The following is a 142,015-nucleotide window of genomic DNA, read 5'->3' on the forward strand; positions in this document are numbered from 1 at the left end:
TTAGTGTATAATCACCTGTAACTACAAATCGTGTCTTTGTTAGCTTAGAATGAGCCCTTCTTATCTACATAGGGAGTGGGTCCTCTTCCAGCAGAGACCCCCAGGTTGTGCCACCATGTTTCTACAGCAGCCCAGAACAGACCATCCAAACATTGACTCCAGAGAACGCCGTTCATGTTTTTACATTGAAATGGCGGCTTGAATTTGATGATGCTATAGAACTGGTTAGAATACGTAGGAAGAAGAATCAGTGGTTGCTGCCAATGCTGGCTAACCATTTTGTGTGAGAAGCTTGAGAACCCAAATTTTGACAAATGGAGGATCATGTTTATCGTTTAGCTCAAGAAAAAGCAAGGGAGAGTGAATCCTCGTCGTAAAAGAAGCGAAAACATGATGGCCGCCATAGGTTTTACTGCACGCTTGGAAGGGAGGGGTGAGGGAGGGGTGTTCAGTTGGTTGCAACCTGCAGCTTCACCGCTAGATTCCTCTAAGTCCTATACACTGCACCTTCAATACATTACATTAACAACCAATTTAAGTGAACATTGATTTGGATGGTCCAGACTTTTTCAGCATACCAGCTAAAATTACACTGCTGCACACTTTTTACAAGGGTATTTTCCTACACACAGATTATCATTTAGTCAAACTAGCTCATATTACCAGCAAACCAGCTAATAAAACAACTTATCTTTGAGTAGATACTGTTGTTGATAAGCAAGTTCAGCTGATGGTGATATCAATCACAGATTAATCCAAAGATGTTTTTTATATGTTTTGTCTGAGGAAGTGGATAGAAAACAACATTCTTTTATCAGCATATCTGGATATTTACATTCAAATCTGGCTGAACTGAAGACTGAGTGAATAACACATAGAAACTGTCGATTGGCTGTGATTGGAGGACCAGGAAAACAAGATGGGGCTTCAGAGTGGTCTGTCAAAGAAGGGCAGTTAGATGTACACAAATCATCAATGTAAAAGTAGTTTGAAAAAAAATGCATCCCTGTCATTTTAGTGCCGTTCTAGCATTAAATTATTTAGTCATTTAGGGGCAAAAGAGCACATGTGCCACCACTAGCTAGACAAAATAATAGTACAATAATAAACCAGAAGTTGTTAGAGGCCCCCTGGTGGCCATGGGGCCCGAAGCAGCCACTTGTGTTGCTTAATAGGCAGAGCCAGCGCTGGTCTTCAGGTTAGGAAATGGATTTCACTTCCTACTCCTGCAATATCAGGTATCTGATAATGATCTTTAAATGCTGCACAACGTTACATCATTTTCTATCATTCTGAAAGCTTGTCAGAATTTTCCGGGCCTAGTTACAGTTGCTAAGCTACTATTGGACATTGGGTATTTAGGGAAGGGATTAAGTGAAAGGTGCACTATGACTGGTTTGATTTATTTGTAGAAGTACATCATATTCTTTTGAATATTATGGAAAGTCTAGTTTTTACTTCACAATTTATTGCACAAAGTAATGGAGTGAAAAAGTAGAACAATTTTTAATGGAGTGAAAGTAGAAGTGTCAAAAATGAAAATTCTTTGGAAAAAGACAGATACTTGAAAAAAGTACTTTAATACAGAAATTAAATATATGCACATGCATGTACATGCTTCCATTAGTTATTAGCTACATTAGCTTCAAAACTAAAAAAGCAAGCTTCAGACACCAAACATGTTTTGGCTGAATGATTGCTGGATCAGGCTGTATAATGATGGACCTGTGAAGAGACACGCAGCAGACCCCTGGCCTTCTGCGGTCTGTCAGTAGATGTTCCCACTGCAAAGAAGAATAACGAACATTTCCCCAATCTCACTGTGGAATGCTTTGAAGATTCATTTCTCATCATACGTTCCATACCTACCAGTTCCCCTTAAGGAACATTTCGTTCTTATTACAATTTCATCAGGTTTAATGGAAAACTCTCCTGCTCTTAGAACATCCTTCACATTCTAATCCTCTGCATGCCAGGCAGTGGCGACGCTCAAGGCCGCTGTCTCTGTTCAATCTCACTCATGCATTCAATTTTACTGCTCTGCCTCTGCACTCTTGTTCCTGAGGCAGTGGCTGTTTTCTAATGATAGCACAGAACAATCCCACAGAACGGGGCGGAATAGCAGAGGCCAATGTACGGGTGAATCAACTGCTTGACATGCAAACCCTTGTTTCCTACACACAACGCTATGCTGAATACAGTCAAATTTTAAAATCCTATTTTTAATTGGTATAAAAATTCTGTCAAAGTTCTTTAAATGTTGAAAAGGTTCTTCATACTAACAAATCTAATTTACAAAATAGTTCTTCAAAAGAACCACTTACTGAAATGTTTTATAGTGGCTCCTCTTTGGTATAGCTCCAAACGTACGCTTTTGGCTCCTTTATTTTTAAGAGTTTATTTTTCCTCTCCGTCCTCTAACCTCTTCTTTCCACTTTCCTTTTTCTCTGTCCCACTGTGTCTCTCTTTCTCCTTCCTCACAAGACGAAAACCAGTTGTCACCTTGAAGGCGGGCAGGCGTCCAGAAATCTACAAATCTTTCTCGAAAGAGAACATGAGGCTACATTTCATGCGAAACTTTTCCAAGCCAATCAAATACTGTGGGATGCATGCTGATGTGATTACTGCTGCTTTAAAATCTGCCAAGAGGTGCCCCAAACTCTTTAACAGGTTCAATCACTTTCATCTTCTCTCCTCTGGTGCTCTGAGCTGGATCTGCTCTGTCAGGTGTCCTGCTGGGCGCTTTACCAGAGAGACTCAGAAGCTTTTTCTGGATGAGCAGAACTCTGCTCCCTCAGAAGCTTTAGTCTCTCAGACTAAAGTCTCTCAGTCTCTCAGACGGTTTCCTGTACACAACGTTTACAGCTGGTATAGTATTTCACTGTAAACAAAAAAGACGAGCTGCTACTGTAGGGAAAACTGTGGTGAAAATTGCATTCCTTTAAGCCTGGCCATTTACCGTTTATACTATTATAACTGTAATAAATCTATTTCATTTTTATTTAGTGTGACACACTGGGAAAACCTTTCTTGTTTATACAGGTATACATGGGTGCACACACACACACACACACACATATATATATAGCAGTGGAAATGCTGTTAATGACAGTTACTGTAATTTTATTAACAGTCATTTTCTATAATTTCATCTATTGATGTCCATGTTTATGTTTATGAAATGATGTAGATTTCCCAGTAAGTTAACTGTGAAATCTTTATTTACAGTGTGGAACTCAAACCAGTCAACACTATATCACCCTGGTTCACTCCAGCATTACACTATATCACCCTGATCCACTGTAATATTACACTATATCACCCTGGTCCACTCATTATTACATTAAATCACCCTGATCTGCTCCAGTGTTACACTATATCACCCTGGTTGACTGTAGTATTACCCCATATCACCCTGTTCCACTCCAGTATCACCCCGATCCACTGTAGTATTACACTATATTACCCTGGTCCACTCCAGTATTACACTATATCACTCTGGTTCACTCCAGTATTACACTATATCACCCTGATCCACTGTAGTATTACACTATATTACCCTGATCCACTGTAGTATTACACTATATTACCCTGATCCACTGTAGTATTACACTATATCACCCTGGTCCACTCCAGTATTGCACTATATCACTCTGGTCCACTCAGTATTACACTAAAATACCCTTGCCCACTCCAGCATTACACCATATCACCCTGATCCACTTTAGTATTACAGTATATCACCCTGGTCCACTCAGTATTACATTAAATCACCCTGATCCACTGTAGTATTACACTATATCACCCTGATCTGCTCCAGTGTTACACTATATCACCCTGGTTCACTCTAGTATTACACTATATCACCCTGATCCACTCTGGTATTACACTATATCACCCTGGTTCACTCTAGTATTACACTATTTTACCCTTGCTCACACCAGTCCTACCACCTTAAAAATACAGTGAACAGAAGCATGACCTCACTGACCTTTGTGCCTAAGTGCACTTTCACGTCCACTTTCTGCTTCTTTTGCTCCAGTATGCTGAGCAGGTACTCCTGAAACACTCCAATCTTGGTGAAGAAGTGCTCGTTGTGCCAGCAGCCCTCCATGTTGTCGAAGTCCACGCCGAGGCCCAGCAGGAAGCGCACGCTGCGCGGGTCCAGTGCGATCTGCTGCGGTCTGCAGAGCAGCGCCGTCCTGTAGCGCTCGTCCAGCACGGTGAGTTTCAGCACTTTGCCCGTGCGGACAGCGACCAGCGCCGCCGTCAGCCCGATGGGTCCAGAGCCCACCACCAGCACGGAGATGCGCGCGCGCCACTGCCGGATGCCGTCCAGGCTCGCTTTGACAAGCACGTACACGGCCACGGCCAGCAGCGTGCTGAGTGCCGTGTCGCACGCGCTCCCGTACTGCCCGTCCGCGCTCGAGTTGGCGCGCGGGGCCGCGCCGTCCGCCCCGTCCATCGCGGGCTGTTTCCTTCACTCCCCCGACAGATACGCTTTTTCCATCACGCGGTGACCACGCTGCAGCTGGAGAGAAGCGCGCGGTGAAACTGACCGGCAACAACAAAAAGCGCACACAAAAAAACGGACCTTTCCACAACTCAGATCTCCTCCTGTCCGCGTGGATTCACCTGATGCACCAAAGCCGGAGAGAAAGCGCAGCGCGCGCGCTGTACTGCGCTCTTGCAAGGGCTGAGCTGACTGGCGCGAGAGTGAGTGTGTCAGAGTGTGTGAGAGCGTGTGGGAGTGTGTGGGGGTGTGTGTGGTGTGTGTGTGTGTGTGCGCGCGCGCACTCTGAAGCGCTGACTGAGAGACGAGCTCTTTCGCCTCTCGGGACAGGACACGTTGTGGTTTTCTTTTCTCCCACCCGCATTCCAACAAGCCCCGCCCACCCGCTCTACGATTGGTCACTAGGCCACACAACACTCAGAAGCAGTTTTACGATAGTTTGTCGGAATACAGGTGGGAATAAAACTCGCTCTGCGTCGCTTAGCAACGAGAGACGCTAAAAAGGACTTTGGGCTTTTTATTTAGATTTAGGTTCGCGTTATCGAACTGATTAGCTTTTAATTATTTGTTTATATAAAAGTGGAATATTTGTGAACTGTTAGCCAATCCTAGCGCAGGAGGCGGGGTTAGGCGGTATACAGGTGGGCGAAAAAACTACAACGCGGATAGACAGCACCCTTACTAAACCTATGGCGGTCCGTCAAAGCAGCTTTACAGTAATTCTGTGACACATTGCTTACCTAAAGCTAGAACACCCAAGAAATGACTAGAAACAGTCCTCAATGCAGCACCTACTGTCAGTATTGTTTTCCCACATTAAAGCCTGTGACCCGTTACTCAGCACTGAAGATCCAAGGGCGATGTGGAGGCCTCTGGCTTTTGCAACACGAACCAAATGTATCTTTAGAAACATACCTCTCAGAGTTATTTTCAGCCATTATTGATCTATGGGGCCAAAAGGAGTCAAGTCGATGAAACTCATACATATACTCCACTAGAGCCCTGCCAGTGACTGTGCAAAACTGATAAAGCAGTTATGGGGTGCTCGTAGGGAAGAGATGTGAGTTAAAGGGGAATTCCACCCATTTTTCAAAAGCTCTCCATAATATACTGACTAAGATGTAGACAGAATCAATCACTGCAGTGGTGATAGGACGTCCGAAGTGTTTAATGCCTCTAAAAGCTCCCTCACAGAAAGTTATTACATTGAATGGTAATGAACATGGTGCCTGATGCATGAGGCATTGTTTTATGATAGTTTTGACGCAAACTTTTTTTATATTTATAACTTTAAATTCATTAATGGCGGAGAGGCACATGAAGGGCATTGTAGGACAAACCGGTCCTCATAGAAAGCATTTGATTTTACACTATTCCACCATCATTACGAGTAAATATAATACAGTACCTTTAGTCAGGGAACATAATTGTACCATAATCTATTGAAATTATATTTTTACACACCCCGTCTCATCTCCAGGCTTTTTGTTTTAAAACACTAGGTCATGAAATCATACAAATATGTATTTTTCCCTGGGAAAAACTAATTTAAGGTACACAATGTTGTACCTTTAAGGAGACATTTACGTTGTTTGGACCTTGAACAATAAATAACATTGTGGCCCCTGGTTCCTATCCTATCCACTGTAAAGAAATAGGAAAGAGTAGGAACAGGAAAGTTTCTCTACAATCAATCATTTTACATCAAACAACTCTACACCGATCAGGCATAACATTATGACCACCTCCTTGTTTCTACGCTCATTGTCCATTTTATCAGCTCCACTTACTATATAGGTGCACTTTGTAGTTCTACAATTACAGACTATAGTCCACCTGTTACTCTGTATACTTTGTTAGCACACTTTTACCCTGTTCTTTAGTGGTCAGGACCCCCATGGACCCTCACAGAGCAGATACTATTTGAGTGGTGGATCATTCTCAGCACTGCAGCAACACTGACGTGGTGGTGGTGTGTTAGTGTGTGTTGTGCTGGTACAAGTGGATCAGACACAGCTGTGCTCTCACTGTCAGTCCACTCACTGTCCATTCTATTAGACACACATGCATTGTTGGTCCACCCTGTATATGTAAAGCCAGAGACGATAGCTCATCTCTTTCTGTACTGTATAAGCTAATCATCCTCTAGTCCTTCATTGGTGGTCACAGTACGCTGCCCACAGGACGCTGTTGACTGGATATTTTTAAGTTGGTGTTTAAAAACTCCAGCAGCACTGCTGTGTCTGACCCACTCGTACCAGCACAACACACACTAACACACCGCCACCACGTCAGTGTTACTGCAGTGCTGAGAATCATCCACCACCCAAATAGTATCTGCTCTGTGAGGGTCCATGGGGGTCCTGACCACTAAAGAACAGGGTAAAAGTGTGCTAACAAAGTATGCAGAGAAACAGATGGACTACAGTCTGTAATTGTAGAACTACAAAGTGCACCTATATAGTAAGTGGAGCTGATAAAATGAACAATGAGCATAGAAACAAGGAGGTGGTCATAATATGCCTGATCACTGTATGTTTTTATGTCTAAATGAATAAGAGTAAGAAATTTTTAAAAAGAAATCTCCTTTTTTAAGCATGTAAGTGCTATCCAACAGCCCAGTGTTTAAAATTTTGCATAGAATGTGTATATATTAGAAATATAAGATGAGGACTTCATACCATGATCAAAAACCAGAACCAGGTCAGATTTCTCCTCGGCAATTACATCACTACTCTACTACTTTGTCCATCAACCCATGTCCAACATCTAAATTTGGTATGATGAAGAAACATGCCATGGAACTTGTTCTGATTGGCCTATGATGATAAAATTTGTGCAGTTATACCTTCGATGAACACCTAACACTACAGATTTGATTTTGTTCTTATTATTTTCATATATTTATTCACTATATTCACAGATTTAGAATTCCTGTTGTTTTGTTAAAAATCTGTAGTCTGATCTGACCAAAGTCTAAATACAAGCAGATAAATGAAGTGGTTAAAAACTCCCTTTTTGTCTGTATGGTTTGATCAAAGCTCAAAGAAAAAATAGATCGATGGAAAAATAATATTTCAGATATGAATTTTAATTGGTTAACCCCTTAGAATCGCAGGTTTATTACATACTAAGGCTTATTATTTTTCACAGGGACTTCAATGCAAACAGTCTAAGCAAATTTGAGGGGTTAATTGAAATCTCCAATGCCTTTCCTGCACACAAAATGAGTTTTTGCGTGGTGTTGAGGTGCAACCTCAGATATCTTTGACCTGAGGACTTTCTCTCTTAGCTACTGTTGCCATGGGCTCACTCTTTGACTTCAAACTGATTGCAGTTGGAGTGCAGTTGTAGCAGTGGCAATAGAAAGGAGTACTCAAAAAATGAAATGGCACTGAATTGAGTAGCAGAGAGGTTGCAGCACTCTCTGATGGGCTCAGCTACGACAGGATCACAGAGTAGGGCTCATCAGCACTGAGCTAAGAGAACAGAGAGGCAAAGAACAAATACCTTCAGCTTCTCTGCCATTTCTACAGTAGATCAATGAAAAACACACTGCGGAGTTCTCACACACACCCAAGGGAGCTGCGTCAGGGAAGAACGACACACACACACACACACACACACACACACACACTCACACTAAAGCCTATAGAGAAAGGAGCATGGAGAGACAATTAGATATGGTAAAAAGATGACTGCTCATTTCGGAGCTTAATTATATCTGCAGCCCTTGTATGTGGAATTCTACACTGGAACAAAAATGGACAATATATGTAGGGAAACACATACACAGAGTTTAAAACCCTACATTGTACCAGCACTATAAACACTAACGTGCCACTATGATTTCCATATCACTGCTCTGCTCACCTTCATAATATCTGGTCACCAGTGGTCCAGTGGTAGTCCCTTTCAACTGCTGGATAGGGTAAAGCGGGGCTGACAGGTGGGCAACAGTCAGTAACTGTGAACAAGGTGAACCAATATGGTAAGTGTTTTCAACAAAAATGGTTAGTGACTTGTGGTACATCTATAAAAAAAATCATGGTAAAATTATGGTAAATTTATAATTCATGAAATTTATGGACATTAAAAATAAATAACAATAAAATAACCACTGTATACTGTGACTGCACAGTGGAACCACAAGATTACAGTAATGTAGTTGTATTCTGCTGTACTCTTACAGTAAGTCATAAATAAAATAAAGGAAATCCTCCGTATTTTTACACTTTTTCAAGTGTAAAAGTAATACAAATCATTAGCTAGCAATTTAAAGTAAATTTACACGATAAAATTAATTTTAATTTCACCAGACCAATAATTTTTTATTTTTTTATTTAAATAAAATAAACTACTTTTTTGCACTTTATATTAACAGGATATCTCAAGTAAGCATTTTAAAACACAAATATACATTTCACAGACAGTTTAGCTTTACTTATAATTTGCCCAAATCACCACAAACTGTTGACCATACCAAAAACAATACAAATTTTTTTCAACACCCAGCATTTATAAAAGAAAACAAACCTCTAGTGTAGAACCTGAATTTTCCAAATAAAATCTCAAAATGTTTTCATTAAAATGTTTACACCCTTTTTAACTCTCAGATGCTACCATGTCCCATAACTCTGCTCAGTACAGCTACTTAAACTCAGTAATTTGCTGTGTTATTGCAGAAAATATGTGAAAGTGAACTGATTTCATTAGTGTTCAAAATTAGTGTTAAATTTTGTGAAATTCTGGGAATAATTGAGGGTTGGTGCACTTAATAACCTGACAACTCAGTGTGATTAAAATACTAAAAGATCTCTCAACCACATTCATACATACACACACTTTCTCTCACATACACATGCATGCTAATAGAAATGACATTCAAAGGTTAGCATTACTCAGATGAATCACAAAAGCTAGACACATCATTATTTTCATCACACTTTTGGTAGAAAACAAGTCACACTGCAGTGTTGTTACAGAATTACAGACGGCAGAAAGAAGAAAGGTTTATGATTCTGGTTTGACTAGACTGATCTGTAAAATGGTTCATTTGAATTTAATTATGAATTTAATTACTATGAAAAATCAAAAATCACTTAAAACATTGACAAGCAGTTTTACCTCTTCCACTGTTTGGAGAATGTCTTTAGAACTATTCAAGTTCCTGAAGTTCTAAGTCTTTCTCTAACAAATTCCACTTAGACGGAAAAGCTTTAACTAAAAGCTTGTTTTCCTAATTCAGTCTGTACGGTGGGGATCTTAAGAAGATACACATACTGAGAATACAGACCATAATTCCCAGTTCCTATTTGAGTCATAACATTACACAGATGGGAAGGTAATAAACCATGTACAGATTCATAATTTAAAATACACCAATGAATCAGCGTCAATGAGGACCTAGCTGTTCTTTCGTAAAGAACACAGTGGTGAGTAATCGACCAACAATTAGTAATAAATCTTTAAGCACCATGAAACCAACAGTGTCTAATGTGCATAAGCAATACAAAGGTGCATGCATGTAAATGACATCTACATAATCAATTGCTGGGAAAAAAAAATATCAGAAAAAAGTTTCTTTTTAGCATCAAATGACAAAAAAGATTTTTTTTGCTTTACCAAATGCATAATATAACGCTTAGTTGTCAAACAATTATCTAATACCAAGATTTTTATATGTTGCCATATTTTCCACCGCATTGTCTTTTAAACATGTGACAGATGGAAGGGGATGCTTTTTCCTTGAATTTGTAAACCACCTTGTTGTAGTTTTTTAGCAGGTAAAACAAGTTTAAGACTATAAATTCTGTGTTGTATAATTTTAAGCATCATGCAGGTTACACAAAGCTTTGTTTTGATTAGGCCCTGAACAATAGATAAGCATCTCATTAGCATAATAATGCACATTTGCATTTGGCACATTATGACAAAGACTAATAAAATATACAGTAAAAAGCAGAGGCCCTAGAATTGATCCTTGAGTTACACCTTTATCCATCATCAAGGGGGTAAACATAATACCTGCAGCTTGCATACACTGTGTCCTACTAGATAAATAATTCTCAAACCAAGAAATGGTGTCTTCAGATAATCCACTGCTTGTGATACACAATTTCATTACTGTTTGTCCACTGTGTCAAAAGCCTAATTTCTAAGGAGATTAGATATAAGATCACTTGCATAAGAGAGAGCAAAGTCAAAGAAGAATACATGAACAACTGGAGTTTAAAAAATGGGACTGCTAAAAACCATTGCCTGTAAATGGTTGTCACCAGATAAACAGACTTAAAGCTCTCATCTTTTAGAGATCTTTGGAGAAAATCAAGCTTCACTTCTACTTCAGATCTGAAAACATCCACAGGTGTTTCTGTTCATCCTTCTGGAGCTCAATGCTATGAGTCTGAAAGAATGTGAATCTGTCAAGAAGCTGTTATTCACTGAATGTGTTTGAGATTATTTTGACTGTAAGAAGCAGAAAATGCAACCAACTTCTAAGAGTGAACTTTGGAGGGGTGGAAAAACATCCCTGCGGATTTCTTTGAAAAACTGAAAGCAAGTCTCCTAAAAAGAATGGGAAGTATAATTAAGGCAAATGGTGGTCTCTGACTTTTACAAAGCACAAAAAAGATGGTTCTTCAAGGGTTCTGTAGTAAAGACAATGGTTCTGCATAGCATCAAAAGGGTTCTGCTGTTGTTACAATGTCAGGCTTGTAATAATAGCAGAACCCGTTTTGGTGCTATATAGAACCCTTTTCAAAAAGGTTCTATATAGAACCATATACAACACATTCTCCATCAATCTCCATCAGTCTGGGTTCATTTCACTATACAAAGAACCTTTTAAGCATGCAAATGGTTCTATATAGTACTAGTAATTCTATATAGAACTATTGTCTTTACTTAAGAACCCTTGAAGAATGATCTTATTTAAGAATGTATTTGAATCTCACTCATCAATCTCACCTGTCATTACAGTGAGTAAAAACATGCTCATTGGCTGCTACTGCTGTAAACTTTATCCTGACAGAGAGCTTTTAACATTTCCTTAAGTGCTACGCTCAGTCAGTCAAATCCTTTCACTGATGTTAATCACATGCACACTGAAGCACAGACCAGCAATTTGTCCAGTCACTCAAATGATGTCAGTTTTTGAATAATATAAATAGAGCCAATCTGATTTCAACATTATATTCTATTCAGTTGTGACCACAGTCCTAAGAATCTGTATTTCCAACACAGCAGGGTTTATACTTCCTCCCTGCGTCACACACGACACACACGTTAACGGTTTGACCTTCACGTCCATTTAGCCTGTGGGCAGCTGGACATAAACCATGCTCTGTCGGTGGTGCAGAATGAAGTAGCTTTTACCAGCCAAGCTAATCATCATTCAGCAGCTGCGTGTGGAGAGATGAGGGGAGAATGGCCTAAGGTAATGATGTGTGAGATTCAGAGGCAAATATTCACAATGAAATGATTAACATGAGCGTTATGGTACATTAGTATGAAATTAATATACAAAAAAGTGCATAGTACTACTGCAAAGATGGATAAAAAAGCAACAAGTTAAGATACATGCACGCTATAATAGACAGTGTCATGGTTGCAACAAATCCTTATAATGGTGAGAAAAAAGGGAAATAAGGTTGCTGATGTAACTTAAAGGGGCCATATTCTACATTTGCCTTTTATAAGATCCATTTATGATAATTTTGTGGACTTATGTACCAAAAATTGTCATAATTAATTTTAACATGACTATTTTCCAACCATTTTTATTCCTTAGAATGAAATAGGCTATTTTTTACTGTGCCTTTGACACTGATATATGTAAATGACCTCTGCTCTGATTGGCTGCCCTGTATTTTGGTGCCTCATGTGAAAAACAGTCTAGGCTGAAACACTTCTTATAACTTCAACACGAATGGGCGAGGCAAAACGTCAAAAAATGGGCCATCAGCATGTGGACCATTTGGACCAGGGAGTGAAAGGTGTGTTTTAAATCAACACATTAAAAAGAAAACTTTAAAGGCTTAGTTTTCAAAATTTCTTTCCTTTGTTTATCATGAAATATTCACACAAGGTAAAAAGCAGCTGGCATTTTCAGATGGTGTAAATGATTTTTTGCCAGTGAGGACAGGCAGGTTTATATCAACTTGGTCATTCATTCCTGCCCTTGTCCATCCTTTCTTTCTCTCTCTCCTTCCCATCTCATTCTTTTATTCACTGCATGCAGTTCTGACACCCAGAGAAAAGGAGCTGCCTCTTTCAAGCACATTGAAGCAGAGAGTGAGAGAGAGAGAGAGAGTGAGAGAGAGAAAATCTGAATATCAGCCTGGGTTTGTACACCAAATGTGTCATTCTAGCTTTGCATAGAAATTACTGCTACTTTCTTTAGATGACAATAATGTATTCAGGGGGCAGCAGCACCTAATCTGGCTTCCCGTTGACATTAGAACAAAGACGGATCACAGCGAAATGGATCACAACAAAAGCTGCTGATTAGCACAGAGAGGTCATTATTTCTGCAGGGACGCACGGGATAATAGAGGAACAACAAACACCAGCTTGAAAAAATTTGGAACTTCATGCAAAACACACTGAGGCAAAGTGAGACATGCAATCAGCACACACACACACACACACACACACACAGGTTTGATTGTTTTCTGTTCATGGGATGTATATGTCCCATATGAATTATATATATCATCACTGTCCAAAGAAAAACAAGTATCTCCAAAATAGTAACTTTACAGGAGAAGGCAAAAACATTCTTTACTTTCAATGTAAGTTAATGTAAATATAGTTTTTTTCCAAGCAATTTTGGAGCATTTCTGTTGATCCAATAATCATGAGATTTTCACACAATGTGAAGGGCAACTGCTGTGCTCAAATGTAGTAGAAAAATAAAAACCGAAAAAAATGGAGATACGTTTTTCTTTGTACCGCGACGATATGTCAGTACTTGCATGACATAATACATCCCATATTTATTATATGCAGATGCAAATTTCATAAAAATATCTGCAGAGATATTTTGCCACACCTCCAAAGTTCAGTATTAGAAGTTGGTTGCATTTTCTGCTTCTTACAGTCTGAGTCATCCCAAGCACATTCAGTGACGTTGAGGTCTGGACTCTGGGGTGGTCAGTCCATTGTTCTGAGAACACCAGCAACTTCTTTGCTCAACTATTTCCTTTTCTCTGGACCAGCTTCTTGACAGCTATACATCCTTTCAGACTGAAGCAAGAGTGGAGCTTGATTCTCTTTTATCTCTCAAAGTGTTGTTTCTCTGATAGTGACAGTTGTGGTGGTCTACCAGGTCTTTCACAGATGTTAGGAGTCACATTTTCTCTAAATATTTTTTACCCTTTTTTAAACTTTTGGTTTGACACTCCTATTTTTACTTATTTTCCTGTGATTTCCTTATGCAAGTGGATTGCTCTATGTGTAATCTCCTCAGAAATATCTGAAAAATGAATAGCTTGTACTTTCTGACTGGAAATAAGCGAAGAGTAGTCTCTGACACAGTACTTTATATGTAAGCCTCTAAATGTCATATATATAATATGTATTTTATATGTAAGTCAGGACCATGCTGTTGCTCGTTGTTTTTCCTTGGTTTTCCTACATCATCAGGACAAACACATACACAGAGTGAAATGCAAATGATCTGTAAATGCATTGGGGTGAGTGACAGGCTCAGAGTCCCTCAGTAATTGGTTTCCACCTCTATTCAAGCTCCTGGCAACCACATCGCTCCAGCATGGCTGCTCAGGGAAGAGAGACCTCAGGTGTTAATTAAAGACACCCAGGCAGAAAGAGCTCGGAGCAGGAGAACGGATAACAGGAGGCTAGCAACGGACATCTGCCAGGTCACTTAGAAACTTCACATTATTGCTTGTATAAGTGGAAGTGATGTTGAGCTGTGTGGTTTTTGCCCTTTATGCCATTGCAATAGTAACAGACTTATATTGTTTCACTTTAATCATTCTGTCACATCAGTAATATTCATATGTGCGCTAATAACTTTTGCTGCAGTGCAACATATGGTCTTTCACACTCTGCAAATCTTGAAGAAGGATGATTCCTTGCATAAATTGTGCACTGCTGCTGTGGGGGCAATGAGCAGAAGTCTAACAGAAAGTAAAAAGTACTATGAAGCACATAGCACAGAATTAGATAACATATCTGCAAAATATTACTCCACACTGTGACTCCTTATAGCGGAATTCCACTGTTTTAAAAAGATTCTGCATAATAAAATGGTTCAGATGTAAAAGTGATTCAGAGTGGTTTGATGGGAAATGCTCTGTTCTACAGAAACGTACTGAACATTTTAACTGCCCTACGAACAGAAAGTTATTACTTGAAACGGTTTTGCCTGATATCTAAGACATCGTTTTACTACAATTTTAAGGTTTTAGTCTAAATTACTTTTTTCAATGCTATATAGGTACATGCAGGGTGTTGTAAGACAAAACTGCACCAAAGAAAGCATATTTTCATCATATAAAATTCAGAAGACGTGTAGATTCACTGATGGTTTTGGATAGTAAATAAAATGTCTATATTTATGTTGTAGAAATCCTGGTTTCTATCAGCTCAATCTAATGTTAAGATTCTTCAAAAACATCTGAATACTAGAGTAGTCCTTACATACCTCTAACCACCACTACCAACTGAAGTGTGAACTCTTAGTCTTAGTCACTCAGACCTTAGTGGTTTCACTCATTGATTTATACGTCACTAGGGCATCAGGGGCACAAAAAGATGTGACAAATGAAAAATACAAGGTGACACTTTACTTGAACCCTGCTACATAACCATCTATGCATGCCATAAACATGTCATGACAGATGACGAGCTGTCATGAGTTGTCAAGTCCAGCAGTGTGATAGTGTAATGTTATCATTATCGTTAATTGTCATGGCAGATGTCATAATGTTTGATGTGATGGCTGTCTAGAGTACAAGGTAAGAGTAAGCATGTGAATATGCTGTCATGACATCAAACGTTATGGCATCTGTCATTACAATTAGTGTCACTGTTCACATGACCGTCGTTATATTGCTGAACAAAATATGTCATGACAGGTTTTTCTATTATCCTTCTATTTTTCTAATCTGTTTGCAGTATCTGTAGCATACAGTCAACTGCCATGGATAATAATGTCCCTGAAACTAAAAGAGCAGAAAGCCCGTTGACTTGGAAACAACTTATAATAGAAGCCAATGGTCAGGTGCTGAAGTCATTGTGTTTTGTGTCAGTGGGTTTTCTGGTCTTTTTCTACATAAAAGGAAATTACTGCCTGTGGTAGCTGACCATATGCTACAGATTCTGCAGATAGAGATGCCGGGGAGCTCCTTTAAGTCTACACTAGCTCCTACTGCTGAAATACCACTGCCATTCAGACTTGTGTCCTTGAATAAGAGTGACAGGCAGAATTCACATAACAGCAGAGCCGTCTTAAACCCACATGGCAGCTCTGCTGTGGATGTAGATACAGGATACTGGACACTGTTCACCGGTTGCCTAGAAATGCAGGAGCAAATAATCAGTTCATTTTAACATCCATCTTAGTGGAATGGCCACAGTTTGCATTTATCAAGACAGCGAATGATTCAATATTCACCCCCGACTGCTTCGTGGAAAGTGGTTCACACAGACGGTGAATGAGTCACGACCATGGCCCTGCTCTAATGGCATCAAATGAAGACAGCATTGTGCAAAGAAACAGTGTTCATTAATAAGGCAGAGGACAGAGTGCTACTTAAATCCTGTTGCTTGTGAAGCGGAGGGCAGGCAGTGTACAGAACACTAGGCGGTCAGTACCATGCAGCACTATTCATTAGACCCACTGAAAACACTTTACTGTAAGCCATGTTTATGAGGCTACATAAGCCTGTCATGACCACTGACATAAACCTATGCAAATATTTAAAAAGACTTTTTCCAACAGGCATCATTCATCAAAAAGGTTACATTCACCAGTTTGATCAAAGTTGGTTAAAGCAGCCTTTATGACAGATCACGCCTATTGGAATACGCCTTTATAAATGTTTGTGCAGGTTTATGTTAGTTGTCATGAGAAGCTTATGCAGGTGTCTTGTAACCTTCTGAACATGACCTACAGTAAAGTGTTTCCAACCCATTAAATCACATTAATATATTTTCGGTCCCTATAAAAATTAAATATAATGTTATATGTTGTCATTATTTTTCAAAATTATAAATGGGTCGATGACAAAATGAAATGAAAAATGTAAAAAATCTTGTTAAAAAGGACATGATGTATCCTGCTTTCAGTCCAAAGACAGCTGGGTATGGGCTCCAGCACCCTCCTGTGACCCAGAAGGATAAGCATAAATGTGTGTGTGTGTACCGGCATTTTATTTCTTAAATATACTTAGTGTTTTCAAAGCTTTTAATTGCCTATTTCAGTTATTAAAACTGTAATGTTCTGATTGAACCATTTGACCTATCTAGTTGTGCCACCTGACTTTTCAGACTAATTTCAAATTAAACATCTAAAAGTCTAACATCTACTTAGACACTTGTAGAAATCTTTGTCTTTGAACTTGAGTTTATACTTACATTTTTCCAAATAAATAAACATTGTTATTATAATTAGTATAATTACAATTATAATATATTATAATAAATGTTATAATACCACCTAACATGAGGAATTGAACCATTTTAACCAGGACTCAAAAATTACATTTTTCAAAAATTTGTGAACAGGCTTCTGACCTTGGCATTGCACCATGAAGGTCAGTCGGGGTCTTCTTTATGACGCAATACCCTGGCCCCTTTTTCACAAAATGTGTGTCAAAACAAAAGAGCTTTGTTTTTGGTTGTGCCACCTGACATTTGAGGAGAACTTACAGACAAAAGTTTTTCAGTGAGTTGAGTACTTTTAAAGTTGCCTAATTTTGCAACATGGTTTTATTTTAAAATTTTCAAACATAAAATCATGTCTTCTAAATTGTTTGATAGTTTACTTAATCAACATATATGGTTGGACAGTTGCACAACCTGCCATTTTTAGACTTTTGGAGGCAAAAAGAAACTAAAATGAATTTATATGGATGCTGCGAAAATTGTTTCACATAAAACATGCAGTTGAATAATTTGATACATGTTGTGTATTTATTAAATTATTCTTTGGGAAAATAATGGACTTGGACACAAAAAATGCATGTCATGACGTGATCCAAATACAATTGATTAAAGGGCCCACATCATGAGTTCTATCTAAAGGTTTTTTTGTTTAAAAGAGTTTGATGTAGTATGTACACATTGTTAATGTTTCAAATGCATTGTACGCTGCACAAACAGCCTGTTTTGAATTCACTGCTTTTGTGATGTCACATTTACATACAAAATTCTAGTTTATCTTTTTTATTTTTTTTGCATAATTTAAAAGCTCCAGTTACTCTTTGCACTGTGTTAAACATTCATGATTATCTGACCAACATAAATGGCCTGAAATTACTTGAAAAAAGTACATTAACTTCCATTACAAATGAGGATTTTTTCCTTCTGCTGTAAAGTTACCACTTTGGAGATATGAGGTTTTGTTCCAACAGCAACAGTACATTGACTATTCAGGCTACAGCAGTTTAGCTCCGCCCATTCACACTGATGTTATAAAGAGTGTTTCATCCTGGATTCTTTGGTGAAGAAGGAGCAATACAGAGCAGAGTGAGTGAGCCTCAGTGTTCTCCCTCGCTCTGAAAACACTCCAGTATCGCTCCACCCCGTGAGCCGGACAGTGCTTTATTTTTTCAACACTGAGGAGAGCGTATTAACAGCATGTGCATTTATTTACCCTTGGAAGATTTCTGGATTGGGCCCCCACCTCAAGCCTAAACTTTCCGAAAAAAAGCCTGTGTAGTGCAGAATGTTGAACTTGTTTTTCATTGAATAACAGCCATAAATTATATAATTCATCAAACAAAGTGTGTAGTGTCTTGTCCAAACATTCAAAACATAATATATATATCATAAGAATGGATCATATAAAGTAGACATGGAGTGGAGTTTCTCTGACGTGAGTGAGGAGCAAGGGAGGAGCAGGAAATAGAAAACCCGGAGCGGAGCAGAGCTGGAGCAGAGTGATTGCAGAAACACTTTGAGCAAGGACTGGAAATACTTGCTGCTCCACTCCACTCACATGCTCTCCAGGGCAGCCAATCAGAACAGAGGTCGTTTACATACACCCATCTTAAAGGCACAGTAACAGCCTGTTTATTTGGTTGGAAGATGGTATTGTAAAACTTAATTATGTTTTTGGTATATAATCCCACACAAATGTTTAAGTAAATGTCAGGGAAAAAATAATAAATAAAAAAAATTAGTAAGTATGGGCTCTTTGAAATATATTTTCAGTATATTACTTTTTTTGTATGGTCAGTCATGAATGGAGTGAGATCTTGAAATCTATGTAACATGTAAAAGTGGACTAAAATTGTAAAGGAACACTGATGCTGTACCCAAAAATAAATAAATAAATACATTTTTAAAAATACACAGCAAAAAGCACACCAAATGGTACTGGGCTGTGCTTCCACCCACACATGCCAGCTGAACTTACAATCTGTTTATTCAGCCACTTTTTTATGAGCATGCTTGCTTATAGAGCTGTGGCATGCCTGCACTCGCATGCTAAATCTCAAGATGAATACTTTAAAGATGGCCCAAAGCGTTTACCATCAGCCCTGGAGATTGTCTCCAAAACATTACCTTAGAACGGATAAAGCTCTAGCTAGTGATAGTGCCTGATGGCAGTGCTGTTTAACAATGAGGTTTGTTAACGTTAATCAAACAATAAAAATGAAAAAAAAACCTGTGAAGGAAGCACAGTGAGCTGAGTTTCGGCCTGGGCCAGAGTTTGCAGAGAGCTGAGGAGCTTCAGAAATACACATTAACTTCAGGAACTCAAAGCTTCTAGCTAGGAGATGCTACAGCTCATTGATTACAGAGCTTTGAGAATACCACATTAGAACTGAAGCTTCAGACACAAGGGAGTCAATAGTTTGTGCCTGCAACATCCTTTTTGAGAGTAATAAGCTCACAGAGGGGAGGGAATATACTCTAGTAGTTATAAAGGAGACATAAAGAGATAATAAATCACACCTAAAGAAGGGTTTTACCGCAAGAACATTTGCTGACATTACCTGGACGTCCTCTCTTTCATACTCTTACTTATTTATTCCATTGAACTCTAGGGTTGCTACTCAGTTGTTAACCTTCAGATTTAGAATTTAGTAACAACTATGAAACAAATGTGTAAGTTGTATAGTTATGACTGAAGAAGTAAAGTGTGCACAAATGTGAACCCTGTACACTCTTAAAAATAACATTTTTCTTGGCATGAGCGTATATTTTTAAGGAAAAACCTTAAATTGGTATTGAATTGAAGATTTTCATTCATTAAACTTTAACCCACTGCCTGTGGGTTAAACCCACCCAAGAACCCACTGGTGGACACCGGTGGTGAGGGTGGAAAAAGACTTTCGGTCGGCCTCAAGGAGGTTCTGGACAACTGTCCGGCGACTCAGGAGTGGTCGGGGTGGCTGCGCCCAAGCTGTATTCGGCAGGGGTGGAGAAACTCTGGCTTCAAATGAGGATATTGTCGGTCGGTGGAAAGAGCACTTTGAGGAACTCCTTAATCCGGGAGACATGCCTCCCTCATGGGAGTCAGGGCCAGAGACCTCTGTCTGACCTCTCCATTTCCATGGTGGAGGTTGGCAAGCTCTTCAGTGGGTGGATGAGATTCGCCCGGAGATGCTTAAGGCTCTGGATATTGTGGGGCTGTCGTGGCTGACACACCTCTGCAATATTGCATGGACCTCAGGAACAGTACACTTGGACTGGCAGACTGGGGTGGTGGTCCCTATTTTTAAGAAAGGGGACCAGAGGGTGTGTGCCAACTATCAGTGTATCACACTGCTCAGCCTCCCTGGGAAAGTCTATGCCAAGGTGCTGGAAAGGAGACTTTGACCGATAGTTGAACCTCAGATTGAGGAGGAACAATGCGGATTCCGTCCTGGCCGTGGAACAATGGACCAGCTTTTCACCCTCTCACGGATTGTTGAGGGGGCATGGGAGTTTGCCAACCCAGTCTACATGTGTTTTGTGGATTTGGAGAAGGCTCACGACGTGTTCCCCAAAATGTCTTGTGGGAGGTCCTCCGGGAGTATGGGGTGCCGGGGTTACTACTCCAGGCCATTCAATCTCTGCACGCCCGGAGTGAGAGCTGTGCTCGTATACTCGGCATTAAGTCGGACTCTTTCGGTGTTAGCGTTGGACTCCACCAGGGTTGTGCCCTGTCTCTACTCCTGTTTGTGATATTCATGGACAGGGTGTCAAGGCGTAGCCAGGGTCAGGAGGGTGGCGTCTCTGCTATTTGCAGATGATGTTGTTCTTTTGGCTGGATCACATGGATGCCTCCAGTGCGCACTGGAGTTTGCAGCTGAGTGTGAAGCGGTTGGTATGCGGATCAGCACCTCCAAGTCTGAGTCCATGATCTTAGCCTGGAAAAGGATGGCATGCCCACTCCAGGTAAGGGGAAAGGACTTGCCTCAGGTGGAGGAGTTTAAGTATCTCGAGGTCTTGTTCACGAGTGATAGGAAGAGGGATAAGCCATAAGGCAAAGCTCTCTGTTTACCGATCGGTCTACATCCTGACCCTCATCTATGGTCATGAGCTGTGGATAATGACCGAAAGAATGAGATCACGAATACAAGCGGCGGAAATGAGCTTTCTTCGCAGGGTGGCGGGCTACACTCTATTTGATAGGGTGAGGAGCTTGGCCGCCTGGGTGGAGCTCGGAGTAGAGCCGCTACTCCTCCGCATTGGGAGGAGCCACGTGAGATGGTTCGGGCATCTGATCTGGATGCCCCCTGGACGCCTCCCGGTGGGGGTGTACCAGGCACGGCCTACCCGAACAAGACCCCGGGGTCGTCCTAGGACCCACTGGAGGGATTATATGGATTATATTTAATGGTTGTTTTGGATAGTAAATAAAATGGTTGTGCATTGTAGACATTGTGACCCCTGGTTCCAATCACTACCACTGTAAAGAAATCTGACCTGCTAAGTTTCTCTGCAATGAACCATCAAAACATCAAAACCCCTCTGAATGACTTTGTTTACATCTCGACGACTGAATGTTGCAGAAATTTTGAAAAATTGGTGGAATTCCCCGGTAATCTCTGTCTGCTTAAAGATAAGAGATCAAACAGTTCCAGATCTTTTTTAAGTAATTATATCCTTTAAAATATTCTAATTCTCTTCATGTGTGGCGTATTTGTTTGATCTGTAATCCACTATCTCTGCCTTTATTTTTTACAGCTTCTACAGTCATTCTCCTTATCTGTCGTATTCTCTCTTCCCGTCTCTCTCTAACTGTGCTACAGCTGAGGGGTGATACGCAGTGTGTTTCCCTTCACACAGACAAAACATGGTCTCCATTTAATTATACACGACTCACATGAGTCCTAAAGTGTGTCTGCTGTTACAAATTATTGACTACATTTATGAACACACTGCTAATTGTAATAAATAAATTATATTCAATGGTTAATTATTTTTATTTTATTTTATTTTGTTGTCTGATTACACTGAAGATGATTTGGTGCGTGCTGTCTCTGTCATAAATAAATCTATAATTTTGGTTTTTGTTTTTATTTTTTTTTACTTATTTTTTATGTTACCTTTATACTGCGCCTTTTAATTAACAATAGACCAATATCATTTTTGAAAAGCAAACACTGTCAGCAAATGAAAATAGACACTGAAATGTTTTTTCTGCTCATCCTTCTATATAGTTAGACTACTATTTCAGAGATACAAGTGTCATGTCCTAATTGTATACTAAACACTATTTGCCTTTAGAATAGATATACTCTAAAAAGCAGTTCTTCAGGTGTTCTTTAGTAAAGGCAATGGTTACATAGAATCATGAACACTCAAATAAGCATGTGAATGCATAAATTGTTCTTTGCATGGTTAAATAGTTTTTCAGTAAGCTGTATATGTTTCTTTAAAGATCCCTTTTTGATAAAAAATATATTTAGTGCCTTATATAGCACTAAAAAGTTCTGCAAATGTTACAGGTCATAGAACACTTTTTGGTATTATACAGAACCCTGTATTGGTTAGAGTGATACAGGGATTTTTTGAGAAGCATACTCATATGCAGATGGATTTTCCCATAATGCAGCACAAACTGGAAAAGGAAGAGACATTTATGGTGGGAACATTTTTGAAAACATGGAGGACCTGAATGGAATATAAACATCACATCTTCACTTCTCATTTCGCAATGTGTTAATGTTTTGCATAACAACCTGTCAAAACCTTAAAGGATTGAGATCAGCTAATAGTATAAACTTTATAGCAGTGGACACCAACTCTCCTCCTGGAGATCTGCTTTCCTGCAGAGTTTGATTCCAACCTGCATCTAATGTGCTCCTCGCCTTACCCAACATTAATGCATCTGATTCAGCCAAAAGGACTTCTGAAGACACTCATTAGCTGGAGCAGGTGCAGTGCAGATGGTGGTGGAAACTAGACTCTGCAGGAAGGTAGATCTCTAGGAACAGATTTGGTCACCACTGCCTTGCAGTTAGTGTTCAGTATACAGGTGGGCCACAGCAGAGGTTTTCTCACGGCAGCCACCATGTACTTTTTCCTTATTACCATTCCTCGCAATGCTCCACATGGACAAATGGACAATTCCAAGCACACTTTCTCACACTGAACACATCTTGCTCTGGAACTCACTGTATCTTTCCCTTGTTTTCTCACAGTGATGGAGTCCTTGGGGAACGCAGTCAGAGGTTTATGGCTACATTCACAGACCAATCTCACCAAAATCCCTCTGCAGCACTACATTCCTCCTGTCCCTGCACCCAGTATTGACCTTGACAGAGAGGAAAAAAGTGAAACGAGTCCGGAGGGTTCTGATAAAGGGAACAAAGGCTGGTTTTGTTGGGCTAAAAATAGGTAATAGAAGTTTTCCCGGTGGGGGTGCCAGAAGACCTCATGTGTGAAATGGCCTCAGGGACAGCAGGCGCTGAGCTCTCTGCCTGCTGGGACTGGATAATGAGGTAAGTTCTGGCAAGCAGTGAGTTTGACTCTGGGTGAGTACATCCTCAAACACTGACAATGTCCCAAATACACGCTGCAGAGAGAGAGACACAGTTCAGTGATGCCCTGCTCTAGGCCTCAGACACTATGCTACACATCATATAAGACAAAAGCTAGACCACAACAAGGTGCACTGTCTGCCAGAATGTTTTTAGTAAAGAAGAATGTTTTGTCTGTCTGTAAAAACATGCTTAATAAATGGGCATGTTTTGTCGGTTTGCTAGAACATGTTGAATAGAACGCGGTTTTGACCTTGGATGAAAAACTGAATAACTAAAGGATCTAGCTGCTACCTCAGGAATAAAGCCAAATCCCACACATTTTAGCCTCTTGTTGTGATGTCAGTACTCAAGCCTTTAAGCTGTTTAAACCACCTTTGGGCCAAAGGGGTTTTGATATTACTAATAGTTTGAAAAATGAAAACTTCAGGCAAAACTTTTCATCCCAAGGAAGACATTTTAATGAAGAGGAATCTGAGTGTTGCAAAATCTATCCAACATATTAGTAGCAGCTTTATTTTAACAAAGCCTTTGTGTTTTCAAGTAACCATGAAAATTAAGCATTGCTCTTTCAAGAATGCTAAGTGTGCCCAAACATTTGACTGGCAGTATATTCTATACCGAGCTAACTACCTTTTCATAATGACATATTAACATTTTAAGCCTCTGACAGGCTTTCATCGTTTTATACTCATTAGTCATTTCCTTATTTACCATTCACATTATTATTTTTTGGTTATTTTTTTTTAATCTGGTGTCGACCAGAGGAGCATAAGTCTAGGTTCCTCTCAAAGTTTCTTCCTCTTGATCTCAGGGAGTTTTTCCCACTGTCCCCCTTGGACATGGACCCTCATTTTTGTAATGTGACAATGGCAGTGGTAAAAAGCACTAAACAAATATACCTGAATTGAAGTGTCTTGAGCTGAACTCTCCTTAAAGGCCCTTAAAAGACACTTGCAATAGCAGGAATGGAATATGACACACAATACAATTTACAGATTCAGTGTGATGTATATGAAAGAAATAATGTTCATATGCAGAAAGGTTCAGTTTAGTGACCGTTGGTATGCTGACCAACAACAGCTAAATTATGTAGATTAACAGCTTGAACCCAGAATCATCTCCAATGTGCAGCTGTTATTACTGCACATTATGTGGAACGTAACATCCAACAAATACTTCTTTTTTCCTTCACTTGACAATTTTCAAGTGTACACTTTTAAAAATAAAGGATTCTTTAAAGTGATGCCATAAAAAAAAGCACTTTTGGTTTACTTAAGAACACTTCAGTGGATTGTTCTTTAAAGAACAGCGTATAATGCCATAGCCCTATACATGGAAAACTTTTAGATTCCCATTTCTTATTTTTACCCCTACCTCTTGTTTTCGAGTGTCACCTTGCCCCTTGGAACTGAGTTACAAGGGGTAGCGGTTGAAATCTTGCCCTATGAAATGGGACCCTCAAATAAAAAGAGCATTACTTCGTTGACAGCTACTAGCAGTGCTCTGCAGGCGATCCTGCCAGTATACAGTGATAGCAGAGGAGGGTAAAGTTCAGCAACCTCGCTGCTGCGCTTTAGTTAAATTCAGGGAATCATATGCCTTCAAAGAAGGGGGGTGCGACAATTGTTTATCGCCAACTCCTAATTCTTTGGTGACATGAAGCTGAAGTCAGCTATTTGCCAGCTTCTTGTTCGCATTTTCCCGTTCCACCTTGATAGGTGCAGCAGTTCTGATGCCTGAGGCGCCAAAATGCAACTACTGCACCTTTATCGTGGAACGAGAAATTTAGCTTGCTAGCTACTGAGACATCAGCATACTAGTAGTGATTTTTTGGTTTGTTATGAAGAAAAGGGCCATAACACATTAAATGACATTAAACTAAGATAATACAGTGGTTATCATAATTTTTAACCGAGAAAACACATTTGTGGGTTTCTTTGGTCGCCTGTGCAAACGTCTTGCTGGTTTTTCCCTTTTTCTCATAACACTGCTTGGAGTGTGCCTCTGAAAAGGGCCATGTAGGGCCATGTAGCCCTAACACTTCGCCCTACCCCTCTATCTCAACAAAAACTGGGACCCCCTACCCCCTAGGTGTGAAAGCACAAAAAGGAGGGGTACGGGCTAAGTGGTAGAGGCAAGGGGTGACATGGGATTGGACCCAACACTGCTTTCCTCTGAAAAATGATTACTTTTTCTTTGGATATGAGTGTCTACTATATGCTGTAAATTACCTTAAATTAAGTTTCATTTACATTCATGTTGCCCTTTTTTTACTTTGAGCCCCTGCCCCCAAAATGTCTGTGCCGGGCATGGTTCTATACCAGTTAATGTTTTGTTCTTAGAACCATACATCAAAGCCAAGAACTGCTGAGGAACCTTTATTTTTACTACTTTTACTGCTTTCTACATTGCATTTTCTACATGTTTCACACCACACATCACAAATCACAGAGGTGATTGGAGGCGGGAATGAAAACACTGCTTGGGAGTATTCACCTGAGAGTATTCCTTGAATGTAGCATTTAGCTGAACGCATCAACTCCTGGTCACAGACGGCCAGCGTTTAAACTGCTATCTGAAAACATGTTCAAACATGACATAAAACTGACACAAGGCAGAGAGACAGTTAAAGCTGAAAATAGAAACCTTTTCAACATCTCTACCTTTTCACTATCTACCAACACAATATTACTACAAAACAAACTAATGCTGGCCAAACTGCAAGCACTCGTAAAGAAAGGAATGCAGTGGAGTGCAGCTAGTGTGCCATTTCCTACAATACGCTACTAAATCCAGGACACTACATGTTTACCATATGGAAAAGCTCTTATAGTATAAAGACTAGTCGTTGCCAGTGCATTGTGTCTTGCCAGGATGCTAAGAGCAGAATACCAAGCTCCAGATGCTTTCTGAAAGCTGCTGAGTGGATAATTCTATTCCAGTAAGTGTTTCACAGGCTGTAAAACCAAAGAACTCTGGTTTGGTTAATATTTACCAAGCACACACATAATGTGAGTACTACATTTCTGAGAAACTAATAAAACAAGCTAGTAAAAACAGAGATAATGATGACGTTCCGTGCTCACACATCAGCTTTGATGAACGCTGAAAAGCACTCTGTTATCACTATATCCTATGTTCTATGGAAACACATACAATTGGGGCCCTATCACCTCAGGCTCACATAAGAGACACATGTTAAAGATTGCCTTTTCTCAGCCAAAATCAATACCATTTTTGCCTTGGTGATATTTTTCTGGTGCAAGAAAGAGAGAAAGAGGTGTTTGTGGGTGGATTTATAGTTTTTTTTCCTCCCTTCAGCAGAAGATGCCTTGATTTCAGTCCATTCCTCCAAACAGTGAGGAGCTGCACAGAAGGTCATCATGCTGGCATTACAGCAAAACAACCCACATATCAACACTTAAACAATGTTTGCAGATAATACTGTCCTTAAAGGGGACTTCCACTAATTTTACAAAATTTCAGCATAATTCATCTGAACACTAATGCAAAGTGGTTTAATGTGAAATGGAGCATTGTAGACAAACACATTCTGGTTTCTTTACAGTGGTTGATGATAGAAATCAGGGGTTGTGATGTCCACAACACATACATAGCCACTTTATTTACTATCCAAAATTACCAGTGAACCCATGCAGGTCTGACAAGTTTTTATAGATTATATTAATAATAGCACTATTTTGCCTCACAGTGCCCTGTCTGCACCAAGAATAGATTTTAAAATACATTTTAGACTAAAACTGCCATAAAACAAAGTCTCAGGCATTAGGCACCATATTTGCCCTTACAGAAGAAACTTTTCACACGAAACATGTAATACCTTTCTGTGAGGTATTCTGTTTTAGCAGGCAACAAAATCTTCAGACATCTGGTTTCTATCACGACTGCTGTTAACAATTCTGACTGGTAGGCATTTTACATAAAAAAACCCAGAATGGCTTTGTTTACATCTTAGCCATTTAATTATGCAAAAATTTTGAAAAAAAATCCCTTTAAGCCCATTTCATGAGCAAGGAAGAGTGTATATTCCAGTTAGTGTTAAATATACCAAACTAAGTGTTTCTTGTGGCTTCTTTTATGGTAGTGGTTCTTTGTTTGGGGCTAAAGTAAGCACCCTCAGAAATACTACTTCTGAACAATCTATGCCAATACTGCACACTATGACCACATCTTCACGGAAACATGCAATGGACTGTCCTTTTGTCTGTCACAGCAAAACCAGATAATCCCTTCAACTATGCACATTAGTAAGGGTGCAATGCTTTCAATACACTATTGGAAAATCGAAAAACAATAATGTTGCATTTAAAAAAGCATTTAAAACTGTTGACACACACTTAGTCTCTCATCTGGTGCCTTTCATTGAAACCACAGAATGTGAAAATAACATATTAAAACAGCACTACGTCAGGGCTTTTTGTTAAAACTGAGTCATGAAGAAAACACTAAAATATGGCGAGTGTGTGTCTGTACATAATAACGTATTAACGTATTAACATATTAATGAGTCATAAGGAAGGTCCTGCTCAATGTTTTGGTGTCAAATGCAAAATCAGCATTTAACTGATAAATAAATGATGACAATAGTATATAGCTTTGAGTTCTCCTTCTCCTTTAAACAACTTTGCAGACATCAGATTCATCCAGTTGTTGAAGAGGTCCGAAGCACAACCATCATTACAAAATGTTTTTAAGCATGTTGCATGCAATTACACATTTCCACCAGAGAGGTCTCCAAATCTTCAACCCTTATATAGGGCAGCTTTAACTTACAGTTAAAGCTTAATGTCAGGCTGAGAGTTGATGTTGCACAAGTTTTAGTAGTTTTTTTCGTGCCATGTTGATGTTGATATTTGAATTTTGGGGGGATAAAAAAACAGAGACATGCACCTTTCATGTAGTCTTCTGCTGTGAAATAAAACTTTATTTTCCTGTGATGTGTATAACTAGAGCTCTTTAGAATCAAGACATTTTTAACACATCAAAAATCAAACAGAATCTTAACCTCAGAATAAAAAACAGTGAACCTGAAGAATGTATCATTATACCCCTACACATTACTAGTAGTATCTGTTAATAAATGTATTAACATATCAAACCTACAATCATACTACACTGACCTGTTTTGAAATCCATGGTTAAGACACTGTAAGTGTAATTCCAATGTTGCTGTGCCCTCTAGTGGCCCACAAACCCACATTAACATTCACATACTGTATGTACACACCCCTACGATTTACTTTGGACAGATTTACAAGCCTTTTTATGTGTATGAAAAACTGCTGGGAGGTTATTCATGAGAGAGTGAAAGCAAATTTGTTTCATCGTGCTGCTGCTGTGATGCCAGTGTAAGTGATGAATAGTTATCCATCCATTTGCAGGGAGCTGCTGAGACAGCCTTGCTCTCTGATTAAGCAGAGGTTGGCTGGCGGGAGTCCACCTGCTCCTAGTGCCTACAGCTACACTGCGAAAGCACCAGAAAGAGCCAATACTGACAGGAAAAGCATGGTAAATATGTCACAAAAAAAGGCTTGATACTGTTTCACAATGTAAACCCTAATGGACAGAAATAGCAGATGTGAAGTAGTTGCTAATAAAAGTACAGAGGACAAAGTAATGCTAAAATCTACTTTTTTCAGACAAGAAAAAAAAAACAAGACAATATACATCACAAATTCAATTTTACATTGGTTTAGATTTTATTTGGAACGTCCTTTAGAGGAACTTACTGGTATCAGACCTTCATCTTCTGCAGTGAATCTCAGTCACAGACATGTGAGTTTTCAGTGAGGTATCAGGAAACTCTGTAGCTGGCACACTGTTATATTCCTAAACCTTTAGTAATGATCAGTATTTTTGATGCAGAATACATCAAAATGATTAACAATTCAAAGCTCACTTTTATTCAAGTTATCTTTTCTTTTGTAAAACACAGTAAGCCTTGACATACAGTCACACTGGCTTCCTTGCTTGTTGTACATTCTTCTCATTAGCATGCTGCTTTCCACACCTATTACCTTTACATATGATACATTTTACTTAATATTTTGTTAACATCACAAAAAATTCTCTCAGTGGACCTTAGCAATAAAATGCTACTATCAGGACTGATGGAAGCTACAATTAGCACTGCTTGAGTTCTAAAGTTCTGAAGTTCAGCGTAGTTAAGTTCAGTATAGTTTTCTGGCCACTGCTAATTTTAACATAGAGAATAATTATTTTATACCATTTACATTCTCACTCTGTAATTTAGTCCAGGATCAGCCTTATTCTGTGCCTAGAAGACCTTCCTGTGTACTCATAACTTGCTAAGCCTGTGTTGAAGTTCACGTCGAAAGTTTCTGATTGGATTGTCCACATCAAAGCCAACCTCATACTCTGGTTTCCTCTCAAACACTAAAACAGCCAACAGTATAGTCAGAGCTGCTGTTAATCCCCAGATTTGATGGATCTTGTCTGTAAGAGGGTCAGTGAAGATGAAACTGTGCGTCATGCCACCTACGTTGGGTACAGGATAGGCCGAGTGATGAGTATTCTTCAAGAAAAACTCCAGAGGAACAGAGAACACATCACTCACTTCAGCTGGGTTTGGACGGGCTTGGAAAGACTCGCTAATGAAACCCACCACAGGGGTCACCAGAAGTCCCCTCTGTGGAAAATGTGGCATGACATATGGAAGGCAAGGAGAAAAAAGACATTTGTATTAGATGTTAACAATGTTAGACATAGTTTTGTTACAATAATACATATGGTATGGTTGGTCCTGGGTATTGCTGGTGTATATTTCCCCAACACTACACAATACATGAATGTTTCCATAGGTTTTCCCTGTCAAAACCAGTGTCCTTGAACTGAGAAAATGTCCTTGCTTTCATTTCACTTGTCATGGTAACCAACACATTTACCTACAATCATCTATTTATTCTATAGCCATTTAGCCCTTCCCATTCACCCTAAATTTGTTTAATGCTGCCCATTCACACTGAAGTTTTAAGGAGTGTTTCAGCCTGGACTGCTTTTTAAAAAAGGGATCGTGCAGGGCAGCCAATCAGAACAAGATCATTTACATATATCAATCTTAGATTAGAAAATGGTCATGTAAACAATGACTTTTTTGATACATAAATGCACAAAAACATCACAATTAGACATTAAGAAAATACAAGCCAAAAAGGAACAAATCTCAAACTATATGACATAGGGAAACGTACCTGATTCAAGACTGGAATGAGTCTGCAAACTACTTCTACTCCATCAGGAGGAAGGCCAATCTCCTCCTCTGCCTCTCTTAAGGCAGTGTCAATTTCATCTCGATCATTTCTGTCAGACTTCCCCCCAGGAAAGCACACCTCTCCTGCATTGTGTTTGAGCTGAAAAAAGGAACAGATTAAAGAGATTTCTTAAGGACTGAAATGTTACAGCAGGTAAGGGTGTTGAACAGGGGTGTAATGATGCATCACAATGTTGTGATATTGCAAGACAAAACTGTGACAATCTGCATTCTATTGATTTAATGCAAGTACATTGCTTAAACAAGTGTGCAAAACAATCAGCACCAATCAGCATTTCACTACAGAACTCCACCTGCCTTACAGCTCCAGTGTATTTAGTACGCAGTTCAACAACATGATTATTGTCATAATTTTACTGAATATAACACTAAAAACATTAACCAAAATCACAGGCTGAGTGTATCTTTATACCCCTAATGTTAACCCATTTTCTCTTTAATAAAACAAAAATAGGGTTCTAAAAAAGTGTTATACAGGTTATTGATGATTCACATAATGGGAGTAAAGCTGCTCAATGGATTTTACCAGACAAGAAAGAATTGCGAGAATGCCTAGAGTGTGTAAAGCTGTGTCAAGGAAAGGGGGGCTACTTTAAAGAATCTAAAATAGAGGACTTTGGTTTGTTAAACATTTTTTGATCACTGCAAAGTTTCTTTTTTTCATAGATTTGATATCATCACTGTTATTCTAAATATAAGAGAAGACAGTAAAAATAAAGAAAAAGCCTTCAATATGTGGCTGCTGCCATGTTTCAGTTTTTGACATAATGTGAATATACCTGTTGCCCTTGTGTGGTATATATATATATATATTTATTTCTCTGTAATGCTAATCCAGGTAGATTTAGTCTCAATTTCTATATTTTATGAATGTTTATATATCAGCATCAGCAAATACAAAAGCTCACACTAATTGAGACTGTAATAAGTTATGATAACCCACTTATGTAATAAGCATGTTAAAGACCCCCAATTAGCACTAGGTTTCATCCTGATTATTGACTGACTAAGGCGATTGTGTAAGCTACATTTATAAGCTATTTGCTCACTGACAGTTAAAGTTGCCAGGTATTCAAATCCAGTTTTTCAAAGGCATCTAAAGAAACATCAAGAGAAAATTCATTTTGAATTTGTTAAATCAGTCACTAGCAGTAAATCAATGGCACCATCTTAATGGCAAATCACTCTGGGCACCAGAGGGTTCAATCCACAGCCATGACTGTCCAATAGACATGGCACTTCTCACACTGTCCTGACTTTTGGCTTGTTTGATGGTTAGGGGCCCCTTAAAATCCTGCATTTGTTTAAACTGTAACACAGTTGAGCTGAAGTCACTCTGGGTTCAGCTCAGAGTTCCCTAAACAAAAGTAGACAAATATAATCTCGACAGTCTTCTGATAGGAGAAAACAAAAGAAGTGAGTGACAGGCCGAGTGACAGCTCTGTCGCCATTACAGTGGAATTACAAATGAATTATCTATTAATTACTCTACAGTAAGACTACTGACAGGTGAGACAGGCAGAATTAGCCTAGATGTGAGCAAAGTTCACTCACTTCAGTGGAGCGCACGGTCATCAGCACCTGTAGCTTCCCTTCTCTCACGAACAGAGGAATCAGCACTGAAGCTTTGGTCAGGGCAGGTAAAGGCAGTGACTCCTCTCCAACAGTGCATTTACTTAAGCGCTCTATGACCTTTTTCTTAAGGTCCATTGTACCAACTCAGACAGCTGGTCCGAGGACTTTTATTAAGCTACTACACTACCAGAGCCGTGAGTCCACTCGGGTCATTGATCGTCTGATTCAAAAACACTTCTTTTAGGTCAGCTCTTATCTCTTGTCGATGTATTAGATGTAAGAACAGGAAAAACTAGAACGGACCAGGAAAACGCGTGTTGAAAAATACCGGGCGGTGCATTATGGGAAATGTAGTTCAGTCTGGGGTTTAACACATGGGGCAAACCAATCCAAAAACTACAATTTAGTTAATGGACAGAAGGGAGCACCCTGGAAAGATGGCTTCATGGTGCTGATTTTGTTTCATTCATTTATATTAAAAATGTCCTGGAAAGTCGACACCCTGCCTCAATGGTAAGCACGTTTAGTAATGTTGAAATAACATGGATGCCTGCACGATAAAGTCAGCGCAATATCGTCCTGTTTTGGTACGTTAGCAGTTTAGCTAGATGGCTACCGGGGTAGTGTTTAACGGGATCCGGATGCAGGCAGGGCTATGATAAAAATGTTTAAATCAAAGCTGAAGATGAAGTCAGTTGATAAGAGATAAAGCCTAGCGTGCCTGTCTGCATCCACATTGTATCACAGGAAAGGAAAGGGTAACGTTAAGTTATCGATATTCTGTTATGAATTCCAACAGCTAGCATTATAATAGGTTCCTGTATCAGGTGATTAATTAAATAATGCATACATATCATATCAGCATATGCACATAGCATTGATTCATATCTAAAGATAATTGCTGTACAAAGGACGGTTGATGGCTTGCATATCCTTTGTGGGACATTTCTGTCCTGTTCTTTTATTATAAGACTTGCTTGCCCAGAAACATTAACACTTCTTTTTGTTTATGTCATTTTAGGTAGTGGACAATTCCTCTGGAGTCAACAGGAGTTTGAACGAGTCTAATGAAAGCAGTGAAACAACATTTGAAGCAGATGTGAAGACTAAAGTGAGGTCTGCTCTGGTTCCTGCTTCCCTGCTGCTTTATAGCCATGTCTGGGGTTAATACTGCATGTTTCATTTGTGGATGAGCACATGAATGCAGTGATGTTACATTTCACCAACATCATCAGTGAAATATGAATATGTTCTCTCTTCTCTCAGCGTGTTCTTCTGGTTTGTCCAGGATGCAGTCTCACCGGCTGTGTGAGGAGGAACAGCAGCACCCTCTGCTGGAACAGGTTGCTAGTCCAGCCTCACTGAGGGAAGCAACTGCTCGTGTATGGTTCATTCAGGATGGCTGTGGTATGGTCTGTGCCTTCATCACCTGGTTCCTGGTGCTTTATGCTGACTTTGTCGTCACCTTCGTCATGCTACTGCCCTCTAAAAGCGTGGCATATGCTGTGGTCAATGGGGTGCTGTTCAACTGCCTGGCTGTCCTGGCACTGACCTCCCACCTGCGCACAATGCTCACAGACCCGGTAAGGAAAAGTGCAACAGGCCTGCACCATTTTCTTTTCACAGCACTTCAGCTACTGTAAGGTTCGATATACGTATCTTCACACTTATCTTGTTGAACTAGTAAGCATGAGTTCGTCTGACTGCACCCTGCCAGTTACAGCATTTTTCAACCTAATCTCTAACAGGCGGATCTGTAATATAATCGATTACCACAAGGAATAATTTAAAAATGTTTCCCTGCACTCAAAAAAGAAAAGATAACTTGTTGACTTGATACATACTGATAATAAAAGCAGATTTAGGTTAGAAAAACGCTGGAGTACTTCTTTAACACAGAGGGCGGAGTGAGTGAGTTATAGAACGGGTTGGGGTGGGTGATATGGCAAAAATATCAACTCATGATTCCTAAAGATATTTTCGGAATACACAATATTTTTTTAAAATATTTTGTTTACAAACGATACCAACAAAATGCTTGGAAAAGCATATTGTGTAGCATGATAATAAAATTGATCATGATAACAATAAAATATCATCATGTTGCCCACCTCTAGCAGGGATGAATTTCAGTCATATTGTGTTTCTGATTTCTTCCAGGGAGCAGTCCCTAAGGGTAACGCTACCAAGGAGTACATGAGCAGCTTGCAGCTAAAACCAGGAGAAGTCCTTTACAAGTGCCCGAAATGCTGCAGCATCAAACCACAAAGAGCGCATCACTGCAGGTGAGGAAGGCACCAGGGCCCCAGCTGAAGACAATTATGGGACAAAAAACAAGACGGCAACAACAGAAGATGTTATTTACTGTCATTTAATAATTATATCCTACAACCTGCGTCATAGTGCTGTTTTTTGTTATGTTTATCTGCTGTGCTTTCTGTTCTTCTGCAGTATCTGTAAGCGCTGCATTCGAAAAATGGACCACCACTGTCCCTGGGTGAACAACTGTGTGGGGGAGAATAACCAGCGCTTTTTTGTTCTCTTCACTGTAAGTATGGAGACAGCTTATTGATGATGATGATGATGATGATGATTATAGGACTTGATACTTTTCCATTGCCCTTTAAACCCAACACTTTGTTTCCTTGTTGTTATAAAGGCATAACATACATTATATTTTAAAACAGTCACAGAAAATGTACAGTAGTTACTGAATAATAAGTCTCAAGGTTAATAACTGAACAATTAGCCTGAAGTTAAGTTCTAGACTACTTTTCAGAAGTAACCCTACAGGTTGGTTTCCGGTTTTATGTTGGAGCTGATTTTAAGAGCAAAGCTGAAGGATCAGACCGTGTTGATAGACATCAACTTCTTTTGCACTTTCTGGAGGGCACTTAACATTTTATCACTAACTTTTGAAGGGATTGCTTGTCAGTTCTGTTAGATAGACTCCTGCAGGAGCGCCCCAGTCCTGGAGATCTACTGCTACTGCTACAAATAAACTGTATTTATATAGCAACTTTCATAGATTAAAGTGCAGGGACTGAGGACTTTACAATGACAAAGGCAAATAAAAGCCAGCATAAAAGAAGAAACAGAAAACAGTGAAGGTAAAAACATATATATATATAAATAAGTATAAAACATAAGATAGTGATATGAGACAACAAGAAATAGCATATAATAAAAACATTTAAAGTTTAAAATAAAATAATAATTAAAAAATATTTGCTATAAAAGGTCAAATGATACCATAAATAAAACCAGCTGGAAAGTTGGAGATGAACTCTGCAAGGATCAGGATTGGGCCTCCTGCACTACCGACTACAAGCTAAGTCTCTTCTTCTGTCTACCTTCCATTTTCTGTAGATGTACATAGCTGTGATCTCCACCTATGCTCTGGTCCTGAGTGTGCTTCAGTTTTTCACATGTGTCAGGACTGATTGGAGCGGTGAGTCAGTTCATTAGATGCAGACAGTGTACTGCACAAATATCATGTACACCATTTTGTAATCATATCTGTGTATTTGTATTCATTGTGCATTAACCATTATCCTCCTTTATTATGTCAGAATATAATGATGGAAAATTGCAGAGGACTCTTACAGGCAGAAAATAAGAATAATAATAAAAATAACATTTTTTAAGTATGTGTTTTTTTCACTTCTGCAGAATGTAGTGATTTTTCTCCCCCTGTGGCTGTGCTGCTGATAATCTTCCTCTTCTTGGAGGCTATCCTCTTCCTCACCTTCACTGCGGTGATGTTCAGCACACAGATCCAGTCCATCTGCAGTGATGAGATGGTGAGCCTCACTCCCACACTGTCTAATTATTCAGCTTTCATCTGCTCTAGAGAGAAACACGGCTTAGGTTAATACTGTTCGACAAGATCATTTTCAAGACTCACTTATAGGTAATTTATTTTCCCCTCAGGACAATACAAGTTGAGCTTTGGTGTCCTAATTTAAATTGCAACTAAAAATGAATGGGTAATTATGGCTCTGTATGTATATTTGTGCATGAGGATTTGTGCATTTGAGATAAGTGGAAATGTACGTTTTTTCAGTGAATTGTTCCATGAAATCTCTTATGCATCAACTACCAAAAGACTTTGGTGTTGAACAGTTCAGTTCATCATCACAGAAATTTGCGTGTATTATATTAACCATAGTTATACACTAACCAAAAGTATGCAGACACCTGTCCGTTATAACTGCAGGAAGGCCTGGCTCACTTTGTCTATAGGGACATAGTCGTGCTGGAACAGGAAAGAGCCTCCCCCAAATTGTTGCCAGAAAATTGGAAGCATATAATTGTCTAAAATGTCTTTGCATGGTGTAGCATTAACATTACACTTCAATGTAATCAGTGGGTCTAACACAAACCCTAAAAACAATCCCAGACCATTATTCCTCCTTTATCCTGCTAAACTGTACTGCTGGCGATATGCAGTCCGGTAAGTAGCGTTCTCATCGCATCTGTCAAACCCAGATTCATCCATCAGACTGCCAGATAGTGAAGCGTGATTCATCACTCCAGAGAACACGTTTCCACTGTTCCAGGGTCCATTGGCCCTTGGAATTGCACTTGGTGATCTTAGGCTTGTGTGCAGCTGGTCAGTCATGGAAATCAATTTCATGAAGCTATCGAGCTCAAGACTTCAACTTTTAAAGAAATCAGAGGGAAAAGCTATCCCTTACTAGTTTATTTTATCTATTTGTTTAATTCTTGCTAATTTACTGGCAAATGATTTGTCGTTAAGACCATTGAAAGCTTAATATTTTGCTACTTTGGGCTTGGCCCATTTTTTGCACAGGAGTGTGTATTAAACTAGCAAATAAAAAGAAGTTGTGCACTGAAATTTAGTTTGTTCCCTGTGTTAACTTAAATCAACACAACATAGTTTTACTGGATGTGTTTAAACTTTGTGTACGACTGTAACGTGCAAATTTCTGTAGTGATAAATAGCTTCACTATTACAAAACAAGTGTGTTTTGTAAGTTCTTTTTAAATGATAAATATCATTTAAATCTAAAAGTATGTAAACCTTTATGTAACGTGTATGTATGTGCGGTGCTGTCGTCTAGGTGGCTGAGCGGCTGAAGGATGAGAAGCTCAAGAAAGGCAGACGTGTGCGGTGGGAGAGCATGAAGACTGTGTTTGGAGGGCAGCCATCTTTAGTCTGGATTAACCCTTTCGCTGGGCTGCGACTGAGAAAACTCATCACCTCACAAACCCTGAGGGCTGGACCTGAATTTTCTGTCTGACACACACACACACACACAATGTGGGAACAAATATTGCTACTGATGAGCAAAATGCTGCTCCCACTGAGCATATGTGGGCTGCCTCAACATCAAGGTTATGAATGCAGAGAGTCTGAATAGCTGTTGTATGAGTTGAGCGGGAATTTGGAACATATTCAACTCAGTAGAGACCTTTACATCAAGAACAGTTGTTTATCCTATAGTTTGAAGGCAGAGTTTAAGATATCTGCTTTTTTATCCTAAAGACTATTTTTTATACTTTGTATCATTTTTAATTTTGTGAAATTATTTATTTACTTAGTTTGTTAATTTTGCATTTAATCATTTGGTGTTGTGCTTTATGTTATGTCTTAATTAATAGGCATCAGGGTGATCAAAAGGTATCAGATGTTTGGTTTATGTTATATACTGTGGTTTTAATTTTATTTTTAACACATTTTTTTTAAAGAATGCTTTTCAAATTCTCCATTGCGCACTGTTCCTAAGAGTTTATATCACCCGTGTGGTCAAATTGTACTACCTCTTAAATCCACATTGTGCTAAATGTCTTGCTATACTTACATATTTCACTCCCAAAAACCAAGACTTACTGACCCTTCATTGTTTCATCACAGTGTTAATTGCCTTAAATGACGTCTCCGACAATTTTGTCATTTTACACAATCAACCTGTTTATGTACAGACTGACACTGGTGCAAAATCAGTAAGAACTCTACTGTGGAGCTATAATGAGTATTTTTTAATTTATGAGTCTTTACAACTATTCAGATTGTGCACATTTTACAGCTCAAAGCCTCTCAGGATTATTGCCATAACTGACTTTTACTACTGATATATTTGTATATTCAGTTTGTAATTTGGATTAGTGCTCTAATTTGAATTTGATCATTAGACATTGTCTGAATTAACTGCCAGGCTGCTAGTGTGGTAAATGGAAAGCACTCATTGTACCATCCAGTGTATTTTTCTTTTTTACTGTGTTGCAGTGTCACACAGTACTGTGCCAGAGACTGTCCTTCATTTATTTACTTTCCAGTCAAAACAGTCAGTAAGTATTGAACAGGAATTTACACAGAAGCCTCAACAATTAAATATAATATCAAAAATTTCAGCTTTTGTCTTCATTATAGCTTTCATTATGTTTTTAAGGTTTGCTTTCAGTTTTTCTGAGAAATCTGCAGGGATATTTTTCAGAAGTTCAGTCTTAGAAGTTGGTTGCATATTCTCCTTCTCATGATCCAAGTATTCCCAAACACATTCCGTGATGTTGGGATCTGGACTCTGAGCACTCTGTGGTCAGTCCATTGGCTTCTTTGTTTTATTAGGAAACTTCCTTATTTTTTGTCTGTTTCCTTTTCTCAGTAACGACTTATTGACATAAGACACATCCATTGAGTTGTCTTCTCACAGTGGAATGATGGACAGAAACACTTGTGGATGTTTTCAGATCTGAATCAAGAGTAGAGCTTGATTTTCTCCTCTCTCTCAAAGATGATGTCCAGTTGTTAGGTTATTTCATTTTTGGAGACTCTTTTTCAGTTATTTTCCTTTCTCTTTCCTCTTCCTTACACAAGTGGATTACCTTATATCTAATGTCCTCAGAAATATCTCCTGAAAAATGAATAACTTACACTTGGCTGTTTTAACTGGCTTTCCCACTGTAACTATTTATGTATTATGCGGTCAATGTAGGTATGTGAAGTGTACTAACACGTTTAAAAGTGTGGTTTAGTGGGGGGGAGCCAGCAGCACCTGGGTCCTAACATGAATTTTCCCACTCATAGACACTGTGGACGCTCTGTGAGCCACACGTCAGGTTCAGAGTTAATAATCTGCTGATGTTTCAGAGTGAGGCTTCAGTACCTCACAAGCTCAGACGTCTTCACTCAATAAACAGGTCACCAGACACGCTCTCTGCAGTTCTGTAATGTTAGCTGGGTGGTGGTGGTGGTGCTGTGTCCTCCTGCTGTTGTTAGGATGGCAGTGTGGCGGAGCAGTGAAGGACCTGCGGCCTGATGTGTCTGACCAGGAGCTGTTCTGGGGGGCAGATCAGTATGACTTTGCTATCGTGCTCCCTGCCTCAGGCCTCGAGTGCTTCTGGCATTTTGCTCACCAAGGAGAACGCTTCTACCTCGACTTTATGGTAATATGACCATATATGACCACGGCTATGGCTATTAACAGTGACACTTTGGTGTACATGTGGATGATGTATATTTTATGTGTTCTGTTGTGAGTGATGTGTTGCTGTTGTAGTGATTGAACAGGTTATATTTCAGTTATAGTAGTGGTGTTAATTACTCGGTACTTGGTACACAACGTGTTTTCTGCAGGAAAAGTAAAAGATAATGCATTTTATTTCATACAGGTCAGAACACCTCAGTGAGTTATTGCCACCACCATATGGTCATTCACTGAGGGGAGTCCAAATAGTGTTTTTAACAGTTGGCATATTATGTGAATCTTATTAATTCATTCTGGAAACAGGAATAATGTATACAGACTACCATTCAACTATTTAGAATCACTTTTCATATTTATAATTGCTTTTATTTTTATTCAGTATCATGTACTATAAGCCATACACCAGAAAGTATTTGAAGATATTTTATTCAATACATCAAGTGTTTTTTTTTTTTGAACAGCCGGATGTAATAATAAATGATGAATAGTATACTGTAATAATTTATTTACAATCATTTCTTTAGAAGTTATCTACCTCATGATTTGTTCATCACTTTTCAGCTACAAGGCATTCTGGATAAAGATTTTATTATAACTTCATTCTCAATGTTATGCAACTTTCAGTCATTATAGAATCATCAGCAGCTCTGTTCATCATTCTGAACATATAGAATATTTTATTCATTTTTTACAAATGAGTTGAAACCTATGATGTGTACCAACATCTTAATAGCATCATTGTCTGTATGGATCTGCAACAAAATGTTTTATGTGAATGATTTGATATTAATTAAATACTGATTATATTAATGATTTGATAATAACATTAATAAATTAGTGATTGCAACCTCTAAAGTTCAGTCTTAGAAGTTGGTTACACCTGTGGTTTTTCACAATCCAAGTAATCCCAAACACACTGAATGATGTTAAGGTCTGGACTCAGATAGGGCTTCTTGACAGCTACACATCCTTTCAGACTCTTAGTGTTGTCTTCCCACAGAGGAAGGAGAGACAGAAACACTGATTTTTTTTCAGATCTGAAATAAGAGTGAAGCTTGATTTTCTCCTCTCTCTCAAAGATGAAAGAAGTACTGTTTGTCTAATGGGGACAATTTTGGTGGTCTACAAGGTCTCACAAGGTTGTTAGGAATCTTATTTTCTGTCTATGTTTAAAAAAAATTTTTGAACCCCAGTTTTGGAAGCCAAACTGTTCAAAAGGTTGCATTCACTAATATATACCACTAATATCTGTCATCACTGTCAGAGCAAAAGGTCTCCAAAATATCAACTTTTCAAAGAGGGAAAATACATTCTAAACACATAATGGAAGTTAATATAGAAAAAAATCCAAGTAATTATGGACCATAATACACTGGTGTAGTGTTCCCACAGTATAAAAGGCAGGGTAAGGAAAAGGATTTTCCCAATAGCAAAGTTATTTTTTCAATCACTGAAGTCTTTAGTAATAAGTGTTTTATGAACTCAATGTGATGTGAAGTCATCAGTCATCTGCATGTGGCTTGTTTAGGTTCAGTGGGTGACCGGAGTGGCCAATGACAGGCATCTCTCAGTCACTGTCAATGCTCCAAGTGGCCTTATCGTGGGCTCGGCAGATGATGCTAAGGGTCAGATTGCCTTTAACGCTAGAGAGACTGGTGAGTGAGTGAGAGAAGCTGGTTTGTACTGTCATACATTAGCCAAGTGTGCCAAAGATGATTCTGTCTCAAATTCTCAATATCTCAACATTTGCATTGTTTATTCCAGTACAAAACAAATTTTAGAGTCCCAGAGAACACAGTAAAACATTAAAAATGTTTGCATGATACTACTTTAGTGTTATATTAAACATCCAACAAAGCTTGCATGACAAATATGATATAAATATGATAAAACATGATTTTAAAAACTGCTGATCAGACCTATTTGAGAACTGTGTGGGCATGGCTAACGAGCAACTTGATTGACAGCTCTCTGTCCAACATTCCTAGCCTGCTCAGCCACTCATACAGAACTAAAATCATTATCCAACTTTTATGTGACGGTAACCAGACGAAAAAAGTTACGTATGAACAGATGTGCAGACGGACGAATGAAACAACACAGGTTATGCTTTTGGTTATGCTGGATTAGCTTTAGCTCGCTAAGTTTCTCTGACTTTGAAACTGTGATATATAATGGTCATTTATTGGTCATTGGAACATTGTTCAAAGGGTAAACTTAGTACATGTTTACTGTTTGCCTGCAAGAACAAGATTAACCTAATTAGAAAGGAAACACAGATTTAGGTACTCTGGGTCTTTAAAGAACAAAAAAAGGTTACAGTAGAAACGGTTCCTTTAAAGAATGAAAAACATTATAACTTCTCCAAAGTCTTTGGTCAATTGAAAATAAAGTAGTTACTGCTGATATAATAATGTGAATTATTATGATGGTTATTGCTTCTTTTATATTTACTTTTTTTTCTTATACATGCTTGGATATTTATTCCAGGTTTCTATCAGATGTGCTTCAGCAACTTCCACAACCGCTTTGGTAGCATGCAGATTTTTCTGAACTTTGGTGTGTACTATGAAGATTCAGAGGATGTCAAAAAACAGAAAGAGGAAGAGGAGATTAAGAAAGAGCAGGACAGGAAGCACTTGAATGACACACTCACTACTATTGAGGTAAGTTAAAGCATGGATTTATAATCATGAAGAAGTGTCTTTTCATCGCTTTTCTGGTATTTCTTTTCAATTTTGGACGAATAGAAGTGCTATAGTTTAAAATAAATAAAAAACCTTGTTGTAGTGTAGTTATAATTCCAGACTTTTCCCTGAAATGGTCAATTATTTGCACAGGAAAGCTCCTCCCACGTGCAGGCCTTTGTCTTCCACATGTGGCGTTACTATAACTTTGAGCGAATGAGGAGAGGGGCAGATTACTACCTGCTCCAGTCCAACTCCAACTACGTCAGCACCTGGTCAGCCGTCCAGAGCTTCGTCATCATCATGGCTGGGTACCTGCAGCTCTTCTTCCTCAAGAAGCTGTTCGACACCAAGACCACCACAGAGACAGACAAGCCCCGCTGCTGATCTGAGCCTTTACACTTGATAAGGGTGTTTGCTCAGATTATTTTTTAATCACCTTCCTATTGTTCCATTTCCTGTCTGTTTCTTCTCAGTCACACATGCATGAGACTGAATAAAGCTTACAGTTGTCTCAAATTGCTTGGATTTTTTCAGTATAAACATATATATATATATATATATATATATATATATATATATATATATATATGTATATATATTTTAGGTCCTCACTTTCTCGTATCTTCTGCATCTGTTTTTAAAAGCGTGTTTTAAAATATGATAGTTGTCATAACGTAATGTGGTGTATTTGCTGAGTAAAGTTAATCATTTCCCAGACCCTTATGTTTCACACCAATCTGCACATGGGGCTAATGCTGCCCCACGAGTCCTTAATCAGAGAGCAGGGCTGTGTGTGTATGTGGTATGAGCCTGAGACATGCACTCTTTAATCCTCCTCATCCTGCTCATTTTGGGATATGAGAGTGAGAGTCAGAAGACTACATCAGATGAAGGTCGCAAAGGTCATCGCCTCCTTCAGTGGTCAGATCATTATGACTTTGCCGTCCAGCTGTCTGGCAAAGAGTCGCAATGCTACTGGCACTATGCTCGTCAGGACGGCCGTTTTTACCTCTCTTACATGGTGAGTTTAAATCGCTTGTAGAAATGAATCTTGCAGATTTCTGATTGAGTTGCATTTGGCTCCCACTGAATATGCTGAGTCGTATGTTTGGGGAAGCTCACTTTGCTTGAGGAATAAATCTACTAGGGTTTTAGTGAAGTGCTGTGTTGTAATAAGTGGACAGGAACAATCTTTTATAACGTTGAATGACCTTGCCTTGGTTGTCCTCTTATCAGAAAAAGTATGCTGTTCACTTATCTGATGTGTTTTTTTCTTCGAGACTGCAGATTGCACAGCTCTCTTAAAGCCGCATTACTAAAGAACTGAAAGTCAGACCCCCACAAACAATAGAGTTAAAACAATGTCTTTAACTCCCTGCTAAGATATGAAGCCATATAGTACAGTTGGAACATTCTCTAGTGTTTTTAATTCATTAAAAGGAAAATATCAGTCACAAAAAATGCTAGATAGCACATTTTATAACACACTCAAAAAATGAAATCAGTTTACGCTCATTGATATTACTCAACAAATGTAACTCAGTGAAACTAATTTAGTCGTGTTGCTTCAAACAAATTAAGTTGTCAGAATGACATCACAAGTATGTTTGGTTAACGCAATCTCATCAGAAACTCATCATGTTTCCCATTGGCTCCTGGCATCATCTGTTTGCATCTATTTTTAACTGTTTTACTTGTTTTGCTCCCCCCTCTTCATGCTTTTTATCCCCCCAATATCTACCATTTTGTGCATATCTTTCTGATACTCCACAGTTTACTGCCTAACTATATTGTTTGACTGTAACAGCAAATTAACCTGAAACCTACTGCTGAGCATAATTCTACAACAGCTCAACAGCACAGTGAGAACTTGACAGTGAAATTATGATGATGAAATTATGTAGGTCTAAATTAGATCTGGTTACTTTATGTTCTATTTCTGCTTTAATTATTAGGACATAAACATATGAAGTTGATTGTTGGAGTGGTATGTAAAAATGATCAGTCCAGCTAATTAGAACTCACTTGATTTACTTGAATTCATTGAGTACACATTAATCAACTGAGCATCTTAAAAGCTGACATATCATTTTTAAGTAAATCCAACAGTTGATTTCTTGATTTCAAAGTTCTTTCATACTAGAATTGTTAAAAAAACATATGTGGTTAGGCCTGTGTCTTGCCTTGCCTTTTAGGCAATGCTTTTATATTCTGTTCTACTTATTAGAAATCATACTGAATGGCCTGTGGAACAAAGAATTATGTACATTCACTTCAATGTTTCCAAAGATACTGAAATTTTTTGGAGAAATCATTTAATTGCCTATATATTCCTCAGACCATGTTATAATATTGTACTCAGTTGGTTTAGGGTTTTTACAGCTCTTGAGATGCTGTTATATTTGCTGTGGTTATATGTGCTGTGTGTGCAGGTTCAGTGGGTGTCTGGGATGATTGGAGACAGACACCTAGCGGTCTCCATTCACTCTCCTAAAGGCATCCTCGTCTCCTTCGTGGATGATGCTACAGGCCAGATGAGCTTCCAAACAACAGAGACAGGTGGAATACATTTCTCAGCCAACATGACAAAGACCATAAGTATCCTATATTTATCAGTTCTGCTGAGCTCAACAATGACATGCCAAGTTAAAGAGTAAAGTAAAGAAACTGATCCTAGATTTACTATACTTATTATATATCATTAGGATATAGAGAGTGTAAAAAAACATGACTAATCTGTCTGAAGGTGACAATTTAGCTGCATTGATCCATTTGGAATGTTAAAATCAACTATAACTGAGTTTAATAATAAAAAAAGAAACAAGTATATACATTTTTTTTATTTTTCTATCATTTGAGCTCAGCAGCTGCCCTTTACACTATAATTTCATTGCTCCAAAACTCTCCTTACATTAACAGACATTAAAAGAAAAGAATGTTTTTGCCCTCTCATGCAAATTTTTTTGGACAATGGCGATATCATAGTATTGTGCTGAGAATGATCCACCACCCAAATGATACCTCCTCTATGGTGGTCCTGTCTTTCGAAGAACAGTATAAAAGGGGAACAGACAGACTTTAGTCTGTAAGTGTAGAACTACAAAGTGAACCTACAGTATATGGTAAGTGGAGCTGTTAAAATGGACAATTAATGTAGAAGCAAGTACTTAATGAAGTGGCCGATCAGTGTATAATATAGTATATTATAGTATTTACTATAACAGTATGATATGATACTACTATATTATTATAGTATACAACATTTTAAGCATAAAAAATTTGTATTTAGTGTATCTTTTAAAATTATTCTGTATCATAGGAAAAAAATTAGTGAGCTGAATCGAGTTGTGGTGAAACTACATATTTCATTGTAATCAAACTGAATCATTGTTAAAGATTTTCCCCTCTAATAAATATGAGCCAATATGAGTCACTGCTTGATATATAATATAAATAATATATATAAAAAAAGAAAAAACACTAGTCCAAAGAGAGCTCTAAGGGTTATTTTCATTCTCTCTGTAGGTTTTTATCAGATGTGTTTAGCCAACCTTCACAACCGTTTTGGAGACATGCGAGTCTTTCTGAACTTCGGTGTGTACTACGAGGAACTTACAGAGGCCCAGAAGGAGATTGACATGGAAGAAGGCATTCTGAACAGCACTCTTTCCAACATGCAGGTACAGAGAAAGTGTCTGGACTGAATCCCTTCATATTACAGCCACTGAAAATTGAATCGAATGCCCTCTTAATCATAGGTATGTTTATATGTGTTTCCAATGTAGCTTTAAGTCTAGTTTATGCCTCTTATAACATACAATAGGCCATTCATAATATACACTGAAAGTTGCCTGTGTTAATCCTCGTTCATGCAGGTATGTTACTTGCTTTTATTGTGACTGTCTCTTTGTTTGCCCAGGACATTTCAAATAAGCTACGCATACGAATCCAGCACGTGTGGCGCTTCTATAATGTAGCACGAATGCGCAGAGGGGCTGACTACTACCTGCTTCAGTCCAAGTCCAACTACGTGAACACCTGGTCCGTCCTCCAAAGCTTCATCATCGTCATGTCCGGTTACCTCCAGCTCTTCTTCCTCAAGAGGTTCTTCCGGACAGAAAGTGACCGGCCCCGCTGCTAAGAAAGAGAAAGAGCTCCAGTAAAACCAGCTTATATGCTTTTTATTTGCTTTTATTTGCTCTCTTTATTTTGTTATTATCCTAAATCATTAATCATATGATATAAAGGCATCAGATAGAGATTAGGTTGAAAAATGCTGGAGTTTGCCTTTAGACCTGATGTGCTTCATATATCTGATTCTGCTTTAAATCTTTTATTAAAAATATAAACAGTACACCAGCGACTCAGTAGCAAGTCTATCAGTGGTTCATTAAACACAAACTGCCATCATTCTGACTAGACTGTGACTTCCATTTGCTTCCATGAGGCATGCAAAACATATCATAGCATTTATGATAAACAGTTTTATTTCAGAGTCAGAATTATGAACTTGGATTTCTAAGTGGATTAAGGATTCCATATTATGGAAAAAGAAATTTTCCTTATATTTTTTTTAGTTTGATGTAGATGTAAACACTGTTAAAGTTTCTAAACGTACCATTCTGTCCCCAGTCTTCACAGACCATATAAGGAAACAGCTGCAGAAACAGACACAATGTACATACTCACTGCTGTTTAGCCCCAACTCCGCCCAACAGAGCTCTTATGTATATATATATATATATATATATATATACATATATAGGCACTTACCGTGGAAGGCTTCTTGTCACAGAAGATTCAAACCACACTCTGAGCTGAACAGAGGAACTAAGGAAACGCCTTCCTCTCCATGGCCTCAGGCTCCTCCTGTTACTACGCTAGTAATATAAGCTCACACAAATATTAATAATAAAATACTAAAAAATCTAGGATACAGGCCCTTGAACAAACTTGCTTATATACCCCCAAACAGAAGCCTGGGGATACTGTTATGTGAGTGCAACACACCTTTTGTTATTGTTTTGATACCTGCTGTGGGTGAAGGTGAATATGGCCTTTACAGCAGTGAGCTTACATTACTAGTGCAGTAACAGGAGGAGACTGAGGCCATGGAGAGGAAGGCGTGGCCTTAGTTCCTCTGTTCAGCTCAGTGTGGTTTGAATCTTCTGTGACAAGAAGCCTTCCACGGTAAGTGCCTATTTTTTTCTCTTTTTCTACAACTCTTATTTATATATCTGTGTCTGTTTAACATAGGTTGGTGATTGGCCTCCCACTGTTTTACCTTCTTCTCATGTTTGATGTAAGTTATACAGACTGTGAATTACTGAGATACCCTGAAAGCTCAGATGTGCTTTGGGGTCAAAAGTAAAATGTATAAAAAGGTCAAAAAATGTCAGTGTCAGTTGTGTTTGTGTTGGACATGTACCATGTTAAATTATATCACTGCTGACATCAGCTTAGCCATTATTAGTGGGGAAGTCAAATGGCTGGATTTCTTTGCCTTGTTCAAGCTTGTTTTGCCAAAGGGCATTAAAGCTAGAAAGAGAAGAAGACTGAGAAATGCTTAGAGGTAGTTATTGCTCAATAACCAAAAAAAACAAAAGTGACAGAAAACATCACAAAGAAGTTTAACTATCAGATTTAACTTATCTTCTTTTTTTCCTTTATGGCTTTTTGGCCAGTACAGGCACCTGTAGCTAATGTGCCTATGCTGTGTTGTTACAGTGGTTGAAGTTGCTGAAAGTTTACAGCCAAGATTGTATACTGTAAGAGGAACTTTCACAATTTTGCTCACAATTTTAAAAGTGAAAGTTTTTTTGGGATATGAATGAGTAGTTAACTGGATTTTGTCTCCTTAGTGCATTTTAGTCCTCTTGCTGCTGTGTTAAAATCCCACAGTTCTTAATTCTGTAGTCTTCTGGGTGGTTTAGAAAAATAGAAAGACAAAGAAAGTCAGAAAGTCAGAACAGTGTCCTAAATGCAGTAAAACTTCAAATCAAACATTACCTTCAAATTCACAGGCTTCTCACTAACAGCAAGCAAGTTTCACTTCCTTACTCACACTCAGCCTTCTTAAAGCTACAGTTGTGAATTTCAGAGCACTAGAGCTGCAGAGTGGGGGTGGGCGATATGGTAAAAAATACAATATCACGATACTTGAACATATTTTATGATATATACTCTATGTATCACGAATTTAGTTTCATGCAGTTTGATAAGCTGTATGGAACAGAATGCATCAGCAGTGCCGCATTTAGTGCTATCAAAAATTATGGTGCAATGACTTTTATTTACCGTTTCACATGCTGCGTTACACTAAATCTAGTTAAACAGGCCTAACTCTGCTCTCTTTTAATGAAACGTTGAGTTGTTCCGTGTTTTTTAATCACTGACAATGTCCACGACATGCTCGGAAAATTGCATTGTGTTGTATTGTGGTATAATTCATCAATTTACAATAAGACTGCCCTTAAAAGTGTTTATGAATGGTTTAAAATGTGTGTATTAATGATCATTAATTAGGTCGTAAAAACCTTTACAGTTATTAATAGGCAGTTATACCACATAAGTAAAAAGGACAACAACAATCTGATGAATTTGAATACTGGATGAAGCTAACAGGTTTAATGCTGACTGATGGAGAAGTGAAAAGTGAGATAAGTAACCTGCATAATCTACATCTTAACATGATAGAGGAACGTGGGGTCTTTATGTGGCAAGCAACAGGTCACTGTCGCCCTTTCATTTATGTGTTGTAACTGCTTTTTAATGATTTTAAGGTGTTTATTACCTAAAATAACCTTTAATAAGTTCATTTTAAATCATTTATAAACCATTTATATGAGTAGTCTTGTAAAGAGCAGGTATCATTAGTCAGGGGCCTAAAGACCCCCTCTGAATGGGTTGTGTTCCTGTAGTATTTTGGCTCATAATGCAAGGCAAGGCAAGTTTATTTATATAGCACCTCTCATACACTGCTGTCTTTCAATGTGCTTTACAGAAGGGAAAATACACAGTCATTTAAAAAGTAAAGTAAAGGACAATAGAAATTCAATCCATGATTGAAACAAGATTAAAACAATAGATTTAAAAGAGAGAATCATTCAATTAAAAATCTAATAAAAAATTCAATCAGGATAATAAAGTGCCGTTACAGAGGACAAGGGCTAGAAAAACTAGCAGTATTTTAAACTGAGCTGAAAGAAGAACATGTAGAAGAACAGTTGACATTTGGGGATGAATTGCAAAATAAATAAATAAATAAATCCATAAATAAATCCATAAATAAATATTCAGAATGTATCGAGATGTCTAAGAATAACCTGTAGGAAAGTAAAGAGCTTCATTTTTGTATTTTTTCTTCCAGTGAACACATAGAAGCTCACTGACACACAATCAGGTGCTGAGGAAGAGGAAGCATCCAAAGACAGGTATTATGTGTTTGTATTTACTGTTGCTATACTTCACCCATCTGCTATGTGGATGTGTTTACTGTGTTGACTGTAATCAATGCAACAGAGCCCTATAAAGAAGTCAACTCCTTAACTGGCTATGAGGTGGCTATCTTAATGAAAAATAGATGAAGAGCACTGATTTTTAAATAATCCATAATCCATCATTACATAATCAATAACTTATCAGTAACACAAATAGTGAATTCAGTCAATCATTTAGCGCCTTGCAAAAATCATTTTAACCAGCCATCTCCAGCAATGGATGGTTTAATGCTTGAAATAGGAAGAAAATGCTACATGACTTGAGGGAGGCCCAAGGCCCAAAACAACAAACAAAAGATCCTAAAAAGAAAACAGAATTAAATGACTAACCTACCAAAAAAAAAAGACAAAAAATGCTAAGCTTACTACACTCACAATAAAGAAAGTCAAAAGCATTAAACAAAAAGGGCAGGCCACCTCTACGTTCCCTCCTTCACAAAAGAACATACTGGAGGAGTTTCTAAAGCTAATTTCACTGGAACTACGTTTGCATGTAAGCCAGTGAATCACGGCACCAACTGAAAATAACAATAATTAGCCGGCAAAGGCAGAACAAGAAATGTTGAAATAATGACCTACTTGTAACTGGATATTTCAACATGTCAAAACCAATATATGTAGCAGCACATTGTCTTTGTCATTACACACCTATATCATTAAACACATACATTTATGAATGATTATATGTTTGATGATTAAAAAAATAAAATGCTTCCCCTCTTTCACTAAAACACCCATGAACACTCCATCACCAAAAACCAACATCTCATGTCGGGTTACACAATTGTTAGTTTATATAAGAGGCCATCTGATTCAAATCTCTCCCCTTTTTATAGCGAATTTCAAGATTAAACTTCTGGACAGTCAATGCGTCAAATTGCACTTCGCATTCGAAAGAGAAAGGTGAGAAGATTGTGGTTTGTATATGGATCCTTCTACTGAAATGGTTCAAAGTCAAAGTACAAAACACATTTCAAACTTTTAACTGACTTGGACTTTAGACTTTGAGTGACTCAATACCTTAATTTTTGTTAATTTTATTAAAACAAATGACTGAAAATTGCATTTGGTCACTTCTAAAACAACCATAACACTACCACAGCTTCACCAAATACTCTGGTAATGACAATTGTAGCTAATATTGAACATAACTCAAAAATGCTAGTACATGACTAGCAAACACAGCTCTGAACACTTGCACACATATAAAATCATGATGTTTTTAATTAAAACACAGAAAAGTTTACTTAAATATGTGTTTCAGTAGTGATAATTCTTAATGTTACACTCTGATTTTCAGACTTTGGGACACATTTACTTTAAATCAATGGAATGTAACTGCTCACCATGTGGCCATGACCTTCATACAGGGATGCAGTCTCACTTCCTGCTCTAAAATGCAGGGGTGTGGCTAAAATAAGGCTCCGCCCATGTACTGAAACTGAAAACCATGGAAACATGGGACAGCATTTTTTTAATTTAAAAATTAAACTCATGACAAATGTAAATCTTTCAACTTCATTTTAAAATAAAACAAAGAGATTTAAAAACTGAAAAAAACAAAAAAATGTAAATATTATTTTCACTAGTTGAAATTTAGAAGTTAGGGTTTGGGACAGCCAATCGAAAGTACTCTACGAATGATTTTGTACATAATCATTTATAGGTTACATAATCACTACATAATCATAAGCTTTTTACATATTACCATCTCAATTAATTCCTTGAGTTTAAATAGATCGACCCAACACAGCATGGAGTGTACCACGATGTCATCTAGTATAACTCACAGTCAGAAACACTCATCAACACACGATTCATTAAACGTTAAAACATGGCGGTAGCATTTCGAAGGCCAAAGGCTATAACAGTGTAAGAACTTGTCTGGTGTGACAAAAGTAGAGACTTGAGTTGCTTGTCTGGTTAAGGGCACCTGACAATATTGCTTAAAAAATGTGTGCATGAGCAAAGAGAGGTGAGAGCAATGAGCTGGGTAGACAGCTGTCTGATTTAATAGCGTTGAGCGCTACAACATTAATGTCCAATCAAGTAGTACCAATTACATAGTCGGTCTCATTTGGTATCGACTACACATGGACCAGAAAACATTGCTTGCAACATGGATCCAGGGTAGCATGTGTAGCAGAGTCAACCCAATGTCATCTATTGAAAATGAATGACAAACAGCTCTTCTTGTCAAAACACGTTTTCATTTTCACCTGAGCTGATAATATGAATCAAATGGGCCAAATGGTATGCATGTTGCAAATGTTTACAAAACAGGCAGGTATAGTCATGTACATTAAGGTTAGGCGTGGATTCCCCAGACATTTTCCTTGGACAGCTTCAAAGGCCCTTGCATATATGTGCGAAAACAAGATCACTAAAACCTGAATACTCTTGAAAAGTCTCTTACACAGCAAACAAAAGCAATGGCAACCACTCATCCCATACTTTATTCGCCTCTGTACAGTAGGTACACATCATGGATTTACGTGTCTGGTGGAATCTCTCCAGGGTGCGCTGATACGCTCTAGACACTTGATGCTTTATGTCTAGTTGGGACAACACCTGTTTAGACAACCGAGGCATAAAATTTGAACCTTGATTTGTTTGCAAGACTCAAGGAAACCCAAATGTAGAAAAAATATTAAGAGTCCTCATAATAACCTTAGATTTTAGAGGCAGCAATGGCATGGCCTCTGGGCAACATGTTGCGTACACACATAATAATTAACAAGCATTTATAGCATGACTCTTTGTGTAGAAGTGGTCTTACACAATCAAGAATGAAGCCCACACAGAATAAAAATGTACTAGGCAAGGGGTCGGCAACCCAAATGTTAAGAAGGGCCACTTTGCCCTTTCAACAAAAATCAAACCATCTTGGGAGCCACAACAATTTTATGTCCATTTTACCATCTTCGCTGTAAATATGTCTCAGTATGTGCTGATGTAGTATAGGCTAAAAATATAATATTAATGAAAACGCAGACTTAATATGCTTTAAGCTTTACCTCAACTGTAGCTGCTTTTCTTGTGTCTCCGGCAGGAAACTTTTCCACAAAAATGGAATAGTTTCTTTTAAAATGTCTCTCACCATTTTTAACGAGGCTGAAGTCAGCTCCTCATTCGCCATCTTCTTGTTCAAATTTTCCCGTTCCACCTTAAATGGTGCCTGGGGAGCCAGAATGTAACTGCTGCACCATTTAAGGTAGAACAGGAAAATTAGAACAAGAAGCTGGCGAGTGAAAAGCTGACATTTTTTAGTGTTTGTAAATTATAAATTTAAGTCCTTTCATCTCCAAATCATCAATGTTTGTCTCAAATCTTTCTCTTTGCCTTTTCCTTAGCTACTAGCCAGACTTTATCTGCATTGCTATGGTGACCAGCAGTCTGCGCGCCAACCTTCAGGGTTAAAGGTTGATGATTTAGCAGTTATACATTAAGACCAGCGTTTGTTAAAACTGTGTCAGAACGATCAGCAGAGCTTTATTTTACTGCAAAGGATGATTACTTTATGTTTACCTACAAATCTAATTCTGCTGTGGAGCCACAACAGGGCAGTAAAAGAGCCGTATGCAGCTCCGGAGCTGCATGCTGCCGACCCCTGTCCTAGGCCTAAACCACTCTTTACTGCAAGTGACTTAGTGTGTTTTAGCCTTATTTTAACTAAATCCATGAGAAATAATACACATGAAGTCCTCCACTGTTGCACTTCTTAGATGGTCCCTTATTCAATAAAGTGAAGCATTTCTCACCCTTCATCTTTAATGAAATGTAGCCAGGAACATTTTGAAATCCATTTGGATTGTGGACATTGTGACACCTGGTTCCAATCACTACCACTGTAAAGAAATCTAAGTCAGTAGGTTTCTCTGCAATGAATTTTTACATTTTACGTCAAACTACAGTGTATGACTTTGTTTACATTGTAACCATTATATTACACAGAAATTTTGAAAATTGGTAGAATTTCCCTTTTATTTAAATAGGTGAAGCAGGTTTCCCAATCATTTCTTTGACATCTTGAATTGTTTCCTGAAGAAGCCATGGACCTTGTAGACCCAATCCTGGGCATAGCGGAGAAGCTGTACTCCCTATGTGATGAGGTGAAAGCCAATAAGAAGCGGTGCAGACGGCTGGCTGAACGTGTGTCTGCACTGGCTGATCTGGTGAAGGCCGTGAAGCTGCGGGGTTTGGGCAGTCAGCCAGAGCTGGTGAAGAGGGGCCTGCAGGAGCTCAAGCTCACTCTGGAGTCTGCACAGAACGTAGTGAAGAAATACGCCTTGTCCAGCTATCTGAAGCGCATTGTGAAGGCCTATGACCTGGGCGAGGAGTTCTGCTGCCTGAACGAACGACTTAACGATGCCGCTCAGCTGCTCTCACTGGCTCTGCAGGTGGAGCAGAGGGAGAGGATGGAGGGAGTGTTCAGCGAGGCCAAGAGGAGGAAAGAGGATGAAGAAGACAGAAGGTTTGACTGTGAAGAGCTCCAAACATGTGAGTCTCCACTGACCTCCAAAGCATCCATGCTCACTTTGTGTATGGACTGTACTGACTGGAAAGTGAATGATACTTTTTTTTTTGGAGAGTTTTTTATCTATGATTACATAGTACCTTAAATTCTCTATTTAAAAAAGCCACCTTAAAAAAGTCCACCTTAAATGATCCAACAACTTTGAAGTACCGTGTAAACATTTTTAAAAATTTTAAAGTATACCATTCACTCTGGAGTCCATGCATAGACACTAAGCAGCAAAAACAGCCTGTTTTGAAATCATCATGGTTGTGAGGTCGAATCCATGAACACATTCACATACGACTGCCCACTGAGCCTGAAGCAGTTTGACCTGACCATTCACACTGAGGTGATAAAGAGTGCTGTCAATGCTTGTTTCATCCTAGACAGCTTTTTGAATGTCAATGAGAGCAGCAATACAGCCAATCAGAACAGAGGTCATTTACAGTGGTGTATGAAAGTTTATGAACTCTTTAGAATTTTCTATATTTCTGCATAAATTTGACCTAAAATTTAATCAGATATTCACACAAGTCAACAGTTACCAGAAATGTTTAATTGCAGTTATTGTTGCAAATAAATGTTTCTGGTAACTGTTGATTAGTCCTGCACATCAGCTTGGTGGAATTTTAGCCCTTTCCTCCACACAAAACAGCTTCAACTCTGTTATGTTGGTGGGTTTCTTCCCATAAACTGCTTGCTTCAGGTCCTTCACAACATTTCTATTGGGTTAAGGTCAGGATTTTGATCTGGCCATTCCAGAACATTAATTTTATTCTTCTTTAACCATTTTTCGCTAGAACGACTTGTGTGCTTAGGGTCGTTGTGTTGCTTCATGACCCACGTTCTCTTTAGTTTCAGCCCAGAATTTAATTCAGAGTTTATTGTTCCATCAATGATGGCAAGCCATCCTGGCCCAGATGCAGCAAAACCATGATACTACCACCACCATGTTACACAGAAGGGCTAAGATTTTTACGCTGGAATGCAGCGTTTACTTTTCTATAAACATAACGCTTCTCATTTAAACCAAAAAGATTTATTTTGGTTTCATCCATTAGGTGAAATGATCTGAAAAGGTTTTTTTGATTGCACTGTACTGCAGTCTTTGGCAAGATCTATTGTGGTCTCATCTGTCCACAAAACATTGTTCCAATAGCCTTCTAGCTTGTCCATGTGATCTTTAGCAAACTGCTGACGGCCAGCAATGTTCTTTTTGGAGCGCAGCAGTTTTCTCCTTGTAACCTTGCCACGCGCACCATTGTTGTTCAGTGTTCTCCTGATGATGGACTCATGAACATTAACATTAGCCACTGTGAGACAGACCTTTTGTTGCTTAGATGTTACCGTGGGTTCCTTTTCTTTTTGTCTACTTTTGGGACTTGTGTGAAAATCTAATGAAGTTTCAGGTCAAATTTTTGCAGAAATATAGGGAATTGCCATGCCTGGAGCTCCTCCTCCTTCCAGTTTAACATTGTATAAATTTCCTTCTCTACCTTCTGTTTCTCATGGCAAAGTTTTTGCACCCCTCACCTCCCCATCCCCTCTCGGTTCCTATGTTCTATCTTTCAGTCCTACTTCTGTTAATGGAGAGGGAGAGATCCAGACTTCTAATATAAAGCAGAAGCCACTCAGAACTCAAGCCCAAATTCTCTTCCCTCCTACAGTCTCTTCTCATACTACTACCATATGTTGGCATGGTCTGAACTAGTAAAACCTTTCTGAACTTTCAGCCTTTTAAAACAAGTATATATACTTAGGTAAAATGTTCTGAAAAGGTTTCTTTAATTGCACAGTGCTGCAGTCTTTGGCAGAGGAGAACCAGGAGACCAAGGTGACCGTGGATGCTGTGCACTTGAAAGTCGATCAAACTCAAAAAGATGTTCAAGACATCAAAAGCGTCCTGGACTCACGTAAGTGTGAAAGTGAGGAGTAACATAAAAAGGTCTCTTCAGAAGTTTGACCACCATTTAGTTTATAGTACTGTAGATATTGTCCCACTACTTTCTTCTTTATTGTCAGGTTTATAATAACTGTTTTTTTTTGTTAATAAGTGCATGAAGCAAGGTCAAAATTTAGTCTCCATTCAACTAATGTATAAATATTTAGAATTTAGTGATGCAGCAAACTTGAGGAGGACTGTGTTTGTAGTTGGTTTTGTGTCAATTGACAAAACAGAAAGCTAAACGTCTGAACACAAACGAGTGCCTTTTTCCCTACCTGACAGTAAAAAGACCCAGCATCCATCTGCAGGACATCAGAGAGATCAGGCCAGATGAGCTGACCTATGACTTTCCCATTGAACCAATCATGAAGACTTGCAATTCTGAGCTGTTCAAAGGAGAGTACAACAAGTTCACTGTAGCCATTAAGAGATATACATATACAGAGGGCACAAACCCAAGGTAAGTCTGAGTCACACATGCTTAGACCAGCTGTCAATTTTTCAAACAGTCTTTATCTGATCTTTTCCTTCTTAGTCAGTTAAAAAACATGATTTGTTATCTAGTATTTTTCATTATGAACCAAAAATACACTTTAGACTCTTTAACAGACAGCACTGTCCTCCTCCTGTCTGACTGAATTTCTCCACAGCCAAGTTAGGAGCATTTTTCGTAAGGAAGTGGAGACCATGAAGCGCTTTGAATCACCCCATATCCTGAGAATGTTTGGGATTTGTGTCCAGGATGAGAATGGTACGTTAGCATCTGAATTCTTCCTTACATTTCTTACATTTCTCCTTTTTGCATGTTATAGCATGATATAGTAAACAGTGTTTTGTTTCCTATAAGTAGTTGTTTCATGACTCTTGATGTTGATGCTGTTGTATGTTTTTGCTAGTGTTGCACTCATACCGGCACCATAGTGGCTCTTCCAGCAGTCACTGCTGGAATTTAGTAAATATTACAGTCATTCACACTATCAGTAGAAACGGCACTGTCTGTTGCACCAGTGGAAGCACTAGCATGGCTAATGGCCTGCTATGCTTGTTTGTCAGACCAGCCGTCTTTAATACCTTAAAATACATAAAGTCATAAATTAAAACACAAAACAAAAAATAATAAATTGTTAAACACTGTATGTATTTATGTAATGCCTAAGAAACTGGTAAAATGGCATAGGGGCATCCCTAAACCTCAATATTCATTAAGAATGCAAAGATCTATGATTATGTAAATTGTCTAAACCTTGTCCCTCCCCCCATTACCCTGCACATCCACTGGTGCACATGCATGCTGCAGTCAGTAGCATGGACGGATGTGCGTTAAAATTGCTTTATATTATCAATCACTCAGACAAATGAAAACATTCTCTTGTTGGGTTTAATCACTTTTCTCTCATTGATATTACTTAACAAATGATTGTAAGTCAGTGAAAGTTAGTCATGTTTCAATGAAATTAAATGAGCTGTCAGATTTACTTCATAAGTGTGTGTTTCATCAATCTTGTTGAGTAAAACTCACCATGTTTCCTATTGACTCCCTATCATCATCTACTTGAATATTTTACTCCACCTCTTCATGTTGTTTCACCCTGGCCTGCATTCCATTGTGTGAGCATCCTAAAATCTACTTAACACAGCTGCATAGAATAACTTGGCATAACATTTTTAAGTAGATCCAATGTTTCAATTTTGGATAATACATAAACAATAATCAGTCTAGTCAATAACTCAAATCACTTTAGTGTGATTTACTTGAATTTGTTAAGAACATATTGTGGGGTCTTGGAGAAGAAGGAGTCATGGGAGAGGCCATGAATTCTGCTATGAGAAATGCTCTTTATTTACACCAGCAGGAAAGGCTCTTAAACACAGCCAGGCAAAACAAGCAGGTCACCTTTAGCCACACAATCTCTCTTAATGGTAGACCCAAGCCCACACCAACCAAGCCCACAGCTCAACACAAAACACAAATAAGACATACACACATCTTGGACTAATGACCAGCGATATTAACACACAAAACAACAACATTTAGCATCCCAATCAAGTATCTTGTGAGAGTTGTGTAGAACCACTTGACATAACTTGTGTAAATCTAACATTTCTGTTTTTTTGAGTGTATTCTGTATTGCTAATACAAATACTGTATTTAGGTACCAGTATTGGCACCAATACAGATACGGTATCTGTATCAGTAAAACACTAGCACAAGTGCATTCCTAGTTCATCTGTTTGTTATCAGGAGGAATGCCTGTCTATGATATGACAATCAAATATTTCTTTGTTTTGCTTGTATCCTGAAGGACCCAACCCGAACTACCTGATAGTGACGGAGTTCTGTGAGAAGGGCTGTCTGAGGCAGGTGCTAGACAGTTCCAGCAAACTGCCATGGGACAGAAAGACCCAAATGTGTCTGGATGCAGCGCAAGGACTCTACAGGTTCAGACCCGCTTCTGTGTCTAACCCCAGTCTTTCATCTTTTTTGCCTCTAAGGCAGTCTCTCCAGTTAGAGCCTGCCTGTGCATTTGACTCCAGCAAGCCTGTGTTGTTTTCACTGTTGCAACAGAGATGTGCTCTAATTCCAAATAAGAAAAACTCTTATCTCCTTCTCCAACTGTAGGCTGCATCAATCTGAGGAGAAGTTTAAGGTGCACGGCTGCATCACCAGCAGCAAGTTCCTGGTGGCTGCTGGGTACAGAGTGAAGGTACAGTCGTCCAGTGGGTCACTTTCTGTGTTTTAGCATCTAGTTTGTACATTACCTTTAAATATTTAAACTCAACTCTCAGAAAGATGGTGTATTATAGGGGCAGCAGATATGACAAAATCTTATCACTATTGTAGACAGTACACTTCTCTGAGTTTATCATGGGTATCGTCAGCTGTTCTATAACACTGAACAACTGCTTATATCATGAAAAATTATATATATATAATATTCACAAAGTCCATTCTGCACTTTTCAAATCATATGAACCGAATCATATGAATCGAAAAGTATAGTAGCTAAAAGATGCCAAAAAGAGCTCTTTGAGTGACGACACAGAAATAAACATATTTGGTTCCCTAAAGTTTTTGTGGATCAGTGTGTGCAAAGGCACTTTCTAAAACTGACTTGTGTGTTCTCGAAGCTGGCCGGCTTTGAGCTGGCGAAGACAGAAACATCACTAAAGAAGAGTAAAGATAAAAAGAACAGCTTAATGATGTACACATCTCCACAACAGCTCGAAAACATCAACCATCAATATGACAAGGCCTGCGAGATCTACAGGTCAGGAAGCATGCATGCAAATAGTAGAGGCACACAGCTGGAATCATATAATATTCACTCCTATTTTAATTTACCTGATGTGTGCGTGTAATGTCTGTGATGAAAAGTAGCAAATAGCAAACTGAACTTCATTTGTTGTTTGTACAGTACAATATGACTATTACTGAGTGATGGTGACATTGTGTATGTGATCTTTCCAGTTTTGGAATCGTCCTGTGGGAAATTGCAGCACGCCAAGTCCCCTTTAAAGGCATGTATCTCCATTATGAACTTTTACTCATAATGAAATCACTGCATCTGTTGAATATGAAGGCTATAAGCTAATATGTAATAATACATTCAGCACCGCTCATCCTCTCTGTTCTGTATCCAGACTGTTCATCCCACAGTCTTCTTTATAAGAAGTTGTGTGTGGAGAAGGTGATGGAGCCACTGCCGAACGACTGCCCGAGTCAGCTCAAGGAGCTCATTGATGCCTGCCGCTCGTACGAGCCATTCCAGAGGCCCAATGCTGGAGGTACAGCCAGCTGTTAGCACTTACACCCAAATATGGCTGTATGGGTTGAATTGGTGTCCCCGTCACTTGTGTCTGTAAAGGAAATGTTAACCACAGTGCCCTGATATTGTGGTTAGACTCCGAAAAAAATGTATGTATATAAAAGTGTAGATAGTCTTGGGTTCATATATGTACAGGTTGTCACGATTGACTAACTAAACTACACTATATTGCCAAAAGTATTCACTGACCCATCCAAATCATTGAATTCAGATGTTCCAATCACTTCCATGGCCACAGGTGTATAAAACCAAGCACCTAGGCATGCAGACTGCTTCTACAAACATTTGTGAAAGAATGGATCGCTCTCAGGAGCTCAGTGAATTCCAGCGTGGTACCATGATAGGATGCCATCTGTGCAGTCGTGAAATTTCCTTACTACTAAATATTCCACAGTCAACTGTCAGTGGTATTATAATGGAATGGGTTTCCATGGCCGAGCAGCTGCATCCAAGTCTTACACCACCGAACACAATGCAAACCGTCGAATGCAGTGGTGTAAAGCGCCGCCACTGGACTCTAGAATAGTGGAGACGTGTTCTCTGGAGTGACGAATCACGCTTCTCCATCTGGCAATCTGATGGACAAGTCTGGGTTTGGCGGGTGCCAGGAGAACAGCACTTGTCTGACTGGATTGTGCCAAGTGTGAAGTTTGGTGGAGGGGGGGTTATGGTGTGGGGTTGTTTTTCAGTAGCTGGGCTCGGCCATAAAGACACGGATGAGCGAGTTTGGTGTGGAAGAACTTGACTGGCCTGCACAGAGTCCTGACCGCAACCCGATAGAATACCTTTGGGATGAATTGGAGCGGAGACTGCAAGCCAGGCCTTCACGTCCAACATCAGTGTCTGACCTCACAAATGCACTTCTGGAAGAATGGTCAAAAATTCCCATAAACACACTCCTAAACCTTGTAGAAAGCCTTCCAAGAAGAGTTGAAGCTGTTATAGCTGCAAAGGGTGGGCTGACATCATATTAAACCCTATGGATTAGGAATGGGATGTCACTCACGTTCATATGCGTGTGAAGGCAGACGAGCGAATACTTTTGGCAATATAGTGTACATAAAAACTAATTTAAAATTAGCTTTAGAAATAATATGCAATTATTAGTTTGCATGATGATAATACACATTTTAAATTTTCCTACTGATCTCTCAATAATCTTTTATAGAAATCCTTTATAGATCTTCAAATGAAGACAACTTTTTTTAAAGAATATTGAAGAAAATATTGAAGAATATGCAAACCATGCAAATCTTCAACGAAACTCTTTGAAGTTATGCATGGTTTGTTCTGTCATATCAGTTATTACTGTTTGACTTTTTTAAAACTCTGATTACTTGATTGATCCAAACAATTGTGAGATACCTCAATTTTTTATTGAAATATATATAATATATTTGGCAGTGACAGCCCGATTGTATACATATATTATGGTGCAAAAGTCATTCATTTATTTCATTTCAAAACAGCTATGTTATTATATAAGTTATTATTTTTCAACTTTAGGGGAAAAAACAGAAAACATCAATTTAACTGAAAATTACACAGAAGCCTCAACAACTAAATATAATATCACATTGTTCAGTATATATTATGTTCCCCCTTTGCCTTTTATTACTGCTTCCATTCTTTTCAGAACACTTGTGTTTTTCAAAGAAATGTGCAGGGATATTTTTACACACCTCCAAAGTTCAGTCTTAGAAGTGATGTTCAGTTCTGGACACTGGGATGGTCAATCCAGTGTTCTGAGAACACCAGCAGCTTCTTTGTTTGATTTTCAAATCGCTGCTGTTGAAACAAAACCTTGTATCTCCAAAATGGTAACTTTACAGGAGAAAGAAAAAAACTACTTCACTTTTAATGTAAGTCAACGGAACCAGGACTTTCTTCCAGGTAATTTTGGGTTGTTTTTTTGGTCCATTTATAATGAAATTTATACACAATGTAAAGGCCAACAGGCATTTTTAAATTATGTCAAAAACTGAAAAATGACAAAAATGAAGATACAAGGTTTTCTTCTGACAGCAGCGAAATGTTCTCCTTTTTCAGTAAGGATCTCATCCTTTCAGACCTATAGCGTTGAGCTGTCTTCTCACAGTGGAAGGCAACTCAACAGTGGAAACCATGCATTTTTTTCCTGATCTGAAGATCTTGAATTTTTTATCTCTTTTAAAGAGGAAAGCTTTAAGTACTGTTTACCCGATAGTTTTACATGGTTTTTAGGAGCCCCTTTTCTCTGTATCATTTTATAAATGTTTTTTCACTTATTTACCTTTGATTATCCCATTCTGTATAATCTTGTATCTTATCCCCTAAGAAGTATTTCTAGAAAAATCCATCACTTTTACTCAATGCCCATTTTGACTTCAAATTAAATAAATGAAGGATGGTCTTTGACTTTTGCCAGTATTGTACATCAGGGGTGCACAACTCTGGTTCGAGGTGGTCTACTGTGCTGAAATGTTTAGCTCCAGCCTTCATCTAACACATCTGATCTATTTCAATTAAAACCTTCACGGGCACCTTAACATTAGAACCAGATGTGTTGGATCTAATATGCATAGTGTGGTAGATCATCAGGACCAGGTCTGGGCCCCCTGATATACATACATACATCATCTAAACCGCTTATCCTTCTGGGTCGCGGTGGGGTGCTGGAGCCTATCCCAGCTGTCATTGGGCGGAAGGCAGGATACACCCTGGACAGGTCGCCAGTCCATCGCAGGGCAGACAGACATACACAGTCACACACACACCTAGGGGCAATTCAGCATGTCCAATCAGCCTGACTGCATGTTTTTGGACTGTGGGAGGAAACCGGAGTACCCCTGATATACATGGAATAAAAAATAAACATCACATTTGGTCATAAGGATAGAAGCCATATCAATGTTTGCTCATTACTTCTGTTTCTTTCTCCAGTGTTAGTGGACAAGCTGCGCAAACTGGCACAGCAGTACGAAGAGGACTAATGCTTGGGCACCTGTTCACACTCTGCAGACTGGCACACCTACAGATGATCAGCTGCTGGAGTCTCCAAAACCAAAGCCCACTGAATAAGCCTTTATCCTGCCAGTCTTTGTTCAGGCTGGTGATTACTCAGCTGCCGTTTCATTTTCACCAAGAGTTGAGCTGACTGTTTGTACCTCAAGGGAATGGTTTCCTCAACACAGATTAAGCCTAGCAAGGATTTCAGTTATACTGCCAATTCTCTCAACATATCCAAACTGTTCATTTGTGTATGAGATACGTTTCTTGTTTTTTTAAGGAGTGTGTCATTTCATAAGCAGAGTTGCAGCCACCTTTTAGCAAAGTCTAAATTGGAAGATGTTTCATGCCATATGACTTTTCACCCATTTATTTGACCATCAGAGCATATCTGCTAAATAAATTTATAGTAAATATTTTAATTAAATGTTTGATTGTCTGTTGGTAAATCAAGTGCCAGTGGGTTTGTGAGGTATAACATATATGCAGGACTGCTGTGTACCCAACAATGCAAGGGCTGGAAAATCATTCATATTAACAGATACTGTATACTGATTTGCTGTTGAATATATTACTCATTGGTGTTGTTAGCACAGAAACATAAGAACGGTGCCATCAAAGGGGATCACATGATTCCACAGATTTTAATGCATTAATATGGTCAATAAAGTCATTCAGGGTGGTTTAATGTAAATTAAATAGTCTATTCTAGAGAAACTTCTGAGTCAGAGTTGTTGGTGATATGTCAGAAGAATTTATGCATCTAAAAGCTGCCTCACAGAAAGCTATTACTCAGGTGGTTGTGAATATGCTGTCAGAGATATTGTTTTACAACAGTTTTGAGAGAATATTTCAGCCTAAAACATATTGAAATAAATTTTAAATTTATTCATGACGGAGAGGTACATGAAATGGCTAAAATAGAAAGCTTATTTTTGTCTATATACCACTATTCTACCATTATGTAGGTTCACTGGTCATCTTGGATAGTAAATAAAATGGCCATATTTGCATTGCAACCTCTGGTTCATGTCACCACCATTGTCACCAAGTCAGTACGTTTCTCCACAATGCACAATTTCACATCAAACCATTATGACTTTTCTTTTCAGTGATTGAGTAATATCATAACAATTTTTGAAAAGTTGATGGAATTCCCCTTTCATATATAGATGACTTTCTACCCAATGACTGCTGGGATAGGCTCCAGCTGCCCCCGTGACCCAGAAGGAGTGTGTGTGAATGTGTGTGCGTGTGTATAGATGACTGTACATGTATATACACCAACCGGCCACTTCATGAAGTACACCTTCTTGTATCTACACTCTTTGTCCATTATATCAACTCCATTTATCATATAGATGCACTTTGTAGTTCTACAATTACAGACTGTAGTCCATCTGTTTCTCTGCATACTTTATTAGCCCCCTTTTACCCTGTTCTTCAGTGGTCAGGACCCTCATAGACCCTCACAGAGCAGGGATTATTTGGGTGGTGGATCATTTTCAGCAGTGTCACTGATGTGGTGGTGGATCAGACACAGCAGTGCTGCTGGAGTTTTTAAACACCTCAGTGTCACTGCTGGACTGAGAATAGTCCACCGACCAAAAATGTCCAGCCAACAGTGTCCTGTGGGCAGCGTCCTGTGACCACTGATGAAGGACCAGAAGATGACTAACACAAATAGTGCAGCAACAGTTGAGCTATCGTCTCTGTCTTAACATCTACAAGGTGGACCAGCATGGTATGTGTGTCTAATAGTGTGGACAGTGAGTGGACACAGTGTTTAAAAAGTCCAGCAGCACTGCTGTGTCTGATCAACATGCACCAGCGCAACACACACTAACACACCACCACTTCAGTGTCAATGCAGTGCTGAGAATGATCCACCACTCAGATAATACCTCCTCTAATAAAGTGGACAGTGAGTGTAGATACAAGGTTGGTGTTCTTAATGAAGTCACCATGCAGTGTATATGCATCTAAGGAATCCAGCAGGGGGCAGTAATAAGCCTTTTTTTCAGACACATTGGTCCAATGCTCATGTGAAATCCTGTCATTAGAATATTATTAATAAACTTCTGCAGTGGATCAAGTTTGTCTGAGGTCTTCCTAATGAATGGATGTTTAGAAACATCAGTGACGGCCTTTCAAAGACTTTGGCAGCCTGCACTAGACAAAAAAGAGAAAATGTGGACACCCGTTTTTCCCACCCGTTTTCCGAGAAACCCCGGAGGAACCCCGTAAGTTGTGTGTTTGTGTTGTTTATATAAAAGCGGATTATTGTAAATATGTAAAATACTGTACTCATCCCGTTTAGGGGTGGTTGTGCCCCCCCCACCACCCCTAAAAGGGATGAGTACAATATTTTACATATTTACAATAATCCGCTTTTATATAAACAACACAAACACACAACTAACGTATTTAGAAGTACTACGCAGATCTACAACGACTGAAAATCACACAAGAACTGAGAGCGTCTCTCGTTGCTAGGCAACGTAGTTTTTTTCTCCCCAGTACGTGTACATGTGAGACTAGCCAATCGTGGCGCAGGAGGCGGGGTTTGTCTTGCTGGGGTTAAAAAAAATAATAAGCCCCAGTGAGCGCGTGAGACGTATGGCCAAATTTCAGAGGGATTATTGTGGTCTGGAATTCTCCCCGCCTACCAAAACCTTAATAACTGCGAACACTGCGAGCTTGTAAAAGTACGTCTGGAGAGAGTTGAATTACTGCTGTGAGTAAAATCGTTTCTCTGATTAAAGGGGATTTTACGTTGGCGGAAGAAACAAACACGATGTAACGATGCAAGGATAGAGGGAGAGGAGCTGCCGGTGCTATGGAGAGGACAGGTGAGTGATAATCACAGTAGCCTTCATTAATACCTCTACTCCAATCACAAGTAGTTTAACCTCTTTTAAACAATGTCTGGTCATCATCTGTCTTTCAAAGATTAAACAGAAATCTTCAGTAGAACTTGTGGGCGATTCAGCAGCTTTGTGTTGACTTTATAGACGCATCAGTTCATCCAGACTGGAAGAGCGACTTTAAAAACTTCATATAACCAGTAAAAATAAATAGTGAAAAAGAAGTCCTGCTGTGAAAAGTGCTCTTCAGATAATGAGGCCATGTTGCCTATGTGTTCAGAGCATCTTAATGTGGTTTTAACGTGTAATCTGCCCAAATTATTCAGTCTTAATAGCTTATTTAATATAAAAGAAAAGATTAATGAAAATATATTGTTACTGGTGCATATATATATGTCTATCATGTCTATAAAGGTGCTGCTTCTTGACTAACATGGTAGAAAGTATAAATTATCCTATCATACACAGAGAGCTGCCTGGATTAAGCCTAGTCTTAGACTAAATTGCAGTGACAATGGTGAATCACCATTGGAAATACTTTTTAGTCTAGGTTTAGGCTCAATCTGGGTCTGGAAAACGGGTCTTATTTCAGCCACCGAACTTATTTTCATGAGTTTTTGCTTTATGTAAGCTCCTAACTTCTGTATTACTAAAATATTTCCTGATAGTCGACAAAATATGCTGAAAAAAGGAACTGCTTTCCATTTGCGTCATGCTATTCCTGTTACTCGTGAAAATGTGTTGTGTAAAGTCCACTGTTTCCTCAGCTCTGCACTCTTTAGTTGCCAAATGCAGATTCTCTACATGTTTGTCTGTGTTCTTAGGGCTTGCAACAGGTGTGGAGAAGCCAATTGTGGCCCCTAAGCCAAAGGTTGTTCCACCACCAAAACCAATTCTACATCCAGCTACAAAACATGCACCTAACCTGGAATTTTCCCAGCCACTGAAAAGTGCTGTGAAACCTGCTGTTGCACCTAAACCAAGTCTTTTTAAAACCTCTGCATCTCCATTAGAGCCTAAGCCGCTCGTGGCTAACACAGAGTATCAACAAAAGTCTGAAATCACAAGACATGTGGGTTTACTGAATTCCAGAAATGGACCTTTTTCAGAGCTCAAAAAGCCAGAATGGGATTACGTCATTCCAATTTGTGTTTGTGCCAAAGGGAAGTGTGATGAATGCTCACCTAAAGAAAACAACAGAAGACCTGTCCAGCATGGAAAATGTGCTGGACCGTGTGTGAATAATAAACCTGAGGGAACCAGGACTCCCACACCAAGGGCTCTGACCAAACCTCAACATGTAACTGAGGCTAACCGAGGTCAGGCAATGACCCCATCTGTTAAGGACTTTGTACAAGGCTCTTCCAGTGATCAGCCAAGGCAAACAAGAGTAATCCATGGCCAGAGCCCTGTTCAGAATCTCACTGTAGCTAATGGATTGGCAGGTTCTGAGAGACACGCAACTGAAAAACCTCAGAGCAGTGCTGATGGTGCTCATGTTCCTCCAGCAACTGTCATTGGATCACCACCCAAACTTTCAGAACAAGCTCTAACAAACAGCACACAGCATGGACATGTTCCTGGTAAACAAAATGGCAGTTTGCCCTCTGTTGTGGCCCCTGTTAGGAAGCCACTGCCACCACTGCCTGCACCGAGGAAACCCAAAAACATCAGTGACATGACCTCAGAGGATTCACAGGGCTCTGCTAAGACGAGGCTTAATGTAGTAAACCTGAAGCAGAATACACCAGTCCTGCCACACAAAGGAAGAACACCGATTACTCCCTTAAAACCTCCTACAAGTGAGAAGAAATCCACTAGAGGAGTTGCTGAAACCCAATGTGACAATGTGGATTATCCACACTGGAGGTCTCCTTCTTCAGAACAAACACAGGACCAGGATGTGCACCATCACGGACTCTCAGAGGATGCTGCAGTGCACAAAAACCAGCAGCCCACGTCAAGGAATCTATCCAAACAACCAAAGCCTAAAACAATCATAGCAACGGAAGTCCACCAAACCCCACAAAGAAATAAGGAAACCATGCCTGAGAAAGAAATCCTTCAGAGCAATAACAAACATGTGGAATGTAGTCTCCCTGTCCCTGCTGAAAGAAAACTGGGAGGCAAAGCAAGTCAGAAAATGATGCCCCACTCTGGAAAGCAGGAACCTAGTGACAGCACGCCAGAAAACGCACCGGCTAAAAGATCTGGCACTAATCTGAAGCCCAAAGCCAAGTCTTTCTCCCCGGCAGACATGCTTCAGAAGAACACATCCCGCCAGAAAATAATGGACGTTGACCTTCCAGTGAAAAAAGCCAAGGGAAAGCAGGCTCTCAACTGCACCTCAGGCAAGGATGAGCAGTCAGTGGAGGAGGATTGGCAGGATAACAGGAACCAGAATGGAACCCACATTCAAATACCAGAGTATAGAACACACCTACTCACAGTCCATAGCAAAGAGCCAGTGTCCAAGTTCGGTAGCTCATGTCAATCATATGCCAAAGAACAGAGTGTGGATGAAGATGATGTTCTGGGAGAAGCAGAATATGATCATCTCTATGAGGATATTCCAGATTATGTGGACACTTTTCCTCCTACTAGTCCAGGGATACAGACCCAACAACAAAGCAAAATCCAGCATAGATACGGCCTGTATGAAATACTAAGCGTTCCTGGAGAATGCACTGACTCCAGTAAAAGGTAAGAATTTTTAAAATACGTATTCTGTTACTTTTTTCTCAACTTTTTGTGATGTTTGATGCTTATGTTTTCATTTTCAAACATTAGGCAGCAGGCTCCACTTTCAGTTTCACAAGATTATTTAATCTCTTTCAGAATGATTTCATACTGTCACATTTCATCTCGTCGCATTTTAAAGACACTTAAGAATTCAAAATGTGTTTTTTCTCTGTTTATTAGAGAGATAATCTAGACTTAAATGTGCATTATTTCCTGTAGAGTGTGTGCACATTAATGTGGGATACCTCAGTGATGTTCAGCGTAACATGCAGGGGTGGAAAAAGTACAGAGAAACTTAACCTAAAATTAAAATGGACCTTTTCGTACCTGATTAGCTCATTTTCCTGCTCATATTACGCACATCAATTCAATTAATTAAGTAAATAATAATTTAAATGGTGAAGTCTTTTAGTAATTTAAATGGTCTTGTTTACACAAGGCATAATTTTCCATCAAAATGTGATAAATTTCCTTACCTGTGAAACATCCTCTGAGTTTTGATTACATCACTGTGCACTAGCAGGCAGGCCAAAATAATGTTAACCAAAAATATCGTTTTCACTTTCCCCTCCCACTGCCCCCCCAACCATTGAGAGAAATGCTCAACTTGCCCAGAGACCCTCTTTGCAGTTTTGTTTCTCTTGAAAATATATCACGTTACAGAAGGAATATGCGTTAAGATGTCCGATTCTTGTTGACTTTCAATGAAATTATGGGTTTTGTTTAAAATCTCACTCAGTTAAAAGTGGATGTATGGAGCCAGAAATATACTTGAGTGAAAGTGAAAAGCGTCTACGACCTTAGTAAATATGTAAAAGTAAAAAGAAAACATTTTAACAGATAAAATGTTTTCTTTTTTTGGTGATGTGTAATGGGTCAACTAATGGGCAGTAGTTGTTAATTAAGTTAAATTAGCATGTTGTGGACAGTTTGTGTTTTACACTAATATGAATGTCTGACTTAAAAAAAAACAATAAACTCAATGCATGGGAACTTGGCTTATTGTCAAGAGAAAAACAGAAAAATCTCTTTTGGCCCTTAATATTAATTTTAAGGCCTAAATGAAAAGTGAAAAGTTTTTTTTTCCTCTTTGAGATCTATTTTTTTTCAAAGGTACAAATATTCAATTTAATAATACATATCTCTCAAAACAACACAATAAGTACAACAAATAAGTGCTCGAGTATTTTTCACCCCGGTAACTGTCAGTAAGCTCTACGTACATATGAAAACTATGCGATTACTTCAGGACTGTCCTCAAGTTCAGGTCTAAACACATACTTTGCAAACACATGCAACAGAAATGTGTTGTCACCTCACAAAGATAGAAGTATGTCAGTTATGTTAGTGTGGCACACCCCACCGACAGGTGATAAACCAATATCTGAGGATGGATTTACATTTGACCTCAGTCTTACTCTTAAGATTTTACTCTTCTTCTCATATTGTCATTTTAAGACTTTCTCAAAAATGCTTCAGTTTTGATATATTGCCTAATATTGATCATTAGTTAATGCTGGTATCTGTTGAACTGAACTGCTGAATGAATAAATACCTTTCATACTAGGTCTCATACCAGACTGTATGAACAGTGCATAATTACAGTCTGTGAAACGTGTAATTAGAATTACTATGTTTCTGATGGCAGGTTTCATATTTCCGCTTTGCATTTACATTGGACCTTTGGACACATTTAATTACACACTGCGTTTCTTTATCTTTTTTTTTGTATTTTAAGCTGAGAATTTATTTATTCTCTTAATTTCCTGTTTTGATTCAATTCAAGTACATTTTGCCTTTTGCATTTGTTATCCTCACAGCAGTTCCAACTGTTCTTTTCTCTCTCTCTTCCTGTCAGGAATGTGTATGAAGAGATGGCAAGCTCAGATGACTCTCATTCAGAGGAAGAAATTGATAGCGGCTCTGAAGAAGAAGAGGATATTGGTTCATACTCTGAGAAGGGCCGGAGTCAGGTATGGTAGACTGGCTTATCTGCACTTAGCCTGTATTGTGATGCTTATAAGTTCTCCTAGTTATAAATATCCTCACACGGCAAGCGTGCACAGGTTTGCAGATCTTGAAACACTGTTTTGACTTTGTGTTTCAGGATGACGCCAAGAGGACCAAACTGGCTCACATAGCTAAGGAGATCATGAGTTCTGAAAAAGTGTAAGTTTCTGCTTGAGTATATGGAAACAAAACAGTACAACCCATCAACTGGCTGATAACCGATGATACAAGTTGATATTCCCGAGTGGCGCAACCATCTGAACCAGGGGTGGTCCTGAAGGGCCAGTGTCCAGCACAGTTTGGTAGTTTTCCTTCTCAAACACACCCACTAAACCTGGCAAACAGATGTGTGTAATCAGGTGTGTTTGAGCAGGTAAATCTCCAAACTCTACTGGACACCAGCTCTTTAGGACCAGAGTTGTGCACCCCTGGTGTAAGCATTGGCTCTGTCAAAGGGAGATCGCAAGTTCGATCCCTGGTGATGCCACAGCCATTCGTGTCCAGCACCCAAGAGAGCATAACTGGCCTCCTTCTCCCACCAAAGTTAGCCAAAAGAGGGGTGTGTTAGCTGAATTAGCAAAATTAGCAGTTTGTGTTCTCCTCCAAGCGTGTTCAGCTGTCGAATGACATTGCATTAGTGGCAGTTTGAAAAGATGCAGTAGCACTTCACCCATCCCTGAGGAAGCTCATCCTAACGTTCACCCTCCCAGTTTGGTAGCATGGTGTGGTCAGGGGAGACCTAGCTAATGGGTGAGAAATGGACATGACTAAATTGGGAGAAAATCTGGGTAAATTAAAATGCATTATTTAAAGCTACACTTTGTAATTTTTTGGGATTTGGAAACTTCTCTGGTCTTTTTTTTTTTTTTGAACATATTAAATTACAGCAACTGATCTTATCTGTTATCTGAATTTTTTCCATGCATACATTTGTAATTGATGTTGGTCCATGAATATTCATATTAATCAGAAATGATCCTGTATCTGATTAAAACTGATGCTTTATCCGTTCCGTTTTCAGGTTTGTGGACGTGCTGAAGCTTCTCCATATTGTAAGTGTGTGTTAGGCTCTGTGTTTAACATTTTCCTTTCTCCTACTTTATTTTTCTATCTTTTTTCTGTGATGTTTTAAACCCTCTCATGGTTATGTAAAGGTTTGGCCGACGTCACAGGTGATGTGAAACGTGAGAACAGAGTGGTCACAGGACCTCTAATCCTCTCACTGGGCACCGTTAAACCACACAATACCTTACTGTTGGGAAAAAAAATCTTTCTTAATGGCAAATGTTTTGCCAGCAGCTTATTATTACACTCCCAGCTGCAATGTAATGTGTGAAATGTTTCTTGACATTAAAGTCTCAGTCATGTATTTCTGCAAGAGAGGCCTCCATGAACTACAGAATGCTGAAAATGCACTATTACTAAAAAGTGCAATGTAAACAGAAGTAAAAAAATTAAAAATTAAAGGGCCTGTATCATACAAAACTGAATTTTCCTCACTTTTTTCAAATAAGAGTTTCCTGTAGTATGTAAATTCTGTTATAGCTTTAAAACATATCGTTCACTCCCCAGTTCATACAGTCCATTTATGGAAACTAAGCTTGTCTTGACTTCTTTGTTTTTGTGATGTCACAAAAAACATTAATGCATTTACACATATTGGCCTATTCGGTCTACAAAGGTTTAGCTCCACCCATCAGGTTTGATGTTATAAGGAAAGTTTCAGCCTGGACATCTTGTTCAATAAGTCATAATACAGGGCAGCCAATCAGAACAGAGGTCAATTACATAGATCAGTCTTAAAAGCGCAGTAGCAAAAGCAGCCTGTGTAATTCTAGTAGATATAGAGAGGTTAGTAAATGGTCATGTAACAGTGAATGATGACTCTTTGTGGTACATAAAACAACATCAATGTAAAAACATCAAGGAGAAAAATAAGAAAAATGTAGGTAAGTTTAAATCCACTTGAGCTCAGATAGTAAAATTAAAAATGCTCTAGATAAAGGTCTAACTTTTATGAGTCATTACTCACAAACAAACTTTAAAGCGATAAGCTGATCTCCTAAACTTTAAGCATTTCAAGACATTTTACTCATTACTATATATCATTATGTAAATTAATACAAGTACAAAATATTCTGCAAGCAGTAGTGGATGAACAATACTGATTCCTATTACTACATTTAATCATCAGATTGATTTTTGTTAATCTGTATCCATAACAACTATATTTCAATGATTATTTTAGATTTAGCTCTGAATTGAGACTATATTAGTAAGTAAGAAGGATGAAGTTATTTTTCTGTTTTTGTTTTCAAATGTTATTTTATGCTGTAGAGTAATTGTTGAAATGTCTGAACTAATAGCAAATGAACTAAAACTTGCCAAAACCACTTCAGTTCCACAATTGTTAGGAATAAATTGTATAATTAAATAATTAAGATGTAAACAAAGTCTTTCAGAGTGGTTTGATGTGAAATGCTACATTCTATGGAAACTTGCCCACTCAAAATTTTTACAGTGGTGGTGATAGAAACCAGGCATCTGAAAAGAGAGCCTTTAAAAGCTATTACATGGAATGGTTACAAATGTGCTGAGAAATTTTTGACAGTAGTTTTACGATATGATTTTGGTCTAAAATGTATTGTTTTTAAACCCATCCAAATAATCCCCAGACAAGACTGGGCAGACTGCACGCCCTCTCCTCTGCAACATTTGGTAAATAGCACCAGAAGTGAGGCAGCCATGAAGAGAACACAGTTGCCATTACACAACACCATGACAGCATGAGAAGCTGGAGCTCAGGTCTTCTTCTATTGGATAATTAGCGGCTGGCAGGCTAACTTAGGGTGCATTGCCGCCACTGCTCCTGGTTAGTGTGGTTCAACAAAGTTGTCAGGCAGTCACTACATGAAAAAATGCCAAAAACCTATTTTTTTCAGATTTACCACTATTTCAAAATCATCAACATTACGTATAAAATGTAATAATAACTCATTTAGGTTCACTGATGGTTTTGGACAGCAAATAAAACAGCTGTATCAGCGTTTTAGACATTGTGACCACTGGTTCCCATCATCACCACAAAACAAATCTGAGCTGGTGAGTTTGTCTGCAATGCACCATTACTCATCAGACTGCTCAGAATTACTTTACATACATCTCAATGAGTAAATCACGCAGAAGCTAAAAAAATGATTGTGGAGTTCCCCTTTAAATAATGAAGTACGTTTGTTTGGTACTTTCCGCTGCTCTCCAGACTTTTCGGGATGCAGTGGCAAAGGCCTCCAGTCAGGCTGGGAAAGCTGTGATTGAGGAGCGCATACTCATGCAGATCCTGTATATGCTGCCACAGCTATATGAGCTGAACTGTAACCTACTGAGCGAGCTGGAGAACCGTGTGGCAAACTGGTAAGAAAAATGCATTACATTAGACACCAGCAATCTAGGAACCATTAGCTAGAAGCTTGTCCCCCATTGCCTGTGCCAATAGATACAAGAAGAACACAACATATTAGACATGTGACTAAGTGTCAAGAACTTTGATTTTATCCCTGTATCACAGTAGGACATCAGCCATAGTGTAAGTAAATCTTCGAGACAGGCCTTCTTATTCTTATCAGACCCACTAGACAGCACTGCTACAGGGCTCCACTGCTTAAATTAGACATATTTACATTATGATTTTCTTTTGCCCCTTAATGTAGTAGTTTTTATTATTTTATGGCTGCCTGCAGAACAATTATCATCATAGTCTTATAAAATGCCAACAGAAGAGTCTGATACTGCATCTGACATCTTGTTTCCTTGTTGAATCAGGAACGAACACTCCACCGTAGCTGATATCTTTTTAAAGAAGGGGCCGTATCTAAAAATGTACTCTGCTTACATCTGTGAGTTCGACAAGAATGTGACTCTACTGGAGGAGCAGTGCAAGAAAAACCCAGCGTTTGCGAAAGTAGTTCGGGAATTTGAGGTAGCTGGACCGACTCAACCTGTTCTCCAACTTCCACATGGTGTTGTGTGCATGAGTATATGCTTTCCTTTGATATGGTGTCATACTGAATGAAACTGCTTCTTACATAGTCTCTCTCTCTCTCTCTCTCTCTCTCTCTCTCTCTCTCTCTCTCTCTCCCCCTCCCTCTCTCTCTCTCTCCCTCTCTCCCTCTCTCTCTCTCTCTCTCTCCCCCTCCCTCTCTCTCTCTCTCTCTCTCCCCCTCCCTCTCTCCCTCCCTCCCTCTCTCTCTCTCTCTCTCTCTCTCTCTCCCTCTCCAATACAGAGCAGTCCTTGCTGTGCCAACCTGGCAGTGAAACACTACATGCTGAAGCCTGTTCAGAGGCTTCCCCAATACCAGCTGCTTCTCTCAGGTCAGCAAGAGTCCTGTAGTATTTCATAGCTCAGTCATTTGACCATTTCCATTGCAAATGGTATCCCCCTTCTATGAAAATGACCCCAAAATAAGAATTAACCTCACAAAGTTTATGTATTCTTTGTTATATTTCAGAATTAATCAACAAAAGTCTTCTTTTTCAAAAATTCTTCTTTTAGTCATTATTAGTCATGTACTGCATGAAAACAGTTTGTACAGTAATAGTAGTGACTTCACAGAGTCATTTGTATGTGGAAATAACAATTTTGATGCTTGTTGTTCAGTTTATATTGTAAAAATGCATTACCATTTTTATTGTAATCACATAAAATTTTATTTGGATAATAAATCTTATCCCACGGACATAAACATAGTATATAATTTAAAAAGTAAATAAATAACTATAATAAAAATAACCTTTTTTGAATTACTACTTGTTTGAATATCCAAAAGAAAGAAAGACTAAGAACTTTCTAAGACATCAAGAATGAGTGGAATCTCTTAATATTTCTGATGAACTTGTCTAAAATACTGGCAGTGTCAGTGGTGTTACTCATGAAACATTAAGTAATTTTAAAATGGAAATAAAATAACAACATGAATGTAATATTTGTAATTTACTACATACAGTGTGACTTTGAAAAGGACTTGAAAGTGGCAGTAGACCAGATTTTGGAAAAGTTCAGATCTAAATATTTTTGTCGGGGGTCTTACAGCTGATGTTCAGTATAACAGAGTACATTTTACCTTTGAATTACATATCGGCATTCATACCCTGTTTGCCACCACAATAGTAGAGTGACCCAGCTACAGGATTTAATAGGCATTTACTAGCTGCATTAAAAAATAGCTGCATAGTGCCTGTCCAGCTGTGACATGTGAGTGACCCACGTTCTAAATACTCATACTGGAAAAAAACAAAAAGACTTCCTTTTAAACCCAAAATAAAAAATAAAACCAAAACCATGCGTGTTTTTCCGTCACAGACTCAACCCACACAATCAATTATTAAGAACTGAAAGAAATCTGATTATTGGAAAGTGTCTTCCTTATTCTTTGGTTCCTTTTTCTATGGATCTGCATAGAGCAAACTTACAGTATAGGACACAGCTCACAAATTCAGATTTGTTTTTTACACTGTTTCCATCACACAACCCTGATAGACATTTTTTCCTCTTGGGTACACACTTACGGATGGCTGTGGCATTGCTGGGGCTCAAACTCACAACCTCCTGTTGGGTTGATGACTTAGTCTGTTACATCACACAGGAACACAACTCAGTTGGGTGAACTCAAGTTGAGTCAACTCTGATTTTTTTTTCCATTTTATCAGCTCCACTTACTATATAGGTGCACTTTGTAGTTCTACAGTTACAGACTGTAGTCCATCTGTTTCTCTGCATACTTTGTTAGCACCATTTTACACTGCTCTTTAATGTTCAGGACCCCATAGGACCACCACAGAGCAGATATTATTAGGGTTTTGGATCATTCTCAGCACTGTAGTGACAATAATGTGTGTTGTGCTGGTACAGGTGGATCAGACACAGCACTGCTACTGTGTAAACATTTTGTAAGAAATGTTAAATGTGTCCAGAATGAGTAACACAGCCATAGAGAATTCTTAAATGACTGAGAAAGCTGTATAACACTGAGAATGTTCTATAACACCAGCAAGTTCTAATAAAACTAATATCCTTAATTCATCGTAATTTAAAAATAGGGATCTATAGATAAATCTAAGACTGATAATGTAACAAAAAAATGATAGAATTGATCAATTTATTCACTTCTTCTTCATAAAGATCTTAAAAATATTTTAAAAATCTAAACATATAGTTTGATGAATAGTTTGTAATATTTAAATCTACGTTGTTTGAGTAATTATTGCATAAGAAATAACAAAAATAGAAGAGCTTCATTCAAAAATGCTGTCTATCAGTTTGTAACAACTTTGCATATGAAGATGTTTGAAAATAATTACAGCTGACTTATAAACCTTGTCAAAAAAACATATTTTTATGTCTCTAATAAAGGTGGTATTAATCATAATATAGCACTGATGTTAATTTTTATTAAGGTCTTTTCTTAACGGTACACAGTTATTTGCAAGAGAAAGAGTTGAGCAGGTGGCTGCCACAATAAAAATCGTTTTTCTTTGCAGATTATTTGAAGAATCTTAATGAAAACTCTCCAGATTACAAAGACACACAAGGTGAGAACAAAAGCCTCCACATTTCTTTATGATCAGATCATTTAGCATGACTTGCAGATATTGGAATCATCACATACAGAAGTGATTGAAACATGAGCTCAGACCACCAAGCTTGTGAGAGTGATTACACTACTGTCATATAAACAAATAATTACAAATTGCCTTTTTTTCAGCTGCCCTGAAGTTGGTAAAGGATGTGGCAAGTCATGCCAATGAGACCATGAGACAAGGGGTGAGAACGTTATCAGTTAGAGGAATTTCTTTGTCCTGTATTTCTGTACTTTTGGCCTGATCAGGTGTGAGGATGAGGATAAATATGCTCTCATTGTTTGTTTCTAACAGGATAACTTCCAGAAGTTGATGCAAGTCCAGTGCAGTTTGGCAGGACATCATGAGATTGTACTGCCCGGGAGGGTAAATACCAACCTTTAAACCATCCTGACACTCCAGTTCACTTTGTGTCCCTCATAAAGTGAAAGTTCTGCAGTTGAGGAGAACTCCACTGGTTTTACTTTCTTTATCTATGCAAGAATTTTCTGAAAGTATGTGCAGAGTGTGTACTGGGTGCATGTGTCAAAATGGCAAAAAAAACAGTAGAGCAAATGGCTGCTGTAATAAGGTCCACAATAAGGTCTGCCTGCTTTAGCATTAGAGCTTTTAGCAAACACACTAGCAAAAAAATATTCACAATAAAAAACAATGCTTTCTTTTTTTCTTTCAGGTCTTTTTGAAAGAGGGGACCTTGATGAAACTCTCTAGAAAAGACATGCAGCCTCGAACGTTCTTCTTAGTAAGTGACAATAAGACATAACTCTAATGTATCTTTTAGTTAGTATAACAATTCATTTGATAGTGGAATATGACCTGTTGAAGGTTGTAGTAGTTTTGAGTTTTAATGTAGCTTTTATGTATAATATTGTATTTGATATTTACTTTTGATGCAGTGAATATATTTTGTACAGTTATTTATATATATATTTTTTTTCAGTTTATGTTTATTACACTCTCAGAAATAAAGGTATGAAACTGTCACTGGGGCAGTACCTCTCTTGTCACTGGGGTGAGACCCTCAAGGGTACATCTCAGTACCTTTAGTCAGGGAACATAATTGTACCATAATCCACTGAAATTATATTTTCTAAGTTGTACTGACTCCACACACCCCGTCTCGTCTCCAGGCTGTTTATTTTATTGTTCTGTTTTAAAACAATAGGTTATGAAAAAATACAAATATTTACTTTTCACCTGGGAAACACTTATTTAAAGTACGCAATCTGACCTTGAAACCACTGTTGTGCCTTTGAGGGTACATTTACATTGTTTGTACCTTGATGAACGAAAACGTACCTGCAAAAAAACCTTTATTTCTAACCGTGTAGTCAGTACCCAGACCCAGTCAGTAGCCCAGAATATACTCAACATTTTTTTGTATTTATGCTGTTTTGGTTAAGTGGAACATATTGCACTATGCTGGTGCTGTTAGAATGTGAGGTTAGGATAGAGTCGGGCTTTCTTCTTTAAAAAAAATCTCTTTTTAAGTCAAGTTCTTGGACTTGTAAACTCAGAGTAATGAACTTTGTAACTTATTGGGTTTGTTTTAACATTTTTATTGTTTGTTTTGGGCAGTTTAATGACATGCTGCTGTACACCACACCGCTCCAGTCAGGCCAGTACAAACTAAACAAGGTGCTGTCATTGGCTGGGATGAAGGTGAGCTATAGTTTGGAACTGGAGCGCCCCCTACTGTTGAACTCTGCTGTGCTTTAAAAGGGAATTCCATTGGTTTTTCTGTGTAATTCGGTCATTGTGATATAAACAGTTGTTTGACGTAAAGAGTGGTCTGATGTGAAATGGTTCAGTGTAGAGAAATTTAGTAACTGAGTTCAGTGTAGAGACTCTGATTTCTTCATGGTATTGGTGATAAATACGGGGGAAGTAATGTCTACAACACAAATATAGGCGTATTTTCTTTACTATCCAAAACCACGAGTGACACTATGCGGGTGCTGAGTTTTTATATGTAATGTTGAAAATGGTAGAATAGAGGTAAATAAAGGGAAAAAATGTCCCTTAAGAGCATTTTTTTCTTACTACTCCCTGTGTGTACCTCTATGCTAAAAACACTCTAGAGCAAACACCTATCTTAACATTTTTGTAAAACAGTGTCTCAGACATCAGGCAGCATATTCATAACCATTTCATGTAATAACTCTCTGTGAGGGAGCTTTTAGAGACATTAAAGGGTAAACACTGATGTAGTACGTAAACACTGTTAAACTTTCACTCCACTCTCAATACAGTTTTGAATTCATTGTTTTTGTGATGTCAAAAAAACTATAAATTTATATATTTATTGTGTGTTGCAGCCCTAATTGCTTTCTGAAAGAGGCAAACTATAGGGCAGCCAATCAGGGTAGTCATTTACAGTGATCGGTCTTAAAGGCACAGTAACAAAAACAGCCTGTTGAGTTCTAAGGGATAGAGAGAAGTTGGAAAATGGTCATGTAAAAATAAATTGTGAATGTTTTTGGCACATAAATCAACACATGCATCATAAGGGGCCTCATCATCAGGAGTTCAATCTCTTGGTAATACTATTGCCATCCATGAGTCCCAGAAAGCACAATTGGACACACTTTCTGGGTGGGTCGGATGACACTCCTTCTCTCCCAGCACTCATCGCAGTGCTAGCCAACGCAGTCGTCTGTTAGCTGGTGTATCAAAACTGGCTGTTTGTGTTCTCCTTCAAGTGTGTTGCGCTGTCAAATGATGTTGCGTTAGCTGCAGTTCAAAAAGATGCGGTGGTTGGCTTCACATGACTTAGAGGAAGCATGTGCCAGCTTTCACTCTCCTAGCGCTGGTCGTGTTGTGTGACTAGGGGAGACCTAGCTAGTTGGTTGAACTGGACACTGGAGAAAATTGGTAAAATTGTAATAATATAAATACATTTTAAAAGTGGGCTTCAGAGAGGAAAATATAGGAATTATAATATTCAAATTCTGGTAAAGTTTTTCCACAGCAGAACATTTCACATCAAACTGCTCTGAATGACTTTGTTTAAATTTTAACCATTTAATTATGCAGAGATTTTGAAAAATAAGCATTCTTTGATAAAATATCAGGATAGCAATCAATAAGAATTTGTTATAAACTGATTGTATATAGGGGAGAGTGTTCTTTATCCATAGAGCAGGTGTGATATAATCTGTCAGTGTAATTGTGATGTTCAGCTAGTTTGACTTTGTTTTTGTTTTTCAATTGTAGGTCAGTAAACCCAGTCAAGAAGGTTATCAGAACGAGCTGAACATTGAAAGTGTTGAACGCTCTTTTATTCTCTCTGCCAGGTGAGAATTTGGCACAATATCCATAGTGACAAACAAAAACAATAAGCAAGTTGGATTAGTCCAACAACTCAGTACTGATTTACACTGAAGAATAACTTTGTCATAAGAACCACATTAGCATTGGCATTCATTCCTCATTCAGCCAATAGTGTCTTTATGTAGCACAATCCTGTCACTCCACCACTGACCCTCATTCTTCCATCACAGCTCCCCTGCTATTCGAGACTCATGGCTGGAGGCAATCTCCACTGCTATTGACAATTACACCAAGAAAATGATCTCTTTCAGCTCAACCAAAAGTCAAGAAGAGGTACATTTACTGACTCATGATAACTGCCCATTTTACATTTTTCAAGAGAACAAACATGGCTTACATTACTGCATTACTAGCTAATTGTAATGGCATGAATCAGGCTTGAATTTGCTGTTTGACTAATAATTAAGCTTAAATAAGCTCAAGATATGACAGGTTTCATAACGTCATTGGTGATCGGTCAGTAGGTCATCCACATCCATGATAAGGCACAATGTGTATTGATAATTGTTGATATTGTCTCACAGAGTCAGGGAATTTCTTTGATAATGACTAAAAGACAGACGTGAGTGGTAGCTAGTAATATTTACTCAGTTTCGTGTACTTGAGTAAGAAGTATTTGATGGATTTGAGTGTTTACAAATGATATTTGACTTTTACTCAAGCATATTTGTGAAAAAAAAGTAATAAACTTTTACTCAGTTCCGTTTTAGCCACTCACAGTGAGTTCCTAATTTCATTCTTTTCTACTGGCTCATCTCCTGTGCTGATTTGTCTCTCAATTTAGAGCTTTATCATTTTATTTTTGACCAAATAGATCGCAAAAAGAGGATAATAGCAAATCACTTTCTATACTGGTAGATGCTGAATATACTAAGATGTTTCAGGGGTATTAGGGAACTTAAATCATGAGATCTGTGATATTTCTTCATGCAGGGGGACAAAGAGGGTTTGGACACTGCGGCTCAGCTGGGCTCCAAGGCTCCTATATGGATCCCAGACCTGCGAGCCACAATGTGCCTGATCTGCACCTGCGAGTTCACTCTGACCTGGAGGAGACATCACTGCAGAGCCTGCGGGAAGGTACAGTGGTGCTAAGCAATTCACAGGATTTGGGTCTGCTGACTGTTTTTTGGATAGAACTAAAGGTGAAAGTCTTGCATGTGTGTCTGTGTGTACTAGGTGGTCTGTCAGGCCTGCTCGACACACAAGTACCCTCTGGAGTATCTGAAGAATCAACCCGCGCGAGTGTGCGATCAGTGCTTTGAGATTCTGCAGCACAACAGCTCAGGTCTGACACTATTCATAGTTCCACTCAGTGGAATGATAATCAGCAAAGATCTGCTTAAAGGAATACTACACTTTTTTCAACCTAACTCCTGTCTGCCGTGTCTGTAGCATGCAGTAAATTAGCAGTTGTGACACTTTCTATGTACTGTAGAAAAGAATATAACAACATGGACATCAAAACTCACACATAATAGAAACCACTGGACAGTTGCTGAATTCTGTCAATAAATGTAAAACGTATGTAAAACCTACATTTTTGTTGAACACCTTCATGAAGTCAAACATACAGTGGGGTCCAAAAGTCTGTTTCTGTTTTGCATTCTTTTCTAATTGAAAACAATACTATTCATTACAAGTTATTTCATCAGCAAACAATGTGAATGAAAAGTAGAATCTCTGAAATGTTTACATGAATTTCAAAATTTGTTAATATTGGATATGTATGCGGGTGGCACGGTGGCGCAGTGGGTAGCGCTGTCGCCTCATAGCAAGAAGGGCCTGGGTTCGATTCCAGGCCGGGCGACCGGGGTTCTTTCTGTGTGGAGTTTGCCTGTTCTCCCTGTGTCCGCGTGGGTTTCCTCTGGGTACTCCGGTTTCTTCCCATGGTCCAAAGACATGCAGTCAGGCCAATTGGAAATGCTGAATTGCCTCTAGGTGTGAGTGTGTGTGTGATTGTATATGTATGTCTGTCTGTCTGTCTGCCCTGCGATGGACTGGCGACCTGTCCAGGGTGTATCCTGCCTTCCGTCCAATGACAGCTGGGATAGGCTCCAGCACCCCACTGTGACCCAGAAGGATAAGTGGTTTAGATGATGTATGTATGTATGTATGTATGTATGTATGGATATGTATGCCTTTTTGCTTTAATGATATTGTGCAGTACAAAAGCCTCAGACGGTCACAAATTTTCCTAAATTTGAATAGTGACCTAGAAATAGTTCAGAATCCTGAATTTATTCTTCATTTTACTTGTCATAACTTTTCTGTGTCTTACATTCAATAACTTTGTCATTTATTTCCTGATTTAAGTGAAAAAAAATCACTTAAACCAGGAAGGATTTTTAATGTGGTCTCAGACTTTTGGACTTCACTGTATTTGTAATTTAAACTGTAAGTCTGTGTGATTCAGTAGTTAAGCTTTAAAACATGGTACTAGTTTTCTAGAGGGAAGAATTTGTGGTAGTGTGTTACAAATGAAGAGTTTGATTCCAAAATGCTGTATATCCATTTGTAACAATTTTGGATAACACATTTTGATAAAGAATAACTGCTGTATAATGAAATACATATTTGTATTTCTCTAAAAAGGTGGTATTAATAATGATATAGCATCAATATTTCTTGTATGCATAAAGACCACTCGCAACACAGTATATCATGGGGAAAAAAAGAAAATGCATGAAAGTGGTCTATAATGCATTTTACAACACAACACTTCAAATGTAGTGAGGTTGGTGGAGATTTCACAGCCTCCGCCTGATAGCCATGGATACCAGAAAAACCTAGAGAAAGTGATTAAAGTGATTTGGATGATTAAAGGGTTCTTTGCACCGTGAAAGGGTTCTTCATATTGATGGAGATGGTGCTATAGATGGTTCTTTTTGAAAAGAGTTCTGTATAGCACCAAAAAGGGTTTTTCTATTGTTATGATGTCAAGCTTGTAATAATAGAAAAACCCCTTTGGGTGCTATGTAGGACTCTTTTCAACCATTTACAGCATGTTCCCCATCAATCTGTAGATCCCTTTCATGATGCAAAGAACCCTTCAATCAAGCGAAGAGTTCTTTGAGTGTTCATGGTTCTATATAGAAACATTTTCTTTACCAAAGAACCCTTAGAGAACCATCATTTTAAGTGTGTAGACTACGGATAAGGCAGATAGAGATTAGGTTAAAAATGATAGAGTATTGCTTTAATAACTGAGTTCATAATTCCTTTCATTGATAGTGTGCTCTTATTTATTCACAACAGGTAATGGTGTGGTCTCTCCAAATTCTAAACCTGGTGGCTTTCACTTAAGAAAGCAGAAGAAGATCCCAGCAGCCCTGAAAGAGGTATGAAAGCTGGGAATCCACATCTATTATTTAGAGTGAATTCATTTTAGTTGCCCTTTGTAATGTTAATGATTATGATAAACCCTAAATCTGGTCTGCGCCGAAAAAATTGTATTTTCTCTTCTCTGCAGCTATTTTGATTAATCAGCTTGTTCCCAGGCCCTTCATAAATTATATAAAGTTTGGTAAAAACAGGTGATGCACTAAATATTGCAGTGCATCCATCATCACAGAACCAAACCTGGGAGTCATGGAATTAATTGGTTGTTTAATTAAATTATTTATTAACTCACGCACTGGCTATATTATTGAAGGTGTCAGCAAACACGGATGAGTCGTCCATGAGTGGCTATCTGGAGAGGATGAAGGCCAATAAGAAACAGTGGAAGAAGCTGTGGTTTGTCATCAAGAACAAAGTGCTCTACACTTACGCTGCCAGTGAGGTAGGTGAAATATAAGTTTGTCACTGTCAAAAACTAAAGCTACTAGACACTGAATATACACAAATATACTCTATCTGCTGTCTCTGTCGTCAGTTACCACACAGATGACCTTTTGACTTGAAACAAGAACATAAGCCAAAGGGCAGATGCTAAACAACTGCCCATTGGCTGCTATTATAAGTAAGTCAATGCCTGTGTGTCCTCATAATAAGCACATGGCAACATGTCGAAATTATTGTTCATGGTAATTGACAGTATACAACAGATTCAGCAGAGAGAGAGAAAAATGAAAATCCTGTACTGTTTCTGCACTGCTGGATTCTGCCCTACCTAGCATCTTCTGGGCCCTCCTCAAGAATTCATGACTATTGGACCAACACTAGTAGTCATTGGTTATTTATTTAGTGGGAATTGTTGTAGAATGTCCATCATATCTTGGTTTCTCCACATCTAGGACATCGTAGCCCTGGAGAGTCTGCCTCTGCTTGGCTTCTCTCTCTTAGAAGAAGAGTCTGAATCCTCTCAGCAGTTCAGGCTTTACCACAAAAAGAAACTCTTCTACATATTTAAGACAGATGACACTCATATCTACCACAGGTATACCTACAGATGGCTTCATGATGTAGTTGTTTTAAAATAAATTACAATATTTACCATTTCAGAGCTTTAAGAACTTTAAGATGCAGCTCAAAGTTTGTGACGTTTTCTTTCATTTATATTACAGGTGGATAGAAGCTTTCCATGAGGCCACGGTCCTTTAGCCTTGAGAACAGTCACTGCCAACACAACTAGTAGAAACACTGATGCACTGTTCCTGATGTAAAACACAATCCTGAAACACATTTGAATAACTGTTCATGCTGCATTGTCTTGCAGAAGTATCTTTTACTGTATAGCATTAATAAGAGACTGTATAGCATTAATAAGAGACTCTTCTGTCAATCCGTATTGTAAGGATTCAGTGTTTGGTCTAACTGTGACTATGATCTCGGTCTGGAGTTATTTATGCTGACTTTGTATTAGAGTTTGAGGTTTCATAGCCGTTCAGAAAAACTTTATTTTCCTTATATCATATGTATATATTGTATTTGGTGTGGAATGTGTAATTGGTGGAGAAACATCAAATTTCAATCTCTCTATACTAAATAAATGTATTTTTTCATACAAGGTCCAGCTCTATTGCTTGAGCACTATCATTATAATCAGTCAATAGCCTGTGCGGGCCTAGCCATCAAAGGGAAATTTCCGATTTTGCAAAATTTCTGCATAATTAAATTAAGATTTTTGACTGGTAATTCAGAGAGGTTTAATGTGAAATACTTAAAATGTGAAATGCTTATAGGAACCAGCATTTAATGACCCCAAAAGCTAGCTCACAGAAATGTTTTATATGACAAGGTCATACACTGCCTGATGCCTAAATACGTTTTGGCCTGAAACTTATTTTTTGAAATCCATTGATCCTAGAGAGTTGAATGAAGGGAATTCTAAGGTAAAACAGTCCACAAAGATACAGATGTTTTCCTGATGTTCCACTATTTTATCATTATCAACATTACATATAAAACAGTGTAGCTTCACTGTTTGTTTACCGGTTGTAAATCCTTATTCTTATCACCACCATTGTTTAAAAAAGGAGTTTCTCTATAATGCAACATTTGACATCAGACCACTCTGGGGGCATTGTTTACATCTCATTGAATAATGTAGAAATTTAGAAAGACTGGTGATATTACCCTTTAAAATTAAAGTCATTTTACACAGCATAACATACATAAGTTTTCCCTCTTGTTTTTTGAAATAATCACTGCATCACACTGTTTCCCTGTTGTGATATTGTCTTTGAAAATGACATTTAAAATGCTTTATTAGTAAATGCAATAGTATATGTCAAGGTAAATGAAAGCATTTTAACGCTTTATATAATCCCCTAAAACATATCCATACAGTTCAAGACCTACTTGCATAAATGGTTCAAAATTGTATGAATGAAATTTCAACACTAATGCACTAATGCATCAAATAAAAAGCAGGACGGTATTCTCGGGACCACCATGCTTTCTTTTTCCGCGTGGTGGGTGTATCTATGAACAAATACCCTAACGGCGTTTTTACTAGTGAATCATCTGGTACATACAACCTGCTGATGAGCACCTGAATGCAGTATAGGTTATCTGTTTTTTTGTTTTTGTTAGTTTGTTTGTTGTTTGTTTGTTTTTTGTGACAATGAATTCAAAACTGGCACTTTTTGCAACTTAATTTCCAAATACCACATGGATTGGGACTAAATAGTACAAAAAGGCACATTTAAAAAAAAAAAGTACCAATGTTTACGTACTACATATGCTTTTCCATGATATGGGCCCTTTAATAGGCCAGCACACATTAGTCCATTGAGCGTGACAATAGAGAGAGGTTGTGCTTAATACATTTCCATACATATTGACATATTACATGTAATTTACATGTTACATGTAGATTTGAATGTTGCCTGCGATGCTTCAGTAGTGAGCTCACCTGCTCAGGTCTGATGAGCTCAGGCTCTCTGTGTTCGGCTGAACTGGGTTAGGGGTTACGAGGCTCCGCCTACGTCACAAGCTGCTAAGATGGCGTTTTGATGACGACGCGAGAAACGAGGACCCCTGCCCTTGCTCGAAAGGTACGTTATTTAACACCGAGATTACCTTTAATCCACTGTGTGATTCAGAACATTCGCATTATACGTGAGCGTGAAGGTGTCGCGAAGGGCGTGAATGAACGGTAGCGGGTAAAAAGGCTCTGAAACGGTCTCTCTCGAGTCGTTTCGGTGCAGGCTAACCCTAACCCCTCCTGCAGCCACCTAGACATACCAGCCTGGCAAGGTGGGACTGCCTTTTTTCTCTCTCTTTAACGAGCCATGTCGTCTTTCCTTTTTCGCCATTTCACGTCTGAGAGGAAAATGCAGCATTGCACTGTATTTGGCTGCGTGTCATGTCGTGATAAATACCGTAACGCAGTAGAGGAAATATGTTCTGGCTCTGGCTGCCTGTAGGCGATTAGTGTTTACTGCCGTAGTTCCGCATTCAGCGACTCTCGCCTCGGTTAGCTGTGCTTTCCCACTGCGCTGCCGTAGTCTTACATTTTCTAACAAGATCATGTCTTTTTGTCTCTTTCGTCAAACGGTATGAATGCATCACCTGTTTTCTAGAAACGGATACTTTTCCAGCGTGTGAAAGGTTAGTGTGTAAAGACTGGGGCTCAGTCCCAACGCTGTGCTTCCTTAATCAATGCAGGCTAGTTAAAGGGCCCGTATGCTACATTTTTCTTACACTTTATTTTCCCCTCGTAGGTCTGCTTATGGTATTAGCGTGGTTTTATGTAAAGAAAACGGTCGTTATTCGTTTTTGCATGATCATTTTCCAACCACTCGTTCCCTTAGAATTAAACAGGCTGTACTTGTTATTGTGTCTTTAAAATATATGTAAATTGTCTGCCCTGTACTTTGCCTCATTCAGAGTGGTCCAGGCCTGAAACACTCCTTATTGCTTCACTGTGAGTGGGCGGAGCTAAACTGCCATAGGATGAATATGCGCATATATGTAAATACTAGGGTTGCATGTTTGGACTCAGCAAAGATCATAATCATGATCATAATAATAAGATTTTTGCCCTAAACCCACAATCAGCATTGGACAGTTTGTAATTTTGATTTTGGCCAATCCTTGCTGCAATTTTGTTATGTAAATAGTGTGAGCAGGGTAAGTACGCTAGCATTGCATATGAACGCTGCTACCAAAATGTAGCATAATTATGTATGGTTCAATGTGCTAAGTAGCCAATTGCCTCTAACTGTCGATGTAGTACTTTATTTGATTCATGTTACTTAAATAGAAAACTGATTTATCATCTGTGAATTTAAAATGCCAAATTGGCCCATTAAAGAGTAAACAGTGTATGTCTTGTTAATATTTTATAAAAATGTAACTATATTGTACACACAGTGTGAGCTTCAGGGAAAAACAAGGCAAATAAAGCTTGCCCAATCATGGCTAACCCCTAATAATCTTCCTTTAAAAATTCATGATTCATACATTCATAAAGGCGTTGGATTTTGTTGAGTTTAAAATGAACTGTTTTTACAGTTTATTTTCCATATGTAGACTGCACTGACTAGGGAGGGAACGGTATGTTTAACAAGGTTTACATACATCATACTCTTTCATTGAAAAAAAGTGAGGAATATTTAATTTTCCATGTTATGGGCCCTTTGAGGGTCAATGCGTCTCATTTACCAATATCTTCCTGAGTTTGTTCTTGAGAGAGACTTTTTTTTTTTCCCAGATTTATGATATGTACGTAAAACGTAGAATTTTTGCACCTTTGTGCTCCTGAGTGTGCATAGATTCTGTTCTTACCTAAGAACAAATCCCAAATAAAAAACGTTGGTGAATGTCAGAATCTTCGTGAAAACTGGGTTTTAAGAAGAAATTTCTTCTTAAAAACAGGTGGTGAATGAGGTCCAATGTTTTTAGCTGTTACACAAACCCAAATTATTTTTGAATGATTTTATAGCTTTAGCCTAAGAGTATGAGAGTATGAGAAATTATGACACTACCCTTTAAAGGTCTATTATTAGAAAATAAAAGTGTTGTTTTTTGGTCTTTTTCCATTCAGTCACCTCAATGAAAAACGTCAAGGGCAGGAGATGGAGCCCTCAAATTATGCCAGTCAACTGCTGCTGCAGCTCAACCAGCAACGCTCCAAGGGCTTCCTCTGTGACGTCGTCATTATGGTGGAGAACACACTCTTTCGGGCGCATAAGAGCGTCCTTGCCGCCACGAGCAGCTATTTCAAGTCCCTGGTCCTTCATGACAACCTCATCCACCTTGACTCTGAGCTGGTGGATCCAGACGTGTTCCAAACGATTCTGGACTTCATTTATACTGGCAGGTTGTCTGATGAGAGTCAGGGAACTGAGCGTGTACAGAATTTGAGCGCCCTTCTTACTGTAGCTAACTACCTGCAGCTCCATGACCTCGCCAGTCTGTGTTCCAGCAAGCTTGACCCCGGTGGGTCGGCCACTGGCAAGAGCTCCTTACGTACGCATCAGCCTTTTTCACCCACCTCAAAAACCTTGCCCAAACGGGAGGCTGAAGACGCTTCATCTGACGTTGAAGCGTATGCGAGCATGGTCCCTCCGAAGAAGAGGAACAATGGTGAGAGTAAGTGTATCTCCAGTAACAAGAAGAGCTTTGGACTGGATTTGACCAAGAAGAGTTCTCCATTCTGTTCTGTGGTTTCTCTAAGCAACGAGGTCAGCAAAGGATACTCTCAGTCCTCTGTTTCCAGGGCAACTGCCAACAGCCTCCCATCAGGTGTAGAGGGAAAGAGGTCTCCAGAGAACGCCAGTGGCCTGGTTTCTTTCGATGGAGCTCAGGAATGGAGAAGAACCCCTCCCAGGGAGCGCTCCAGGAGGAAAGGCAACGTCAATGGTTATTTCCCTGTTATCAAGAGCGGGAGTCACATAAGCCAAAACCTCGTCTTCAAATCAGAATCACCTGATGATAAAGAGAGCCACTGTGAAGAGAATGGCCAAAACCAGCCAGAGAATGGAGGATCTAGTGATACCAGCCCTAACTTTGTCTATCGGCAGGGGTCCTACCTCAAACAACCTCGGGGGGACAACCCTTATGTCTGTATTCCTTGTGGAAAGGGATTCCCATCCTCAGAAAGCCTCAACTCCCATGTGGAATCCCACATAGATGTAGACATGGATGGCACCAAGGAAGCAGAAGAAGGCGATGAAGATCCTGCTGCCACAGTGCTGCAAGAAGCCCCAGGCGCCACCGAAAAAAGCCCTCTGAAGTCCCACAAAGAGCTGGACGCCTTGCGGCCATTCCCTTGCAACATCTGTGGTAAAATGTTCACCCAGCGCGGCACCATGACGCGCCACATGCGCAGCCACCTGGGCCTGAAGCCTTTTGCCTGCGAGGAGTGTGGCATGCGCTTCACGCGCCAGTACCGCCTCACCGAGCACATGCGAGTCCATTCAGGAGAGAAGCCCTACGAGTGTCAAATCTGTGGGGGCAAGTTTACACAACAGAGAAACCTCATTAGCCACATGCGAATGCATACCTCGCCAACTTAGGCCAGGCTTGAGAGGATACACTTAGGTTATAATTCAAATAGCTCAAGCCTCTCAAATAAGCATATTGGTCTAATTAATAAAACGACATTACCTCATGTAGTTACAGTACGTTTTGTTTAGATATAAACTACAGAATGTTCCTTGTGGTACCAGTTACTTTGAAAGAGTGAATGTTATTGCTGAGTCTTTTATGGTTAAAATGCAGAACTTTGCGCTTTATCTGGAGAAAGCAAAAACTCTTGTTTACTTGAATACGCTTGCAAACGTTGCTACCTCAGTTCTGACCACCCAAACCCATAAATGCTAGCCCTTTGAGATTATGTTCACCTACAACTATTCTTCTATAAGAAACATGATTATCCTTATATTAATTGCTCCTATACCTAAGCAAAGCCTAGCATCTGATAGAAATCCAAAACAAATTATAGTGATTGACTCAATAAATGAAAATACACTGCCTACATCACATTGAGAGGAATAGAGTGAAAAACAATGTAAGGTTTGTAATGAACAAGGATTGTTACCTGTTAAGAATTAGTGGAACAAGCGTTATTACCTGATGAGTTTCAAAGAGCATTTAGGCATGTCTGATGTACAGTTCCAAAGAATTAATGAATGTTGAAAGATAATGAAATACTGTATTACTATAACCAAATCTATATTCTTACAATATACGTATTTAAGTGTAAGTCTAATTTATGTGTTTCTTCACAGTTGTACGTCTTTGTTAGCCCCCGTTCCTTTTGCCTTTCCCCTCACCCCCACTCTTGGCTTAATTCAGTGTAAGACGTTGTCATTTTTCAGGTTTTCCCTCTGCATAAAAGATATTACATTTATACAGCTATTGTTGATATGAGACCAAAAGGACTGTTGGTGAATTATTGTAAATATTTTTTTGAGTATCTTGCTTGGTTGCTCACTGATTCCAGGGTTTTGGTGGTTATTGCATGAACTGTTTAGTTCATAATCCTTGGTTGCTCCTGTCGACTGGTCAGTGAGAACACTGTGGTTTTTGTTGAGTGTAAAATGATTTGGGATGATGCTGATACCTTCATGTTTTTGGATGTTTAAATATGAATCTTATTTTACTTTCTTGTTCCATTCCAACAAGCTGTGCTTAGCTGTTACTTTTCAGCTACCTCATGTTTTTCAGGGTATTTACCCACTGTTTAAGCAAGGTAACCACCTGAACTCTGCACCAGGCCAATAGAAATGCTGTTGTAATGCAGTTTCAGCAGAGCTTGTCCTGAAAATCCCACTGCAGACAACAAACAGCTTAAATTGCCTTGCTGTTGCATTAAGTTTCTTTTTTTCTTTGTTTTTCTTTTTTTTTCCTCCCAGCCCAAAATGAGTTTACACACAAGTTGTTATCTGTGACACTGTCTGTACCACAATGGAATGTTGAAATATGCAGGAACTTTACAATTTATGATGGACTTGAAACCGATCTGCAAAACTGTGACAACACTTGGACTTTTTCCTCTGGAAACCTCAGGGATTGTTTTTTTTTGTTTTTTGGGGAGGGGAGGGGGCGTTTCTGCCCTTTTATACCACAAAGCGCCAATTGCCGATATTTTTGCAGCTGTATTTGTCACTATTTGAGCACTACTTTCACACTTAAATACTCTGAAGCATTCTGTATAACCAAACCCATTAAGCCTTCATAAGGCACGGCAGCTCGATTCTATAGTCTACTTTCCACTTGCAATATATTTTAGTAAACGATCGTGTTAATTAACATGAATTTCATATGCATTTGGAAAGAATATCAAATTCCGTTGTTCAAAGAGTATGAATTGTGATCTGTTGAATACCAAAGCACATTTTCTCAGAAATGGATGGATACATATGAATGACTATGTACTTGACATGATACTTACAATTAAATGCTGATAAAAAAACAGTTCTGTACCTGCTTCATTCTCTGTATTTTATCTCTGTTTTCAGACTATAAAGCCTCTGAAATATATTGTTGTGTGCTTGTAGAAAAGGCTTTAAATTGTCAGTGCTTTATGTTAAGTTGTATTGATAAAAAACTTTGTTTTAAAGGCAATCTCTTTAAGGCCTTGTGCTGAAGCACAGAGTCCTAGGTGACTGTATTTGCCGCTTTTACCATCTTTGCAGTTACTCTTCCAAAAAAATTGCTGAATGTAAACTAGATACCAACAGAATATATTGGAATATAATGACAGCAGGTTGCAGTATATTCCATTTCTTATGGGTAAGCTGTCTGGACAATTTTAAAACCTGACAATATGGCCAAGGTTCTTAAATCAAAACTAGATGTTCCATTAAAAGTACAGTAGCCTCATATGAGTTTCAGAGAGCACTTAGTTGGTTTGCATTTGTGTAACAAACTGATTGCCAGTAAAACCATAAAATAAGCTTCTGTACACGTTGATCCACTGTCTGTCTAGCACAGCCATGTTATGCTAAACTACCATTTGTGGTAGTGGAGCAGTGTTTAGTGTCACAGCTCAACATGTGAGTCCAGTTTGACTCCAGAAGGTGGCAGCAATAAGCAGGCTGGATCTTTTTGGGTGTTTTACCTCAGGCCAGAGGATCATGAACTCAATTTCTCTGTCCCTGTTGCAGCTGTGGAAACACTATTCCTTTGTCTTTCTCAGAAACTGCTGTGGTGTTTAGCTGAGAGTTTATATGAATTTGTAGCAGACACCATCTCTTTATTCTTTAATTTCTGCAGGATTTCTGCAGTTGAGTGATACAAGTATTGACTTGAGGATGTTAATAGTCTTTACTGAAGTACTGTGCAAAAGTCAGAGACCACCCCTCATTAAAATTCCAATCAAAATAGCCAGCAAGTGCAACATTAATTTTTTAGCCTCAAGAAAAAAGCAAAAATATACATAGAATTGCACAGAAACCTCAACAACTAAATATAATAGCATTTTAAGAATTTAAAGTGTACACTCTGCTTTTATTACAGCTTTTTTTCTTTTCAGGAGACTTTCAATTTTTCAGTTCAGTCTTAGAAGTTGGTTGCATTTTCTGTTTCTTGTGATCTGAGTAATCATCAGTCCATAAAATCTCATTTCAATTCTCAGATATCTAGTTCTGGTATTCTGTTGTAATTATTCTTTTTTGTCTATTTTCTCAGTAAGAGCTTCCTGGCAGCTACACATCCTTTCAGACTCATCGTGCTGAGTTGTCTTCTCACAGTGGAAGGATGGACAGAAACACCTGTGGATTTTTTCAGATGTGAAGCAAGAGGTGCTTGAGGAGCTTGATTTTCTCCTGTTTAGCTGATGGGGATAGTTTTGTTGGTCTACCAGCTCTTGCATGTTTCTTTGGAGTCCCATTTTCTCTGTAGCTTTTAATCAGTTTTTGAACTTCAGTTTTGGAAAGTCCTGTTTTTTTCATTTAATTTCCCCCTGCCTTAAACAAGTGAATTACCTTATTCCTAATATCCTGAAAAAGGGTTAACTTGTCCTTAATGGCCGTTCTGATCTTCTCTGGCTGTCTATGGCTTCAGCAGATCTGCTTTCCATTTAGATTGCCTCTAAACTTCAGATACCACTGTGAGTATCAGAGAAATGGAATAAATGATGTTCTCACATAAACAGAGCCAGCAGCATTCAAATGGCCAAATGTCAGGTTGCAGCTTCCTTCAGTTTCAGCCCATCCGCATCACACTGACTCAGTGTTTTCCTTACGACTTCCGCAACAATAGCATAGGCCCCTCTACTGACCTTCTTATGAGGAGGAAGCAGTTGATGTCCATTTTTGAGCAATGTCAGCATTTACAGAGGTGATTGGGTGGGTGTGTGGCAACATCGCTCTTGCCTCTTTTCCAAGGTAGGAATCTGCCACAAGACAGACAGTTGTGCTCATAAGTTTAGATACACCTGGCTGAATTTGTCACCACTTAAAACCAGTTTTAGAAAATATGAGGGATCATACAAAACAGATGTAGCTAATTATAATCACAGAAATTTGGGTATTACATAATCAAAATTTACATACCCTTGTAGGTTATGTTGGGTCTAAAAGGATGTGTAGCTGTCAAGAAGCTGTTGCTCAGATAACTCACTCTCAGAAATGTATATCATATAAAAAACTCTTCAAATCTTTCCTCTTTTTTCCCCTGACAATGAAAAATGAATAACTTGTACTTAAAGGGGAACTCCACCAATGTTTAAAAATTTCTGCATTTTTAAACAGTTGAGATGTAAACAAAGTCATTCAGAGTGGTTTAATGTAAAATGCTCTGCTCTTGATAAACTTATTTTGTCAGAATTGTTCCCAGTGGTGGTGATAGGAACCAGACGTCTGAAGAGTTTAATGCCTCTGAAAACTCCTTCACAGAAAGTTATTACATGAAATGGTTAGGTATATGCTGCCAGATGTCTGACACATTGTTTTAAAGTATTGTGACAGAATTTTGACTTAAAATGTATTTTAATCCATTTGTTTTAATTCATTCATGGCAGAGGGGTACATGCAGGCTGTTGCTAGGCCTTATAGTCCCCAGAGAAAACTTATTTTTTCAGATTTTCAATTATTTACCATCATTAACATTACATATAGAAATCCAGAAGGTTCACACGTGTGTTTATGCTTGTGTGGTAGACATTGTGAACCCTGGTTCCCATTACCACCACTGTAAAGAAATAAGTCTGTAAGTTTCTGAACAATGAACCATTTCACATCAAACCACTCTGAATGACTCTGTTTATATCTCAACCAATAATCTGGTGGAATCTGGTGGAATTCCCCTTTAATGTGTGTTTTGACTGGAAAAGAAATGGAGGGTCTCTGACTTCAGCGCTGTACGGTGCGTATGTAGCATATAAAGGTCGGTGTGAGGTGATCAATGCGAGCGGAGACCCAAAGGGGGCGTGGCCGCTCTGGTGATGTAAAAGCGCGGAGAAGCCGCTGCGCTCGCGCTGAAACTGTAAGCACGCAGAGCTGCTATCAACGCGTTGCTGTGGATGGAGAACGCTCTCTGAACGTCTCGTCGCGCGCAGCCATCCCCCCGCTGTGCGCTGTGCGTGATGGGTGAGGGCTGCACTGACCCGCGCGCTGCCCACTCCAGCCTCTGGCCGCATCTCATCTGTTTTATTCTGTTTCTCCAGTGCACTGCCTTCAGCCAGAACACAGGTAAAGCGAGCCACTGTTTACAGTCTGAGTGAAGTGCGCTGCTCGAGGCTGCGTGTTGATAAAGGAGCGGAGGCTTTGTGCTCCACACAGAGCAGCGTGAAGGCTTCAGTGTTAGAAAATGCTGTATCGGCTGCTTGGAAATGGTTTGAAGATGTCTGTCTTGCTCTGTGTCGATTCAGACTCGCTGTGGAGCTTCCTGAACACCGTGGAGCACTATGGGCTCACGTCGCCTCAATGGCTGAGCCCAGCAAGACACAAAAGATCCCAGATGAACACAAAGGTAAACAGTGTTGTTATAGATCCAACCTCAGCCTCATTTCACAAGGCATGTGAATCTCCTATAGTCTACAAACTAGAAGCCAGACAAAAAAAAGCGTTTCGGACTTTTAACTTGAACTTGACGTTATAGTTATACCTTAATTATGTTTCTTTTATTAAAATAAATGATTGAACGGTCCATTTCGTCACTACCAGAACAATCAAAACCTCAAGAAAGTTCACCAAATGTTGTAGCTAATCTTGAGCATCTTGAGCAAACAAAGCTTTGAACAGTTGCGTTTACATAAAATCAAAATATGTTTCATTAAAACTCTAAATATGTGTTTTGGTAATAACAGTTCTTAATGTTACACACTGATTTTCAGACTTTCGGACACATTTACTTCAAAACAATGGGATCTAACTGCTCACCATGTGGCCATGAGGGACAGGGATGCAGTCTCACTTCCTGCTCTAAAATGCAGGGGTGTTTGTTAAATGTGTTTCGTGTGTAAAACTGTGTTTCGGTACTGACATGAAAACATGGGACAGCAATTTTTGAGTTTTTTTATTTAAAATTTATACTCATGATAAATCTAACTTTTCCAGCTTCATTTTAAAAGAAGTCAAAAGATTCAAATACTGAAAAATTACCCAAAAAAATGTTAGTCAGTGTTATTTGAAATTTAGGGGTTAGGGTTTGGGACAGACACCTCCCAATAGATTACCCTGAGAATGATTATTTTGTATATATTTAGCTTACTAATATCTTAGTTAACACCTTGGGTTTAAATAGATCAGAACATAATCTTTGATCTAAATATCTAAGGTCTGAATATGTAATTTGTTTTTGCTGTGGTACTGCACTTTGAACTTCATTGGAATGGTCTAGCTACATATGACTTCCTGTCACACCGGCACATTAGACCAGTCACAGATAGCAAGGTGTGAAAATGCTCTTTTACTGGCATTTCCGTTGCCATGTCCAGTGATGCTAAGTCTTTTTTTTCCATCATCAGCATCCTTTAGAAGCAGAAGTCAAGATCACTGCAGAGGGAGTGGAGCTGGTTCTTCAGCTACAGAGAAATGAGTGAGTGGCTGCTGTGTGTGCACTTACAGTGATGAACATCTCAACTCACTCTAAGCTTATTTGGGCCTTGTTCCATTCACTAACTTTTACTTTACTTTAACACTTCTTCAGTGATGTAAATGCCAACAATGTATAGTGAAGCGACTCACAAATTTCTCAATATGATTGTGGTTATTGCACCAAGTTACTTAGACGTTACAACACGTTTTTAACACTGAAGTAAAAAAAAAAAACACTTCATTTTGCTTTTATTTTTTTGATACAAATTGGCAAAACATGACTGCAGCATCTGGTTAAAGAAGAATTCATTGGGATGCACTGATATGAGAATTCTGGGTCAGTGTCAGTATCTGATATTTGTAATGTGCATACTCAGTGTATATTTTATAAACATTTATAACATGTAGAAATTGTGACTAGATCTATCTGGTTTAGCATTATGAAGATATGTAACACTTATCTGTAGAGGGTTACAAATGTAGTAAGATTAATAAAATGCAGACATCTTGGTGCAACGGCTGTCTAAACATTCTGCTCTGCTGGAGTACAATCCGAGTGATGCCAATAAAAAACAAATATCTATACCCATATAATTCCAGTATAAGTGTGCATCCCTAAGAAAAATAAGTACTTTTCTTAGAAGACAAATAAATTTAAATTAGCAATTAGAAATATCATAGAGTGTTTTTCAGTGGAAGTTACAGTGAAACACTTACCATTCACATCAGTAACTGTGATATAAATGGTGTTTTATACAAATATTCTTATGGCGTAAAATCTAACTGTATTCATTTCAGAGCATGTACTGTCTCACGAACCCCTTATTAAAAAAAATGAATATTTATGTACACCCCTGCGGCAATGCAGGCACGGTAATCACTCTGGGGCTCATATCACAGGGGGCCCTGATGTTTTTATTTTACCTGGTCTTGTGGGGTCAGATTTGAATCTCATAACAAGAACGTTTGAGGCCAACCATGAGAAATTTTGGGTTAAATGTGGGCTGAGCCATAGACTTTTAGGCTTAGAACAAACCGTAAAATATCTAAACCAAGTCCAACTCTGAGTAGGGGGCGATGTTGCGCTCATTGAACACTGAACTTTTTTTAACACAACACGTCTGTCGTTAGGCCATTAATATAACGTAGGTTATCATGGCTGAACAGTCACTCCAACAACCTTGTGTTATTGATTGTCCTCTAGATGTTAAAAGGGCACTGATGAGAGGAATTTCGGGGCACGTTCTCTTGTTTGCATTGGATTTATCCACAATCCAGCACCAAAAAATTATCAAGTTGTCCTGAGATCGTTATGAGATCACATCGGTCCCCCACGAAACTATACTTGACCACTTATGTCACAGAGCAGGTTTTAGTGTTAAAAAGTGTTGATATTTCAGAGTTAAAATTTTAGTGTTGATGAGAGTTGGTTCTGGAGTTGTTATTAGCGAGCTGATAAAACTCTGAGCTGATAAAACTCCTTATCGGGGAGTTTAACCACACATCAAATTTCCCAGTGTTAAATCTACATGGAGTGTTAAATTCAGCACTTTCTCAGTGTATTTAGGTCCACACCAATATGCATTAGATACGCTTTATTAAGTGTTGGTATTTTACATCAGTTCAAGTGGTAAAATTTTAGCACTTTCAGACAATTTAACACTTTCAGTGTAGACTTAACACTGGCAAATTTGCTGTGTACAAATTTACACTGACTCTGGCAGCTTTAACCATTACCCCACATCAGAGCACCAGCTTGGTTGAGACATTTTATTATTATACGTATTTTTGTATGGAGTGGCCCATCCTTTTTTTCACTAGGACCCATAGGATCTTAGTTACACCACTGCACTTTGTTATAGAGTCTCAGTACTATAACAGTACATGAGTGCATTGCTCTGGTTTGGCTGTGTTGATTTTGGCTGGAACAGATGTCCATGTGTTGATGGAGAGTATTTGCATTGTGCGGTCACTCGGAGCCGTAGGGGAATGACAACTGATCCTGCTGGTCTGCGACACAGGAAGTGGAACATTTGGTGTTGCATGATTTTGCATCCTCCCCTGGTGTCAGTTAGCCATTATTGAAGCAGCTGACCAATCTAAGTGTTTCTGATGATCCTCAGGATACAGCTAAAGAGGAAAAGGCTTATTCTTCAGCTTTATTGAAACCTTTATAAATAAATGCTTCAGTTGTTCCTGAGGGAACTGGATTCCATGGATGTGTTTTGTTCAGAGCTCTGTATCTGTTGCCTCTAGTGATGCTGAAGTCCCTGCAGCTCTAACCTCCGTCTGATTAGCTCAGGTCCCATCATGAAAGCTCATTAGCAGATGGAAAAGCCTTAGAGACATGAGTAGAGCTCCAACTGGAGCATGACTCCACTGCGTCTGACCGCTGGGCCCTGGGGGCGGTGGGGGTGGTGGAGAGGGCGCACGCGACAGCATCTCCAAGTGCTGGCCGCTGGAGGTTTGTATGCTAAAAGGTACCTTGCACAGTGTTGTAAACATTAACAAAACGAAAAAAAAACAGATTACCAGAAAGGAAACTTTGGGATGGCTTAAATGGGCCTCAGTGTCAGGACAATATCAGCTGAAAATGCTGGAACAGATGTAACTCATTTTAAAGCTTAGTCCTTTTTAAAGGAAAGGTATCAGACATGCCGATACTCAAGGTTTCAGTATCAATATCAGAAAAGAAAGAGTGGTATCATGCCATCTCTACAAACCTTTTTAGCATTTTCAATTGTTCTTTCAAATCAGTATGATGCACCCAGCAAATAAGACGCGTAGCAGTTAACTGAAAGATCTTGCATATAGGAAATCTAAAAATAAATAGCTTAGTAATAGGGACATTGTTATTTTATGGACTAGAACAGTGGTGTCCAAGCCTTTCTGCAAAGGGCGCTGGAGCACATGTGATTAATTAACAGCGCTGGAGCACATGTGATTAATTGCTGAAGACGGAGACCAACTGATTAAACAAGTGGAATCAGGTGTGCTCCAGCTCATTTGGCATGAATACCTGCAGCCACACTGGCCCTTTGCGGATAAGATTGGACACCCCTGGACTAGAACATTGTTGTGGATACAGTGCTATTGATTCTTCATTTGTATACATCATATACATTCCTTAAAATAAAGGGCTTGGGTGTGTTGTCCTAGGAAAAACCTTTAAAGGGCCCATATCATGGAACACTAAATTTTCCTCTCTTTTTTTTACCATTTACCATTCACTTGCAGTCTTTAAGTCCACGTATGAAAAAAATAAGTGACAAAACAACCCATTTGTAATGCAGGGTTCTTGTGATGTCACAAAATCCAACTCTTTTATATATACCTGCCTATTTTGCCTAGAGCAGTATAGCCCTGCCCATTCATGTTGAAGTTATAAGGAGTGTTTCAGCCTGGACTGCTTTTTGAATGAAGCACAATACAGGGCAGCCAATCACAACAAAGGTAATTTACATATATCAGCCTTAAAGGCCCAGTAACAAGAATGGCCTGATTAATTCAAAGCAATAAAGAGTGGTCAGAAAATGGTCATGTAAAAAATAATTATGACTCTTTTTGGTGCATAAACATATGAGTGGACATCAGGGGAACAAATAAAATACAAAAAAACCTATAGAATATTTACATAATGTGGAGGTTCCTTAAACTTTAAAAAAAGTTTTCACACTTGCAGCTCATTTAAAGTGGTTCTTAGAAGAGCCATCCATCAGAAGTGGTTCTTCTGTGAATCTGAAAAACCACTATATTTGTCCAGCACTAGGCATTAGCATGTTTAACATAAAAAATAGCTGTTTCTGTCAGTGCACAGAGGGAAGGATGTGACAAGATGACTCTGTGAAGTATTGACGTCCACTTATCAAGAGTGAGCAACATCCTCTGAAGAATGGTGTACTCTGTGTACTCATTCCACGCAATACGCGTGAGATGTGTCTATAGGTGTATTTGCGTCATCATTTTAACTTTTAACTTCAAGCATTTAAACCATATACAGTGTGAGGAGATTCCTCTGAGGGTTCCTGTAACATTGTCAGGCTTTTCTGTAAGTTTTGTTGAGTTTGAGCAGCTGGAAGTGATTCTCGTTCATACAAGTATTGATAAACAGTGATGAAAAATTCATGCAGGTTGCTGTAATCTGACCACAGCTAACTCACGAATGCAAGAGCATTGCTGAAATGGAGACTGAGTGTTGTAATTTTCCTTTCAAATTTTGAAATTCTTTGTCCTCTCCGCCCATCACCCAAGTGCTTTACAACACCGCCCATTCATCATCGTAGGCACGCTGCCTTCTTTACTGATTATAAGGGCTCTAAGACACAGCTCCTATCTGCTGAATCATTAACCCTCAGAAGTCAGAGTTATCACCAGCAAACAGAAAAAAGACCAAGTACAGACTCAAGCCTGCTGATACACAATGTAAACGGAGCTCATTATGTAAGTTAAAGGAATGATTCACAAAATTTACAGTTCAGTTCAGTACGAAATAATCGTGTCTTGATTCAGTACAGTCGTATGCAAAAGTTTTGGTGCAGTGAATGCACAATTACTGTTTATTTGCTGGACATATTGAGGGAAAAATAAAGCATAAAATGTGACCTGTGCAAATATTATGGCACATTGTATATATACATACAGACATATGTGTGTGTGTGTGTGTGTGTGTGTGTGTACATACATATATTACACATTAAACATTATTGTAAACATGAACATTAATATGTTCATGTTTACATTTTCAGTTTATTAGAGCATTCAGTGTTATAAAGGTACATTATTTTAAAATAATAAAGCTAATATGTTAATCCTAAGTTTATATATGTTTATAATTATATGCTTAAGAGGAGTGTGCTATTTATCTCTACTCTCAGTTTTGAGTTAAAGAGAAAGCAGTATTTTCAGAGCAGGGCCTTGCTTGTTTTTTTTTTTATTGTACTTCATGCTATACTCAGTACTTTATTTTCTCCAGTCTGTTGAATGTATTGTTACCTGCATATATTGAATTGAGAGGCCCAAATCGAATGATACTATGTGATACATTGCATCATAGTATTGTAGTATTTCAGTAGTATTGCAAAATGAAAGTAATAGCTCTCAGCCTTTTAGGGAAACCTTGTCTCTACTTCAATACTGTCCTTTTTAAATAAAGCCACAAAGTAAGATGTGTGAAGCGTTTATTTTGTGAACCTTTGTTCAGTTCACCCATTTTCTAGTATTTTATAGCCTCTGTGCACTCTCTGTGTCCTCTTATTCATTCCTCTGTGGTGCTGTAATAGTAATGACACTCTCTCCCTCTGGTCTTCACCATTAACCTCATTCATCTTTATTCTCTCCCTTCCTCTCTCTTTCTCTCTCTGTCCCTCTCCATCTCGCTCTGCTCTCCCTCTCCACCCTCTTCATCTCTCTGAGAGGAGGTAGTCCATACTAATTGAGTTTCCGGTGTAATGCCCACGAGCACCGACAGCTCAGCATGCCAGACAACAAAGACAATATCTCTCTTACTTTTACATCTCTTCATATGAAAGAAATGAACAAAAACAGCAAAAAGCTTATTGAATTATAACTAGATCATATTACTCTTAATTGGGGGGTCGTCATTAGGACCATTGTGATTACTAAATTAAGAAAGCCAGACATCTGCCTTTGGTCAAAGAGTGCATTCTATTTTGTCGCCTAAAGGGCCTATAAAGTGGAAGACTGATGGCCTATATCATTTTTTCGAAATAAATGAGTTTGATGTAGTGTGTAAACTTTTTAAAGTTTCAAAACGTATCACTCATTTCATATCACTCATATTCACTCATATGTTTCAAAACATATTACTCACAATCCATATGTGGAAACTAAGTTCCAAAAGCTCATTTTGAATTCATAGTTTTCATGATGTCACGAAAACCAGTACAGTTACACAAATCCACCTATTTGGCCTACAGCAGTTTAGCTCCGCCCATTCACATTACAGTTATAAGGAGTGCTTTTTGAATGCAGCACAACACAGGGCATCAGAACAGAGCTCTTTAACATATATCAGTCTTAAAGACACAGCAACAAAAGCTACCAGTTTAATTCTAAGGTATAAAGAGAGGCTGAAAAATTGTTATATTAAAATTAAATAAGACTGTTTGTGATACTGCCCTGTGATGGACTGGCGACCTGTCCAGGGTGTATCGTGCCTTCCGCCCAATGACAGCTGGGATAGGCTCCAGCAGCAGCGACCCAGAAGGATAAGTGGTTTAGAAAATGTGTGTGTGTGTGTGTCATCTAACTGAGATGCAAAACAACCAACATTTAAATAAAATAAAATAAAACAACAGAGTGTTGTTATTATGTGATGTGTAGGCACAGCTAGCTTTCAAACTGGGGCAAGAGCAAAAATACAGGTGCATAAAACAAATTCAGCAAACGTGAGGATATCTTACTTATTACGCTTCAAAGAAAGCTGTTGAACTTCTAAAGATGTGGTAAATTAACTGTAAGATGTGATTAACTGAACAATAGTCTAAGATGCTCCACCCTCTCAATGTCTATTTGTATTGTTTAGCCCTGGAAAAGCTCTGATTAATCATATAAAGAATAAAGGGTAACACTTCACTTGAACCCTGACACATAATGTTGACATAACCATGCCATAAACATGTCATGGTATATATCATATGCTGTTATAAGTCGTCATAACAGGTTTTGTTCAGCAGGAGAACATTGTCATGTTACTATTACCCATAATTGTCATGACAGGTACGATGCTGTTTGGAGTCATAACAGCTTATGTCACATGCTAATTTTTCCTATGTACTCTAGTTAGTTGTAATGATCAAACATTATACAAACAGTGAGAGCTTTATATCATATTTCTCTGTTAATGTAATAGAAAACATTGAGTTGTCATTTTAAATATTACAAATCCCAGCAAGTGCTTTGACTTTCCAACTACAATTTACTTTAATTTACTTTATCTTGTTTATATTTATGAGGGCAATGCATTTTAATTAAAATTTCAGTAAATGTGCCAGTTTAGACAACTTAGATAATGTTCAGCTTTGAAAACATTAGTTTTGTCACATTCTCTCCTCCATAGCTCTGAGTGTGCTCTGTCTGCGAGACACTGCACTTGTCCAGAATGTAAAAAAGCTGAGGTGATCTCCAGGCATCTGTAGTTAGTGGCTGTCACCCAAACTAGATCTGTCTCAGTCAAGTCCAGTGCGTGTACTCTGTTGTGTGTGTATGTGTGTGTTGTCAGTGTCTCCAAGCTTTTAGCCTAATGAGTGCCTTTCAGGCAGGCTCTGGCCCAGAGCAGCCCATTTGGCCTGGTGCCATGCAGGACTGTGCTGACTCACACCTCAAACAGAGAATAAGGGACTGGACCAAGGATGGAGAACAGTAGATGGAAAACTCAGGAAGATGTTTATATGGCAGGGTTTCCCATCAGTGCTACTGGACATCTATGCTTAAGTTATTCATTTTTTCAAACTCAAGAAAAAAACACAGAAGCCTCAACAACTAAATATGCATTTTTTAGCATTTAATGTGTCCATTATTTGCCTTCATTACAGCCTCCCTTATTTTCCAGAGACTTGCTTTCAGTTTATCAGTGAAATCTGTGGGGATATTTGTCCACACCTCCAAAGTTCAGTCTTAGAAGTTGGTTGCAGTTTCTGCATTTCACAATAATCCCAATATTACACATTCAATGATGTTGAGGTCTGGACTCAGTCCTTTGTTTTGAGAACTCCAGCAGCTTCTTTGTTTGATTTTGATCTTTTTTGTCTATTTTCTTATTTTTCAGTAAGGGCTTCTTGTCAGTTACACATCCTTTCAGACTAATAGTGTTCTTACAGTGGAAGGATGGACAGAAACACCTGTGGATTTTTTCAGATCTGAAGCAAGAATGGAAGGAAGGATGGAAGCTTTAAGTGCTGTTTATCTGATGAGGGCAGTTTTGGTGGTCTGTCAGGTCTTACATGGTTGTTAGGAGTCTCATTTTCAGTACAGGTTTCAAACATTTTTTCAATAATTTTGTTGATCTCCAGTTTTGGGAACTCCTGTTTTTTCACTTTGTTTGCTTTCACTTTTCCTCTTCCTTATGCAAGTGGATTATCCTATATCTAATCTCCTCAGAAATATCTGTTGAAAAATGAATAACTTGTACTTAGTGGCTATTTTGACTGGAGATTGAACAAAGGAAGGGTACTCTTCTCACTTTTGCAGTCCTGTATGTTTTGAATGTTCAAAAACACTTTTCAGATAAATGTTTCTGTGAATGTTTAGACAATGTAAGGCACTCGCATGATACAACATCAACCATGTCACATCTGTGATTCACCAGTGAAAGTATTGTGATTGCGAAAGTATTACTGTATATCACAATTGCAATATACAGCAATATAATTGTGATAAGATATTTTGTCCATATCATGTGGTTGGAAACCCTTTTGTATTGTATCTAAGTGAACACATGGGTCCTTTTAGCACATGATCCAATTCAAACCTTGTTCATTGAGAGAGTTCATGATGGTTTTCAGTGTAGGCCTCAGTATACAGCCTAGAGGCCACTTGCCCTGTTATTTTCCAGGGAACTTTCCAGGGAACAAAGACAGGTGGTCTAATAAACATCTACATAAAATATTACCACTGTGGTACTTTTTTTATTTATGTATTTATTTATTTATTTAATGTTTGAAAATTAATGCGCATCAAACATTGGAGTGTGTTTTGCTTCTTCTATGAAGTTAGCATTCTGGAGGTATCCGGACGCTGTGTGGCCGTTTGATGTGTTTTTGTGAAACTACTCCTTGTAATTAATGTCTTGTACACCCCCACTGGAGACTCAGAGGCTGGAGAGATGTGAGGGTCATTAATCTTTCTCTTTTCTCCGTTTGTTGTCCTCCGTTCCCATATGTGGACAGTTCATCACATTTTCTGACCTATCTGAGAACGGCCTCTCTTCACCTCTCCCTTCTTCTCTCTTCATTGGTTTCCTTCACCCCATTTTCAGTCTTTTTTCTCTTATCCTCTTCAGAAGACGCATGTCCAGACACTCTGGCCTCCTACGAGGCTTTGCGGCCCTCGCTCTTGTAAATGTTTGTGTGTTGTGGAAATGATAATAAAGCATGCTGGCTCTCTTTCTCTGTCAGTCTCTCTCTGTCCTCTCTCTATCTCCTCCCTCTCTCTCTCTCTCCCTCCCAGTCACTCTCTCTTTCCCTCTCTCTGGTTCTCCCTCTCTATCCATTTCTCATACACTATATGGACAAAAGTATTGGGACACACCTCTTAATCATTTAACTCAGGTGTTTCATTCGGTTCCATTGTAACAGGTATAAAATTGAGCAACTAGCCAGGCAGTCTCCCTCTACAGACATTTGTGGAAGAATGTTTTGTTCTAAAGAACTCATTGAATTCAAGCGTGGTACTGTAATAGGATGCCACTGTTGGAACAAGTCAGTTCGTGAAATTTCTTCCCTTCTAGATATTCCACGATCAACTGTTAGGGTTATTATTGAAAAGTGGAATGTGGAGCCACAGCAACTCAGCCACGAAGTGTCAGACCACATAAAGTTACAGAGCGGGGTCACTGAGTGCTGCGGCACATATGGCATAAAAGTCACCAACACTCTGCTGACTCAATAAATGCAGAGTTCCAAACCTCTTCTGGCATAAACATCAGGCCGAAAACTGTGCAGCGGGAGCTTCATGGCATGGGTTTCCCTGGCCGAGCAGCTGTATGCAAGTCTTACATCACCAAGCACAATGCCAAGCGTCGGATGGAGTGGTGTAACGCAGCCACTGGACTCTGGAGCAGTGGAAATGTATCGCATGAAGTGATTAATCACGCTTCTCTATCTGGCAGTCTGATGGACGAGTCTGGGTTTGGCGAATGCCAGGAGAACATTACCTGCTTGACTGCATTGTGCCAACTATAAAGTTGGGTGGAGGAGGGATAATGCTGTGGGGTTGTTTGTCAGGGTGTTGGCCTAGGCCCCTTCCAGTTCCAGTGAAGGGAAATCTTAATGCTTCAGCAGACCAAGACATTTTGTACAATTGTATGCTTCCAACAGTTTGGGGAAGACCCTTTTCTGTTCCAGCATGACTGAGCCCCAGTGCACAAAGCAAGGTCCATAAAGGCATGGCTGGGTGAGTTTGTTGTGTAATAACTTGAGTGGCCCACACAGAGCCCTGACCTCAACCCCTTAGAAAACCTTTGGGATGAACTAGAACGAAAATTGCGAGCCAGGTCCTCTCGTCCAACATCAGTGTCTGACCTCACAAACACTCTTCTGAATGAATGGACAAAAATTCCTACCGACACACTCCAATCTTGTGGAAAGCTTCGCTGAAGAGTGGACGCTGTTATACCTGCAAAGGGGGACCAACTTCATATTAATGCCTAGATTTAGAATGGGATGTCATAAAAACTCCTGTAGGTGTAATATGTAATATGTCCCAATACTTTTATCCATATAGTGTATCGCCTTTCCTCTCTCTTTTTATCTTTTTTGTCCCTCTCTCTTTGGTTCAACTTTGTTTCTCTATCTCTTTTTCTCTTTCTCTTTTTTCTTTCTCTCTCTTGCTCTTTCTCTCCTTTTGCTCTCTACCGCTATTCTTCTGCTTTCTCTCTCTGTTCTCTCTTTTTCTCTCTATCTCTTCCTCTTTCTCCCTCCCTCTCTACCTATCTCTCTTTCCGTCTCTCACTTTCTCTTTTCTCACTCTTTCTTATTTCCTTTTTTCCTATTTCTGTCTCTCTCTTCTCTCTTTTCACATTCTCTCTTTTTCTCTCTCTCCCTCACCTTTTTTCGCTCTCACTATCTGAATATCCTCTCACTCTCTCTTTATCTACCCCCCTCTGTCTCTCTCCCCACCCCTTCCTCCTCTTTGCTCACAGTCTCCATTTCATTTATTCATTGATCATATTTCATCTCTCTCTGTTATACAGCCCCCTCCCTTCTCTCTTCCTCTGTTCAGAGTGATGTCATTCAGTGCTGGTGGAGAATGTTGCTTGCTGACCCTGCAGCAGCATCAGACCCCCTCCCCCTTGCCCCCCACCCCACCCGTGTTAAACTGTGCTCTTTGTCTCAGCTCTTGCTAAACCGCCGCGTCTCAAACACACTCAATCTGTGCGCCGTCTGGCTCTGCTCCAGCTGCACGGACCTGCATGCATACAAAATCAGCTCCTTTCATCTGACGCTTCAGTGGGGTGACATATGTGCTTAATGTGCTTCTCAAAGAAGGAAAGAAAAGAAAAGAATACAGACAGGCGTAAAGAAAAGATTTCAGAACAATAAAATGGAAAGGCCCATCTAAATGTTCTGAAACACAGAAATATTTTATGAGTATGTTGCCCACCTTATGTTTGTAGGATTCGTTTGGGTCAGTATAGTTATATTTTTAAAATAAGGCACATTGTAACTGTCATGAATTTTATTTTTTTGCATTTTTATGCAATTATTTTAAAAATGCCTGCTGCATTTTATATTGTGTTAAAATTTCATGATCAGTAGACGAATTGAAATCAGGGCTGTAATGTCATACATATATTTTCAAGTTTAATGTAATTTTTGATTCAAAGATGAGCATAAGCCCCTAACACCTCACCACACACCTTACTCTGATAGGATGAACCCAGGTGCATTGCTGTGATCAGTGACATTGGTTTTTATGAAAGGTGGTAAATCAGAGACCCTCAGAAGAGACTATGCAATACAGTTTTTCAATATTCAAATATTAAAAATTTAATACACTGTTGCAAGTTACATTTAACTTGAGGTTGTTTTATGCATTTGCTAACAATGAAGACAATAAAGATGAATAACTTACTCAAAAATTTACTGTTTTAATGAACTTTCCTGCTAATACAAAAGATAAATAAAACTCCAATATCTTTTTCCTGTCAAATTTAAAACCAAGTAAAGGGACAGCGATAAAATACAGCGAAACTAAATCAGTTTTCCCTTAATCAAGTAAATAAAAAATCAATTTGAATTTACATTTTAAATCTAATTTTGCTGTCTGCCATTGCCCTTGGTTAACTCTTCAGTAAGCCGTAATGTCAAAACATTCCTAATGAGAAAGATACGTAATGACGTCACCAACTAATTGACTATTAAATTAGTTGCTAACTGATTTGGTCATTGATTTTAGTCGACTAAGTTGAATAATCATTGCACCCCTACTATTCAGCCTGCAGTGGTTTGGGCCACCCATTCACACTGAAGTTATAAGGAGTGTTTCAGCACAGACTACTTTTTGTGCCAGGCAAAATATACGCCAACCAATCAGAACAGTGGTCATTTACATATTGTTGTGTTCCGAACAAAACTTCATATCTTTATTTTTGTGGGATTTTTTTTGTTTCTTTACATTTTGTGAAAATTGCTGGTGGACAGCTGGTAGAAATGGTCCAGAATTACTTGGACAGAAATCTTTTTGCATCTTTTTTCCATTGTAAGTTAAAAAATGTTAATGACAGGCCTTATAATGATGATGAAGGAAATGATTGGTTGGAGTAATGCTGTAATTTGCATGACATGGACCCACAAATAGCAGCAGTTTCACAGTAAGAGTATAATGACAGATATTCTTTACTTATAAGCAAAAACTAGATAAAAAATCTAGATCAGCTCATTGAGAAACTGTGGAACAGCCTGGCTTGTAACAGGCAGCTTTGCTTCTGATTGTACCTCGTGCTGCTGCTACACTGGTATGTGTTGCACACTGTAGCTTTATCAGGAGAGCCTCTTAATCTGCTGCCATCAGCATTAGTAGACATACTGTAAGCCTGCGAGGCCTATCCTGTAATACAGAGAGCTATTTTTGTGCGTGTGTGCTTTATGGCATGCCTCTCTAGGGAGAAGGGAGTGCTGGCGTGGCTGAAGCCTCTGTCAGGGTGTCACTTACAAAGCCTAGTCAATCGTTCGCCCAGTATTAGCAGCATTTCTACTATATGTATGACAAGAACAACCCCCCCCAGATCCCCTCCTGTCATTTTTCTTTCTGTGTCTGTAGGTCAGTGACGTCATGCACAGCCCCTGTCAGTCAACTTTTCTATCCGTGCTCCACCCACAAATGCAGTGTTGTAGCTGCTGTTGTGATGCTGCATTAGAGAATGTTGGCAAAAGGCCCATTTAACTTAGTGACCTCAGTTTTTGTCAAAATACCTACATTAAGAGTGAATTATTCATTTCAAATGATGTTTATTTTGTATGCATGACTGTTAAACTAGATCCGGTGTTTTTTTATGTCTGCATTCTAACTCTGCCTTACAGATACAACAGGCATCTGTGATTGAATCCTATTCTAACTTGTAGAGTTTTTCATTGTTCAGAAGCTAAAGATTTCTGCATCTTTTATTACAGTTAAGATTTGATTACATTTTTTGTGCAATTCTGACTGATTAAATGTACTTAATACACAAATGTGGCTTGAAGAGCTATTTACACAGTAGTAAAATAAAATAAAATAAAATACATGATATAATAAAAGCAGCACACTGAATCTTTTGAGACACAAAAAAAGATTTTGTAAATACAACGTTGTCTTATATTTTACAGTGTTAATTAGGGTCTGTTCTACATTTGTAAAGTTAGACATATATATCATCACTATCATAAGAAAAGCTTTTTATTGTTTTTTACACCATTTAAAAGCCCCATTTGTACACTGTGTGAGCTCTTTATGATGAATTGGTCAATAGAAAAGGTCCTAAATTATGTTAAAAGTCTTGTTCCATTAACACACATTGTTACTTCTTATTATTTCCTTAGTTCATTAGTTATGAATTCAAAAAGGTTTTGTTACAACAGCAAGAATTTGTAAAATAAAGCCTCTTAAAAGATTTACAACTGTAATTAAAAATGCACAGAAATGCGCCATCAGCTTGATCCGTGTTTTACACATTCCTTGTACAAACTGCCAGTTTTCTGAGAGGCTACCTTCTGCAGTTTACTGACCGACTTACTAAATCTTTTATAGAGTTATAATAAATATATAAATGTAATTATAATTGATCCTTGCAGTTGAACTGCCACCTTTAGACATCATCGATGCATTTTACATCCCTGACCTCTACAATATGTAAGTCAATGAGACCACTTCCACACTCCCATTTCTTGTCCTTCTGTGCCTTTAGGTCAGTGACATCATGCTGAGCCTCCGTCAGTTAATTGTCATGTACCATTCTCACCATGTGCCAGCGGCTGTTTGCCAGCCAGGCCTGATATAGCGTCCGCCCTGGGTCATTCTGCTGATGGCTGAGAGCCGGCGTTGTCTGTGATGTGATGGCTTCAATAGATGGCCATTGTTTAAGTGGTGCTGCTGGAGGGGATTACATCAGAACTGTTCCACAGCGCTTTGCCCCACTGCCCTCCATACTGGCCCCAGATCACAAACCATTTCCATGCCCTTAGGAGCAGAATGACCGCAGAGAGGGACACTGCTGTGGTGACAAGATAAGATGGCAGGGTCTTCTTTCTTTGTATGTTGCAGATGCAGACAGTTACAGTGTTCCATGTTGGAGACCGAATGTATTGCAAAACTGTATTTATTCTCTATTTATCAGGACAAGGGCACAGCTAGTCACTCTGACAGCTTAATGCAGTATTAAATGAAATCTCTTAGCCTTGAAGTATCTTAGAAAAGGTTATGTTGTCTATAAAAATGAACGAAAGCCATCTTCAAGATGGCCGCTACTACTGTTTTTGCTAGGCAACATCCCTTTGTCCGTTTCTTAAATAACAGTGTTTTATATATACATGAGCAAAACTAATTAAATTGGTCATTTATCATGTTATGCCGTATTCTGTAGCTCAGCATTTATCTCTCAGCCTCATCATTTAGACAGAATACTTTGTTCATCAGTGTTCTCTTACTACAATGCCTATCATGCAGTATCTCTGTAGTGTCAACCAATCACTGCTAGTCCAGCCACTGATCTATAGGCTAAGAAATACTACTAAGCTAGCATTAGTGTCTCGGTCATCAAATAAAATTGAAAAGAAAACTGCAAATCCTACCTTAATTCAGCACAAAATAAATGCCAGAATGTTTTCTACCATTTTCATAACAAGACAAAATGAGGTAAAATATAAGTTTAACTTTTAGTTTGTTGTCCTCCTCATCTAATGCGTCATTTCTGCCATTTGAATAATCTTTTCTTTTCATTGTAATATACGTTTAAAAACGTTTATTACAGTTATATTTGGCATCCTAGCAGTCATGTTAGCTTTATGGCTAGAAGTGATGATATTTTATCATTATTGTGATAAATTTTGTGAAAAGCAGTATGCTTTTCTGAGAATATTATAAATATCATCAGTGGTTAAAGAACACTGACCAAATGCATGGTTCAGTACAAAGCACACAGTTAGTCCTGTTTAACCCTGATTTAGGCCAGTGCAGTGTGGAATAAAAAGTTTTTGGTGGCAGTTTTTAAATGTAGTGCATTGTGTGTCGGAATAGTTACGTATCGTGTATCGTAAAAATGTCTTTAACTATCATGATACATTGTTTTTGCCATATTGCCCACCCCATCATAAAATGATATAACAATATATCATTAAAACTGCCACCAAAAACTTTTAGAAGTTTTTCAAAACCTCCTCCCACCTTCAAGATACATCAGAAATTCCTAGCCTTTAAACTGGAAAAACTCACTCTAGAGGCTGATAGGACATTGCAAATAAGCATATTTACAACAGATGTAGCAAAGAAATTTTTCTTTTTGGCTGGAGTTTACCTTTAGCAGGCAGTTATGATTTAGGAGTTTGCCTTTAACAGGCAGTTATGATTTAGGCAGTTTGTATGATACTAATTGGTGGGGTATAAGCTTCCATTGCTTGCTAGCTACATTAGCCTTGCAAACAGTGCAAAACTAAAAAAGCAAACTTTTAACACCTAACATGTCTTCATTGATCGACTACATTCAAGGGGAAGTCCCTTGAACATTCCTGGACATTCATGTCCCTGCATGCATTGTCGTTGTGCCAGCATGTCCTTGCAGCCGACTGTCAGCACTCACCCAGAAGCATTTAATCATGCAGTCTCTAACGTTAGTGCACCATAAAGCTATTTATGGCTGTGGCCGAGTGGGTGCTCAGGTGCTGATGTCATTTCCAGGCTCACTGCCCATCTGAGGACGACCAAAGTTAACCTTCTATGCTGTGCTGGGAACAGCATCGTCATTTCTTTTAGAGCTGTTTGGATTTGCGTTCGGATAATGGTAACTGGTCCCACATCATAAACACGTTTCATTTTGAGCATCTATTGCACTTCTCCTGAGCCTAGAGGAGGCAGGGATGAGCTGATTAGGTAGTATCCCATGTGGCCTCAGGAGGTGCAGCGGTGCGGGTGTTCCTGTGTGATGGTCATGGGGTCGCAGCCCAGTGGGTCTGGACTGTGTCCAGAGCATTGTTAAGAGTTTCCAGTATAAACACAGAGAGACAGAGCTCCTGCCTGACACTGAGCAGTCACCATTCACTCAGCCTGCCCTACAGACCCACTGCCTGTGTGTGTGGGAGGTGCAGCAGTGTCAACAGTAAATAATGGAGCCATAAATATCCCCTCTGCTCTGGGTGGATCTGTCTGCTTAATGGAGAAACTCTATTTGTCAAATTTAGCAGTTGACCTGTTGAGTTTTGAACAGCAGTTTATTTGTGAATGAGAGATTGAGAATGAGAATGAGAGATTTTTCCTCGTTTTGTTGTTAACTCAACTTATTGACTGTAAACTGTTCAATAATAATATGAAACCATTTGGGATGCAGATAAGTGAATAAAATGGTTCTGATATGTTAGTAGGAAGCTGTCAAACAAAATTAAGACCTTAAAAAGTGGTGATCAAAATTTAGGCCAGATGGTTCAGGCGAGACAATTCTTTTTGGGAGAAGTAGACTATTAGCATATTATTCTATCTATCATGTAATAACTTCTTGTTATTTTTAAACTTGAAATATTGAATAAAAGATTCAAATATCCAGTTTATAATGTCTAAACCTACATTATGTAAGTAATGACTGTGTATAAAGTTCTGTGCGACCCAAATTTGATTTCCAGTCAGAATGGCCTCAGCAACTAAATATAATATCACATTTTTCAGTATTTAATGTATTCAGTATTTGCCGTTATTACAGCTTCCATTGTTTTCAGGAGACTCGTTTTCAGTTTTTCAAAAAAATCTGCTGGGATATTTTTCCACACTTCCAAAGTTCAGTCTTAGAAGTTGGTTGCATTTTCTGCTTCTCACAATCCAAATAATTCCAAACACATTCAGTGATGTTGTGGTCTGGACTCTGTGGTGGTCAGTCCATTGTTCTGAGAACACCAGCAGGTTCCTTCTCTCAAAGATGAAAGCTTCAAGTATTGTTTATCTGAAGGTGACACTTTTGGTGATTGGTGGTCTACCAGGACTCACATGGTTGTTAGAGTGCCATTTTATCTATATTTTTTAATAATTTTATGAACTCCAGTTTTTTAACATATTTTCCTTTCGGGAGACATTATGGCCATTTTGACTAGTAATTAAACAAATGATAAGCATTTCCGACTTTTGCACAGTTCTGCAAGATACAAATGATTAATATAATTAATATAATGTGATTCTGTAACTCTGGGTTGACGAATTAGACGCTCATGAATAAAAGATAAACCGTAAGGTTTATTAAGAGGAGAATGAACTGAAGTAACAGGGTTAACTCCAGACCAGGTCAGCAACCAGATTAACCAAATACAATACATGGGTGAAGATGATAATAGAGTCAGGTAAACAAGCAAGGGTCACAACCAAAAAGCAAACACACAGGCAGACTAAGCCAAAAGGACAAGTCCAAGAATCAGCAACGAGAAAACAAAGCAAGGTCATAAACGGGACAGCAATCGAACAAAGAACGGCTTGGTATGCACTGATTGGTCAGGGGCAATACTTCACAAAGAGTGCAAACAGACAAACTTATATACAAAGAAAAACAGGGGATGGTAATCAATATTCAGGTGACTGAGATCTGGTTTGTGATTGATTGATGGAGTTATGTGACAAACTGAGGGATTCTGGGAAGTGGAGTAACAGAATGAAAGTCCAAATGAGAACCGGGGGCCGTGATAGATTCCAAACTTTTAAATATAAAATACTGTTTGATTCAGTAATCCTCAGTACTCAGGACTGTGATGCATACAAACCTTATATTGCAGGTAAATCCATGTAAGATTATATTATATGGGCAAATATCCATGTAGTTCTACCAGGCTTGTGGTATCATCCAGTTGGAGTACGTCTAGATATTTAACCTTTCAGATGAGGCTGCTGTGTGTGGAGATAACTCACAGTGCAGGAGATCAGTGTTGTGCATACCACCAGCCCCACCCCGGCCACTGAAATCCTAAACAGTTATTTTGGTGAGGACGGAGGTAGTTATTCTTGACGTTGCCCCCACTGCGAGAATCCCTGTCTGTTTGATCAGCTAAGGAAAACTGGGTCTTCATTTGTACATCACTAGAATGCCTGAAATAATGCTGAAAATGACTTTTGTAAAACATGAGGATTTGTAAAACAGATTATTAGCAATAGGAATTGGCATTGTTGAGAAAACAGTATTGCTCCTTGTAACCTTCCTCCTACCCAGGAAGAGCTAAACTGTAAACCGGCAGCATAGTTTGCTCTCTGTCTAGACTGCAGCTGAGACACTGCCAAGTCTGCTTACTGACCTGGTAGAACCAAAAGACTGCACTTCAGATCTGTAATACAGTAGTAGAATAAATATTTCTTCAAGAAACTATTTCAGTATGTTAGTGTTACAGTCAGTGCTAAAGTAAAGGTACTCTGCTTTCTGCTGTGAGGCTGTGATCCACACTGTAACAGAGTACTGTAGGCCTGGCATCAGCTTAAATTCAAAGTGCAAAGCCATTTATGGGACTGACGCAGTGTTCTTGAGTGACAGAGTGAGAGCAGGGTGTGAACTATAGTACAGCTCAATGAACCTCTAAGAGGACACAGTTTGAAGATCCATAGAAGAGTAAAAGTAAAATATTTGAACTATTTCTCATTCAAAAATGCTTTAAAAAGTGAAATCCTGCTCTGAAGAAAGTAATGCATGGACTATGTTTGATTGAAATGCATACGTTATTTATAGTATAGCACTAAAGTCAGAAACCACCATTTCTTTGATTTAATTTCCAGTTAAAATGGCCATTAAGTACAAGTTATTTATTTATTAATCAGCAGAAAATTGCACAGAAGCCCCAACAAGTAGACATATCACATTTTTCAGTATTTAGTGTGTCCATCTTTTGCCTTTATTACAGCGTTCATTCTTTTTGAGAGACTTTCTTTCAGTTTTTCAAAGAAATATGCAGAGATGTTTTCCCATGCTTCTTGTAAACACAAAGTTCAGTCTTAGAAGTTGGTTGTATTTCCTGCTACTCACACTCAGAAAAACTCCAAGCACGTTCAGTGATGCTGAGTTCTGGGCTCTGGTGTGGTCAGTCTGTTGTTATGAGAACACCAGCAGCTTCTTTGGGAGAAGCCTGTCTTGATTTTCGCAGAGTGCTTGGGGTCGTTGCTGTATAATGAATTTCCTAATCAAATGTTTTCCAGTGGGTAGAGTATGATGCATTCAAATTTGCTTGTACTCATCTGTACTCTTAATGCCTTCAGTCAAAATCAACTCTAGATGTTGTTATAAAACCCCAAATTTGCACTGTTTCTTCACCTTTGACTGACATGGTAGACGTGGCTCTAAAAGGCCCAAAAACCTTAGTACACATCTCAGATATCCAGTTTTGGAGTTCTAGAGTTTTTTTCTTTTTGACTATTTATTTTTCTTGACAGCTACACATCCTTTCAGACGCATAGTGTTGAGTTGTCTTCTCACAGTGGAAGGATGAACAGAAACACCTGTGGATTTTTTCAGATCTGTAGTAAGAGTGGAGCTTGATTTTCTCCTCTCTCTCACAGATGAAAGCTTTAAGTGCTGTTTATCTGATAGTAACAGTTTTGGTGTCCTACCAGGGCTTGCACAGTTAGTATGGAGTCCCACATTGTCTGTATCTTTTAACAATTCTTCGACCTCGTGTTTTGGAAACTCCTATTTTTTCACTTGTTTTCCTTTGACTGCACAAAATGCATCACATGTATTACAGAAACAATTTCAGTGGTCGATTGATGACCTCTGGTATCGTTGTTCGTCATTTTACATTATATGAAGGTTCTGTGAATTATATACCTGTCCATTAATAGGTTCTTTAGGAAACCAAAAGTGGTTCTTTTGTGGCAGCACTCCAAAAAAAACTTTATTGGTATAACCACAAATCCCACTCAGAGTCAAACATTATTCTAAATACAGAAGAATAAGTGGGAGCCACCCACAGATGAAGTGATGCAATCATCATGACATACTGCTGAACTTGCTCAACTCTTTTTTTGTCACACTAACTCTATCTGTAGATCTTTGCTTACCTTTAAAGTGTGTTGCAGCCAAATTCCTCAAACCTGTTTTTTTCTAGTCAAATCAAATACATTACAGAAACATATTTTGTCTTTAATTGTGTAATATTTTGGTAATAATTGTGTTGATGTAATATATTTTAATGCATATGGATCTGATGTACACATTTGAATGAAGCAAGTTCATCTTAAACAAATGAAAAAAAATGCTAACTAATCTACATCTTGCAGCTTTCCTCCCTTGAATAGCTTCCACTGCTTCTCTGTTTTGTAACAATGAATGTTTTATGAGCTTGGAGCCATTAGAGAGGAGTGCAGTACCGCACTCTGCCATTTTCTCATCCAGAAATACTCCTAGAACACATTAGATAATTAAAGAGATCTTCCAGTCAGTGAAATCCAGAAACCTGCACCTAATATGGATCAAACCCTCATTTACTTCAGAGCAGACTTCAGAAGAGGAGTAGCAACAGTCGTGACATGTTTATATTCCTCCTTTCAGAGAGAGATGGAGGGTGTGCCAGTATTAACAATGCTTAACATAAGGATTAGGTGCAGACATATAGTTAAATGTGCAGTATTAATCCATATTCTTTTTTTGTCTTTGTGTATTTAAGGGAGCTGTTGGCCCCCGATTATCAGGAGATATGGTACAGTTCAAACGGAGCCCGCCAGTTCTCCAGCCCATCCAACAGGGTGAGTACAGGAGCTGTTCCAAAACTACGCACAGCAGATGGTATTCATGAAGACCTGCTCATAATAAATGAACATCTTATGTTGTATTGATTATCACGTGATAGAGTCTCAACACAACTCTGGAAAAGACCATTTGTAATGTTCTTATCAGTGCTTTTAAATCCAGTGATAGGGTATGAACACTGAGAGAAGAGAGCATCCCCTTGGTTGATGGATAGCCTTTATATCTCAAATTTCAGTGCCGGACATTTGTATTATCTTTTATTATAAACACAGTTGCATATTTTGAATCACTCTCCTTGAGTGTTAGACAGGAAAATATAACCCAGAGGTTTTTAATGCTGAGCCTGAACTAAGGTTGCACTGTTGCTTTGTTCTTTCAGGAGCACTGTTATTACCATGGTGCCGTTAAAGGAGTACCGGATTCCAGCGTTGTTCTTAGCACCTGTGCTGGATTCAGGTAAGAACCAGAACTACTATACTATAATGCAGTCACGCACACATGACAGTTCAGCCTCTGCAACAGATCTTCAGCCAAACGCTCCTGAATTTCCACAGGATTATCATATTTAGGGGCAGATTCACTGCTGTTTTGCACTGTTGCAAACTCTCTTTTGGCATTGACTGTTTCAGTCAGTCTACTAAATAGACACAGTAGCACTTTAGATCCCATCGAAAGATCAGAGGGGCATACACTGCTTTTTCGTGCTTTAGTCTCATTGCATTTGCATTCTAGGAATTTCCCTCTCAAAGCACAAACTACTGGGAGTAGATTTTTATAATAATACCTATTCCAATTTACCAAGACGGAGTAAATACTGATTGTGTGCTTCTTAATGCCCGTGAAAAGTTTGTCTTGCTTTTGGTGCTAATATGGCTTCCACTGTTGGAGCTCAGAAAGAGAAAAAGATTCTAACGCATTTATTTATTTTCAGTGGAAAGAAATGCTTGTAAAATTCTATTCTTAATCTCAAGGGTACATCTCAGTACCTTTAGTCAGGAAACATAATTGTACCATAATTCATTGAAATTATGTTTTCTAAGTTGTCTCATCTCCAGGCTTTTTATTTTATTGTTCTGTTTTAAAACATTAGGTTATGAAAAGGTACAAGTATGTACTTTTCACCTGGAAAACTTATTTTAGGTACAGAATTGTACCTTAAAACCACCATTGTACCTTTGAGGGTAGAATCAGAGAAGGATAAACATATGTGGACGTTCTTAGTAGATAACTAACTAAATGGGCCACCCCCACCAGTACAAGTGTCAGTAGACTGTCAGTAATGTGTGCCTCCTTCAGTAAATCTGCTCCTTACATTGTTAAAAGTGGTTCTTGGCTTGGGTGTAAGAGTATAGGGAAAATAAACTCTAATTGGTATTGAAGGTCCAGTTTGTGTTTCCCTGACAAAACACACCTGATTCAACTAATTTGTAAATTGCCTGGTTTATTTGGTGTTTGAGCAGGGAAATCATCCTGCTGAAACACATGGACGCTGGCCTCCAGGACCTGAATTGATGACCTCTGGTATCATTATGAATCCTTTAATATTATGTGGAGGTTCTGTAAACTCTGTAGACTCCTGTAAAGGTTTTTCATGCTCGCACATCTCATTTACAAAAATGATTCTTTAAATACCTGTCCATTGATAGGTCCATTGATAGGAAACGGAAAGTGGGTTTTTTGTGACATCACTCCAAAAAAACTTGTTTGGTATAACCACAAACCCCACGCAGAGTCAGACATCACTCTAACAGGAGGTCAAGTGGGAGCCACACCCAGATGAGGTGATGCATTCATCATGACATACTGCTGTTGGAGGGAAATTCCATTTTGACATACTATCTCTATATTTAAACTTGAAAAGTAGCTTTGCTTAGCTTTAAATTGTGATGTAGCCAAATTCCTTAAAAATAAAGGTTCCGTTGAAGAACCACTTTTGGTTCCTCAAAGAACCTTTCAGAAGACGGTTCTGTAAGTGAGTACGCCAGTGTTTTTCAACCCAAGTTCTGTCTGCTGCATTGGTAGTGTACAGTCGCTCACCATCGAAAATAATTTAGACACTTGTTTTTAGAAAAGAACTGAAAACCTGTCAACTCAAAACACTCAGAAGCAACAGCCTTTCAGTTCTGCAAAGATTAGGTTCTTTAGGGAATCAAAAGTGGTTCGTCTATGACAAAGCTCTAAAGAACATGTTTGGAAGTTTATTTTTCAGAGTGACTGGTTACATTAGCCTGTAAAATTCCAGCATAATTCAAATATATATTCACATAACTGAGCACTCATGTCACTGCTTTTGCACGAGCCAAGAAATTGTGCAAATCTTGCAGTAAATCAGAGCTGCAGTATGAGCAGCAGTTGTTTCTGGGTCATCCCCGCTCTTAGCATGTTTGAGTTCAGAGGGTTCAGCGCATGCGAGTGTGGCTGGATGTGCGGCTCTGAGTGGGCTGACAGGGCATGTATGGAGTGTTGTTCCGTGCTCTGTGTGTCCTGTGGAGAGCCAGCTTCCTGCCTGGGTTCTTCTGAGGAGACAAATGGCAGCAGAACAGGCTCGCTTTGACTGATACTGCATTGTTACTACCACTGGGGAAGGGGCGGGTTGAATACATTTACAAATTAATGGGCATCTTCTGGAATTGAACAGTCAGTGCAGCCCTTCAGAACTGGGGAATGGCAAGATTCAAGCTGTGGGAGGCTCTTCCACACACACAGCCATCCAGATGCTTTTTGCAGCTGCAGACTATACCTAAACTCAGAGAGCTCTCTTGTGTGGGTGTATTAGGATGTGAGCGTCTGTATTTCTGCATGTTTTATAGATTTATTTCTTTTTATCTTGTGTGTGTATGTCTGTGGTGTTTATGTGCTTTCTCTGCTGTCTGTGAATGTGTTTGTCCTGCCAGATTGTTTACATTCTGTAGCGTTTTGTTTATGCTCACCGTCCAACGACTGCACATCTGCAATCTTTTTTTTTCAGTTTGCTTCCTTCTTGTATGTGTGTGTGTGTGTGCACATCTGTTTGTGTGTGTGTGTGTGTGTGTGTGTGTAGTTTGGAAGCCACTGGAGCAGCACAGCACTCTTCTGGGAGCAGTGCAGTCTGTTTTTGCTTAAGTGACCTAGATGTACGTTCTGTAAACCCTAGCTTGCCATCAATTGAACTTTATACTCCAGCTTTCTCGCCTCATCAGGAAGCATATCATCCTCTATAAAGATTAGGGGTGTAGCGATTCACAGAATGTGATTCTATTCAGATTTCGATACAGTGGTGGCTGGATTTGATACAGTTTTTCAATACAGCAAAATTAAGTAGGGATGCACAATGTTATTGGAATCATATCAGTATTGACAGATATTTGCTTTAAAAATATCACTAATGGACCAATGTTTAGATTTGACAGATATGTGAAACTGATATTTGATTATGTATTTACTGAACTCAATTTAAAATTCAGGGGGTGTATTTTGTTTTCCAAGGCAACGGAAAAAAATAGCTGCTTTGTGCACCTTTGTTGCAGGGCTGTTGTTTACTGTTTGAAAACGTTTACTTTTCTTTATCACTACTAAGGCATTTGTTTTTTGACTGATTTAATGACAAAGGGCAACCCCACTACAGACCACTGGCTGACTCCCAGTACTGGCCCAGGGCCTACCTCAGTTGAGAAACTCTGGTTCGGCATTTATATCTCTCTGCAAATACGTGTCACATGTTGCTAGATGGCAAATTCAAGTAGATTTAGTATCAATTTCCAAATTTTAGAAATGTTTATATATCAACATCAGCAGATGCATACATGAAAAATAGCAGATATCAGCATAGGCCCGGAATTCCCATATCAGTGCATCAGTTAAAATAAGGAGTGGCTGAAAACGTGCCTTACATTAATATGTTAATGTTTCAAATTTCAGTTAATTACAGCATTCAATGTTGTAAAAGTATTCTGAAACAAAAGACGGGCTGTATAGTATCGCAATCTAATGCTCTCTAGCCACAAGCAAATAGGTTGGCTGCAGGCTAACATACAGTACTAGTCATGATACTACTGTGAAACAATACACTGTGATACAATTTGATACAGTATGATCATGTTGCATTGTTATATGCCTAATAAAGATATAATGAGTACTGTAAGTTAATTAAGAGTCATTTAAATACAACGTAAACCTGGAGATAGTTTGTATAAATAAACACCTGAAAGTATTGAAAGTTAGAGTATTGAAATGTTTGTCAAATTACAGTATTGAAAAAGAATTGAACTTTCAATACTTCTGCAGTTCTACTCAGAACTGACCTGCATTCTGATCTGTCATTATATATAAATCACTACTAAGCTTGTTTCACATATGTGCTCTTCTAGGATCCACAGTCAGTCAGTTATGCCGGACTTAAGTCTAAATGCTAAACTGCTGTTTTTTGATCATAGCAGATAATATCTGTTGGATCTGTAGCATACAGTCCATTAAAATGTATGCCCTTTTTTTGAAATATGCCTTCCTCTGCTCAAAAAAGAACTGAAAACTCATTCACTCAAAACATGCTTACAATAGACTCCTGTGGGCAAGTGCTGAAAGCCCCTTGGCTTCTGTAATAGGAGTTCTTTTCTAAGTACGGCGGAAATTAGTTTTCATGGTGATTGACCATATAACCATTCAGAAGTGGCACAAAAAACACTGTAGTACCCCTTTATCTAAGTTGCGGTGGTCCTTCTGAGAGGTCTATGACAATATGTGCATGAGTGAATGTATGTGTGTATTTTGTGTGCATGTTTAAGGTCAGTGTGCACCAGTTTATGCTAATCTCTCATTGACTTGGTGTCTTGTACCATCTCCAGGGGCATGATAAGCCTGAACCACAGTGTAACCTACATGATCGAGCCTCTAGTCAATCACACGGTCTCGCAGGACCACGCCGTGTTCCGCACTGACAGACTGAAGATGCACACCGGCACCTGTGGCCATCTCCACCGGAATCACACACACAAGTTGGAGGAGCTGATTGGTGGGATTGCACAGGCACACCAGGCCAAAAGGGTAATGTTATGGCTAATCAAATATTATCAAATTGTCATATTAAGCTCCTGTACTAGGTCTTTGCACTGAAAACCAGTGATTCACTGGATTTACTTTTCTGCATGAATAAAACATATTATGTTGAATTGTTGCCAAATGTAAACTAGCACAAAATTGTATTGATGTGTTATATATTTTAGCAAATTTAAGCAAATTCAACACGTCACATTTCGAATATGTATATAATATAATTGTGTAAATTAGATTTTTCACCAGACTATCGCTTTAAGAATGAAAAGAACTAGTTTGTTTTTTAGGGCTGATTATTAATCTATTATTAATCTATTTTTGTTATTTTTCTTAAGATTTTTTATTCAGTAACTACTATTAATTATTCAGTAACTGCTGTCAAACAATTACATTGAGTCAGATAGCGTTAAATAGATACGAGAGTGAGGAGTATGTAGGCCTATATATAGGCCCATGCTGTGAAGAGGTTTTAAATAAAGTTGAAAGCAAGTAATGAAAGCTGTCTAACACCTATACCAATTAAATACACTGAAAATGTCCCGTTTGGTGACCTCTTGCATCATGTCTTGTAAGTCTTGTAAGTGACTCACCTCAACTTTAGAAGTGTTTAAAATCAGCCCTTCCTGTTCTCTTCACTGGTTTCACTTCACAGAAAAGGAGAGATGTGAGTACGAAGTACGTGGAGCTGATGCTGGTGGCTGATCATGCTGAGGTGAAAGCACAGTCTTTATTACGGACCACTGTGATGAAAGCCACAAAGCATTATAACTATAATAAAATGCACTGCTATCTTACAGTCATCTTTAGGGAACTGTCCCCTCTCTTATTGCAGCCTGTCAGTCAGGCTTCTCTATTCAAGATACCAGTGGAGCCATTTAGGAGCTGATTCATTAAAGGAATAGTTTGATGAAGACATTTACATAGTTTTTCCTCTTACCCCAAATGTGGTCAGTCAGCTAAGACATGTTTGGTGTCCAAAGTTTTGTTCTTTTACGTTGCACTGCATTACTTTTTTCCACACTGCATTGCTATTACTGCACTGGACATAGCTGGACCCAGTGTGCGAATGCATGAAGATGAATGGAATTCGGTGGTGTATAAGCTTCCATTATTTGATAGCTACATTAGCCTCTGAGCTCTGGTGCAAAACTAAAGAAGTTAATTTTGGGCACCAAGCATGTCTTGGCTGACTGACTGTATTAGAAAAAGGGTGAACAATAATGTGAATTTAGACAAACAATTATTGTCAGAAGAATTATTGCGATTATGTTTTATGTTTTATTATTTTGCAGTATGTTAAACTAATACATAGAAATTGTGCCCTGAAATTAGTAGAAAATGCCATATTTAAGTTTGTTCCCTGTAGAGCAGAGTTTTCTCAACCACAGACCACAGGTCGGCCGCAAAACACCTTTTGGTGATCCTCAGCCAATGCTGCACTGTGGGCTGGTGATGGTACATTGTTAGAAAAATTTGTAAAAAAAAAAAAACTGACTTAACAATAAAGAAGAGATACTAATGCTTTCAAATGATAAAAAATATTAATATAAGTCCTGCAACAATGGTGCACAAAGGCAGCTTTGTACATCTTTGTCCCTTGCCTCTAGAAACAAAATACATGCCCCCCAACATTTTGTGATATCTATATCAATTATCAGCCCAAGACTAGTAAAGACAAGTAAGGGGAAACATTTAAGCCTTTAACTCATCTGTGCTGGAACAAAATGAGTAAAGCAATCTGCTGAAACATTTGACACACCACAGTCATCAATCATGCCATTTAAATGATAAAAACATAGCAAATCTTTGATGAATCTGGCTCTTAGAATCTTTTGCTCATGCCACACAATGAGTAAACAGTTCTAGAGCTCCAGTGTGAGCTGGGTCTGGTTTTGCTTCTGTGAGGCAATGAAGTACTATCTGTTTGATGACTCAGTCTGTGGTGCAGCCATAGATGATCATAGAGCCCTGTTTCCTTTCATCATTCATCTGGCTCCATATTAACGGCACACATCCTAAATTATGCCGTTGTGATGTGTGTATGTGTGTTTGTGGCGGGGAGGCCTCTGAGGTCAGAATGGCATTTTGACCCCCTTTTTGTCTCTATTGCAGTTTGTGAAACATGGCCGTGACCTGCAGAAGACCAAGGCCAAACTGCTCGAGGCAGCTAACTATGTGGACAAGGTGAGTTATGCAGGCTGCACATGGTTTTGGAATATGCTATGTAGTGTCTACCATGAAGTTTCCTGTCTTTCCTCTCGGCTTCTTTTTTAGTGACTGTGTGCACTTTTTATTCTCTGCATCTTTTGACTTTCTCAGTATTACAAACCACTGAATATCCGGGTGGCACTGATCTGGCTGGAGGTTTGGAACAATCAAAATATGATCACTGTGACAGACAACCCCTACCGCACACTAGGAGACTTCCTCACCTGGAGGAGGAAACAGCTACCACAGCTGCCCAATGACAACGCACAGCTCATCACGTCAGTCCCTCAGAAAATAACACAGCCACAAATTAAACAGATGGGTTTTAAATTTATACAATTGTCCCCTTTTTAGTGTCTGATGTTTGCTTGTTTAGTTTTGCACCGGAGCTGTGCAGCCAATGTAAAGGTTTATATTAAAATGTAATCTGTAAAAATGGAGAAAAGTGCACTGCATAGGTAAAAGCAGTAGCAGCCATGCTGAATTTTGGCTGCACTTTTGTCCATGATTGCTGGGCTAAGCATCCATGTTAGCTACATTAACCTTGTAGTTCCAGTACAAAACTAACAAAACAAACATAACACATCAAACATGGCATTGCAATGCATGAAACATAATCATGGGTGTTATGCTAGTAGTTGCTATAGTTGCTAGCTGAAAAGATGTGCTTTTGTGAATGGTAGTATGATTGTGAGTTGAATCTAATCAGCCGCCTTTGCTGTGTTTGCAGGGGTGTGGCATTCCAGGGCACCACAATAGGACTGGCTCCACTTAAAGCCATGTGCTCAGAATACCAGTCAGGAGGGGTGAACTCGGTAAAATGATTTAGTATAATATGACGCTATACATCTTTTTTCAATTGTACATGCACCATAAATAACGTCCCTATTTCTCTTCTCACACTTTCTCTGTAGGACCACTCTGAAATTGCAGTCGGGATAGCTGCCACCATGGCCCATGAGATAGGGCATAACTTTGGAATGAGCCATGACAGTGAGGGCTGCTGCCAGGCTCTGCCAGAGGATGGGGGCTGCATTATGGCTGCAGCTACGGGGTAAACCCCAATCACTGAACATTGTAGCCCCAAACACCCAGCCACTGCTTAAACTCTGCCCAAAAGTGTGGAGAATTAGGACATTTGATTTGGCCGGCAAGAAAACTTAATCCCCCCACCCAAAAATAGAACAAACATACCTTTATACTACATATAACTTATGAAATTCTTATATTCTCTTTAAAAATGTGTTTTTGCTGAATTTTAGTAGCAAAATATAGTGCCACATCGGCTATAGGCTAGTCTTAGCTAATGGCTTGTCCAGCAAATTGTGAAATTCTACTTTCTGAAATACCTTATAGTACAAGAAATGAACAATAACGATAGCTGAACTTCTCATGCTGTCTGTGTCTCCCTGCAGTAGATATTTTAGTTCTGCAGCACTGACTGGCATAGTAGTTGGTGGAATTGTTCAATTCTTCAAAGGAATAGATCAGTTAAATTCTTTCATTACCTCAAATGTTTGCATGATTATAATTGGTGGGATATAAGCTTCCATTGCTTGTTACCTCCAGTGCAAAAAGAAGCAAACCTCAGACACCAAACATGTCTTGATCTACATTTTATGAAAGAGAATAATTATGGAAATTTGATTTTGTCTCATATATTTCCTTTAAATTTGGTGTTCTGGGTCTTGTTCTTATTTTTTTTACTTTTCTACAGACACCCATTCCCACGTGTGTTTAACCCCTGTAACCAGGCAGAGCTGAAGCGGTATCTGAGCTCGGGTGGGGGGAAATGTTTATTTAATCCTCCCAACGCCAGGACCTTGTATGGAGGCCAGCGCTGCGGCAACGGCTACCTGGAGGAGGGAGAGGAATGTGACTGTGGAGAGGTAGAGGTGAGGCTGTTGCGCTACACTATGCTACGCTACAAATAGTGTTAACTGAAAGTTTAGAATCCACATTTTCCATAGAATTTCTCTGCTTGTGTCAGTGACAAGTGAGAAATAATTAATATCAATTTACAACATGCTTTTGCTATCTGTGGCTAATGTTGAAGAGGTTAATTTGCTGATTAGTTGGATCATGTGTTAAAGCAGGGAAAATACCTAAATATGCAGGACAGAGTTACTCCAGGGCCAGAGTCAGGAACCACTGCGCTACAGTCTGTGTATCTCACTCTCTCTGTCATGTTTTGTCTCATGTTCTTCTTCTCTGAATGTTCTAGGAGTGTTCCAGTCCATGCTGTAATGCCAATAACTGCACTCTGAAAGCAGGTGCTGAATGTGCCCATGGAGTATGCTGTGAGAACTGCAAGGTAATCTCCTCTTTGCTAACTTTCTCTCAATGACATCTAGTTGCACTTGGCCATTCGCACCGACTCCCTGTAAAAATGACTGTGATCTTTTGTGTCTTATCCCCTCTTGGCTCATTTCCCTTCAGCTGAAGAGTCCCGGTGTGCTGTGCCGCCCTCCCTCAGGCTCCTGTGACCTGCCCGAATACTGTGACGGAAAATCAGAGTCCTGCCCTGCTAATTTCTACCTGGTGGACGGCAGCTCCTGTGCACGTGGCAAAGCCTACTGCTACACAGGCATGTGCCTGACCCTGGAGCAGCAGTGCTTCTCTCTCTGGGGAAAAGGTAACACAAATATACATGGGTCATTCTCATTAAACTTGGACAGTTGCATAATCACAGCCCCAAGCTTAGCCAAATCCACCAAATATTTTAACTTTGGTAGATCATTTGATGTATTGTACTACCAATATTCTCTGATCCAAATAATAATTGATTATCACTGAATAGACTTGTTATCAGACTACAGCAATGACAGTTATACAAACTGATCAATTTATGTAAATTACAGCTTCAATCAAGCCAGAATTTTTTGGTCCAAACTTGAATAAAGCCCAAGAACTTTGTGTCTGAGTCCGATCTGAATGACATCATAAAGTTGAATCTGAAACTGGCCCAAGCCCATCTATATTCTGTCCAGATCTGACTTGGACTGGCTCATCAATAGGATAGAATCATGATAAGATAACAAGGTGAAATTACTGTGTAATAACAATAATAGCTGTCATTAGATGCTTAAAAAGTAAAATAATATGTAAAAAATAATAAAATAATCAGTAGTCGAAAAAATGAAGTTTAAACTCTGATATTATGTTTTCATCAAGCACTGCTTTCTAACAACATTCCAGATGTTTATAGTACTTAGCCATACTAGCCATACTAAGCTGTTCTGATGCTGTACGATGCTGATATAGCAAAATGTTAGCTTTCACATTCTAAAACTTTATTTCTTTACATACAGCATATTACATATAACACAGTGAACATATTAAACAAATTAATATTAACATACATTCAGCTCCACTACATTGTACTCTGCTGGATTGATTTGCTGTTTTATTTTTCACCCCCTGGACCTCAGTGCTAAATTCTGTCAGCAACTCAAGTAAGTGACTTCAGCATGCTAGATTAAAAACTGTTTTAAGGTAATGAAAGCAGGGGACGAAAAAAAGCAAGGAAAAATGAAAGCAGGGGGAAATACAGAGTAAAATCTGTGAAAAGTGGGAGGCGGGCCGTGGGATCCCCAAACATGAAATTTGAACATATATTCACAAATGATGACTGAACCCAACATGAGCAGTCGAGACCTGTCAGGTTTGGACATATATTTCAAGCTTTATTGTAAATATCACAACAAATATATCTTTCAAATATATGAAAGATATTAATTATACCTTTCCATTCAAACAATATCAGGAGGGGTCTGCTATGGCCCAAAATAGTAAGGCATAAGTAACATGGCACTGTGTTGGGAAGACTTATTCGAACAGACTTTCATGCTGTTTTTGGCTGGGACTTCAGTGGTTGTACAGTGGATGCCTGGTAATACTGTGCTCAAGTACCTACTGTACAGTGGGTGATACCATCTGCTGTTTTCCGCAGTTGCCAGCAAGTGCCTGACCAATTTCCTAAATCCTCTGCAATTTACTGCAGATTTTAGTGTGTGTAAGATGTGTCACAGAGCACATGGTTGTAAAGGTATTTGTTCACTAAACTGGCCATTCTGGTGCCTTTACAGACGCTCAATCTGCTCCAGATCTGTGCTTCACCAAGGTGAATGAGGCTGGAGATTCCTTTGGAAACTGTGGCAAAGACCTGATGGGAAAATACAGGGCCTGCACTGAGAGGTTAGAGTCTTTCACAGTTTGAGTCAACTCATAAATATACTAAAAAACAGGGAGGATGCAAATTTCATTATGTTTCTACTGAAGGGATGCTAAATGTGGCAAAATTCAGTGTCTGAGCTCTTCCTCCAAACCCATTGGTACCAATGCTGTCCCTATCGACACCACCATCCCTGACGGCCATCGGAAAATCCTGTGCCGAGGTACGCATGTCTACCGTCCTGACAAAGAAGAGGAGAACCAGGGGGATACACTAGACCCAGGGCTAGTCATGACAGGAACCAAGTGTGGGGATAATGCAGTGAGTACTGTACACATAATAGTACTGGGTGTAGCCTGCAATACTAACTGGTCTAGCTTGTTTTGAACCAATCATTTTGGATGATTTCTTAAAAAACTTCCCCTGAGAGTTATGTTAGAAAGCAAAACGATAGTTAACAGTAGCCACGGTCGTTATCACTCACCATGTATGACAATGCAATATTTTATCTTTCTCTTGGAGCAGATTTGTTTTGGTGGAGAGTGCCGCAATGCATCCTTCCTGCAAGCGGATGAGTGCAGCTCCAAGTGTCATGGCCATGGGGTAGGTGCACACCCTCACTGCCTTTCTGGCAGAGAACTGGCAGACCTTTAGCCTGTGTAGGTGGCCTGGCTTCACTGTGCCAGGACACTTCCCGTCCTCCCATCAGTTTGCAGTTGTACTCAGTCACACAGTGTGAACGAGAGAAAAACAACTACGCAGATTTCTTTTGATGCATAATCAATCAGTGAAATTTCTCTTCCTCATTCCTATTCCATTTCAGTCAAATTGATGCAAACAACAAATAAAAAACAAATTGCCAACAATAAGCAATATGCAAATGACATCATACTAATACACCTCTGAAGCTGTGCATCATTCTGTAGTTGGCTTAATGCCCATATTAGGAACAGTTTTTCTAAATATCACCATATCTTTTGAATTATGAAGTCATTTTGCAGTCAAACTATGAATAATGCTACATCCATGCTACAGGTCTGCCACCAGTCATGGGCATTGATATGATGTCACATGAATGTAAGTCTATTAAAAACAATTATACATCAATGTTAGTTACTCAAACAATTTTCTTCATAATTAAATCATTAAGATGTAAACAACCTCATTCAGAGTGGTTTAATGTGAAATGCTCAATTCTAGAGAAAAATCTTAGTGTCAGAATTGATCACAGTGGTGGTGATAGGAACCAGATGTCAATGCCTGTTGAATACCTCTAAAAGCTCCCTTACAGAAAGTTATTACATGTAATGGTTATGAATAAGCTGCCTGATGTCTGTTTTAAAGCAAAATAGTTCCAAAGGAAAACTTATTTTACCATTATCAACATTAAATACAAAAATGCAGAAGACATGTGTCTAGCTTGCATAGCTTGCATGTAGCAATATTCATAATTCAGGATGCAGTGATATTTGGAGGATATCAAAAAACACTGTCCATTTTTAAATTAGCTAAGACCCCGAGTTCCTAATATGGGCATGATACCAACTACAGTGGTTTTTGGCTTCACTTCATTAGCATGTTTGGTCAAGCTATTTCTTTGAGGATGGCTACTAAAGTGTTCTATTATGTTTAAGCAGGTCATGGTAAAACTAAACCAATGTATTATTATATTTATAAATACCCTTAAGCAATATCTATGTAGACTATACAGTTAAACAGAAAAGAAATGACAAAAGACACTGCCGGCACTGTTGATTGAGTCCGCATGGTCTCTTCTCTTGTAGCTGTGCAACAACAATCATAACTGCCACTGTGATGCAGGCTGGGCGCCACCATATTGTGAGAAAGCAGGAACTGGTGGCAGTGTGGACAGTGGCCCTGTAATCGCACATAGTAAGTGAAACGTACCAAGACCCAAGACATGCATGCTGTCACAGTATGATCTGTATTACAGCATTTGTCTCAGCAGTATTTTGGTTTATGAAATACACTATATTGTATTTATGAACTAACTGTCGTATTTCATATTGATGTTGCAGGTAACTTACTTCCTCTACTGGTGATCCTGACTTTACTTCTCTTTCTGGGATTGGCTGTTCTGTTCCTCCGGTGGTACTCCAAGCATAAGTGTCATTCTCTTAAAGACATTGCCCACAGTCCTCCCCGGATATGCATTAAGTAATTATCGAGATTCACAGCTTTGATGATATTCATGAACTCATCTCTTAGATGTTCTGTTCTTCTCATAATGTTTCTGTCTGAAGTGCTGATTGCAGAGAACATGAGCTGAATTTATTCACTTTGATTTGTTCCACAGTGTCTCAGATTCGCCAGACTCCAAAGCTCCTGCTAATGGCCACGCAAACCCAACATTCCAGCTAAAGAAACCTGACACAGATAATCCGGTAAGAGGTCGCTTGCAGTATCAGTGGTATGGAAAGATGGTTTGCAGTATGTTTATCTAATCGATTGTTTTTTAAAAAAGCAATGTTCTTGAATTGGGTTTTGAAAGCAGTGTGTCCATGTGTTCTCATTGCCAGGCTAGTCAAAGGGCTAGTCCTGCTGGTCCATCAAGATCGAGACACTCCATTATTCGGCCTACAGTGAAGCCTCCACCCCTCCCAGCATACGCATTACAACAGCAGGGTTCACACCCCAAGATCCCCTCCAGTCCACACCCATCTCCATCAGTCACACCCAAACCCAGACCAAGCCCCCCCAGCAGACCTCCACCACCATGCCCTGTTACCAAACCCTCTCAGATCAAAGAGGTGAGTGTCTTTCAGCTGTGGTAGATTGACCCGATATAATGACCCCAAACTACCTTCACCTGTCAAATCCTAAAAAAGAGAAACAGGAGAAGATCTCTGATCTCTGATATCACTCATCTCCTAAAATTGCTAATTGCAGTTTTGTTTAAAGTGACCATATCGTGGAAAACCGAAATGTAAAATTTAAAATCCAGCTTTTTTAAAATAAAAGAGTTTAATGTGTTTCAAAACATACTATTATATATGGAAAATAAGTTGCAAAACAGCCCATTTGAATTAGCTGAACGTATATATATATATCCGCCTACAGCAGTTTAAACCTGCTCACTCACTTTTTAATTATAAGGATTGTTTCAGCCTGCACTACTTTGTGAACAAGACACAATTTGGGACAGCCAATCAGAACAGAGATCATTTACTTATATCGGTCTTATAGGCAAAGTAACAAATACAGCCTCTTTAATTCTATGGGATAAAGATGTTCATGTTTGGAAAATGTTCATGCAAAAATCACAAATTGATTTTGGTTCATAAAACCCCACATCATTAGTGGATGTCATTGAAAACAATAGAACACAACATAAATGTAGGATATATGCAGTTTAAGTGGTAACATATTACTGTATTGTTTTTAACCAGGAGGTGTCACAAAGAAAAGGCCTTCAAGTGTCATCAGGGCTGTTACAGAATGGGAAGTCCAGTCTGATGTCCCCTGCTGGACATGTTAGGTAATCCACTGGAGAATGCAACAGTGAGGCGGTACCTCACAAGTACAAATGTGATCCCAAACAGTCTGATATTCTTCAGACTCTTTTTATGACATTCAGTTATATGACACGTATCTAATCCATAGTAAATTAGGCATAATTTCAATATGATCTTTCCTTCTTTTATTATTACTCTGCAGGTATCAAACTGAACTCTGTGGAAAGAGATGAGACTTTGTGAAGCTCATGAAGGCAATGGGCATTACTCCTCTGTGCAGAGTATTGTGAAAATGAAAGACTGGAACAACCCCCAACATCCAGGCATTACACTTCTTCAGGAACGACCATGGAGACTGCTAACACCACATCCAACACCATGTCTGCCTGATATACTTGAAACCGGAAGTGTTATGTATTTAACCAAATTTGTGAAAGTATTTAACTTTCTTTTGGTACTGTTCCAACATTCGTGTGCCATATTTTTGATTACTTCACATCTTATTTATTGCTAAGGCTTAAGAGGATACTAGGGATGAACGCTATGAGCATGAATGGCTTACATTAAGAACATGTCATTTTAGGAGTGGATTGCATGCAGTATTGAAAAATATGCCAACTTGTGTGAAGGACATTTTTAAGCTTTAACTGGAAAAACAAAGAAAATGGATTTTCTGCTTGGTATATTAAGACAATATAAACTCATGTATAGCAATAACTACCGATTCAGATTCATTGTACAGTGAGTAACTTTCCTGTGTACATTTTTAGTTGTCTTTTGTTGCTTGGTTTTAGACTAAATCAACTAGATCAGGAGTATATTTGCAAAGATGCTGGACATTGTATATAAAAATAATGTATCAAATCACTTGCGGCCATCCTGTAAAGCTCCAGTGAGATGAGCCTGGCTTTGTTCACTCTTCACTCACAAGCCACTCGGGAACACTTGACGAAATGCACCTTATATTATGTAAAATAAGGGCATCAAACCAGGGAATGTTTATTAATGATATACTGTATACACGTTTTGAGATTTTTAGCTTGAAAGTGGTTGTTTTGCTATGATCAGTCTTTAAACAAAGTCCCCTGAAAGCTCTTTCTATTTATAATCCATGCAGCTCTTTACTGTAGCTAAATTGAAATCTACAGTACATGTTTGAAGTCACCTACAGTGGGCAACAGAGCTAGATTTTGAAAGAGTTGTGTGGATCATACGTCTGATACAGACCCACAGAAATTACTGGAGGACTTTGTTTAATCTGTATTTACAGTTTATCATAGTAATATAAACATTTCTAAATGCTCAAAATCTTGCTTATTGTATATCTAGCTCTAAGTAGCCTTAAATGGTCCTGTGAAAAGCAGCTGAATGTGTTCTTGGTGAGCTTAAATAGGATTTTCCTATTTATGCATTGAATTGAAATATGAAAAAGAACTTGTTTTTTCTTTTGAACATTGTTGCAGTATAAGGGTATGCTGAGATGGAATGATGTTGATTCTAATGCGAGTCAACACCCAGGCATAATGATGCCTTAAAATAGGGACCACATAAACTGAGGAAACGCACTGTGAATCTGATGAGTATAACTATTAGAATTGAACATCCAGCGTACGCTGGAGCATTTCTGAAGTAGGCTACTTAATGTATATTGTCCTCAGTTCTTTGTTTACTTGCACCTTATTGACTTGTGTGAAATTGTATTGTCTGTTATAAAGGCTCACAGGAAATGTCCTTCAAATGATTATTTTCAGTGATTACTGGACAGAATCAGATGTTCTGAATCTATGCCATGAATGGAGAAGTGATGGCTGCAAAAGCAGGTTAAATAAAATTTGCTTATACAAATGACTGAGATTTTCTTTTTTTTTTTTGGCAAAACTTGAGTTTGATTAGAAATAATAAATTGTCCTGGTTGTTAGGCTAATATGCTTTCCATACAGTGTGGGAATAGTTTTTGGGTCTGAAAGAAACACTTGTGGCAGATTTTGAGATAGGTGAATTCGGTACATTTGAAAAGGCACTTACAAAAGAAAATATATAGTTTTATGGAAAATTTGTAAAAATTACAGTCCACATATGGAAACTAAGCTGCAAAAACAGCCTGTTTTAAATTCATTGTTTTTGTGAGGTCATAAACACCATCATATTTACATCTATCCGCCAGTTCAACCTGCAGCAGTTTAGCCCCGCCCACTCACATTTGAAGTGTTTAAGAAATATGAATGAGGCACAACACAGGACAGTCAATCAGAAAGGAGTCTTAAAGGAGAGTTCCACCAGTTTTTAAAAGTTCTGCATAACTAAGTTGTTATGACGTAAACAAAGCCGTAAAGAGTGGTTTATAGTGAAATGGACCGTTCTACAGAAACTTACCAAGTCAGAATAATTCACAATAGTGGTGATAGCAACCAGACATCCGAAACCTTTAATAGCTCTAAAAGCTTGTTGTAACAAATACACTGCATGAGGTCTGAGACATCATTTTACGTTAGTAAAATAGGTGCACACTAGTAGGAGTTTTGAGATCAGGTTTTGGCCTGACATACACTTTTCAAAATACATTCATGGTGGAGTGGAGGGTATTGTAAGGCAAAATAGTATCCAAAGAAAGCTTGTTTTAAAATGATCTTTATCGCTCTCAGCATCACTGTAGACATTGTAGACATCACAACCCCTGGTTCCTAACCACCACTGTAAAATAAACTGTTTTTAAGTATTTCTACAATGCATCATTTTACATCGAAGCACTCAATGACTTTGTTTACAGCTCAAATACTGAACTATGTAGATTTTCTTAATTGGTGGAATTCCCCTTTAAAGGCACAGTAACACAAACTGTTTAATTCTAAGAGATAAAGAAAAGTTGGAAATGGTCATGTAAAATGAAATATGTTTTTGGTAAATAAAAAAACGCCATAATTAAAAGAAACACGTCATAAATGGATCTCGGGAAAAATAAAACGCAGAAAAAAGGTTTATATGTGCCCTTTAAAAGTGTGGCCTTCACGGCTCTGACGGGAACTCTCTGGGAGACTGCGGCGCCAGAGCGTCAGAGAAAATGTTATCTGAGCTACAACAGGTGACTAAGTAGCAAGAGAAAATAAACCAAATTGGATAATAATAAGCTAAATTACTCGTCTGTGTTATTCTAAAGACAAAATAGTCAACCACTACAACACGTTGAACTCTAATAATGCTTGTGTGGTCAGCACGAATAATGTAGCTTAGCTAGGCTAGGTTACGTCAGCTAACAGTACGATTGCTAGTGAGCTAATACAACTAGCTTAACTATAGCCACTTTTCCACTTCATGGCACGGCTCGGCTCGACTCGCTGTCAACATCAACAACTGAGTACTTGTTCAATATCTAAACGCGCTTAGTAATATTAGTGGTAACAGTTGTTAAATTTCTTTCAGGTTATTAGGCTGGTGATGTTTCTCTGCCGCCATAGTGTGTATAAACAGAATAAGGCTCAGAGTCGAGGAGGTTTACTGGTTCTTCTGTCCACTCAGTCCGGTTTGCTGACTCACAGACGGCTGACGTACACTGGTACAAAAATATTAACTTAGACTTACTTTATATGTCCAAAACTTTGTAGACACCTGTTCATACAGCGTTTTAAGAGTATTAATAGGGGTTTGTCGCCCTCCATGCTGCAAAGTATGGTTATATACTGTAGTAGATAGTATATTTATTTCTGCAGATCCTGAGTAAATGTACCTTACTTTATTGTTTCTTTCGTTTTGTTCATTGTATGTAGAATTAACACATTTTCTTGTTCACAGTTGCAGCTGCTGGTCGGTGGTTTGTCAGAGTTTCCAGAAAAGGCAGAATGACAGGTTTTTATTCTTTGCTTCTTGGAGTTGGCTGAGATCAGATGGCTCAGTGTTCAGATTATCAGATAGCTGTTCCTTGTTTTCGGTTCTTTTTCAGAGATTGTAGAGACCCTTTCCTCTTTTATCTCTCTCTGTGACTGTCCTTATGAAGAAGAGCTCTGCAAGTTCTCAGACAACTTTGGGTCTTTATATTTCATCTGCTCGTTCCAGGTTTGTATATTTGTCACTGATGCAATGTGAATTTTGCACCCGCAAGTGCTCTGAACTGTGATCTCTTGTGCTTTTGATTCCATCACTGATAGGTAGACCAGGATAGCCAAGATGTGGAGACTGAAACTGAGAGATTTCTTCAGAGAGTCAGCCTGGTTAACTCACAGGTCAGACCAAAGACACCAAACTCTAAAGCTAACCCCAGCCTCAAGTTCAAAATGTGTAATTTACATTGAACATAAAGGAATCTGTCACTTTCAGTCATGCTATTTTTATTATTAATATCATTATCTTTGTGCCTAGCTGGTTTTGTTTATCTTAAGCAGATCACAATTATTTTCAAAGTGAAGAATAAAGAATACACACACCAGCAAACATTCAGGTAAAATTAAAAGATCAGTTAATCACACTTACCTTTTCACTGCTGCTCTGATACGTGTCGTCATAAGAGCCTGTGTTGTTACACTTTTTGAAATGTTCCTGTTTTCATTTGTAGTTTCAAGAGTAGACGTCCAAAATCAGTGATGGATCATTTTATTGCCAGAGACACTACGTCATATGTCCGGTTTGTCCTTCCTTTTCTACAGTAACAGTAAACACGTAGCATAGTCTGCAATCCACTGGTTTATATAAGCCTTGATAAAGTCGTGTGCTGAAATTTTGGACGTCCCTGATCAAATTACACATTTTGTTGATTTTGTTGAAGTGAAAATAAGTACACATTCTCCACAGAGAACACACTTCTGCACATTTGAATGCACAGTTGCTGTTTATTTGCTGAATTTGACATATTGGGGGGGAAATAAAATATAAAATGTGGCCTGTGCAAAAGTTATGCCACATTTTATATTTTATGTTTTATTTTTTCCAGTATGTTAAACTCGGCAAGTAAGTAGAAATTTGCACATCAATTTGCAGAAAATCTTCCACATTTAGGGTCGTTTCCTGTAGAGGATCTGCTAACTTATTTTCACTTTTACTTGATTTCACTCAAATCAACAAAACATGTCATTTGACTAGGTGTGTTCCAACTTTTGGATACGACTGTATAACATAAATGTCTTTTACTGACATCAAAACTGATCTCAAGGACAAAGGTCAGTCTGGATGGGTGTGAAACCATGACAGACTCCATTAGAGTTGAATCTATATATTGACTTTTTAAGCTTCATCGTTTTCAGTATGAGGCAAAAATCAATGCTTTCTTTGTGTGTGATGTTTTTCTCAGGAGTCCGTTCTATGTAGGGTGTTTCCCTTCCTGTTGCCAGATGCATCTAGTTTTGGGGGAGAGACTCACTCTGTTGCTTCCCTCTGAAGCTGTGGAGGCTGGGCTGTGTGGGGAGATGAATGTCACTAGCCTAGCAACTCTTGGACCCTGCATGAACCAGTACCCCAACTGGCCATCACGTCTCTCACACATACGCATATCCTTTATAATGTAAAGAGGAGACTCACTGTTGATTTTCATTTTACATTTAAGGCAACAGTGCTTAGTGGTACAGAGTTTAGATCTCAGTCATAATATTTGGTCTTTATATTTTACTAACTGACAAGAACACTTAAAGTGATGGTTCAGCCAAATCAAATATACACAATTTTCATGCTACCCCAAGTGTAGGCAATCAGCCAAGACATGATTGGTGTCCGAAGTTCTACTGCTTTAGTTTTGCTCTGGAGCCAATTAGCATTGTACAAACTGCATGCCTAAATTATCACACACTTGTCTCAAACCACGTTTGTGTGGTTTCTGACACTGTATAGACAAACTTCAAACTGCTGCTACTGTTTTTTTAGCTATGCAGTGTACATTATTAGGTAAGAGTATGTCATACAGGGTCAGAAACCACATAAGCAAGTCTGTTTGACATTATTTAACAATACGAAGTATTTTGTGGCAGGCGTGTTTTATTATTTTGGCATTGTTCAAAAACTTGTTAGCTACATTTGCCTCCTAGCTCCAGTGCAAAGTAGCAGATGTTTCTTGGTTGATGAAATACATTTGGGAAGAGGGGAAAGTTGTGTAAATTTGATTTTTGACTAAACCATAAATTTAAAGGCAGTCTTGTTAACTTGATGTGATTGAATTGTTGGCGTGCAGTTCTTAGTAGAAATACGTGGAGGATACCAAAGCATCTCCTCTCCAGTAGATTATCTGGCTACAGGAATTGTGACATCAGCTAATCACTTAAATAAGTGTGTGTACATCTGCTGAATGAACTAATGGCCTTGCTTGTACTGATTTATGAGCATTTTTTTCCTCAACATCTGTGGCACGTGTTAGTGTATAGCCCCAGTGGCATTCCAATAATACGAGGAGAGGGACAGACACAGCTGAGCTTCCTCCAGAGCCTGGCTGACTCACTATTCTGGGGAAAACTGGGTCTGGCTGGAGTCCGCTGTGCTGATACACATGCTGCACAGGGTAAAGAATAGGAAAGTGACCCTACATTTGTCTGATAATAGATAGGTAATGAAAATGGCACCAGTCTGCTGGATTAGCTTTCAAAGGAAATCAAGAACAAAATTTGATCTGATTCTGCAACAAACGCAGCCTGAATTGTGCCATCTCTGACATGTACTGTGTACAGATGACATGAATGCTAGCTGTGAATTAAGGGTCTGTTGCTCTAAAACACTTTATGCTGTCTTAATGTAAAAGAGATTAAGAACATGTTTTGTTTTGCATGTAATTACTGAATAATAAGCCTTAGGTTGTAATAAATGAGAAATAACTTATGGTTAACTTAACCACGTTATTCTCTGTCCAGGCTCCCTGTTCTATGAGGTGGAGTTTTCTACAGAAGATGAGCGCAGTTCAGAAACACATCCTGTATGTAGCCGAGTTGTGAGTGAGAACATGGAGTCAGATGTCCGTACTGTGGAGCAGACCATCACTCTTTTTCTACTAATGGAGTACAGAGACCCCTTTCACTGTCAACTCTTCGAGTTCATCAGTACAAGTCATCTTATTCTATTTCCAGTTATGAACAATTGGTGCTGCGGGAGGGAGGAAGCCCTGTCTGTGTGAATTTTTGCTTGAAATCATGTTTCAAGGCTCCCGAGTGGCGCAACCGTCTAAGTGTTGGCCCTGTTATCAGGAGATCACGAGTTCGATCCCTGGTGATACTACAGCCATCCGTAGCCTGGAGTCCAAGAGAGCACAATTGGCCTCGCTCTCTCTGGGTGGGTAGGATGGCCCCTCCTTCTCCCCCCATCACTCAGCGCGATGCTAGTCAGCGCAGGCGTCTGTTAGCTGACGTAACAGATCTGGCGGTTGGCGCTTTCCTCCGAGCGCGTTCAGCTGTCCAATGACGTTGCGTTAGCGGCAGTTCGAAAAGATGCGGTGGCGCTTCACAGGTCTCGGAGAAAGCCTGTCCTAGCCTTCACCCTCCCAGCGTTGATAGTATCGTGTTATTGGGGGGAGTCCTAACTAGCGGGTGGAATTGGAGACGACTAAATTGTGGAGAAAATTGGGTAAAAATTTAAAAAAAAATCATGTTCCAAGACACCTGGGGATAGGTAAAGGTTCTGCTGCCTTCAGTTACTTAGATCAGGTGTGTTAGAAGCTGAAATACAACTATGAAAGGACAGGGGTCATCATGCACAGAATTGGGTACTTATATGTCTGATTACTTTAGAATACATAAATGAAAAATAGCACACACCGTTATTACGATATTGGATACTTCCCAGTTAGTGGAAAATATGACTTTGTTTACATCTTAATTATTTAATTATGCAGACGTTTTTGATACATTGGTGGAATACCCCTTTAACTTTAGAGCCAAATACAGACTGATGGCCTAGAGTACAGGATTTCTAGAGGATATTAACAATAATCAATCAAGCCTAGCAAGACTACACTTAATATCTTTTCAGTGAAATAATAACTGTCTAATTTGCTTTCTGAAATGTGTGAAGCGAGTGAAGAGATTTTAGACAGACAGTTGGACAGTGTGCTGTGGCACAATGCGGAGAAAGTGAGATCAGCTCTGCAGTCTCTACTGGAAAACACCCTCAGGGGATTCCTGAGCAGGAAAAAGGCAGGCTGCTTTATGTTAACATCATTTTTTACACTCAGCTACACATGCACAATTACAGTGTTTGTGGTATCACTGTAGCTGCTCTTCATTCTCCTTTATGTTTTTGTGTATATGTGATTATTTGTATGTTGTTTTTGTAGTCCAGAGAAAAGCTGCAGTCTGCCATGTCCGTGATTGTGAGTTCAGTGAACAGTATTGTGAGCAGCAGTAGCAGTGCAGAGTTTCGCTCTGCCTGTCTGAATAGCATGAAGGTATTTCACAGCCATTCAAAACAAACTTAATGGACTGTGCATGGTCACTGCTATGGTCACATGGGACTGTTTTTAATATGCATTTTAATTTAGTATACTTCAGTAAAGATTGAATGTTCTGACAAATATTTTTCAGTTAAATGTTACATTTGTGTGAATGTGTGATGTGTCTGTGTTTGTGGTTTAGGTACAGAACACCAGTGATC

The 142,015-nt window shown here is 38.8% G+C and overlaps 10 protein-coding genes across 20 annotated transcripts in view; 8 read left to right on the plus strand and 2 right to left on the minus strand.

The window, feature by feature from the left end:
• si:dkey-234i14.6 overlaps window positions 1–4,465 on the minus strand; it is a 21,243-nt gene extending 16,778 nt beyond the window's left edge. Inside the window, exon 1 of the mRNA XM_036567953.1 lies at window positions 3,992–4,465. Coding sequence (XP_036423846.1) covers window positions 3,992–4,465 — 474 coding nt within the window. The remainder of the gene's footprint in view (window positions 1–3,991) is intronic.
• A 24,142-nt stretch (window positions 4,466–28,607) lies between these two features.
• On the minus strand, window positions 28,608–32,860 carry nudt7 (nudix (nucleoside diphosphate linked moiety X)-type motif 7). The gene is made up of 3 exons (XM_036568408.1): window positions 32,555–32,860; window positions 30,921–31,079; window positions 28,608–30,358 (listed from the first exon to the last, which is right to left on the minus strand). Exons 1-3 carry the CDS (start codon window positions 32,708–32,710, stop codon window positions 30,008–30,010), a joined length of 666 nt encoding a protein of 221 aa, XP_036424301.1. The 5' UTR covers window positions 32,711–32,860; the 3' UTR covers window positions 28,608–30,007.
• On the plus strand, window positions 32,564–38,837 carry LOC118806807 (palmitoyltransferase ZDHHC7-like). 3 transcript variants are annotated; one of them, XM_036568407.1, is made up of 8 exons: window positions 32,564–32,640; window positions 33,597–33,691; window positions 33,842–34,158; window positions 34,736–34,860; window positions 35,027–35,123; window positions 35,945–36,026; window positions 36,248–36,378; window positions 37,663–38,837. In XM_036568407.1, exons 3-8 carry the CDS (start codon window positions 33,865–33,867, stop codon window positions 37,840–37,842), a joined length of 909 nt encoding a protein of 302 aa, XP_036424300.1. In that variant the 5' UTR covers window positions 32,564–32,640; window positions 33,597–33,691; window positions 33,842–33,864; the 3' UTR covers window positions 37,843–38,837. The 3 variants fall into 3 exon arrangements, with proteins under 3 accessions (XP_036424300.1, XP_036424299.1, XP_036424298.1); XM_036568406.1 differs by having other exon boundaries at window positions 32,570–32,640; window positions 33,864–34,158; XM_036568405.1 differs by lacking the exon at window positions 32,564–32,640 and adding an exon at window positions 32,994–33,088 and having other exon boundaries at window positions 33,864–34,158.
• An 816-nt stretch (window positions 38,838–39,653) lies between these two features.
• LOC118806809 (transmembrane emp24 domain-containing protein 6-like) lies at window positions 39,654–43,232 on the plus strand. Its single transcript, XM_036568409.1, has 4 exons — window positions 39,654–39,985; window positions 41,555–41,681; window positions 42,517–42,692; window positions 42,867–43,232. Exons 1-4 carry the CDS (start codon window positions 39,770–39,772, stop codon window positions 43,098–43,100), a joined length of 753 nt encoding a protein of 250 aa, XP_036424302.1. The 5' UTR covers window positions 39,654–39,769; the 3' UTR covers window positions 43,101–43,232.
• Window positions 43,233–43,485: 253 nt separating this feature from the next.
• On the plus strand, window positions 43,486–47,028 carry LOC118806812 (transmembrane emp24 domain-containing protein 6-like). The gene is made up of 4 exons (XM_036568416.1): window positions 43,486–43,737; window positions 45,149–45,275; window positions 46,242–46,396; window positions 46,636–47,028. Exons 1-4 carry the CDS (start codon window positions 43,534–43,536, stop codon window positions 46,855–46,857), a joined length of 708 nt encoding a protein of 235 aa, XP_036424309.1. The 5' UTR covers window positions 43,486–43,533; the 3' UTR covers window positions 46,858–47,028.
• Window positions 47,029–47,593: 565 nt separating this feature from the next.
• Window positions 47,594–64,869, plus strand: LOC118806810 (mixed lineage kinase domain-like protein). 6 transcript variants are annotated; one of them, XM_036568411.1, is made up of 13 exons: window positions 47,594–47,906; window positions 50,086–50,149; window positions 51,052–51,118; window positions 54,263–54,715; window positions 56,531–56,647; window positions 56,962–57,139; window positions 57,330–57,430; window positions 58,983–59,118; window positions 59,300–59,384; window positions 59,809–59,948; window positions 60,149–60,198; window positions 60,322–60,465; window positions 63,429–64,869. In XM_036568411.1, the coding sequence occupies exons 4-13, from the start codon at window positions 54,268–54,270 to the stop codon at window positions 63,476–63,478; spliced, it is 1,449 nt and encodes a 482-aa protein (XP_036424304.1). In that variant the 5' UTR covers window positions 47,594–47,906; window positions 50,086–50,149; window positions 51,052–51,118; window positions 54,263–54,267; the 3' UTR covers window positions 63,479–64,869. The 6 variants fall into 6 exon arrangements, with proteins under 6 accessions (XP_036424304.1, XP_036424306.1, XP_036424307.1 ...); XM_036568413.1 differs by having other exon boundaries at window positions 54,266–54,715; XM_036568412.1 differs by lacking the exon at window positions 51,052–51,118 and having other exon boundaries at window positions 47,595–47,906; window positions 54,266–54,715.
• Window positions 64,870–66,097: 1,228 nt separating this feature from the next.
• LOC118806813 (FYVE, RhoGEF and PH domain-containing protein 6-like) lies at window positions 66,098–86,112 on the plus strand. Of its 2 annotated transcripts, none has more exons than XM_036568417.1 (21): window positions 66,098–66,346; window positions 67,186–69,064; window positions 70,962–71,076; window positions 71,211–71,272; window positions 72,135–72,165; window positions 74,373–74,524; window positions 74,933–75,089; window positions 75,394–75,481; window positions 77,648–77,698; window positions 77,872–77,930; window positions 78,041–78,112; window positions 78,420–78,488; window positions 79,325–79,408; window positions 80,963–81,042; window positions 81,250–81,352; window positions 82,013–82,159; window positions 82,259–82,367; window positions 84,335–84,420; window positions 84,735–84,863; window positions 85,318–85,460; window positions 85,588–86,112. In XM_036568417.1, the coding sequence occupies exons 1-21, from the start codon at window positions 66,334–66,336 to the stop codon at window positions 85,622–85,624; spliced, it is 3,666 nt and encodes a 1,221-aa protein (XP_036424310.1). In that variant the 5' UTR covers window positions 66,098–66,333; the 3' UTR covers window positions 85,625–86,112. The 2 variants fall into 2 exon arrangements, with proteins under 2 accessions (XP_036424310.1, XP_036424312.1); XM_036568419.1 differs by having other exon boundaries at window positions 84,338–84,420.
• Window positions 86,113–87,450: 1,338 nt separating this feature from the next.
• hic1l (hypermethylated in cancer 1 like) lies at window positions 87,451–92,893 on the plus strand. 2 transcript variants are annotated; one of them, XM_036568420.1, is made up of 2 exons: window positions 87,451–87,522; window positions 89,517–92,893. In XM_036568420.1, the coding sequence occupies exon 2, from the start codon at window positions 89,548–89,550 to the stop codon at window positions 90,988–90,990; it is 1,443 nt and encodes a 480-aa protein (XP_036424313.1). In that variant the 5' UTR covers window positions 87,451–87,522; window positions 89,517–89,547; the 3' UTR covers window positions 90,991–92,893. The 2 variants fall into 2 exon arrangements, with proteins under 2 accessions (XP_036424313.1, XP_036424314.1); XM_036568421.1 differs by lacking the exon at window positions 87,451–87,522 and adding an exon at window positions 87,533–87,724.
• A 3,042-nt stretch (window positions 92,894–95,935) lies between these two features.
• Window positions 95,936–135,316, plus strand: adam19b (ADAM metallopeptidase domain 19b). Of its 2 annotated transcripts, XM_036568422.1 has the most exons (23): window positions 95,936–96,111; window positions 96,291–96,391; window positions 97,389–97,459; window positions 118,500–118,578; window positions 118,962–119,038; window positions 123,403–123,601; window positions 124,263–124,322; window positions 125,723–125,794; window positions 125,930–126,096; window positions 126,549–126,633; window positions 126,733–126,872; window positions 127,536–127,713; window positions 128,043–128,132; window positions 128,258–128,453; window positions 129,907–130,015; window positions 130,100–130,313; window positions 130,518–130,595; window positions 131,777–131,885; window positions 132,032–132,170; window positions 132,310–132,397; window positions 132,533–132,763; window positions 133,403–133,491; window positions 133,671–135,316. In XM_036568422.1, exons 1-23 carry the CDS (start codon window positions 96,006–96,008, stop codon window positions 133,699–133,701), a joined length of 2,709 nt encoding a protein of 902 aa, XP_036424315.1. In that variant the 5' UTR covers window positions 95,936–96,005; the 3' UTR covers window positions 133,702–135,316. The 2 variants fall into 2 exon arrangements, with proteins under 2 accessions (XP_036424315.1, XP_036424316.1); XM_036568423.1 differs by lacking the exons at window positions 126,549–126,633; window positions 126,733–126,872.
• A 1,210-nt stretch (window positions 135,317–136,526) lies between these two features.
• The window catches only part of zgc:195212 (DUF4554 domain-containing protein), a 7,460-nt gene continuing 1,971 nt past the window's right edge, over window positions 136,527–142,015 (plus strand). The window contains exons 1-13 of the mRNA XM_036567954.1: window positions 136,527–136,547; window positions 136,886–137,018; window positions 137,255–137,308; window positions 137,403–137,515; window positions 137,608–137,682; window positions 137,842–137,897; window positions 138,021–138,080; window positions 138,744–138,939; window positions 139,790–139,937; window positions 140,284–140,469; window positions 141,437–141,558; window positions 141,699–141,809; window positions 141,997–142,015. The exon at window positions 141,997–142,015 is cut by the window's right edge and continues 80 nt beyond it. Coding sequence (XP_036423847.1) covers window positions 136,527–136,547; window positions 136,886–137,018; window positions 137,255–137,308; window positions 137,403–137,515; window positions 137,608–137,682; window positions 137,842–137,897; window positions 138,021–138,080; window positions 138,744–138,939; window positions 139,790–139,937; window positions 140,284–140,469; window positions 141,437–141,558; window positions 141,699–141,809; window positions 141,997–142,015 — 1,294 coding nt within the window. The remainder of the gene's footprint in view (window positions 136,548–136,885; window positions 137,019–137,254; window positions 137,309–137,402; window positions 137,516–137,607; window positions 137,683–137,841; window positions 137,898–138,020; window positions 138,081–138,743; window positions 138,940–139,789; window positions 139,938–140,283; window positions 140,470–141,436; window positions 141,559–141,698; window positions 141,810–141,996) is intronic.

Source organism: Colossoma macropomum, unplaced genomic scaffold, assembly GCF_904425465.1.
Source record: "Colossoma macropomum unplaced genomic scaffold, Colossoma_macropomum, whole genome shotgun sequence".
Lineage (NCBI taxonomy): Eukaryota > Metazoa > Chordata > Actinopteri > Characiformes > Serrasalmidae > Colossoma > Colossoma macropomum.

What these genes read in the sequence shown, in the direction of transcription:
- nudt7 (XM_036568408.1), bottom strand. Translation starts at nt 32,710, where the DNA reads ATGGACCTTAAGAAAAAGGTCATAGAGCGCTTAAGTAAATGCACTGTT. An exon ending in TGACCGTGCGCTCCACTGAA is followed by an intron (nt 31,080 to 32,554) that starts GTGAGTGAACTT and finishes TCCTTTTTTCAG; the next exon opens with CTCAAACACAATGCAGGAGA. An exon ending in TCATTCCAGTCTTGAATCAG is followed by an intron (nt 30,359 to 30,920) that starts GTACGTTTCCCT and finishes CATTTTCCACAG; the next exon opens with AGGGGACTTCTGGTGACCCC.
- LOC118806807 (XM_036568405.1), top strand. An exon ending in GATGTGAAGACTAAAGTGAG is followed by an intron (nt 33,692 to 33,863) that starts GTCTGCTCTGGT and finishes TGGTTTGTCCAG; the next exon opens with GATGCAGTCTCACCGGCTGT. An exon ending in GCTTTTTTGTTCTCTTCACT is followed by an intron (nt 35,124 to 35,944) that starts GTAAGTATGGAG and finishes CATTTTCTGTAG; the next exon opens with ATGTACATAGCTGTGATCTC.
- adam19b (XM_036568422.1), top strand. Translation starts at nt 96,006, where the DNA reads ATGGGTGAGGGCTGCACTGACCCGCGCGCTGCCCACTCCAGCCTCTGG. An exon ending in TGCCTTCAGCCAGAACACAG is followed by an intron (nt 96,112 to 96,290) that starts GTAAAGCGAGCC and finishes GTGTCGATTCAG; the next exon opens with ACTCGCTGTGGAGCTTCCTG. An exon ending in CTTCTCTCTCTGGGGAAAAG is followed by an intron (nt 128,454 to 129,906) that starts GTAACACAAATA and finishes GTGCCTTTACAG; the next exon opens with ACGCTCAATCTGCTCCAGAT.
- LOC118806813 (XM_036568417.1), top strand. An exon ending in TGCACTGACTCCAGTAAAAG is followed by an intron (nt 69,065 to 70,961) that starts GTAAGAATTTTT and finishes TCTTCCTGTCAG; the next exon opens with GAATGTGTATGAAGAGATGG. An exon ending in TCCCAGCAGCCCTGAAAGAG is followed by an intron (nt 84,421 to 84,734) that starts GTATGAAAGCTG and finishes ATATTATTGAAG; the next exon opens with GTGTCAGCAAACACGGATGA.
- hic1l (XM_036568420.1), top strand. Translation starts at nt 89,548, where the DNA reads ATGGAGCCCTCAAATTATGCCAGTCAACTGCTGCTGCAGCTCAACCAG.
- LOC118806812 (XM_036568416.1), top strand. Translation starts at nt 43,534, where the DNA reads ATGCACTCTTTAATCCTCCTCATCCTGCTCATTTTGGGATATGAGAGT. An exon ending in GTTTTTACCTCTCTTACATG is followed by an intron (nt 43,738 to 45,148) that starts GTGAGTTTAAAT and finishes CTGTGTGTGCAG; the next exon opens with GTTCAGTGGGTGTCTGGGAT. An exon ending in GCACTCTTTCCAACATGCAG is followed by an intron (nt 46,397 to 46,635) that starts GTACAGAGAAAG and finishes TTGTTTGCCCAG; the next exon opens with GACATTTCAAATAAGCTACG.
- LOC118806810 (XM_036568411.1), top strand. Translation starts at nt 54,268, where the DNA reads ATGGACCTTGTAGACCCAATCCTGGGCATAGCGGAGAAGCTGTACTCC. An exon ending in GCAGCGCAAGGACTCTACAG is followed by an intron (nt 59,119 to 59,299) that starts GTTCAGACCCGC and finishes CTCCAACTGTAG; the next exon opens with GCTGCATCAATCTGAGGAGA. An exon ending in AAGGCCTGCGAGATCTACAG is followed by an intron (nt 59,949 to 60,148) that starts GTCAGGAAGCAT and finishes TGATCTTTCCAG; the next exon opens with TTTTGGAATCGTCCTGTGGG.
- LOC118806809 (XM_036568409.1), top strand. Translation starts at nt 39,770, where the DNA reads ATGTTAGCTGGGTGGTGGTGGTGGTGCTGTGTCCTCCTGCTGTTGTTA. An exon ending in CTTTAACGCTAGAGAGACTG is followed by an intron (nt 41,682 to 42,516) that starts GTGAGTGAGTGA and finishes TATTTATTCCAG; the next exon opens with GTTTCTATCAGATGTGCTTC. An exon ending in ACACACTCACTACTATTGAG is followed by an intron (nt 42,693 to 42,866) that starts GTAAGTTAAAGC and finishes TTATTTGCACAG; the next exon opens with GAAAGCTCCTCCCACGTGCA.